This window comes from Lampetra planeri, chromosome 53, assembly GCF_965212315.1.
Source record: "Lampetra planeri chromosome 53, kcLamPlan1.2.h2, whole genome shotgun sequence".
NCBI lineage: Eukaryota > Metazoa > Chordata > Hyperoartia > Petromyzontiformes > Petromyzontidae > Lampetra > Lampetra planeri.
In genome coordinates, this window is record NC_136159.1 from 692,883 (window position 1) to 833,777 (window position 140,895).

General features: G+C 51.0%; 9 protein-coding genes across 12 annotated transcripts in view; 4 read left to right on the forward strand and 5 right to left on the reverse strand.

Annotated features, from left to right (window-relative positions):
* The window catches only part of LOC144734839 (fatty acid-binding protein, liver-like), a 3,668-nt gene extending 3,350 nt beyond the window's left edge, over positions 1-318 (reverse strand). Inside the window, 2 exon segments of the mRNA XM_078617246.1 lie at positions 158-285; positions 287-318. Coding sequence (XP_078473372.1) covers positions 158-285; positions 287-318 — 160 coding nt within the window.
* Positions 319-5,074: 4,756 nt separating this feature from the next.
* LOC144734750 (polycystin-2-like) lies at positions 5,075-27,926 on the reverse strand. Of its 3 annotated transcripts, none has more exons than XM_078617105.1 (17): positions 27,688-27,926; positions 25,749-26,002; positions 25,132-25,245; positions 23,111-23,244; positions 22,284-22,390; positions 19,565-19,696; positions 18,781-18,999; positions 18,031-18,256; positions 17,294-17,467; positions 16,969-17,150; positions 15,896-16,016; positions 14,231-14,329; positions 13,808-13,926; positions 12,866-12,977; positions 11,278-11,495; positions 10,030-10,177; positions 5,075-9,688 (listed from the first exon to the last, which is right to left on the reverse strand). In XM_078617105.1, the coding sequence occupies exons 2-17, from the start codon at positions 25,996-25,998 to the stop codon at positions 9,482-9,484; spliced, it is 2,562 nt and encodes an 853-aa protein (XP_078473231.1). In that variant the 5' UTR covers positions 25,999-26,002; positions 27,688-27,926; the 3' UTR covers positions 5,075-9,481. The 3 variants fall into 3 exon arrangements, with proteins under 3 accessions (XP_078473231.1, XP_078473232.1, XP_078473233.1); XM_078617106.1 differs by lacking the exon at positions 27,688-27,926 and adding an exon at positions 27,409-27,680; XM_078617107.1 differs by lacking the exon at positions 25,132-25,245.
* Positions 27,927-31,315: 3,389 nt separating this feature from the next.
* KIAA1328 (KIAA1328 ortholog) lies at positions 31,316-40,475 on the reverse strand. The gene is made up of 8 exons (XM_078617146.1): positions 40,257-40,475; positions 38,072-38,289; positions 36,694-36,914; positions 36,405-36,520; positions 35,356-35,465; positions 33,422-34,839; positions 32,470-32,541; positions 31,316-32,185 (listed from the first exon to the last, which is right to left on the reverse strand). Exons 1-8 carry the CDS (start codon positions 40,420-40,422, stop codon positions 31,990-31,992), a joined length of 2,517 nt encoding a protein of 838 aa, XP_078473272.1. The 5' UTR covers positions 40,423-40,475; the 3' UTR covers positions 31,316-31,989.
* A 1,630-nt stretch (positions 40,476-42,105) lies between these two features.
* On the forward strand, positions 42,106-71,356 carry AP3B2 (adaptor related protein complex 3 subunit beta 2). Of its 2 annotated transcripts, none has more exons than XM_078617419.1 (28): positions 42,106-42,191; positions 43,252-43,379; positions 44,194-44,269; positions 44,990-45,064; positions 47,120-47,215; positions 49,046-49,206; positions 50,067-50,133; positions 51,229-51,411; positions 52,836-53,009; positions 53,936-54,033; positions 55,981-56,035; positions 56,538-56,609; positions 57,212-57,274; positions 58,454-58,586; positions 59,206-59,315; positions 60,396-60,572; positions 61,068-61,254; positions 62,007-62,125; positions 63,757-63,862; positions 64,098-64,236; positions 64,689-64,836; positions 65,255-65,327; positions 66,083-66,189; positions 66,755-66,986; positions 67,507-67,591; positions 68,606-68,703; positions 69,954-70,092; positions 71,066-71,356. In XM_078617419.1, the coding sequence occupies exons 2-28, from the start codon at positions 43,273-43,275 to the stop codon at positions 71,217-71,219; spliced, it is 3,234 nt and encodes a 1,077-aa protein (XP_078473545.1). In that variant the 5' UTR covers positions 42,106-42,191; positions 43,252-43,272; the 3' UTR covers positions 71,220-71,356. The 2 variants fall into 2 exon arrangements, with proteins under 2 accessions (XP_078473545.1, XP_078473546.1); XM_078617420.1 differs by having other exon boundaries at positions 42,124-42,184.
* A 4,087-nt stretch (positions 71,357-75,443) lies between these two features.
* Positions 75,444-82,151, reverse strand: RPS27 (ribosomal protein S27). The gene is made up of 4 exons (XM_078617421.1): positions 81,998-82,151; positions 77,818-77,926; positions 76,475-76,585; positions 75,444-75,651 (listed from the first exon to the last, which is right to left on the reverse strand). The coding sequence occupies exons 2-4, from the start codon at positions 77,834-77,836 to the stop codon at positions 75,623-75,625; spliced, it is 159 nt and encodes a 52-aa protein (XP_078473547.1). The 5' UTR covers positions 77,837-77,926; positions 81,998-82,151; the 3' UTR covers positions 75,444-75,622.
* Positions 82,152-84,679: 2,528 nt separating this feature from the next.
* Positions 84,680-98,915, forward strand: LOC144734951 (ras-related protein Rab-8A-like). Its single transcript, XM_078617422.1, has 8 exons — positions 84,680-84,858; positions 90,310-90,370; positions 90,886-90,946; positions 91,823-91,900; positions 93,084-93,173; positions 93,862-93,927; positions 95,053-95,103; positions 96,496-98,915. Exons 1-8 carry the CDS (start codon positions 84,735-84,737, stop codon positions 96,586-96,588), a joined length of 624 nt encoding a protein of 207 aa, XP_078473548.1. The 5' UTR covers positions 84,680-84,734; the 3' UTR covers positions 96,589-98,915.
* An 8,791-nt stretch (positions 98,916-107,706) lies between these two features.
* On the reverse strand, positions 107,707-116,089 carry LOC144734952 (uncharacterized). Its single transcript, XM_078617423.1, has 8 exons — positions 116,020-116,089; positions 115,545-115,627; positions 115,158-115,266; positions 113,586-113,683; positions 112,431-113,145; positions 111,839-112,099; positions 110,689-110,759; positions 107,707-109,880 (listed from the first exon to the last, which is right to left on the reverse strand). The coding sequence occupies exons 2-8, from the start codon at positions 115,602-115,604 to the stop codon at positions 108,996-108,998; spliced, it is 2,199 nt and encodes a 732-aa protein (XP_078473549.1). The 5' UTR covers positions 115,605-115,627; positions 116,020-116,089; the 3' UTR covers positions 107,707-108,995.
* A 618-nt stretch (positions 116,090-116,707) lies between these two features.
* LOC144734915 (piercer of microtubule wall 2 protein-like) lies at positions 116,708-118,036 on the forward strand. The gene has a single exon (XM_078617364.1). It carries the CDS (start codon positions 116,708-116,710, stop codon positions 117,002-117,004), a length of 297 nt encoding a protein of 98 aa, XP_078473490.1. The 3' UTR covers positions 117,005-118,036.
* A 7,064-nt stretch (positions 118,037-125,100) lies between these two features.
* PCSK4 (proprotein convertase subtilisin/kexin type 4) overlaps positions 125,101-140,895 on the forward strand; it is an 18,572-nt gene continuing 2,777 nt past the window's right edge. The window contains exons 1-11 of the mRNA XM_078617153.1: positions 125,101-125,641; positions 132,384-132,488; positions 132,702-132,836; positions 133,281-133,427; positions 134,312-134,388; positions 134,661-134,749; positions 136,249-136,421; positions 136,567-136,779; positions 137,533-137,633; positions 138,466-138,699; positions 140,025-140,182. Of these exons, the coding sequence (XP_078473279.1) occupies positions 125,435-125,641; positions 132,384-132,488; positions 132,702-132,836; positions 133,281-133,427; positions 134,312-134,388; positions 134,661-134,749; positions 136,249-136,421; positions 136,567-136,779; positions 137,533-137,633; positions 138,466-138,699; positions 140,025-140,182 (1,639 nt within the window). The 5' untranslated portion in view covers positions 125,101-125,434. The remainder of the gene's footprint in view (positions 125,642-132,383; positions 132,489-132,701; positions 132,837-133,280; positions 133,428-134,311; positions 134,389-134,660; positions 134,750-136,248; positions 136,422-136,566; positions 136,780-137,532; positions 137,634-138,465; positions 138,700-140,024; positions 140,183-140,895) is intronic.

The window sequence follows — 140,895 nt, forward strand, 5'->3', positions numbered from 1 at the left end:
GCAGCCAACGACTCGCAGAGACAGGAGGAGGATCAGGACCGACACGAAGTGGGCATGCCACCCACGTGCGCCGCGCGAGCTGAAAAGTAGTTTTTGTGTTGAAACAAAAACCCGCCCCGTCAACGCGAGGCGCTCTCGGACTGCGCCCGACACTTACTGCATGCTCTCATGAACTCTTCAAAGTTCTCGCTCTTGTACATCTTCCATTTCCCCACGAAAGACATGGCTGGGCGAAGGCGGAGAGGCGGCGGCTGCGGCGACGAGGTGGGAAAGGAAGCAAAGTGGCAGGTGAGCTCCTGGCTGCGAGACCCGCAGCATTTATAGCGGCAGGCGAGGCGAGGAGTGCAGCGTCAGCTGCCTCGAGATCGTGAGTCAGTCGCAGAGATTGCTGGCGGCACTCCCCAAAGAACAAGAATGAGACTCGAGCGAAGAATACAAAGGCGCGGACATGCAGTTGCTGGCTCACGTCGCTGCTGGCGGAAGGTTCCTCCACCCCTCTCCCCTCCCGCCTACATGAGTCGAGGGAGATAGCGGGCGCCACTCTGGGCATTGTGTGGCTGGCCAGACATCGCTGTGTATGGCAGAGATGTATTTTATCGAAGTTAATTGTCTTGTTGTGTTTGATTGATTGACTGTATCCGAGGCACAGCGTGAGCTAATGTGTAAGGTGCCTGGTCACTTTGTTTCTAGCTACAAGTAAATCTCCTACTGGGCATCTCTGATTCTGTTAGCGCCACCATTGCACGAGAGTCAAAAGCAGCTCACACTGTTAGTGTGTCGAGGTGTGTAGGCGATGGGTTCGATCCCGACCCTGATGCCTCTCTCTCTCTCCCTCTCTCGTTCTCCTTCTCCCCGTGATCGCGTGGATTTCTCTCCGCATTTCCCCCCCCGGGTTTTTCCCTCCCCGTTCAGAATCAACGTCCCGTGTTTAGAGAACGTGGCTTCTGCTATCAAGTTCCACACCATGATAAGCCACTTCGTTGAGCCATCATGTGTGATATCCAGGTCGCTTCTGAATAAGATCTATATAGGTCAGTGTGCCATGCCTGGTAAGTAAATAAGTAAACATTTGTCGTGACCCCCACTTAGCTGTCGGCTGCCCCCCATTTGAAGAAGGCCCCACGACTGGGCTGCTTCAGTAGGGGGCTGCGGCGTTTGTGTCGCTCCCACGTGTCACACGAATCAAAGTCGAGGTCGGCATTGAACCTTGGCATACATCGGCAGCTCAGATTTAACCTGCAATATAGACAGAGCTGCCTGCGTTTGGCTCAAGCCGCATGATAAATGTGCAGAAGGATAATAAAAGCCACATAAACCCGTGTTTCAAATTAAATGTTGTAATGTCAGCTTTGCTCGGTGACAACGTTCACGGGTGTTCAAAGGTATGTGTGCAACATCGTGCATTCGCGAATGCACTCTTTCACGTTTTCTCAACCAATATTATTCATAATGGAGGTTTTTGGGTTACATCACGTAAATATAATTTTACATTCGCATAAGCTTGACAATTGTAACATGACAGTGGTGTGCAGTGAGTGCCAGGCTCACGCTTATTTAATTCATGAAATACAATGAAAGGGCATCCCAGGTTGATTGTATCGTTGGGTCGCAGGATCGTGAGAGGTGGCAGAGGCCTTCATTCAGCAGTGGACTGATCATGGCTGCTGCTGCCGCTGCAGCCAATGGTGACGATGACGCCTAGTTGCATCCCTGGAGATGGAGCGTCTCGTTTGCCAGGGTGGCCCAGGGTGTAGCAAGCACGTTATGGCCACGTCGTCAAAGAAAACCTTTGTAAATGTTCACTTTGTAACGTGTGTAACACAGCGACGCGCAGCCATACGTGGAGTGAATGTCTGTGGCACCACCCGTGCGTGCGGCTGGCAAAGTGGCTTCGTGCAGTGTCTTGCACGAAGCCACTGGATGTGCAGGGTGACCCTGACGTCTTCTGAGCCCCATTTAATTCTCTACAAAGGAAGACAGTATTCGGGGTCCATTACTTGGGGGCCACAAGACACCCCCCCGACCCCCCCCCCCCCTCCATCGTTGTCGCTGCTGATATTGCTGTGTAGTTCTGCGATAAGGGCTGAATAAATACAATCGTGAGATAGCATGTCATGACAAGCGCGCACGTTATCTCTGCAGTATATTGTCAAGGTGAAGCGTGAACAGGCGTGTACCAGAGCCAGGCTTAACCCCCCAGTCAGCGCTTTAGTGTTTGCTTTAAACATCAAGATTCGGATGTGCCATGGCCAAAGGCGTCGATGTCACCACCACCCCCTCGGTGCCAACGCTTTCTCCCCTCCGTAGTCGACACGCACCCACCTCCATGAACTCGCCTGGCAATGTCACGCCACCATCTGATCTAAGACTCACACAGAGAGCCACATACTCCGCACAGAGCCCCATAGACGCACATCGCCCCATCGACTCACAGAGACCCACCGACTCACAGAGACCCATATTCTCGGAGAGACCCATCGACTCTGAGAGAAATCCACGGATTCCTACAGAAAGCCACAGACCAATGGCAAACATGATTATGATGTCAACTTGTAGCGCGCCGCGCGACCACGGGGAGAGAGAGACACGCACACTCCAAATATTCAGGCGTCCGGATCGGGATCGAACCTACGACCTCCTGCATACCAGGCGAGGTAGTTAACATCTCCTAGCCACCGCGGCACCCGTCTGCGTGCGATCCACCACCCTCGCCGCTGCCTCCACAGCGCTGTGGATCGCAGGCAGCGGCCAGGCGCAGCAGCGTAGCCACGACAACCTATTGTGAGATTATACATGACGACGACATATTCTGTGGATTTCACTCCGTCATTAACATAATACATGCTCACTACATTAACACCGTGTCGCTTGTGTCCCAGTATTTGTCGTCAATATTAATTTACTTTTTTTGCAGCAGGTCCACAACAAAGACTAAGATCCCCCGTATAGTCTCAACAGACATTAGGGGCAAGTGCTGTTCGCGAGCACCTTTGTGGAGAGCGGTAGCGCAGAAGTTAGCGCACTGCGCTTGGAACCCAACGACCCGAGTTTGATTCTCGCTCACGGCCAACACGATTATCTGAACCGGTTCTGGGCTACCCCTAGGTGGACTCAACCTCAAATGAGTGCCTGGTGCGGTGTGTAAACATCGCCACTGAGGAGACAAAGTTAGTCGGGCGTGGTGCTGGCCACCCAACCCCTCGTGTGCCGTGCCGGCCTGCTGTCAGTGCTGTTTGCTGCTGGCCGATTCGGTCTTCGCGTGTCTGTGCTCAGCAAACATATATTCATTAAATCATCAGTGTTTGCATGCCCTGGCTGAGTAGCAATTGGAGCAATGCACTTTGAAAGCATCTACATTGAAAACTCACTCAGTGAGAACCGCTTTTTGTGTTTAGTTCATTGTCCTTCCCCCGCACCTCCGACTAGCACGGTTGGCTCCGTACGGTGCGATACAAGTTCAAATCACGTGTGCATAGAATTGGCAGCATTAATGTACCCGCATGCGTTCGGAAAAGTACATATCCATCCATTGTAAACAAATCCACAATATGACACCAAACTAAATTTTATACAGAGGCTTTCTCGACCAATATTATGAATCATAATACGTTTTATGGGGAGGGGGGTTAGATAGTCGTGTAGGTATAATGCCACATCTTTATCTGGAACACACCACCAACGCGGCAGAGATAATGGAACAAAGTTCAAGAAGCGTGACTCCACTCATGAGACCCAGAAGGTCAAAGCAGACCCAGTTCGCTTTAAATGGGACACATTTCGTGTTGAAAAGTCTGAAGCCAATGGACGCAAATATTTCAGCTTTCTCCGATTAGCACGGTTGGCTACGTACGGTGCGAAAGAAGTTCAACATGCATACGGTCAAGTTGCCACTTGATTTGGTTTTTCAGCAAAATCAGAGGCTCGCTGAAAAGGCCAAGCAAATTTCTTTACTATTTTGTCCGACGTTTCATTGGGGATTGCATCCAGCATCATCAGTCGAGACGGACTCTCCCGTCAAACATCGGTCTGCTCGGCGATTCTACGCGACGCACTTCGTCGCGAATGAGTCAACACGTTCATTAAAAACTCCGCAGCCTTAAAAGGAAAATATATAATAGGTGACGTTTCGGGAAATGGCCCTTCTTCAAAGCACACATTTCATTGCTTGCGCGAATCTACGAATGGTTGCAACACAATGGTGAACGCGCCGTTAAATGTTCCTGCTGCACAACTACTCGCCCAGACGTGGACAAAGCAGCCGCGGAGAGCCAGCGTGACAAATCCCTGGGCTAGCCCACGTGGTGAAGGCCTTGCGCACTGCGTTTGAGATAAGCAAGATGTGACGTTCTTCACCGGCCGTGATCGATCCACTGCTGAATGAAAGCCTCTCCCATCCCGTTTGCCATCCCTCGCTTCCAAATGAACATGAGGTTTAGGTGCAGTACGACATTAGACATCGCATAAATGTGTCTCTACCGTCTGGGCAAGAGTTGTAATAAACACGTGGTCACATTGCATCCTCGGACACGACCCAACCATTGTTTGTGCGCGACGATGAACGGCCGTTGCCCGAAACGTCGCACGTTACATGTTTTTCTCTTTGAAGACCACGGTGCTTTTGACTAAATATGTTGGGTTTTTTTTTTGTTAATTGTACCCAACCACGATTGAGTGGTGCCGAGTGGGGGGCCGTGTGCGCAGTCGTTAGTGTACGACGCTACAAACCTGGTGAGCCGAGTTCGATGCCCGCCTCAGGGCCAACTATAGGTAACGAATATCCCCGAGGTTGATTCAACCTTCAATGGGTGTCCGGTTTGGTGTAAACATGAGCATTGATGAAGAGACAAAGGCATCCAGGCGTGATGCTGTCAATATAACCCAGTGTGACGTATCTACCTGACCTTCATAGATGCTCGTGAACAGCACTTGCCCCAAGTCTGTTAAAGGCTACACGGTAGATCTTTGTCTTTTTTTGGGACTTTAAATAAAAGTCCTTAGTGCCTCAACATCATGAAAAATCAGGAGCTTGCCCCTAAGCTTAACCCATATAAGCAGAGAAACACGCATGTTGGGGTTTTTTTTATCATCATCTGTTTATTCAGAAATATATTTGAACATATAAACTCATATACAAAATGGACAAAGCAACATGGCAACCATGACATGCCGCTGGCGGGCGACAAACGAAAGTCCTGCAGCAACACCGACGGTGGGGATGACCCTGGCTCGCTGCCCTCCACAAAGTTGCCCTGCCTCAGCCATGGGGAGGGACCGGCCAGTGATGACCACGTCGCCTCGGCGATGGTTCCCACGGAAACGGCCAACATAAATGATCTACCCTCATCGATCCTCCTCAAGGTGGGCACGGCCGTGGGCAATGGTCGTGAATGAAGAGTCCCCCGTGTGGGCTTCAGTGGGGCCGTCTGGTCGAGCAGCAGAGTCACGAGAGGCCAAGCAGCGCCTCTCCAGCAGTGGGCTGAGCTCAAGGAGGGCGAGCTCGAGCACCATCCTGCGGCGAGGAAAGGAGGCGGTGCAAGCGGTACAGCCGAGCCCACAGCAGCCAAGAATCTGCTGTCCCTGTCTGGGGGGGGCAGAGGCGTAGCTAGGGGGGGGCAGGGGGGTACATATGTCCCCGGGCGCCAAGGTAAAGGGGCGCCAAAATGAGGCTTACAACGTTACATTATAACTTATTGCGGCGGGCGCGGCAGCCTGAAACTACTGCACACATCTACACCTCAACCTAAAAGTTTATATATCCACCACACACAGCCTACATGTCATGTAATTACATTTTGGCATGTGATTAAACGGAGGGGCGCCAATTTTATAGTTCGTCCCCGGGCGCAAAATATCCTAGCTACGCCACTGGGGGGGGCTGTTCGACCCGTGCACACGGGCGAGAAGCCGTGCATGTGGTGACGCGTGCGGCAAGACTTTTTCTCACGCACTCGGACTACAAGTATATGTATTTGTTTTCCCGCTTGTGTGTTAAACTGTGTACCCCGGATATTTTAAAGATGGCAATTCTCCTGCTGTGTATCCTACTGCTGTCCCGCCCGGCCATATCTAGTGCCACACTCAACTCTACAAACAGCTACCCTTGTTACTTTGCGTCCATATTTGTTGCTCAATTTGCCACTACACCTGCTAATGAAACAGCTTATAGACACTTCTATACTCCATCATTGGATCCTTTTAAACCCTATCTTTGTCCCATTACTTCACCAGCACTCCTTCCAAACTTAATTCTGCTCTTAAAAATAACACCATCTGCGAGCTGCTATTCGTCCAAGGTTCGTCGATTTTCATCCTTTCACAGAAAATACCTGTGCAAACTATTAATTCTACTTTCTTATTTCTGGGTGGTATTGAGCTTCATCCTGGCCCAAATGTAAAGAACTCGTATAATTCTGTAGATTTTTCTGGCAGAAAAGGTGTTGGTGTTCTGCATGTCAACATCAGAGGGCTTGTGATTAAATTAAGTCAACTAAAACTAGAAGTGGCAAATCTTGACTCGGACATTTTTTTCCTAACTGAAACGTTTCTCACTCCTGCCGTCAATGACTTGCAGATTACGATTGACAACTACAACCTTTGTCGGCTTGACCGAGGATCTAAAGGAGGTGGAATTGCCATCTGTGTTCGTAATACTATTGCATGTTCACCAGCTCACTCCTTGTCTAAAAAATGTTGCTTTGAAGGTCTGGCTCTCCCTAATAATCAACACATATTGGTAGTGTGCTGCTATAGACCGCCTAGTGGGAAAGACGTTGAAGCTGCATCTGCACTGAGAGAGCTTCTTGGGGGCCTCCCTAAAGGTGAAATAGTTTTAGTGGGTGATCTAAATTGGAATTGGCTAAACCCGCCGGCCGTGGCCACAAATTTTGAGACACCAGGAGCTGCTGTCTCTATAATAACATAAATCACGTGTCTTTAAATGTATTATACCACCGAGTAAAGAAGTCAACGCACTTAAATTGTTCACTACCTAAAAATGGGTTGGGAAATCATTTTGAGATGGCCTGCATATTTATACTTGCAAGCCTCGAGTACACACAGAGTACAAATGATGTACCTACTTCACATTAGGCTACAAGGCACTCCAAAAAAGGAGCTTGTTTAAAACAAATCTATGCAACATAGATTATAATATAAACCCAGGTGTGGTGTTCACGATGCGTGTCTGCGTGTCGTGCGGTTGTGCCGTTGGCTGTGTCCGCGTGTTTGGTGTCGTGCCGTGCATCTGTCAGGGCAGAGAGGGCCACTGGAGGTGGTGCTCTGACGTGAGAAGCGAGGATGGAGTGCAAAAACCCAGCGCATGGCAAACGCAGACGATGAAAGGAATTCATTGCCCATGCCAGAGATCGCCCCTTCATGACAAAGGCAATTAAGAGTAGCCTCTGTGACACTTTCTGTCATCGATCGAGCCTAAGAACGCGTGATTAATATAACAACTTATACTGGTAACGTGCCGAATGGTATCCCTCCTCGCTCTCGAGAGACAGAACGACTCGTTGGCGCGAGGAGGAACCGCCGGTGAGTGGTCCTCTATGCATTCAGGTGTTATCGGCCAAATCATGTGTTTACATGTGGGAAGAAACCGGAGTACCCAGAGAAAATCCATGTGTGTGAGGGGGCAGCAATATCCCATACAGATGGAACAGATTGAGATTCGGCCTCACTTTTCTGTACCGCCTTCTCCTGGCGAGCCAGGGTATGGTACCCTCCTTGATGCCCACAGGGAAGGGAGTTTCACAACATTTGTGCGATCCACCATCCTTCGCTGCCTCCACAGTGCAGGATTACAGGCCACATGCACAGCCGCCACCGCCAAATTGAAAATTATACTGTATTAAAATTCCAATTCCGCGTAACAAAACGAACGTAACACCAACTGCACATTAATTTAAAATGTTATATTTTGCCAACTGCCATTTTATATTTGTTACGTTTCAGACTGTTACGTGAATGTTTTATTCCTGAAAAATGTATCAAGATTATAATCGTGTGGCATGAATACAAGTACAGATCATGCCTTCGTTTTTTTCTCTAAATAGTTTTAAAACCAGCGAACCTGCCCTACATATTTACATCATCATCTAAAGCAAACACCACCTGTGGAATTGGCAATGAACTCTGGCCACATCACTTGAGTCACTACTGAACCATGGCCATGGCAATACTGAACCATGGCAATACTCCACAACATACACGAGACAACTGCTGACAAATCAAGAACACCGCTTCACTACAAAGACAAAGATCCCCCATATAACCTGAAGAGACTTTTGAGGCAAGTGCTGTTCGCAAGTAGCACCGATGAAGGCCGGCACGGCACACGATGGGGTGGTGGGTGGCCAGCACCATGCCCGATCGCCTTTGTCTCCCCAGTGGCGATGTTTACACATCGCACCAGGTACTCATTTGAGGCAGAGTTGACCTAGGGGAGGCCCAGGACCAGTTCAGATACTCGCCACAGACGTTGGTTGTGAGCGGGATTTGAACTCGGGTCGCCGGGTTCGAAATGTGGAGTGGTAACCACTGCGCCACCGCTCCCCCTCCCCCAGGTAACTGAAAACCACCCCACCACCACAATCTTCAACAGAATGGTTCTGTTTCACAAGGGCAGACTCCACTAAACAACCAGACGAGGCAGATATGCATGTGGTTTTAACTCAAGAATCCTTATGCAATTATAAAACTAAATAACTAAGCAGACAATAAATCTCCTCCGTATACAGCCGTCCCTCCACAAGTAGTAGTGTTGCTTGGATTTAACCAATGCTGCTGACATTCTACACTCCGAAAAGCCTTTGTGGACATAGATATATATTGAGGTGGACTGTCTGCTACGAGTATTCTCCACAGCGATGCTCATGATTGTTTTGTGTTAACGTTACGCAGGGTCAGTTGGCACATGGTCATCATTTGTGTAAACAGCACACGTGATAATACGTGCCATTGCAGTACTGTGGTCCCTATTTACGTGTGAAACGTAAATGTAACAAAAATTAGATACAAAAACTTACTGCAGCGGTCCTGCAAATGCAACGCTAAGTTGGGTGGCTCGAGGTGGGATCATTCACACGTTGGCCCCAACTCCAGATGCCGACTGCGCAACATAACCAAGGCCCGTATTCTTAGCCACGGCTCAGCTCAGGCTTGGCCCAAAAGAGCCAGCCGTGAACCACGCGCTTAACTTGAGCCAGCTCTGATGAAAGGCCCTAAGCCATGCTCAGGATTTCCCAGGAGCCTGATCTGAACCGTGGCTGAGCGGCCGCTCACTCATGCCTCTCGAAATGCGACCGAGCGGCTCAAACTTGAGCCGAGCCAGGGCCGAGCCAAGACTAAGAATATGGTCCTCGGATGTAACGAGGGCACAGGGTTGTTTACGGCACCGTCTCACACCAGGGCGTGCAGGCACAATGTGGTGCGGTGGTAGTGCGTGCAGTAGGGTGTAGCGTCCTGGGTGTGCGTGCACTCAGCCCTCAACTGCCGATCCCCCAGAGGACGGGCGGAGCGCCCCACCGGTGGACACGACCTGCGAGGAAGGGATCGAGCCCCCCACCACCCCCACGCCGGGCGGGCGGATGGAGCAGTCCGAATCCCATCGCTTGAGCTCGTCGCGGACCAGCCGCTCCATGTGGTCGCGCCTCACTTCCTGTCCGGGCCAGGAGCCTCTCTCCTCCTGTGCAACAAAGCGCAAGCGTGGTGAACGGGGTGTACCGGCAGCAGCACTGCACCGATGCTGAGGACGTTAGGGCTCCCTTGTGAATCTGCACACTTAGGGGGGCTCAACTGAGTAGGGGGAGAGGAGGGGTTACCAAAACAGCCCATCCCCGTGACCCTGCGCTGATGTGGTCCGATCCACTAAAGGCACCGTCTTTTAGCCACAGACCCCCTATCCCGTGTCACACCTGCACCGCCCCCGGCCCAGCACAGATATTTTCGACCGTACAAAAGAACCATGCCAAGTCAGCCTGGCGCAGCTCGAGAGCCGGCGTGTGCTCGCGGTGTGGCGCGCGTCACCTCGCCCATCCCACTGATTAGCCGGGAGAGCACATCCCTCCGCCGCAGCCTCTGCCGCTCCATCGCCTCCAGCTTCACCATCACCGCGTCCATTTTGGAGACCACGCTTCCGATGGAGTGCTCCATCTGGTTGACACGACGCACCAACCTACGGGCAACACGCAACGTGCTATCACCATGACAGAGCAGGCTACGATGAACCACCATCATCATCAGTCATTGTCTATCCACTGCTGGATAAAGGCCTCCCCCAAAGCTGTCACTATCTCCCGTGGTCTGGATGTGCAACAATAAACGTAACTTGTTCAGCTCAAATTAATTATAATCCACGTATCATACTATATCAGAAAAAACTTTGATGGCGTGATAACTTGGGTGGATTTCTGTCTGTCTGGGTGCCGTCACGTCGCCCGCACCCCACAGCGTCGAACCGGGTTCCTGCGTCGCACCAGTGTCATGCCTCTCCCCCCCCACCCACCCTCCACCCTGGATGTGTATCATACAATTATACTCACAGTATCATATTCATACTAAGGAGGAATGGGAGCGAGCGAGCGAGCAAGGGAGGTGAGACAGAGTGGAGAGGGGCGAGCAGAGGAAAGAGAGAGAGAGTAAAACGGAAAGAGGACAGCGGGAGATTGTGATAAGCAGTGGGAGAGAGGATTATGGAGAGGTAAAAGATATTGAGACACACGATAGGGAGAGGTGGGAATAAGTAGAGTGAAGGTGAGAGAAACAGGGAGAAAGATATCGGCAGGGAAGTGGGTGAGAGAGAGTGGAGCGAGGGAGGAGTATAGAGGGAGGGAGAGGCAGAATAGGGGACAGGGGAATGAGACAAAGTGAGACACTGAAATAAATCGCAACATACAGTACAGAGAAGGCAAGAGCAAGGTGCAGACCGGGCTCTGTACAGTATAACAAGAACAATTTTGCAGGCTGGTTAGCTGGGTGGGATGGACTGATGGTCACGTGTGGTTTGCTCGTTTTTACTTAATATCGATTTGTTTGTGCACCATTTTCTATTGGTTCTGTAACGCGGATTTTTTTTTCCAACTTCAATTTTGGTCACCAAGGTCACTCTTGCCAATTAAACTTATCCAGAGTTCTCGCCTGGTTAAGACAACAACGTGAAGGAATGCACCTCACTCCTGCACGCGCAAACTGATCGCTCCAACCGAGCCATGACCAACAGACACCGCACACAGCTACTAGACAGGCGACGACATTTGTGCTTTCGTAGGGGCTCACACTCGGAACTCCTCCCGCGAGACGCCGCCGCCACCGCCTTGATGGTGATTTCCACGACGGACGACGGTTATGTCATCGTCCTCATCCGAGTCTCCGTCGTCATCATCGTCTTCGTCGTCGTCGCGGCTCGTCACTTGGCTGGGCAGCGAGTGACGGGAGCGCGAGGTGGAGGTGTCCACATCGTCCCCCACTTCGTCCGCGGAGCCTCCCAGAGCCTCCTGGAAAAACGACCAAAACTCAAACGGCTGTCGCGTCGTCACCGGATTCTCCGATTCTTTTAAAGTTAAGAGTCTATGTACGTATTTATTCGTAAAGTATATTCTCCGCAACGCCAATTATTATTTTGAGATTGGTATTATATACTTTTGCGTCAAACTCAGACCCATATCGTAAAAACAGGGTCCTTGTCTGTAAGATCAGCAGCTCACCAGCACTGATACAAGGAAGCCTCCTATGAGCACCTCCAATTAGCATAGTTGCCTACGTATGGTACGAAAGAAGTTCAAGATACATGAACACATACGAAGCCTGGCTCTGCTGATGAGAGACTGTAATGTCGAAACCGTTCCAGAGTTTACTTGTATTGAACCAATGCAGCTAAAATGATGCACTCCCAGAAGGCTGTGCGGCCGATGGGTTGCGTACAAAATTCTAGATTTCTTTTTCATGTGGAAAGATGGAAATGTGAAGGAGACGTATTGTCTGCTGGTCGATAAACTTGGGGGGGCATCTCACCCTCCAGTAAGCCCTTTCATCCGCAGGATAGCGCTCTACATGAAGTAAAATCCATCGTGTCTCTTTATTTCAAGCAAGGAATTGTGCGGCATTAATCTCTTCAACATTATTTTAAAATTATATTACCTTGGGTGCATTTTATGTATGTTGAACTTCTTTCACACCGTGCGTAGCCAACCATGCTAATATTGATGTGAAGTGGACTGTATAAATAGAGCCTGATTGATGGATACAAGCAACTTTGAACCTCTGATGAGCACGGTTGGATATGTACAGTGCAAAAGAAGTTCAACATACATACAACTTTGTGCCCATGGCACACCATGGGGGAGGGGAGTCAAGGATAGAATGTCTGCAAAAAAGACAAAGCAACAGGAAAGGGACAAGAGAAGGAAAGCAATGGGAGATTCGAGAAAATGGTCGGAAGAGGAACAGATAAAAACGCGAGCAAATGGGTCAGCAGAGATGAGGATTTGGGGGGGGGGGGTTGCATCATCAGGGCCTCGACGCTGCAGCATGGAGGAGCGGCATGTGTTTTCGCAGGGGGTGGCGGGGAGAGGGAGGGACTCAGAGCGGGGGTGGCCACACCGACGTCACAGGATTTACGGAAGGCTCGAGATGATTTAGATTTAAAAAATGTCTAAGAAGAGTGTCTTCTTAAGATCAACAGGACCAAGGCTGGAGTTCCAGAGAGGGCACACAGCAGGGAATTTGAGGATGGTGCATCAGACATATCAGCCACACAGCCACGCCACATCTGCTGGAAGATGATGAGTTTACATTTCCTAATTAGCACGATTATGCCAATTGGTGAGTTATTTAAATGTTCTGGTTTCAATCACATCCACGTCACCTTCTCCAGACGAAGGTCCCGCCTCATCTGGAGCTGCTCAGCACGAGTGAGGGCTCCATCGCCATCATACCGCGCAAACACCGCCTCGATCTCAGCATCAGCAAACCCCTGTCTGCACCCACAGCGATGCAATGTCACAGCGCCACGTCACACCACGTCACCATTGACCACTTCACCAAACCACGTCACACCACATCAAACTAAACTATTTTATTTTAAACTATGACGAAACTATTTTTATTTTCCCAGGTAAGGTCCACTGAGCTACGTAGCTCTTCTTTAGAAGCGACCTGACTGTAAGTGACAGCTCAACGCAGTGGCTTTTCATGTTGAAATGTATCGCAACCAAATACTCTAAACTGTGAGAGAGACAAACAAACAAACTCCAAATATACAGGTGTCAGGGTCAGGATCGAACCCACGACCTGCTGTATACCAAGCGAGGTAGTTAAAATCGCGCCACCATACCACCACAGCACTTTACCACGTCACCACCAGTTCACACCACCATAGCACCACCACAGAAGACAGTTTGTTTGTTACATTCGAGATTCTAATCCGGGAGGCAGGTGAATACACCGGCAGGTTAATACTGCGCATGTTTAACCTTTAAAAAAATTGCATATTGGTATACAGTGGCCATTTTAAAGATCCCGTAACATCATTCAAAGGAGAGTAGTCCGTTATGTACTGGCATCATGGTCCTAATTTGCCAAATTTAGAAAAATGAGACTTTATTGGAAAAAGCATAGCGTTTGCTGCCCCCTACTGTGAAAACTTCACAGGGCTCTCCTTAAAAAGCATCATGGGACTCAGTGAGGCTTCTCCTGGGTAAACATGCATCATAGTACGAATACTATTTGCCAAATGTTTAAAAGCAGGTTAGCACGGTTAGCTACGGTGCAAAAGAAGTTCAACAAACATAAAGCAGATTTGTTTTACCCTTTCAGATTCTGTCTCCATGTGGCAAAGTTAATTTGACCAGAGGGGGGCAGAGTCTTCTGTATTCCTGCAACACGTGGCTTCTTACAGCTCAGTCTGTCCACCACCTTCATCCAGCCCTGTGCACAAAGACATCGATCCCCGTGTAGCCTTTAACAGACTGTTGGGGCAAGTGTTGTTAACGAGCACCAATGAAGGCTGGCACGGCACATGAGGGGTGGGTGGCTAGCACCTCCTCAGCGGTGATGTTTACACACCGCAACAGGTACTTATTTGAGACGAAATCGACCTGGCAAGGCCCAGGAATTGGTCCAGATAATTGTCAATGGTGTTGGCCGTGAGCGGGAATCGAACTCGGGTTGCCGGATCCTTAGTACGGTGCACTACCTGTTACGCGACCGCTCCCCGCACGCACGCACGCACCTGCTTGATCACGCTGGAGAGCTGAAACTGAGGCTGGCTGTGGGCTTGTTCGCTCTTTTCTTCAGAGTACGCTTCGCTCACTATAGCCAGGAACATCACCTAGAGGTGGGGGGGGGGAGGTAGTTAACGTCCAGTGCAGGGTAGGAGGTGGGAAAACCTGTAAGCGTTGACCCAGATAATTTGCCATGCGCACCCCACATACATAAGCAAGCGTGCGTGGACGCCTCTGTTCAATCCACCGCTGGATGAAGGCCTCCCACTCCCAAGCCATATGGGGTTAATTCTAGATTTGAAGCTTTCGTGACTGCAATGATTCATATTCTTAGGTTTTTTCGGTAAAGTCACGTACCTACGTACCTACGTGACTTTACCGAAAAAACCTAAGAATATGAACCATATGGGGTTATTTTATCATACTTCACTGTGCTGGTGAGTGCAGGTTTATGAAGAAGAGGAGCATAGCTGTGGAAAAATAGTACCGTATGTAATTTATTTTTTATTTATTTTGCACGGTCTTCTGCTGCCAAAGATGTAGCGCCAGAGCAGCAGCTGCATACACAGCATGCTGTCTGCACTCGGTCGGCCATCCGAGCGATATCCTGGCTCGACCCTGGTCATCGGCACCAAATGAAAATAAACTCATGGACGGCAGATCTACCAGGACCGCTTAAATACAGAAAACGACACCGAGAGTTGGCTGAAGAACTCGGGGAGAAAAGTCCTGACACCACTGGGGTACAGTGGTGTCATCTTCGTTGTACAGTGAAGAGAGAAAAAGACACAGAGGCGGGAGGGAACCACAGACAAGCGGGAAGGCAGCCACGCGATGAACCGGTGCTAACAATTGCCCGAGCTCTGTGGTTCTCCACATAATAAGGTGGAATCAGCCAATTAATGAGTGTTAAATCCGGAGCACCTGGAGGAAACCCATATGTGCAAGGGGGAAACCCCCCCATCCCATAAAGGCGGAAGAGGTAGAGAGCACATTCTTGCTGTCCCGCCTTCTCCTGGCAAGCTAGGGTTTTGACTCCCTCTTCGATGCCCACGGGAAGGGAGTTTCACAACATTTGTGTGATCCACCAACCCTCGCTGCCTCCAGTGCTGGATTACAGGCCACGTGTCGAGCCACGGCTGCACAATTCCCTCAAGTGGAGAGAGAACCGTTCATCTTAGCCCATCCAAACTGAAGCAAACGAATCGAAAACACAACGCGCTGCGAGAAAAACGTCTCAAGTTGTGCTGCTCTGCTCTCTTGGTTTCAACTGGCGCAGAAGGGGGTGTCCTTTAAAACAAAATCTAAACCCTGCAATTGATAAAACATGATTAATACCGAGTGTTTCAAACAACACAAGTAAACGGCACACAGCCTCTGTGCATTGTCAAAAAATCAGAAGTGCATTACGGTGCTGTTATCTTTGGTCACCATCAAAATAAATTTGTGCAACTGTGACCGACCGACCGACCGACAGGCAGGCAGCAGTGATGCAGTGATAGACAACTGTGCACCAGGTTCGTTCTTATTTGCATTCATCAGCAGAGTATAGTTACCAATGCTCACTGCTGTTGTTTTGGTTTAAACATGTGGATTTCAGGTCTACGCGATGAATCTGTTATGATAGTTTCGTCTCGTCAGGTACAGATTGACGACTGTAAGCAGGCCCTTACCATCATGATGAGCCCCACGCAAAACACGTAGGAAACAAAGTAGATTGGCCCCATGATCCGACTTGCAGCCTCCAGAGATGAGAAGTCAAAATCTCCCAGCAAAATACGCACCTGTGTCAGGCTGGGGACAGAATCAAGGACATCGTCGTCATTCGGGGTGCGTGCTAGTTCAGATGCGGTTATTACACCTTGCAGTATTAACCAGGGCTACCGGTGTCCGCTTCACAATGGACGTTAAGGATCCCGTGACTGCGTTCGAAGAAGGGAAGGTCATTGTGTGCCGGCGTAGTGCTCTAAAAAAATGAACTAAAAAATGAATGAATTGGCCCTTTCTGCAAGAACTTAGCAGTACCCTCCTAAAGAGTCGTGGAACTTGGCAAGGCTCTCTTGGGTAAAAAATAATAATCATAAAATCACATTCAGTTTTCCATTGATTTATGTGGATTGGGTTGATGCGATTTTGTATATATGCTGTGAAGTTATTTCTACCAAAAATTCACTATATGCTCGGTGAATTCACTAATGTGTGGCTATGTGGTCGACCGTGGGAGAACGTTGTCTGTGTGTGTGTGTGGTATGTGCTCCTCTGCAGGCAGCTGTCTCGTGCGGTTTCACTTTGTGCGCCCTTTCGTTGGAACGCATCTTCCTCCTTAAGCGAGGGATAAGTACACTCATTGCCCAGGATACACACCAGAAACATCTACTAAGAGGTGTATATATAAATGGGAGGTCACTCCTTCTCTGCTTCTGCTCCTGCTGTCTGTAATACTTTTCCTCCAGAAGATCTCACTACCATGGGGTGCCACGGTGGCACGAGTGTCCAGAAGGATATTTTTTTTTAAACATTAAATATTTTCTTGTTTCATGTTTCCAACGCATGGTGCATTCCAACAATAAACACATTGCTCGGCGTTGCAGGTTGTACGTGTGTCCTAATTTACAGGCTCATTGTTTGGGATTTTACAGGGTTGTCCGCCGACATGTTTATTTTTAAATGTCGTGAAATGACCGTGGTGGGTGCACATGAGGCCGCAAGTGCCTGGCAATGTTGGCGCTGGTGCCATGGTGCTCACATGCAGGAGCTGAACGAGCTGAAGTCGGGAAGCGCGCCGCCAAAGATGAGAAACGCCAGCTGTGCGAACGCCAGGAACACCGTGGCGAACACCAACGTGTAGCCGAGTAAGTCCCAGGCGCAGCGGGTGAGGGCACACCCGCACATCGTCAGTGTGCGGCACATGGATCCAAACCGCACCACCTGGAAGTAAGCGCAAAGACAAAGATCCCCCCCGCATCCCTTTAGCAGACTGCTGGGACAAGTGTTGTTAGCGAGAGCTAACAGCTCCATCTTTTCTTGTTTGAGATTATACAGGGAAATGAGTGTGTGTGCGGGAACCTTACCTTGATCCAGGCCACAAACACGATGACCCCTGTGATGATGATGAAATTCTGCTCCCACTCGGCAACGGTGCTCACGGAGGAGAAGCTCATGGCTCGACTGGAAGACGCTTCTCCGAGTAATGAGCTTGAAAGAATTCCGTGGTGGACACCAAAAGCCGTGCCCACCACGCACAGCTGCACACACACGTCACAAACAAAAGACAAAGATTCCACATGTAGACTTGAACAGGCTTCCCTGGTTATTACTGCGGGTGTGTTCACATTAATGTACCACGTGCTGTCTGCTTCACAGTGGACATCAAAGGTCCCGCAACATCATTAAAAACGAGAAGGCCATTGCATGCCAGCGTCGTGGTCAAAATTTGAGATATTACATCGCCAATGACTTATTTGTGATGGTACACTGCAACATCACTCACTACTGTGAAACTACTCCAAACTGTGCCTGGGAAACTGAGTCGCACCTTTCTTCGTGATAGCCCTGTGGTATAAGAGCAGGGCAAATACCAAATAAAGCAAATACCAGCTACATTGTGTTTTTTTTGCTATGGGAAGAAAACGGAGAACTCATAGGACACCCACGCAGAACAGGATGAGAATAATTCCACACACAAAGGCGCCTGAGCTCGGAATCTAACCCAGGCGGTTCATGCTGTGATGCGCGAGGGTTACCACTGCGCCACCCTATGGTAGTGATGCTAACAGCGATGGTGGCAACGGCGGTCTGTGGTCCTCACAGCAATGATGGAAATGTCGAGGAAGGTCCACGGCGAGGAGAGAAAGCCAGCGGGACCCAGGTTTCTGAGCTCCAGCACCTCCTCCACCAAATAGTAGATGGTGAGCAACGCAGCCAGGAGGCCACACACGGCGCGTGCATCCCACAGGGGGGTGCCAAGCGGGCGGCCGGGAGTCAAGGACAAGGCCGTGAGGATTCCTCCAGTCGGGGGAAACTCCATAGACAGCCTAGGGACATTGACGAAAGTATTGGGGAAAAGTATCACTCCAGAGCACAGCGGGCACAGGTGGGCACTGGATGTGCATCGGCAAGATTAGAACCGGCGCTGTCAAAACAGCAGGGCACACGATAGGCACCGTGTGCATGTGTCAGCGTGAAGACTAGACCGTGCTTTGTCAAAACGTGATAGAATTTTCGGCAAACGATGGAAAGGTTCTGGCAAGGATGGTAATTATAACACCGAGTAGAGAGTCAAAGGCATTGTAGTCGTCACGGAGTTCAGCAAGCACACACGTAATGATTCATTGAGACATCGTTTAAACATCGATCATAATCTAATCTAACGCCCATGATGCATACATGCATTGAATCACGTTCAAGAACTATTTGTAACTTATGGAAATTATATGAAAATATTATCCAACGCCAACAAAAAAAACATCGATTTTCTAAATCAGATCCGTGATTCATCACAAAATGGCACGTAGCTGTAGGGGGGAGGAAGGGCTGCAAGCAAATCTGCTCCCCGTACCGTACGACCATGTAGAGGCGAAGGTTTGGGTTGAGGAGCGCGACGTCGACCGAGAGGAGGCGCGTGGCCCTGTCCAACCAGCTGGCGTCGCGCAGCGTGGCCAGCTCCCGCCACGCAGCGGCCCTCGAGTCGGCCGGCAGCCTAACGGCGTACCCGCCTGGGCCGTACCAGCCCAGCGCTCCTTGCCACGGAACGCCCGCCTCCGAATCAAACCGCCATCTGCACACCACAGTGCCAGCGCGTGCCACGTACAACAAACGCTTAACAATAATAATTGTTTGGAACAAAAAATGTCCATTTGGTGTTCACGCGACGCTTATAGTGCAGGACCAGGGCTTTCCACTCACGTGTGCAAACAGTGATTTTCTTTTAGATGTGTACAGCTGTAATTCTGTGTACACTTGAGATTAGGGTTGTTAAACGACAACCCGTAAACCGGTAACCATTATCTGAATCAATTCCCGGTTTTAAAGTCAGGAACCGGTCTACAGCAGCATGTAATGAATGAATTCACCAACTGAAAACTTGCATCGTCGTTTCAACTGTCGCGCCGAGAGGTTAAATCAAACCGACGACCTCTGAACGGCAAGTCCAGTGCACCAACCATGAAAGCACTATGGCAGCAGCTCCCTGCATCTCTCAATTAAAAGCTGAACATTTTGTCGTTATTGCTCTTAGACAATATGTGCAACGAACCGGTATTAACTGTTTTTATTATTGCTGTTGCCAGTAAATTTAAAAAAGTGAGATTTTAACAGCGATACTTGGAATGCGTGCGGCTTACACAGTGCTGTTTGCAGGCCCAAACGGATCCTTGTTTTCGTTTGCCGATGAGTACGGCCCATAACACTCTGTCGTTCCAGTCCCCAAATTGGTGGACAAAGACCAACAGGAGTTGTTGTGAACACGTGCTTGCCTTGAAAACACACATGCATGTGCGTGCACACATCAGCAAATAATTACACATTTCTAAACTTAAAGCCTTGCTGAAAGAACTCGATTAACGGTGATTTACAACAAACGTGTATGCAGAGCAGGCTGCGACAAATCCTTAATGCATCGATAGAAACGTGTTTACCAGTAGACTTGTCCAGGCGGTTTTGGAGCATGCCTGTAATACAGCACTGTGGAGGCCAGGGTTGGTGGATCACACAAATGTTGTGAAATTTCCTTCCCATGGGCTTCGAGGAGCCATATATAATGTGACAGCAAAATGTGGACACCGCTTGTCCCATCTGTATGAAACAGCGCTGCCCCATCGCATGCTCCAGTTTCCTACCACTTGTTCCAGTTTCCTCCCACGTGTAAAAACACCACTAACTAATTGGCCGGATAATACCTTAATAGTACCAGAGCTCGTGGTGAAATTTAACGCCAGCTCACCACGTGGCTGCCTTCCTGCCTTCGAGTCATGCTCCCTCTTCGAGAGCGAGAGAATAACATGTGGTACGTTAAAAGTTACCATTGTTATCATTGAGTCAGATCCAATCAGAAGCCAAGACCTACTTTTTCCGTTGAGGAGATACAACTCAAGAGGTTTATTTAGGACAAGAGACTTTTCGATTTAAAGCTTTCGTGACTGCAGGGATTCATCTTCTTGGTTCTTTCGGTAAATTCACGTAGAAGGGACTTTACCGAAAGAACCAAGAAGACAAGAGACTTATTCACCGCTAAGAGGAATTTTATGCCAGAATAAATGTATGATTGCCTAAGAATCTCACCGACACTCACAATCAAACGGCGGCACGGAACATTTATTGGCAAAGCTTTCAAATTACTTTTAGGGGTATTTAAGGTCATACAACTTTAGTCTGTGTTCCTTCAATAATGGGGGAATAGCAAAACTACACGAACTCTCCTCTCCTGAAACCCTCTCGTGGCTAGCAGACCTCAACATTGGCATTTAGCTCCACAACATATATAGCCATACGCAAAAAAAATGGTGGTCAGAAATTTGTCGAAGCGCTTTATCGAGATGTCGTTTGTGTTCAAATGAGGCTGCATTTCTGGGCAAGTAGTAGTCTTACCGATTATCGTGTCATGGTCACCTAAAATGATCCAAACATTCATTTGTCACATTCCTTTCATTCATGCTGGATAAGCCCTCAAATTAAACAAGGTGCTGCTTGCTGTGAAGTAAAACCATTGTGCATCTGCTGTGGCAATGACTTTTGAAATGTAACGCTTTGGCTCCTGTGTTTTTTAGCACGGAGACATCTCCAGTGGCAAAATAAGATGTTTCAATTTTATTTCGTAGTATCATGGATGCAACTCCATCATGCACAATGCTGGCTATTTGCAGCACACAGAGGCATATAGATTAAGATTTTTTCAGCCAATTAAGGAGTGTTTATACATGTGGGAGGAAACCAGAGTGCCTGGAGAAAACCCATGCAATTTGTTGTAGTCTTTTCCTGGCAAGCCAGGGGTACGGCTCATCCTCGACACCAACGGGAATGGAGTTTAACAACATTTGCGCGATCTGCCAACCCTTACCTCCACAGTGGTGAATTACAGGCCACATGCATAGCAACATAGCCTGGCTGATATTACAAATCACTACACTGCAAGGATTTTAAAGGCACACATGAGAGATATATCACGGCACTATGCTCCAGCATTGTCTGTATTGAAGCTCGACTTCAGTACAGGCAGGGGAGAAGAGTCGATAATTATCGATGACCAATTACTACTGAAATCTTCACCTACATTAGTTTAAACAATCCTGACTCTGCTGATGTCAAATAAATATCAGAGAAAAAAATAACCAAATACATACCAGGGCAAAAACAAGAAGATACAAAATATTGAAAACAGTGGACAAACATAAATAAAAATGAATTCAAATACATTTCTTGCAGTGGATAATTGCCTTGGACAAATAACGTTTTAAAAATAATCATAACAAAATTAAGTGGCATAAAAGTCAGCGTGGATTTTCGTGATTATTGCACGAACGCTCATGTCCACTAAGAAACATCATTTCCACACAGCACATTGTGCGCACAACTCGCTCTATGTTATTAGCCATGGCCGGGACACAAACCCGGGTCTCACCAGGGTCATAATGCAGAGCACTCTCCATACATTTTGTTTTATTCCATGCAAAACCTTAAGTATTACAAGCATGTATAATGTTTACCCAAGAATAGCCCCAGCGAGTCTCAAGACTCTTGTGAAGGAGGGGCATGCCAAGTTTTCTCAGTAGGGAGGGGGGGTGGGAGAGGGGATGTTGCTTTGTGTAATGCTAATTAAGTTGCTGGTCATTTTCCAACATTTGAATGTTTGGCCAAAACCAGTTCCATTTATTTTTTTACTGGAGAATTCAGAGAAAACCTGTGCAGAACAGGGGGAGAACATACAAACTCCACGCAAGAAGATGCCCAAGTCAGGAATCGAACCCAGGCGCTTCTTCCTACAAGGCACGAGCGTGACCGCTGCACTATCGTGCTACCCTAACGAGTGGATTGAGCGTAGGTCTCGTGCTACATGCAGGCTCTTACCAGATGATCACAGGCTCCACAACCAGATTTTCCCCACTAACCATTGCATTGGTTAGGTTTCTGGAGCCGGAGTTATACAAAGCCCATAGCAATGGGCCGGTAAGGTACTGGGGAGAGACACATTGCATCGTTATTGACCAAAGCACATGCACATAGATTATCAATCACTACCAAATTATCAGTTGCATAGTTTCATAATTTCAAAAAACTATTCATAAATAACAGCTGATACTCACTGCTTACCTAATATATTTACACACTCACCTAGCTGATTGCTTATTAACTTACGCTCACCTCCCAATGTAACCATTCACATATGAACCCACCCACTCACGTATCTATTAGCCTATTTATCTTGACACATTTACGCACTTGCAAGGTAATTCTTTAAATACCAGAATGGTCCTAACAAGATAAATTATTTTCAATTTGCATAGTCCTTACACATCCAATACAAGCACCAAATCCCACACATCACGTGACAAAGATGAAAAATCCCCTTAGCGCCTTTTACAGACTGTTGGCACAAGGGCTGTTAGCGAGCACCTATGAAAGTGCAAGGCATACAAGCGGGTGGTTGGGTGGCCAACACCACCACCCTTCATCTCCCCAGTGCTGATGTTTATGCACCACAGCAAGTACTCATTTAAGGTTGAGTAGACCTCGGGGAGGCCCAGTACTGGTTGAGATATATTCATCACTAATATTGGCCGTGTACGGGAATCTAACTCAGCTGGTCAGGCGTGTAGCCCAGTGCACTAACCACGAGATTACTGCTCTCCAGACCACTAGACAAAGACACCCACGTGCGTACGTAGGTGGAATACCTGCCAGACTTGTTCTATTGTCGCAAGGTTGTGGAACGTTGTTGGGTCAGCGTTGGAAAGCGGCGATGACGTGAATATCTCCGACACAGCATGCGTGTATTCGTAAGCCAATGGAACGCGACTACTATAGGCCACTGTACACACAGCACAGACACACACAAGAACGTCTTTATCACATACTTCGAGCTCAGGAGGGGTGAGGAATGTGGAAGTGCAGGCACACCTCGGCTATTCTCACGTCAACCGGGCACCAATTCAAGAATGCACACATTTCTGTGAAACCAGGAAACCATCAAACAGTTCTTGCACTATCCGATACATGCAAATCACTGTCAATCAAGCGATGAATTAAAGGATCATTACAAGCCTTACAATTTTACTGGTAGGAACCTCCTGGTTACACCAGCCCACAGGGGATTATTGTGTTCGTCGTGCAGGGAGGGGCTGGGTGGGAAGGGAGGGGTCGGGTGGGGAGGGGAGGGTGGGGAGGGTGGGGCTGGGTGGGGAGGGTGGGGCTGGGTGGGAAGGGAAGGGTGGGGAGGTGCTGGGTGGGGAGGGGCTGGGTGGGGAGGGGCTGGGTGGGGAGGGGCTGGGTGGGGCTGGGTGGGGTGGGGCTGGGTGGGGAGGGGCTGGTCACCCCGTGGTGACCTTATAAAACTCAACGTTTAACCTACTCACGCCGGCTTGTGCCCGCCCTCACAGTCGGGCATATTAGCGGAATACACCACGCCGCCGTTGACCCTGGCCATTGACCGAGCAACCCAACGTTCCTACCAGCTCCCTCCGCAGGAATGTGTTTTTAATGTTAAGTTTAATGCTCCAAGTCACTTAATATTTTAATTTCGAATATTGAATGTTTATCGTTTTTTGGAATTTTTTTACGCCACAGGATAAGATGCTGCTGGCATATGACAGTGAAAAGGCATGGCAGGACCCTCTTGAAAAATAATCAGGAGACTCAGTGAGGCTTTCCCGGGGGTGAACGAGTGACAGGATAACGGACTAGAAAATGGAGATGGAATAACAATTCACAGAAGGCAGCTCTGCCCTCAGTAAACACTGAATCGACAAGAGGCGAGTGTGCAGCTGTAAGCGTTGAGACGCAAGCTAAAGCTAGCGACGAGCGCAAAGCCCTCCGTGCTTCATCTCCACGGCGCTGGGGGCTAACAGGCTCAGTGGTCCAGGAAAGGCTTGCGTTGTAGTTCATGTTTTTTCCCGTCAATGTTTCTGAACCATATGTAACAGCAGGTAAGATGCATTGATTGAAAATGCTCTTCTTTAGGCACTTAAGTACGGTGTTTTCATCATCAAATCTATTTTTCCAAAAGGACTCCATCCTGCTTGTGCCTGCCCCTCTGTGTAATCAAATTGATCAGAGGCTGCCATCAGGAATTTCCTTAGCGTAATGATTTTCAACCTTTTTCATTCCACGGTCCTCACTTTTGAACCTGCTCGATCTTCGCACATGTGGCGTAACCGAGGGAGTTGAGAGGGCCGGTGGTGGGGGCTGACGGCCGTCTGCCGCGCTACGAAAGCGCGACCAATGGAGAGGGGAGGGCGGGAGGTGGGAGCTGGAATGGCCACTGAACGGCACGGAGGAGAGTTTATTCCTTTCCTATAACTCTGCAAATACCATGGCGCACTTGGGACTTATGTGCCACGGCGGAACACCGGCTGCAAAGCAATTGCCCTCGCACACCCTCATATCACTGAACGAGTGCTTTGTGTCAATATGAAAGTGTTGATCGAAATGTGATTTTTCAGAAATGCATGCTCGTGTTAATGTGCGTGGTGGGGATGTGATCCCAATATTTGGGTTAATGGGAAAAAATAAAAAAATCGGGCTGAGATACAAAAGTGACATCCACGAAGGCACACTAATTTGTTTACATCGTGTAAATTATCAGAAGATTCTGAAAAACATCAGGAATTGTCCTTAAATATACAATATACGACACGTTTAAATAGGAAGCGGATCCCCAAGTGTACAGCATACATATAAATGCACGCGAAGACCTCACCCACACAGAGCAGTGCAAGAAACACGGAGAAGGTGACAGCCTCGCGAATCGCCAGCTTCACGTAGCGCTCGCGGTTCAGCACGGGGCTCTCTGTCCAGCGTGTCGCCCACAGGCCTGCACACGCAGCATGCACACGCAGCATGCACACGCAGCATGCACACGCAGCATGCACAAGCAAGCGCACCCCACCACTTGTTAATGTGTATGTGGCGTGATGTTGGGCGGCAGGGTGGTGCAGTGGCAAGGCTCGTGCCTCGCAGTAGCAGGGGAGCTTGGGTTCCACTCCAGACTCGGGCGCCTCTACGTGTGGAATTTGTGTGTCCTCCCCCTGTTCTGCATGGGTTTCCTCTGGGTTCCCAAATTCCCTCCGATGGCTAAAAAAACCCATAATGTAACTGGTATTGGCTAAAACATTCAAATGCCAAAAAATCACCTGCAAAATTACTCACGGCAACATCACCCCCCCCCCCCCCCCCCCGCTGTAAAAAATGTGCAGGACCCTCCTAAAAAAGAAAGTGTTGAGGCTCGGTGGGGCTTTCCTGGGTAGCAAGAGTGACAATAATAACACCCATACTTCTCAGTCTGTGGGGGGCCATGGGAGTCACTTGGGCACTTACGTCGGACAAGCCCCACGACCTTGCCCCAGCAGACCTTCCCCCTCCAGAGGCCCGCCGCCGGCTCACTGCTGCCATCGCTCTGGCTCGTGCTGTCGCTCTCCGCGCTCCCGTAGCTCGAGCTGCCGGAGCCCGGCTGGCTGAGCCCCCCGCCAGCTGCCTCGGAGCCGTGCGGTTCCCGCGGGTCGGCCTCAAACGCACCGTTGTTGCTCCAGAAGGCAGTTTCTTGCACTCCCTGCGCTTGCCGGCTCATGGCTCTGAAAGACGATGCCAGAAATATTAAAATAACAAAATTAGGCGACAATACGTTTCCACATATAAATACCAAATATTTCTTACACAACCCTTCAGCCAGTGCCTTCTGGGAGTGAATAATATCGGCAATGTTTTAAGACAAGCAAACTCTTGATAGGCTTCTCTTATGGAACCCATGTGAGCATGACAAAGGTATAAATAATAGGCAGGTCAAGTGACCGTTCCTTTCAACATCATCCTTCTGTATGTACATAGATTCCCTAATACTTAGAAAGTGTGGCATAGCAGTTTGAATCAGGCAAGCCACCCTGGTTAATTCTGCAGGTGTATTCACCATAAAATATGCGCTGTACACCAGTAGAAGTTAAAGGTCCTGCCATTTAATTGGAGGAAGAGTAGACAATTGTGTACCAGCGTCAGGTCCGAATTAGCAAAATATAAGATATTGATTGCAAATTACTTAATTGGGAAATACAGATCTTGTCATTCCCACTTAGTATTGCATTTTATTTACCAGGTAAAGGCTACTGAGCTATTGGCTCTTTTGCAGAGGCGACCTGGCCACACGTGGCGGCTCATCCAAGTGGTTGATATCGTCACACGTGGGGTTTTATAGTCAAACGATCTAAAAGCATGTCGATTATACATGCGAACCCCGAGAAAAATCCACGCTACACCCTTGGGCAGCGATCACGCGAATTCCAAAAATCACAGCAGGCATCGTCGTCAGGGTCTGGGATGGAACCCACCCACGGCTTCCCCTCGCCACCGGAAAGGAAGAGGCACCCAACAAAGCCGTGGTCCTCCTCCCGCTCCTCAGTATCGTGGGACGAAGTGGCCCCACGTCGACAAGGCGCACAGGGGACAAAGCGCGTCTTGTAATCGGGGCTATAACAAAACAGCACCAACTCTAATGGCTAAAATTCTAGATTTGAAGCTTATGCTTATGGCTTATGCAACGTTTGGACGTTAACTATGATTGTGAACTGCAATAATAGTTATTTTCACAAACGCACTATTCTGTCAGGGAAATGTAATATAGGAGGGATATAAAAGGTGAACGAGGCACTTAAATCACGATGTTATGAAAAACGGATCGATACGAGTATCGTGTATCCGATGTCGTACTGCTATATATCGCGACATATCGATACATCGCGGCGACCATTACGGCGACTTCGAACACTCTTCCCCGACGCGGGAGACAACAGAAGCACCCCTCAGCTTAGAAAGAGTCTAAACGCGTCACGGCGGAAGCCACAAAGTGACTCAAAGTTCCTCCAACTCATTGCTGACGGAGCTTTTAGTGTTTAGAGTCTTCTCGCCATCACTCCCCACCTCCTCCTCCTCCTCGCTTCTCCACCACGCCAAGCTCGCTCGCCCCCCCTGTGCTGAATGAACTCATTACCTCACAGAGCGTCGTGGTTGTTGTTGTTGTTGTTGTTTAACCCCTCGAGACCACAGCCAGCACGAGGGGTCCCTGCCCCCGTTGTGGCGCTTTGCGCAACCTGTGGGGGCGAGCGCTGTCCGCGAGGTCGCACCTCACGAAGGCCCGGCCGCCTTTGTCTCCCCGAGTGCTGATGGGGTTTGTTTTACTCCACAGCGCAGCAGCTATTCACTTAAGGCTGAGTCGACCTAGCCGCAGCACGCACACACGCAGCTGTGGGCGCCATTAAAGTCGCTTCACCTGCCCGAGGACGCGAAGCCGCCGTGGCGGCGGCGACGACGCGGCTCTGGCCCGAGGTCTCCTCCTCCTCGAAGAGAAAGTCGCGCGAATTCCCCGGGGGAATGGCGACGACTTCACAGGTAACTCTAACGACAATAAAACATTCACACAACAGCGCTGACGCTGACGCGGGTGGGTGGTGGTGGTGGTGGCGAGGGTGGAGCGGGCTTCTTCGCTGCGGGCCGGGCCGTCGTCTCCTAGGCAACAGGGGACGCGCCGTGTGGGCGTCACGGCATGGGGGGGGGGGCGCGTCATGGTAGGGGGAGGGGCGTCACGGCATGGGGGGGGGCGTCATGGCATGGGGGGAGGGGCGTCATGGCATGGGGGGAGGGGCGTCATGGCATGGGGGAGGGGCGTCATGGCATGGGGGGGGCGTGGCATGGGGGGGGCGTCATGGCATGGGGGGGGGGCGTCATGGCATGGGGGGGGGGGCGTCACGGCATGGGGGGGGGGGCGTCACGGCATGGGGGAGGGGCGTCATGGCGTGGGGGGGGGCGTCATGGCATGGGGGGAGGGGCGTCATGGCATGGGGGGAGGGGCGTCATGGCATGGGGGAGGGGCGTCATGGCATGGGGGGGGCGTGGCATGGGGGGGGCGTCATGGCATGGGGGGGGGGCGTCATGGCATGGGGGGGGGGGCGTCACGGCATGGGGGGGGGGGCGTCACGGCATGGGGGAGGGGCGTCATGGCGTGGGGGGGGGGCGTCATGGCATGGGGGGAGGGGCGTCATGGCATGGGGGGAGGGGCGTCATGGCATGGGGGAGGGGCGTCATGGCATGGGGGGGGCGTGGCATGGGGGGGGGCGTCATGGCATGGGGGGGGGGCGTCATGGCATTGGGGGGGGGCGTCATGGCATGGGGGGGGGGGCGTCATGGCGTGGGGGGAGGGGCGCCATGGCATGGGGGGGGCGTCATGGCGTGGGGGGGGGCGTCATGGCATGGAGGGGCCCTCGGTCAAAAAACAAATTCACCAAAAACGAGTTGGTGGTGTAAGGCGTAGCGGGCCTTTCACGGCCAATTATCATCCACAATAAAGGCGTGTGGTTGTTTTCTCTTTTGGGGTTAAATCACAATTCTGGTTGTCGTCCGATGAAGCTGGTTGTGATCACCAACGAATTGTAAATGTGGGTTTACTCTCCAAAACACGGGTGTGATGAACGTCATAATTGGCACGTTCTGTTTACGTGACAAACGGGTTGAACGACGCATTCATATTTACGCGATCTAACCCGAAACGAATTTGATATAGGAAGAAGAAATACTATTTTTATTTTACCAGATAAAGCCCGCTGAGCTATGTAGCTCTTTTTAATAAGCGACCTGGCCACAAATGAGAGCTCAGCGAAGTGGATTACGATGTGGAAAAATGTATTTGCAGCTCAATACTTTCAACGCATGTCTTAATGCTAAATGTGCAGGGAAACACCATCGGACCCGGAGAAAAGTCCGACCACGGGGAGATCCGTGTAAACTACAAATATGACGGTGTTAATATCTCGCCACCGTGGGTTAAAAAAAAAAACCTCAAACCCACGCATGCGGTCACTACTCCTCCAGCTCGAGTGGAATTTCACTCAATCTTTGGCTTGTTTACACAACTGCTGAGCACACACTGTACCCAAAAGGGCACGTCTAACGGCCAGCACACACAGCACTTTTATCATCATACTAGTTGACGAGGCAACACGTTTTTGTATTGAATTGAGCAAGATTACTATATTTATTGAGCTTTGAAAAAAACAAGACGAAGATAAGAGGGAGTGAATTGCAGAAAGAGAAGTGCTGTGACCTTCAGCGTGGTGAATGAGTGGGGTGGGTGAGTGCTGTTGTGACCTGCACTGTGGCGACTGGGCAAGTCGTCTGGGTGACCTGCAGAGTGGTGTTTGGACAGCAGCACTGGTGAATGGTGATGCTGGCCCATTTGAGTGCCCAGCGGTAGCGCGTTCTCTGCTTATTGGAGATTCGCAGTTCGAAACCGGAAGGCCGCCCTGATTCATGCACTGCCCTATGGGTACCTGTCCAGATCAAACGGGACAGGTGACAACCCTAATATACTGCCCACATAATTGGTAAGCATACAAAACGTATCCTTCAAAGACTGCTGAAATGATGCACTCACAGAAGGCTGTGGGGCCAATGGGTTGTGTAAAATATATTTTATGTCGAGACAGATATGACATTGTCTGCCGATCTATTTTCGATTCCCCACGACAAACATGACTATTGCGTTACGTATTATAACACCCACAAGATTTTAAATAAAAATTTCAGTATTTTAGGAAACCAACCCGTCTGGGAATTGACATCTGTGCCGACCAAGGAACGGATTTCTACCGATATCTGATGGTTTTGTGTTGAACTTTATTACAGAATGCTGCAGTTTTATGTCTAGGTTTGTAATGTAGTTTTCTCATCTGTGTGCGCAGTAAACCTTTGCTCAATGGGAGATTGATAAATGCCCCCTGCTGACCCAATAGATCGCAGTTGGAATCCTGCAGACAGTAAAAGTGGACGTTTAAGATGCCACTCAAGGATCGGAATCTGCCCCAGCTCTCAGATTCATAGCAACGCAGACATTAGACCCAAGGTACTTCACTTTCATTCTCTTCCCTCCAAAAGTGATGTCATCAGGTGACGTCACTTTGAAAATCACGAAGGCACGTTACAGTATGCAAATACATACATCTGAAGACGATAAAAACACAATCCTAAATGTTTGAACCTGAAACGCATCCCCGGCTGCAGAACGGAGGCAACACTGGATCGCTCCGCGACTACAAAGCGCCACCGTGTGGACACATTGAGTTGTGCACTCGCGCGGCAAAGACCATCCAAGCGACCGCGAGCAATGTTGGTTGTGAACGCAACTCCGCTTGTTTCCATCCTCGCGTCTTCAATGACTCATCGACACAAGAGCAGCAGTTGCATCCCAATCTCGAGTGGGATGACCACCGCCGTGTCTCCACTCATTTCGATGGTCCAAGTTGCCCCATGCTCAAACCTTAACACAGTGAATCGAGTGGGCAATTTTTTTTTTTGCTATTAGTTCCTCCATTTTGCATTTGTACAAAGTTGACTCCAAAGTTCATATCTCGTCCTTGACAGGACACAATGAAATTATTTTTACGGCTCAATAATAAGAAATGTATTGTCAATCAGCTGTGCAGTGATGTCACAACCGTGGCTGTTGATATCGTGGGTGGAGCAAGCGGTTGGCAGACCTATCTCCAGGCCCATCACCACACTTAGAATGGTGACCAGAACAGATTGTTCACGTTCAAGGGTGACAACTTGAAGCGTCAACTTCACAATAATAAATACTGTGCGAGTCCCTGGGGGGCAGGGGTCGCTAACAGACGGCTCCGGAGCCGCATGCAGCTCAAGGGCCACCTTCGTGACGATATTCAGGGCCACCTTCGCGTATTCACAACTCTTGAATTATTCTTGTACCGAATTGTAAAACTGTCTCTTCTCGTTAGTTTGGTTGCATTCCCTTGCCCCGGAGTAACGGTGATTGTGCAATATATTTTACTTTCGTTACACTCTCAAGTAAGACTGACTTTTTCAAAAAAACGTTTAAAAAACAAAAGTAGCTTAATTAACAATATTTTACTCTTAAAAAAACATTTCCAAACAATTAGAATTATACATCCATAATATACAAAATGTTATTCTTCATAGGTCAATTGAACACAATTTACAAAAATACGACAGTGTTATGTACAAAAATCATGAAAATATTGCATCAAAATCTTGAGGATAATAAAACTGTAAATGCAACGAGCATAAACTTATTATTGATGTTAACATCATCCAATTGTGATGAAAATGCCAGAGTATGCAAAATATGAAGCAATCGTTTTTTGTTATAATATCAAAATCTGACTAGAACAGCAAAGGCTTTTATTCTCATTATCAGCCAGGTAATTCAGATGGAGAGTGAGTGGCTCGCAATCGGAAGGCCCCGAGGTCAATTCTAGGTCAAAGGTCGACTCAACTCAACATTCTTCCTGGGTCTTTAAAAGAGAATCCACTTTGTGGGGAAGTCAACAGTGGTTGTCTAATGGAAAAAACTCTGCCCCACCAGGTGAATGTGACATTTCCACCACTGGCTCAGGGTTGTTAACAGGTGATGAGCAACGCTTCATTGCTAATTTGAGCTGGAAAATACTTGGGCTTTCAGAGCAAAATGACAGGATGTAGACATCCCAGGCTCACACCCATTGGTCTTGAACCAGCGTAGCCAATCGCACACCAAACAGAGTCAGCAAATGAAGAAGACATCCTCCAGCAGCTGCGTTTCCTCATAGTTGTCCCCTGAGATCCCCGCCACTGCACTTGGATGGAAGGGCTCCGGCGCAGGTCCGCGTCGTCTCGTTGGCTTGAAGAAACACTCACCGATGACACGACTCGGAGAGGTAGTCAGCGACTCGCCCAGCGAGTACACCAACCCGTCGTACCTGTGGAAAAACAAATCAGTCACAACGTAGACTAGACACAATCTTGTGCAACAATAATCACGTACTACCACTCTTTAGTATTTAAGTAACCCTATAACTTGAACCAGTTGCCAATACCAAATGTACTATCATTACTATTGATGGGGGATATTTTAACGTAAAAAAAATGTTCATATTTTTTCAAAATGTATAGCTTTGATGCCTGTCCGTATATCAGACAGTTGGCCACTTGGTATGTTATGCGAATCGTAAAAACCAAATAGTGAAAAGGCTCACAAGTTTACCTTTGGGGTGAAGGAGAGCTCGTTAGCACTGGCAGGAAACTGGGAACGTGGGAACTTGCAGCCGTCTCTTGACTGTTGGTAAATATGAAGCAGCACAGACGATGGTGATTGGGATATGGAGGCAGGGCAACAAGTGAGCATTCATGGGAGGGTGGCCATGGGGTAGGTGCTAATAGCCTTCTATAGTCTGCTTATAGATTATGAAGACAATAATAACGTAGAACATTTGGTATTTTTACTATTTATATAGAGCAAGGCTATCATGAAGAAAGGTGATACGTTTCACATAGTCTGCAGAGGCTTCACAGTTGGGGACGATATTGCTATGTAAACACATTTGACAAATGTGGACAATGATGCCAGCACAGAGTGGCCTAACTGTTAAATTTAACGTACTGACCACCTACAAAATGAAAACGTAGTTATCGTAATGAAGTGTAAAATATCATGTTTTGTAAACGGATAACACTGCCAACAAAACAGATGGACAAAGTAAATCCCGCCACGTCACCACATGGTGCTTAACCTCCAATAATGCGAGTTCAACCCCGATGAAGCTTGGAGAGCTGAATGGAGTTCAAAAGAACTCACAAACACCTTGTTGTGAAAGACTCAACACAGAACACCCCCGAGTTTCATCTTCCACGAAGCTCAGGGTCCACCCTAACCCACATCTGCACAAACCATGGTGGATGCAGATACCTGATGCACAAATGTAAAATTAAAAACTCTCCAGTAGTGTGCGACTGTGGTCATCCAGAACAGACCGTACAACATATAACGACGCAATGCCCGATTCACAAATACGAAGGAGACATCACAGCAATACAACTCCACTGCTCCTGCTGCGGTTATCTGGCTTGACCACCTGAATGTGAAATTGTAGTTCTTCCTCTGCATCTACATCAGCCGTACGGAAGGAGGAGACCACTTGGTACGCGCGAGCACTCACCGCGAGTGAGGGGGTGCTCCATGTCGCTTTCGTGCAGCTGCCAATCGCGCCTCCTGCTGCGCCAGCAGCTGGCTCAGCCGCTCCCTCTCCCATTCAAGCTCCCGCCGCTGCTTCTCCACGTCTGCCTTGGTTGCGCGTGCGGACCCAACGGCTCCACTACCATCGCACCCCTCTTGCACCTCCCTCGCACGATTCCGCACCCCGTCACTTGTACCACCTTCACCTCCCACCTCAACTTGCCTCCTCTCATCCAACTCCAGCCGTTGTCTTTGCACTGCAGGTCTTGCCTCTTCTAGTTCGCTCACATTTTCTCTCCCGGCATTTCTCTCACATTCCTGCAGAACCTTCATCCTGCCATTCCTCTCAATGCCGCCCCTTCCCTGACTGACGTCCGCTAATCTCTCGTATTCTCGTCGCGATCTGCTCTCATGCATGTCCTCGGGAACCCTCGCCATCTCTCCCTGCTCATGAACATTTCTCCGGACAGTTGCTGTTGGAATGGCAGAGTGCTCAGCAGGAACACACTCCCCCTGCTCCTCATTCTGTCCGTTAACTCCAACCTCCTCACACTGCCACCCTGAGTCTGTGTCGCTCCTCCTACCTCTACTCTGCCTCATCATCCCTTCATCTCTAGCATGATTCCTGCTGTCGCTGTTTAACATCCCAGCGTCACTTCTTACAAGGGTTCCTTTATTTCCTACTTCTGGTACCAGTCCCGCTTCTGTAGTCCCTTGTCTTGGCACTAGGGAAGAAACAACACTCACCGACCCCGGCGGTTGGAAGCCCCCCTTTTGTGTCTCCGTTCTGACAGGACCTGCCTCGAGGCCAAACCTTGGATTGCCATCTTGTCCAATCCCCCCGTTTCGTGCATGGCTGCGTGTCGGTCTCTGCAGGGGGCTGTGTGCTGCTGAATTACGTTGGGGTGCATTATGGACGGTGTGCGCCGACAGCTGTTGGGAGTTGGGTCGTGCTACGTGGTGGTGGGAACTCTGCGAGGGAGATAAAGAAAGCGGCAGTGTGAACCCATTTGGTGGATGTGTAGCAAGCATCCTGCTCTCTATCTCACCACCCTGTGCTGATGGTGCCTCATGGTGAGAACTGTTTGCCTGCCCCTGTCCCACTGATAAAGACACATGATGAGGGGGACATAACTGTGATGTGATTCCCTGTGCATTCCCAGACCGCATTCCAGCAGGAACTACCGGATTGATTACAGCTGGAGAACCTGTGCGGTTCCCATAGGCAACTCCATATTCCCTCGGGGAGTAAAAGCCACGTGCCATTGCTGCCTGACTTCCCATCGACGTCTCAGTTTGCCTGTCTGTGTCTCGAGCCGGGTGAAGCGCAATACGTGGCCTGCCCGAGGGAGGGCTGCCAAAATCAGCAGCACCAAGAAAGGGCTGGGCCCCTGGAGTTGTCTGGAAGAGAACAGAACAAACGCTGAGACTGGTTTCAGGCTTGTTGAAACCAATGCCAGTGAACTGCCGGATGTGATCGGCAAAAGGATAGAGTTCATTTCAACAGCTGTTTTAAAATCAAGTTGATCAGGAACCTAAATTCATGTTCAAACTCTATTTTTTACATTTATCGTTATCCATAATATGCAATAATTTTACTATGTAAACAAATGTGTTGGTGCATGTACGGTTGTACGTATGAATTCTATTTCGTTTTTTTTCCACTTGCTTATTTAAAATTACATTTAGATCTAATTCTCAAGCACAAAACTCGTGCTCCATAGCAACCTCATCTCACGTGGCAGTGACATGGCCCAGTAGTAACGTGTTTGTCACTTGTTCAGAGGTTCGAGGTTTGATTCTTGCAGGCCGCCCTGGTTATTCCCAATCCTCACTGCCTCCCCAACTCCGAACAACAGGCGTAAGCCACTTCAGCTCGGCAAATGACGATGCCAATTGCCGCGTGTGAATACTGACCGCGTGATTTTCTGCACGGGCCTGCATGCCGATCAAGTGTGTGCGCGTAGAAAGCTCTTCCTGGTACGCAAGCAGCAGCTGCTGGCACTCCGAGTACTGCAATCGCAAGGGTGGGATGGCTGTCAAGGAGAAGACACTACCACAAAACTGAACAACCTTCGCCCAAATGACTGTGGTGTCATCTCACGGAATCTTTAGCACCACGTGAATACGACATTCATATATTCATATACATTTTCACAATAGGGTTATATGGCAATGCGCATCTGGCTTTAAAATACGGCCGAAGGATTTTCATTTATGGTGCGATAAATGCTTAAATATCTCAAAGCGCTTCACATCACATTTCACCTCAACCAATCCACTTCCCTATGGCGGTCTAGCCTAGGAGATCTCTGTTGGCAATTGTTCCAACATGGCACAAAGTCTACGCAGCAACTGCCTGCAAATGGGTACAGTTCGCCTTCAAGATGCAATATCACCGTGTGTTTTTTTCCCAATGAACAAATTTGCATGTCATTTTTCTAATTTCAACCGTGACGAAGGCAGACATGGCTTACTTTTTTTCAAATCATGTCACGAGATCTTTAACGTCCACTGTAAAGGTAGATTTGGAGTGTAAATGTTGTTAATACGCCCACGATATTAACTAGGGCAGTTGGGGGGCTCGAACCGCCAACTCCTGCAACAAGCAGCAAATGCACTACCGCTTGGCCATGTCACTGCCCAATGGGAATGTTTCTTGAGAGATGCCAATAGGGAAGAGATAATGACACTGTGGCATGTCCAAACGGGACATCGTAGGACTTCGGTGGTTATCCTCGAAGGATCTAACTTATCTAGATGAAGCTATATTAAAGGTAGTTTGATATTCCTGCCAAAAAGACCTAAATCATATTTTTTCACCATTGGGAAATAGGCCGAGATCGTGTTAACTGCAGCTTGTAAGACGTTAGTTTTACCAGATCCATGCGCTAGTCTAGCCCTCTCATGGGTGTGGACAGCACAGTTTGGCAGTTGTCAATTGAGCGGCATTGCAGAAAGGATATCCTCCCTCTCCTTAAGAATGAGTTCCTGCCTCTCCTCCACCTGCTGGAGCTTCTGCTGATACGAAAGTGTCTCCGCTGAGAGACGGTCCTCACATAGCTCCTTCTCCTCACTCAACCTGCAGCCACACGTGCACACACACACACATAACGCTCACACAGATGTCCACGCACAAAATTCACACCAACTTTTCCCATACAGAGACATAAACACACAACGTTCACACCCATAAAGACATTCGTTATATTACCGACGCAATATAAATGTAAGTTGCCGTTGTTGTTTGCCGACCTGGCTAGCTCTCGAACGAGATTGGCGACGCGACGCTTATCTTCGGGACACAAGTCTTTCAAGCAGGCCGCCCCACTCCTCGTGCCCACCGCATCACTGCTTGTGCCCACCGCTCCACTGCTGGCACCCGCCCTCTCTGCGGGTCTCCGCTCCGCCCCAACTGCCCCTGACGCCTCCTCGCAGTCTGCGCCTGACTCGAGCTTCGCTCCGTGTCTTGCACTCTGCAGTAGAGACAATACAGCCCGTGCGCGCGAGTGAATGAGCAAATAAAACGCATTTCGTGTTCGTGTTGTTAAAATAGATTTTTTTTGCATTACCTACAACCAAGTGAAAAATAACGATTACCGAATTGCGCACATAAGGAAATGTATAGAACAAACGTGGCATTTTTACCTTATCGACTGAGAGATGAAAGGAACTGGCATGGTGTAATGATTAGCATGTTGGACTTATAATCCAACATCGAAGAGTAGACTAAATACTGTACCCTCTAGAGCACACTCTCGTGGAGGCCCTTCCGCCAGCAGTGGTATCAGTAAGAAGGCAACTGCAGCGTTGCACCTTTACCTTTTCACTGAGAAATTATGGCCAATGTGGCACGTGGTTTGTACGTTCTCACGGGCCAATCAGTGCATTCATTATGAACATTCCACTGCAGATGCTCACCACTTCCTGACTTTCAGAACCAGGAATTGATTGTAAAAACGGTTACCGGTTTACGGGTTGTCGTTTTACAACCCTAGTACAAAACAAGAAATATAATCGTCGAAAAAAATCAAGGATTAGGTGAAGATGCAATTACATATAATATATCCTGATTATGATGACTTAGGATGCAGAAACACACGTGTTCATGGCGAAGGCCTACAACTCACAACAGCCTACTGAGCTATTCACCGGATTAGAAGACGCACGTTTCCCCCTGTAATTTAAAACAAATGTTGGGTGTGTTTCCTCATCGAATGTATGTACACAAGTACACTGAATGCAATATTGGCATTTGCAGCAGATACATTTAACATGCAGGCTTTCGTGACCAATTCTTGATTGATAACGGATTTTTGGGTCACATCGTTTGAGTAATATGCTAATGATTTTTACAATTCTGGAAATCGCCTGATTATGCTGGTTGCAACTACCAGTAAAACGTCGTATCAAATTGTTGAATATTGTGGATTATTGCTCTTCACACTGCTGTGCCGAATCAGTAATAAATTTTCACATTTGTTCACGTGACATTTATCCGACTTTGTCAGCTGGAGGAGGGTGTACCACACACATTGGCATATTACTCACGAGATCTGACCACAAACAAATCACGAATCAGTGGATACTTTTGTTGCGTTGCGCGCGTGGCATTGCGTGTGCCTGCACTCACACGTGGCACTGTTGCTGCCGTCGCTCCGCTCGTTGCGCCGCCTCTCTTTTCCTTCCGTCTCGCGCCCTGCGCCAGCATCAACGCCGCCTGGGCCTGCGAGTGGGAAGCTCCGAGGCCAGGGGTCCTGGCCTCCACCTCGGACACGCGCCGTGCCCAGGCTGGCGCCAGGGAGCTCGATGACCGCTGGGCAGCGCGCATGTTGCCCTCCACTTCCAGCCCTGCCACAACAATGCGCAGAGAACAGTGGTCAACAGTCGAGTGGCGGCAGGGGGGTGCAATAGAGGCACCTGTGTCTCGCAGCAAGAAGGGCCTGGGTTCCATTCCGACTGTGTAGAGTTTGTATGTTCTCCCCCAGTCCTGCATGGATTTCATCCAGTTTCTCCAGTTTCCTCCGATAGCTAAAAATAAAATGTAACTGGTATTGGCCAAACTTCCCAATGCAGCCATCCCTCATTAAATGCAAACTCAATATTTAGAATTCGGCTAAAACGTAACCAAGAAATTAGGGATCGAATTTTATATACGGCATATTAAATATGCATTTACTGACTTTTGAATCTTTAAATTATAACGTTTGTCCGAGCATGCATTTCACAACACTGATCCGGGTGGTTTGCACGCAATGCATTTCAGACTGTGTTGGTTTGCCGCACTCTTCATGCCACCCAAGCTTGGCTGGTTTTGGTTCAATCCCTTGTGCTGATCACTGTGCAGGAATTCACAATTTTTCAACGTTCTTACTTCAGTAAAAGTCAAGATGTCTAGAAAGACGCCATGGAGTGCAAGTGTTAGCAGAACTACAACAATAGGCCATAAGAACTGTCCAGATCTTTTTTCGCGACTTATTTCGAGTATTTTTTATCAATATTTTATCATAAAATGATCGATTTTCTATTAAATATGTGCTTTAAAAAGGTTTACTGCATTCTAAAGCGTGATTTTATTATGATGCATTCTGTAGGAATGCATCATCAATGATAGAATGGAAGCCAATGAGAACATAGGGCTTGATAAACGGAATTTTGCTTTAGGGACACGTTTTCGGTAAAATATTCCGTATATCGATGGTTGCCCGTACCGACAAATGACTCAATTGGGATGACACGCTGCAACATCGCCCCCTCTCGAGACATCTTGGCAGGACCCTCCTGAAAAATGAGGCGCAAGGCTTGCCTGGGTAAACAAGTTGATAATGACAATTATAAATGTCATTGGGTCAGCATGTCTGTTGAACTTCTTTCGCATCGTACATAGCCAACCGTGCTAATCTGTGCAGCTGCGTGAGCCACAGTCCTGAACCTCACCCATTTCCCCTCGACATCAGGAGGGGGGAGGGTGGATAATGCCAACAACCCCAGCTGCAAGCGATGCAACTTTCATCGGATAGACGAGAGAGACCACGGTGGGTTTGAATGGGGTCCTAGATGGGCACCCACCACCGCAGTGGAAGAATGGTTGGCGCATTGTATAGCCAAGCGCCATGTGGGTCACACATTAAATATAATCGGTAATCCGACAGTGACGTAGCCATGTAAACATCTGGGTGGACAGGGGGGGGGGCTGGCTCTCAGCGCCCAGCAGCAGCGTCTCTGCTTCTCTGCAAGTGACGCCGCTCTGTCGGTGGCGCACAAACGAAGACCCGCGGGCGAGGACACCCAACGACGCAGACTCATCATCACTCCAAGGCGACAGACTCGTCATCACTCCAAGGCGACAGACGTTGTCGACACGTTTCGCTCAACTTGAACTTGGCTCTCGAGCAGCACTTGACCTTGGCTCCGCGCCGCCTCGGTCACGGTCACGCTTTGTCCGTGGAACATTGTGCGCCTCACAATTTACATTCTTCATACTTTAGCCACCTTTTGCCATTATTTTATTTAACTGCAGCGCCGGTAGACCGATTCGATTACCAATCGATTCCAATCCGCTAATTACGACCACGGCAGCTCCATTCATTATTCACTTCAAAAACTAAATGCAACGTTTGTTGAGATACATTTCTATGTGTGCGACAATTCGGTAATGGGTTTTGCCCTTTCGGTGACCGTTAATACGAAACATTATTGTAACAACCCGAACTGCGACACGGCAGCAAGAATCGATCTCGCCGTCTAACCGGCGAATCGCGGAGTCGATTCCCTCGCTCGCGCCACTCAGCCCGCGCTGCCGTCTCCGCGTCTCTCACCGGGGCCCGCCTCGTCGCGGCGCCTCGGGGCCGTGGGCGCGCCGCGAAATGGTGGCTGCTGCTGCTGCTGCTGCGGCTGCTGCTGAGGCTGAGGCAGGAGCGCGGTAGCGGAGGCCGCAGCGGGACGGCGTCGTGATGCGCGGCCCGCCCGCTCCATCCCGCACATATGAATCCCCGCGCGCCGAGCGACTTGCTGCTGCTCGGGGCAGCTGAGCGCGTGACGTCACCGGCCGACGCGATGGCGTCATTCGCCGTGCGGGAGACGGCGAAAGTGGTCATGACGTCATGGCGTCATTCGTCGTGCGGGAGACGGCGAAAGTGGTCATGACGTCATGGCGTCATTCGCCATGCGGGGGACGGCGAAAGTGGTCATGACGTCATTCGCCGTGCGGGAGATGGCGACAGATGTCGTGACGTCATCGCGTCCACAAGGAAATGGCCCCTCCCCCACCTCTTTGGCTGTCGGGGCCCCTAGCACCGCCCCTAACCTCCCCGTTTATTGGAGGAATATTTTCATCGCGGCAGACTCCGACCAAATCCTTCCAAAACCACCACAAATGCTTTCCACCTGAACTATCATGCGATAGATGCCGCCCTTCAGGTGTCCTTCTGTGGCAGCCTCGTGGCCTGTGGCACCACTCCCAGACATCTCGTGGTTATCACGGGCAGAAGCCCAACCTTCAAGCCCCGTATACAACAGGTCTGTAACAATAAACTAATCAACAATCGCCTGCTCCAGAAACTTGCAGGGACAAGCCGGGGCACCTCAGGTGATGTGCTGCCCTCTCACTGATCTACTCAGACAACATTGCCAAGATGTACAATTAAATAACGAAAATGCGAATCATAACTGGAACGCTGAAACCGATATAAATCCCCTGGCTCCCTATTCTGGTGAACAATCTGACACAAAATATCTGCAGAGACACGCAAACTACAAAGGAGTTTGCACGTTTTCTTGCCAATGAAAATCTGCCCATCATCAACCAAGACCTCATCAATGTGCTTCGCTGCTGCCGACTCAAGCCCTGATCCCCTTCTGGGATGATCGTGTCACCATCCTAGAACCTCGCACAGATCCGGAAACACGCTGCCGAACGGAGTGGAACAACGCGGACGTTCAGAATAAACATCTCATTCGAGATCCAAACATCGCACCCTGGCCTCGACATTCCTCGAAGAGGATGGTGGTGGAATCATCAACCGCATCAGGACATCAACATGGCGCTGCTCACATCCCCTTCACAAATGGAAGAGTAAAGACACAAGGCACCGCAGGGCGACTGTGGCCATGCAACACAAACTATGGACCAGATAGCAAGCTACTGTGCTCTGCGTTCCTTCAGTCGAGGGGTAGAAATCAAAACTCCACAGAAACTCTCCCCCCGAATCCCTCTCGTGGCGAGCAGACCTCGACCTTTGCCATTTAGCTTCTGAACGTATAGCTGTCATACGCAAGCATATAATATGACCTATTATTCCGATTATTTCGCTGCTATTAATTTCCACATGATGGACCCACTTCGTTGGGATGTCATTTGTGGACAGGTCGCTTCTGAAAAAGAAGCTACAGCTCAGTGGACTTGACCTGGTATAATAAAATAAAAATGTTTAAAGTGATTTGCACTCCGAGTATGTTTTGTATTGTTGTTGTAACGTTCTAACCTCCCCCTACTGGACATCTGTGAAAAGAGCTTCATAGCTCATCGGACTCCTCCTGCAGTGTAAATATTCTGGTTCTGAAAATAGCCCCGCCCCTAGCCCCGCCCCTAGCCCCTAGCCCAGCCCCTAGCCCCGCCCCTAGCCCCGCCCCAAATCTCCGACCCCGCCCCCTGCCCTCCGCCAGTGGCGCGTGGCGCCCACGTGACCGCGCCGCACTTCGCCATGTTCCATTGAGAGGCGCGGCGTCCCCACTCCACTCTCGCACTGTACGAGGTAATGCGGCTCCTCCTCGTCGTCGTTGTTGTTGATATTGTTGTGATTGTTGTTGTTGCCACTGCGTTATTACGAATGCGATGACAGATCAGTGTAGCCGTGACCTGCGGGCACTGTCAGAGCCGTTGTGTTGTTTTTTCCGGGAAGGTGCCGCGAGTCGAGGTCCCGGCTTGGGTGACGGCGGCGGCGGTGGTGGTCGACTTCTGGGCCCCCACATCATCATCATCACCATCACCTCCGGGGTAGATAAATCGAGTACCCACTTTGTTGGGGAAGTCAGCAGCCGGCTGTGCTCTGTCGAGAGAGTCTCCGGGACAAATGTCCGCCTCTGGCCCAGGGCTGCTGCTTGGGGAATGCTCCAAGCAGGAAATCACTTTGTTGACAGCTACTAGCCCCATTATAACAACGTTGACTGTAACACACGCTGCAGCATTTAGTTTAACATCCAGCAGTCGTGTTGCTGGCCGTTTGGCGTTTTGAGCATCTGTTCGGCAGCTGTGTAACAATACACAGCGCTGTAGACAATATCTATTGTAACATCACAGCTCCTCTACAGCGTAGCGGCTCGTGTGTCGTGTGTTGCAGCATGCCATGTAACACGCAGGACAACTGCTATTGTAATATCAATTACAACGTAGTAGCTGTTATAATATTACACTGTTTAACGTTTTAGCTATGGTGACGGATATGATTACAATGTAACAGCTACAGTAACTGTGACACATCTGTTACAACAGCTGTAATAACACGTATGCTAACATGTATGTTAACATGTATTGACTTGCATCTGTTGCAGCGAGACGGGTATTGTAACGTGTTATAACATCCATGGAATGTGCTATCACGAATGGTATAACAACCACGTATTGTAACGCGTTTCAGCAGCCACGTGACGTGTTATAACACGTTACAATAGCCGCATCACGTGTTATAATGTAACAGCTATGTAACATGTTCTAGTACACACTGTAACAGCAACGTAACAAGCATCTGTGGCAGAGCGCACGCTAAACAGAGAGGGCCTCCGCTGTCATCCCGCGCGTGTCACCTCCTCACGCAGTTCCCGGGAGGCGGCGGCACCATGAGCACCACTCCGTACAACGAGGACAAGGGCTCCTCGTCCACAGGGGAGCCCGAGTATGGGCACGACCCGGCCAGCGGGGGCATCTTCACTGCCGACTACAAGAAGTGAGTCTCGGGGGGGGGGAGCCGGGGAGGTTGGGGGAGCGACCGGTAGTCGTGGTCTCGAGACCATGCTTTGGTTCTTGGAGTGAGCGTTTTGGGGCGAGGATTCAGATCTGGTGTTATTGGTGTTTTGTACTTGGGAGTCGGGGTCCGTGGGTTAGCGTTGGGGTCACTGTTTTGAGGCCAGGGTTGGAGTCGAGGTCTTGGGGCCAAGGCTACAGGCTGGGAGTCGGGGTCTAGGGATCCGTGTTGTGGAGTCTTGAACTTTGGGTCGGGGTCGAATCGGCATCGCAGCAGGAAGGACCATCCGTGTTCAGCGTCTGGAAGCAGCAGTGGGGATTGGATGGGTGTGACTGACCACCCTAGCGACCGTGTCTAGAATATAACGTACACGGTACTTGTTAACATCTCCCTGTTTGGTGATATCAAATCCGGCAGCCTGTCCTGGTTATTATTATTATACGTGCCTTCCGCTTCATTGAGGATGTACAAGATTCTGTGACGTCGTCTGAAAACGGTAGGTGTTGTGTGTCGGCACCATGGTCCAAATTGGCAAGTTTGAAACATTTCCCGGAGATTACTCATTTGGGATAGCATCCATCAACTTTACTCCCCACTGGCAGACTATATCAGGCTGTCAAAATTAGCGCCTTTGTGATTGCCCTGCCGTATGAGAATGGTGAGAGTGCCAAATGTGCACCATAATTGCCAGTTATTATTATGTACGAGTACCCTGAACACAAGATCATTACTGCACTGTCTCGTTTGTGTTGTGTGCTGCTTTGCGACGTTATGTAATGTTCATCTTTTTTTTCAGACACGATGACTTGAAGGAAATGCTGGACAGCAACAAAGACTCGTTGAAGCTGGAGGCCATGAAGAGGATTGTCGCGGTACGATGAACTGGTTTTCCGGATCCTGCTTTGTAAATAAATCATCATGTGAATTTGCAATGTGTATGATTTGAAATACTGTTCAAAGCAAACTAAATAACTGCATTGCCAGTGGTACACAAGCAAGAATCGGTACAGCTCACTACATTGATAACTGACACCACAACAGATACGGTGGGATGACATTTGAGGCAATGACGCTTCAACACAGAAACGTAAAAAAGCACACAGCCTGTGACGTCATGACGACTCATCAGCAGGGTATTGGACAAAACCGGTCAACAATTGTCCATCACTGCATCGCTGCTGCTAGCAGCTAGTCCCATTTGCTCACATTTATTGTGATGCTGGCCCCAGGCAAGAGAACCACAATGCATTTCTTCAGGAAATTATTATGATTTTTTGCATAATGCACAAAGGCTGTATGCTTTTTACAAACTTCTGTGTGATGTTGTTTGAAACTCATGGTTTTCAGGCCTATTAAATTATCCATTTTTGCGGTTATTTTCGTCATTCGCAGACGTGATTAATTACCCTTCACGGGAGCTTTCTGCTATGTAGAATGTGCTGCAGTTTGATAAATGACGGAAATAACAAAAACAATTCGAACACAACCAAAGAGGCAATTAAAATCAAACATGGGATGCATTATAAAGGCTGTAATTTCATCAACCTGTCAATGTTTAATCTCATTACAAGTGGTTTTATCGTATCGACCAGATGGTGGCCAGAGGAAAAAATGCATCGGAACTCTTCCCAGCTGTTGTAAAGAACGTGGCTTGTAAGAACTTAGAGGTGAGTTCTTGTGTACATCTCATGCTTGACATTTAATGAATTTTTTTTACGGACGACCTGCGTGGGTTGTAAAACAAAAGGGAATTGTATCTGTGTGTATGTAAAAAATAAACACCGCTTAAATGAACACGAAAGATTGAAGTTATTGTCTTCGCAGGAAATAGTTTGAACTTTGTCCTTTGACGTGCTTTGCCTTCTGTGCCCCCGTGTATTCCGCTGGGAGTCTTCTCCTGGGTGTTGCCCTCTCCAGTGTAGGGAAACACGAGTCCCCAACCTGTTCCACTTCACCATCAAATCACAAATGGATTATACTGGCATCCTGTCCCGTTGGCTCTCGTTCTTTCTGGTCAATTGCCAGAGCCTTTGCAAACAGTTTTCTGCTAAATGTAATTTCCACCAATTACTGATGAATCTGGTTCTGTAATTATTGGCACAAAAGACAAGGCCAGCATCTCTTAGGTTCATATTTTGCAGTAAATTTTCACTGACAAAAATAAAACGTTACCTAGAACGGTGCCTTCTAACAGTCGGATAGAACAACTAAGATTCATATTGCATGCTCTGATAATCTTAGCTGATGAAAGCTTAGTTTAACCTTAGTTGTTTCATCTGACTGTTGGGTACTGTCCAAACGTAATGCTGCTGCATTAGTACTGGTGCTCAAGCACAACTAAAACAATCTAAATACATTTGTCAATAACACTGTGACCTTAAAAAAGAAACATGTAATAGGTGACGTTTTGGGAATAGCACGTAAAAATCATTGTTTTCTTTTAAGGCAATGTTATTCACGAATGTGTTTGGATTTTTTGTTCATACTTATCAGGCTGTACTCCGCAACTGTGATAAAAAATTTAAGATTCCCGCAAAGCCCATTGCAACACACTCACCGGCCCACGGTGTGTGAAAAAACTGTCCCTCTGAGACATGTTGTGTTCTACATTTAAGCTTCCACTGATCACACAGCCTTGTTTGTCATTGTGTCCAAACGGGCCTTGGCGTGCTTCACGTTCGCGCTATTTCATGTGAAGTGCATCTGCTGTACATTTGTTTAGTCTGCATTGTAGGTGAAATGGGAGGGTGGGATGATTTGTGAGTCTCAGTGTATTTTCAGTAAACACGTGTTGCCCTGTCTGGAGGTTGTTGTCGTGCATACAGAGCTGGTTCTCGAACCTTCCCAAGGGGAGGGTGGTCCTGAAATCTCGAACTTAAAAAAATATGGCCCGGCATTAATGTTTAGAAAAAAATGCAATACATTTTCTCTATATATCAATAAAATACCACTTTTTGTGGTCTCAGGGGGGGCGGGGGGGTGATTGCCCCCATTGGATTTGCCGCCGAGTGAATGTTGTTTGGAACTTTCAAAATCAGGCCACGGCTTAAAGGATGTCCTTTTGGGCTTCTCATTTGATATTTGGTTAAAGCTCACATCCGTTCATCATAATTAATGCAATTTAACTTGCCCATTGCAATCAATCAGGCCCTATGCATCATCTACACGCGTCATTGTTAAATTGCATTTGAATTAGTTGATGCGCTTAATTTCCTTGAGTGTCTTTCTTTTCACAATGAGACAAGTAGTCTCTAACTCTGAAACTTGAGCGGCCCAGTGAGAGTGAGCGTGTGAGCGTGTGAGCGAGTGAGCGAGTGAGCGAGTGAGCGAGTGAGCGAGTGAGCGTTACGCAGTCCTGCCGAGAACTGAATGGGAACGAGTATTGTGTTGCTATCGCTGCAACCTGGAATGCGATACGGATGCACCTGCGTGTGACGTTCTCTGCACCTGGACGCGGCATTTGCCTTAATAATCTTAACTTGTAACACGGCGCCATGCAATATTCGCTCGCTGCCAAAGAAAGAGAACAACTCGGAGGCGCGAGGAGCCACCGACGAGAGGGAAGATGGCAGCCAAGCGGTGACGTGGCGCCAAATTCGTTCACGTCGTTTTCCTTCCACGTGTCTACACTTTGTATCACGCGGAGCGGGGGGAGGGTGAGTTAATCTGGGATGGGAGTAATAACGTTGGTGATCGAGAACTTCTCTTGCTGTGCTTCTCAGGTGAAGAAGCTGGTCTACGTATACCTCGTGCGCTACGCAGAGGAGCAGCAGGACTTGGCCCTTCTGTCCATCAGCACATTCCAAAGGGCTTTAAAGGTAATCGTGATATGGACTTTGGTGCTTTTCATCGCAGAATATTACTGGAACCCCAACTGTCTGGTGACGTTTATTCGTCCCACCCCATTAATAATGTAGGAAGCGTGTACACGGGGCCGGACCGTGTTTCAGTCTAAACTGGATACGTTGATTGGCGACGCTGCTGCTGCCTTGCCAGTGGTGCACAAGCACAACTAACAAACAACTCGAACGCGTTCGTCGGTAACACCGTGGCCCTGAAGGAAAAGAATGAACATGTGACGCTTCACGCGTTGGGCCTTCTTCGTGTGGTCTGTAGAAAGGCGTTGTGAGAAACATCGCCGACTATATATAATTTTCTTTTAAGACCACGGAGTTATTTAAAGATGTGAGTTTGTTCGTCTTCACTTGGATTGATAAACTTATTTTTTTGTGTTACCGGTGACCGCATGAAAATAACGGTGTGAACTGGTTTCCCGCGCACAGACATGTCTGGAAATAAACAAAGTTCCTATCTTTTTAACCGAAAAACCGAGAGAGTTGCCACATTAGTGTGATGGCGGAGCATGGTTTGCACACTGGACTTGTGGTCCAACGTAGAAGAGTAGTCCAAGTATTCTCCACAGGTCCCTCTAATGGAGGCCCTTCCCCCCCCCCCCCCCCCCCCCCCATGAGTGGCATAGGAGTGAGCAGGCAAGAGGATTGCAACTTCGGTTCCATCTGCAGAGATGCAAAACAACGTGGACCGTTCTTAAAATCACGTTCCCCTCCCCCCACCTTTGTCCCACCCATCGGTGTAAATGGGTACATCACATTTCATCAAACGGCAGGTCACGTTGTGGGGTAAAGTGTGGGCATGACCTACCCCTTCCAATATGTCTGGTCAGCGTGGAAGAGCAGATCAAATACCCTCTAGAGCTGCCTCTAGTGGAGGCCCTTCTGCCAGCAGTGGTGTCAGTAAGAAGGCAAGCAATTGCAGAGCTGCACCTTTACCTTTTGACTGAGAAACGAGGGCCAATGTAACACGTGCTTTGTACGTTCTCACGGGCCAATCGGTGCATTCATTACGAACATTCCACTAGAGACTCACCAGTTCCTGAATTTCAGAATCGAAAAACGGTTACGGGTTGTCATTTCACAATGCTGGTTTTTACAGTTGAAGCTTGGCACTGAGAGACACGGAGATAGACACACAGACTCGGACCAAGACACGTACGCATTTCTGTCACCAAAAATGTTCCTGAATTATCTCTTAAATATGTGAATAGTCATGAGTAACAAGAGTTGTCTTCACTCAACGACTCAAGCATTCTGAAAATGCAGTCACCAGCTAAGACCAGTCAAACATTACAGCTGCCCTCTCTCTGCGCTCTAAAGAAGTGGCCATTGTGTAAACGTCATCCAACTGATTATAAATCAGTGTCGGTCACGACTGGGGAGGCGTTTATAATCTGCTCGCGTCCATGAATGATTGTTGGGTTTGGCCATGTAATGATCTCGCCAAATTTGGGTCGTTAAGACCCTCTACCACCCGACACGGCCAAACACATTCAATCGTCAGGTGTACAAGCATTTAACAGCTCCGCCAATTGTGATGATTTTTTTTTTCAGCTCACTCACCGGTGACCTGGATAATTATTTTTTATAGCTGGCAATTGGCTACGACATTTCGTTTCAAACGGCATCAGGACAAGATCCGGGATAGAACAAAATCCAGGACGACACACAGTTGGCCAGACCATTACGTGGCCTAAAACCACAATCTCTCATGAATCAAGATATACGTTTTCTTACAACCGTTTATTTTTTTATTTAAAGTGTCCTACGTTGTTGCCATGCTATTGCTCGCAGGACCCAAACCAGTTGATCCGAGCGAGCGCGCTGCGCGTGCTGTCCAGCATCCGAGTGCCCATCATTGTGCCAATCATGATGCTCTCCATCAAGGAGGCGGCCTCTGACATGTCGCCGTACGTGCGAAAGACAGCGGCACACGCCATCCCCAAACTCTACAGGTAAGAATAGCAGTGGCAGTATTACCGGCAATAATGTTAATGACAATAAGGTTTTATATCGTAGTGTCATTTATGCAGCTGCATCGCACACAACACTGGGCAATTTACAGCACATGGAGGTGCATACATTTTAGGTTTATATTAGAAACTGCTGCAACACAGTGTGATTTGTGCCTCAGAGAGGTCTCGGGGCGGCTGTGAAGGCGTCCGAGTGAGAGATTTCCCTTCATTCACTGCGATTAGCTTCGCATTTTAGCCACGCCGTTCGAGACCCATTCAGGGGGGTGAAAAGGGCGCCCGTTGCTGTAATGACGATGTCTCAACGCGAGGTTGCACTGTGCAAATATAGCAGATCACGGCCTACACCCTGTAGGCTTTTGGCAGTGTCAAAGGGGTTGTGTACTGTGGACTTGAGGGTCATGGGGACAGCATTTGAGTGCTTTGTTGTTTTGTTTGGTATTGTTTATAAATGCTTAGCGTTGGTAGATCACTTTCACGGGAAGGCCAATAACATGACAAGGTTTTTCTTTCTTAGAACACCAAATTTTCAGAGGTCACTCACAACAGCCCCACCTTGTGGAAATGTCACGAGCCGCCACTGCTTGTGCACGTGACAATTTCATCCGTTTGGTTGCCGAGTGGTGGAGCGTTCTTACAGACACAACTTTGACCGGATCATTATGTAACCTAATCAAAAAATGTAATTTGAAATCATCTTTCTATGCAACCGCAAGTTCCAAACCAATACTCTGGAGTATGTAACCGGTGTATATTTTTTACGTTTTGTAACCATGGCGTGTCTGCAGAAAGCTGGAAGGTGGTGGAATGTTTGAATGCGTGTTTTGTTATTGTGCCTGCAGTCTCGATCCAGATCAGAAGGATCAGCTGATAGAAGTCATCGAGAGGCTGTTGGCGGATAAAACGACGGTAGGTGGCTGTGCTGAATGTTTTATCTCACTCGTTCAAACCGAAACAAACAGTCCTGGCCAAATGACCCAAGTAGGATGGTGGGGACCCTCTTTGTTTCCAAGATAAACGACATTTCCTTAAAATGCATAGCCATGTAATCCTTGTTCTTCACAAATCTAATCTCATTTTGTATCAATATAGCGCCTTTAGTCAAGGCGCTTGACGTAGTCTGAAAAAACGGTGACAGAATGGAATGGTTTAGATGGCGGGGGGCGTGCATGGGTAACCGCAATCGAGGAGTACTTATGGTTCACGAAAGGGTAGGGGAGGGATGGGAAGGAGTGGAGGGGTGAGGGGATGGAAGATGAAGAGAATGGGCGATAGGTGAGGCTTTAAGGGAGGAATGGAGGGAGGTTAAGGAGGGGGACTTAATGTACAGGGAAAGTTTATTCCAGTGGAGGGAAGTCCAGTTTATATTTTTTTAAATCTCACATTATCTGCCTCGGACCATTTAACAATTTTATGCAGGAATCAGTTCCTTAATGCAGCTTAATGACAGCATCCAAACCTGTGAAGGAAAGTGGGCTTGGGCAAGACGTGCCGCCACTACAAGGGATGATGGACGAGGGTGAAGAATAATAGAATGTTTCCTCTGGTGATTGTTTTGTGCACGTTTCACCGTGTGTATGTGTGCGCGTTATGTTGCCATTACTGCGTGCCTGTGTATTTAACACACGTTTTCACGAACAATGCCACAAGCCAAACATCTTTTTCTAGTTAGATTGCATGTGTTTTGTGTGTATGTGTGTGCTTCTCGTAGTTGGTTGGGAGCGGTAGTGTCGTGGTTAGAGCACTGCGCTATAGAGCTAGTGACCAAAGTTTAATTCCCGCTCGTGGCCGGCACCATTGATGAATATTTAAACCGGTCCTGGGCCCTCCCCTAGGTCGGTTCAGCCTCAGATATGTGCCTGGTGCGGTGTGTAAACATCAGCATTGAGACGAAGGCAGCCGGGCGTCGTGTTGGCCACCCACCCCATTGTGTACCGTGCCGGCCTTAAAAGGTGCCCGTTAACAGCGCTGTTAAAGGCTATGCGGGTGATCTTTGTCGTGTAGTTGGTGGCAGGGAGTGTGGTGATGGCCTTTGAGGAGGTTTGCCCCGAGCGCATTGACCTGATCCACAAGAACTACCGCAAGTTGTGCAACCTGCTGGTGGACGTGGAGGAGTGGGGCCAGGTGGTCATCATCAACATGCTGACCCGCTACGCTCGCACGCAGTTCCTCAACCCCAATCAAAACGTGAGTCCCTCCGTCCCTCCGACAGGCGACGCTGCCAAGGGTCGCGTGACCGCCATTTCATTTTCGGGGGGTGAAGTGGCCGAGCGGTCTGCGTTCGCCGCTTGCTGCAGGGCTTTGCGGTTCCAATCCGGTGGGCCGCCCTGGTTCATACTCGGGGCGCATTGACGGTAGATGACCGCCCGCTTCTCGGTGGACGTTCAAGATCCCGTGCTGTCACTCGAAACGAGTCGGCCATTGTGTGTCTGATGTTTTATTATTATATCGCTGTACATTGAGTTAACATATATAAAGCTGTCAGTCTTAATTTTGAATGTAAAATAACAAATGAGCAAAACTCCGTTCTGTCTCTAATAATAAATGAATAAATAGTTTCGTCCACGAAGCTCTCGGTTTGCCAAACCAATATTGTCCAAGAGTATTTGTTTACGCGAGTGTACACGGGACCCATTTCGATCTTCGGGGTCTCCTGAGCAGAATAGTCATGTTGGCAAGAGCACTCCATATCACGCAAAAATCAATATGGTACACACTCATTATGCGTTGTGGAGCATTATGGATAAAAACACATGTCGGAAAAACTCCATTGTGTGTCCACATTTAAACAAAATATGTTATAGTCCAACACCCTCTTGGCTTTGCAGACCAATATTAGTTTGAATTAAATGTTTAATAGGTGACATCTCGGGTAAGGGCCCTTCTTCATAGCACACGGTGTGGTACAGTCTGTTCTCCTGTAACGCCGCGTGTTTTCAAAACGCAAATTGGACATAGCGCTCAATCTTTGAAGAAGCACATTTTTTTAGATGCGAATTCAATATAATGTGATTGAGTGAACAGGACTATGTCGCGCGAATCGGAATAAGCAGTTGCGTGGCTGCCTTGGCGTAGTATAACACAAGGCAGGGGGGATGCTGCTGGTTGCTTCGAGATGCTACCCACGTGCCTCCATCTTTGTTCAGCCTGCGTACGCATCTCACGTGTTATTGCGGACTGTGCTGTACCCTTTATTATATATTACTATCCGGAAGTAGCCGGCGTTGCCCAGGCGAAAAATGTATTTAAAAACTTCTCTTAAAAACATTACATATACATACGTAAATACTAAGATATTGTGAAGGCCCGGTGGGCCGTTTGTCCATTTCTCCACCAGAAAAATTACAAGAGGCTTGCAAAAGTCCAAAAAGTTATAGAAAGTGGGGGGGTAAATATTTGATATAGAAGGTTTCCGAAAATTATCGACCTCCCCCTCAAAAAATATTTGTTCCCCCGCGTAGGTATATATACCTACACACCCTACATACAACAGAGTGAGTAGTATCTAGTGATTCTACAGTAGTATCTGGCGCTACAGGAGTATCTACTGACTTTACAGTCGTATATATTGACTCTGTAGTTGTTTCTACCAACTCCTGCTCCTCCTGCAGGAGTCCCTGCTGGAAGAGAACAGCGAGAAGGCGTTCTACGGCTCGGACGACGAAGCGGCTGAAGAGAAAGCGAGCGACTCCCCCCTGCCCAAGAGCAAGCCCTACATGATGGACCCCGACCACCGGCTGCTGCTCAGGAACACCAAGCCCCTGCTGCAGAGCCGCAACACGGCCGTGAGTTTGGACCGCGCCGGCAGCAGCACGCCGTTGTGTCTTTGACCGCAGCGATTCGGTGCGTTTGGTAGAGCCGCCCCCTCCTTTACGAGGCGACGAGCGACTTTTGCGTCGCATCTCGTCTCCGATTAGAACGGTTGGCTACGTACGGTGGGAAAGAAGTTCGGCATACATATGAAGCCCCCGCCCCCACCGTGACAGCTGTCCCCGTGTCGTACAGGGTGACTCGGCACCTGGCCTGAAAGCAGGAATTGGTCTGCTGGTAGGGGGTGATGGTTGCTGCTGATCGCTGCTGTGTCATGCCAATTGAGTAATTGGTGGGTAATCTTTCACTTTTCACTAATTAGGAACATGACGCTGGCACACAATGGCCTGCTCGTTGCGAATGACATCAGGAAATCTTTTTAACGTCCACCATGAGAAGCAGACTGCATGTCGTGTTTGTACGATTAATACCACGGCTGTAATAACCAGGGTGACCACCAAGCTCAAACTGCGAACCTCTACAACAAGCGGCGAGCACGCTCCAGCTGAGCCCCATCACCACCTTTGTGGATGACCCCTGGAGTCCGTGTGGTGGAAGTTGGTGGTGGTGATGGTGGTGGAGGTATGGGGAGCGGTAGTGTAGCGGTTAGCGCGCTGCACTACGAACCCGGCGACCCGAGTTCGATTACCGCTCATGGCCAACATCAGTGGCGATTATCTGAACCGGTTCTGGGCCTCCCCTAGGTCGACTCAGCCTCAAATGAGTATGTAAACGTCGCCGCTGGGGAGACGAAAGCACCCGGGCGTGGTGTTGGCCACCCACCCCCTCGTATCTCGTGCCGGCCTTCATAGGTGCTGCTAACAGCACTTGCCCCAACAGTCCGTTAAGGCTGTATGGGGGCTGTTTGTCATTGGTGGTGGTGATGGTGGTGTTGTTTCAGGTGGTGATGGCCGTGGCTCAGCTGTACTTTCATTTGTCACCGAAAGCTGAGCTTGGTGTAATCGCCAAGCCCTTGGTGAGGCTTTTGCGGAGCCACAGGTGAGCTGCCCTTTGGCTTGGAAAGCTTTCTTATTGGTATTAATATTATTATGTTCACACACTATTTGCCCAGGAAAGCCTTGCTGACTCTCAACACTTTCAGGAGGGTCCTGACAATTTTTTTTGCATTAAGGGGCGACAGTGCAATATGCAATACCAATTCACCCACTCCAAGACGTCTGTAAGTTGCAGGGCTGGTGTCCCATTCACCGCTGAATCTCGGAACGCTCAAGCAGTTGGCGCTAAATTTTATTTAGAGAGGCCGTGCGGAAGGGCGTGTGGCACACTTCTATGCCACACGCCCTTCCGCACGGCCTTTTACTTCCAATTCCGTTCGGAATGGATTCGATGACGTACACGCACACGTACGTCATCAGAACGGGAAAGGGTTAAATGATTTGCATGTAATTCTTCAGCATTGGGATGTTTTGGTCAAGAATCAAACCCAGGCCCTTCTTGCTATCGGTCACAAGTGATACCACTGCACCACCTTGCCGCCAATGTTGATTCTTAATGTTACGACAACACGGATGGGCTGCAGCTAATGTATTGTTGAAAGCAATAGGCCTGATGTTAGTGTCCATCTCTCAAATATTCCCGAGACGGAGCTCAGATTTGAACAACGGTATTGTTCGATGATTTGTCAGTGGATGACACGTCGATTATGTCTTGTTACTCAGTTCTTTGCATTGTATATGTTAATATATTGTTTAAGTTAACACGTGTTTGTTGTTTGTGTTGTTCATAAAAGGTGCAACAGTGCATACTCTCATATAATAAAACGTTTGCTCATTGTATACTGACCTGTAGTTTTACAATGTTTCTTTCTATAATTCTCCTTTGAAAGACTAAACTTGGTGGGATTTCACCTTGTTTTTAAAATAGACAATGTGGTGAGGTTCTAAAAGCCCTTTGTGGCATTCGCCAATTTGACAGCTCGGAAATGTGTGAATGTATCTTGTGATTACATTTAAATATAGAATCTCTGCTCTTGGTATGCAGCTCGGTGAAGTAGCCAGAGGGCCGCACTCTCACTCGGTAGGACACGAGTACAAAGCAGAGGTCGCAAACGGGTTTTGATTCCTTACCCGTACCCGGCCGCACCAGGGTCGCAAAACGGGTACCCGTACCCGGCTGATACCCGTACCCAGCCGGGTACGGGTACCTGATTGCGACCTCTGGGATGAAGCCATGTTGCAGGCGCGGGTGGGTTGATTCTAGGAACTTGAATTGTGAGAAGAGACAAGACGTTGGGAAATGAGTGACAAACGGTTACTCACCAGTGACTCACGTCCTACCCGTACCCGGCCGCACCAGGGTCGCAAACGGGTATCGGGTACGGGTATCGGGTACCCGGTTGCGACTTCTGGTACAAATCCAGGTTGGGGGTTGACTGAGCCCATCATCATCCCTGGCGGGATCCGCTTGGCTGGACTGCAGCAAGGCAATAGAATGGTTGAGATGAGATGTGATGCCAGGCGGTATGGGACTCCGAGGCAATTAAGTAAGTGCCCTGTACATGCAAATGAAGAGATTTCTTGCTCAACTGAGCATTGAGGCAAAGTGTTAATCTCAATTTTACATTTCTGCACCGGTGGAAATTCCACATTTATATGGGGGGGTGAGTATCCATAGGGAAACCGCTGTTGACTACCCCAAACGACGCCGGAGTGATGATGGGCTGAGTCAACCCCCAACTCGGATTTAAACTCAAAACCTTCCCATTGTGAGAAGCTGGCTCTACCGCTGAGCCACTGATAGAGGTGATCAGCAACCTACTTTCTGTACTGTTATTTGCTGGCCTTTCTCATCGGTTGGTGTGTCTAATGTTCCACCACCATCGTCTCCACTGGCATACACCACCTCGCGGTCATCCCATTGTCTTTAACACGTGTGGGATATTGTTGGCTCGCACTGTCACTCAGCCTATCCCTTGTATCCTCACAGGGAGGTGCAATACGTCGTATTGCACAACATTGCTACCATGACCATTAGAAGAAGGGTAAGCTCCTTTGTTTCATAGTGAATTATATTCTGTGCAATACAAAGCTCTACTCTAATGAATGTCATTGCCTGGTGGTGCTCCACAGCAAAGCATCGTGGTTTTTTCGTATGCTTTTGCATTGAACGGGGTCCCATTGTTTATATGGAATGCTCTTGCCAATAACATCCGGAAGCCCAGCAGCATTTCTTTGAACAAGGCTGACTCCACTGATGAGACCCAGAAGGTCGAAACTTGTCCAGCGTTTCCTTGCTTACATACAAATGGTGCTGGATAATATTGGTCTGCAAAGCCACTTGGCCAATGGATTATAGTAATATATGTTTATCTGTTTGCAGAGAGACAAAACAGTGCCCTGCATACATTCGCATTTATGAATAATGAATGTTTAGAGTTTTAATGGTTTTTATATCAATTTATCGCCAAATGTTTTTTCTTTGATAACTCTTGGTTATATTGAAACACACTGGCTGTAAAATGGACGTGTGTGGCTTGGTTGCAGGGTATGTTCGAGCCTTACCTCAAGAACTTTTACATCCGCTCTACAGACCCAACACAGATCAAAACTCTGAAGGTACCAACGCCATCCTCGTAATCATGAACAGTAGGGAGCAGTGAACCGTAGGTTACCCCATTCCTCTCTCTGATCCAGATCCAACTGGATTTTAATGTCACTGATCCTAAGCAGTTGGCTGAGTGCCAAACACTTTGAGCAGACTGCAGTACCACGACTACTAGTGGCCCAGCTGTCCCCCACTTGTGGCGGAGATTTTTCGCTGTTCGACTCCGGCAGGCCGCCCTGGTCATTGCTGCGGGTGGATGAACCAACGAATATACGCGTCGTCCGCTTCGCAGCGGACGTTAAATATCTCGTTGACATCGCACGAAAAAAGTGGGCCCGTCGCTTGCCGGCATCACGGTCCACATTTGGGCACATTTGAAAAATGACGCTGCAGATTACTCAATTAGGATTACATACAGCAACTGAGATCTGCTACAGACTGAAACCCAGCAGCGCCTTCATTCATGATAGCTTTGCGCTATAAGGATGCTAGATTATAGATATATTTCATAGGTATCCTGCAATGAAAGTGTAAATATGATATATTATTTTTTGCTTTTAATTGTACTGTGATTTCACCTCCGTATTTGTTGGCCGCCTGTGTCCATCTCCAGCTTGAAATTCTCACCAACCTCGCAAGTGAGACCAGCATCTCGATCATCCTGCGAGAATTCCAGGTGAGTTACTGCATTGGCAATCCACACAATGAGTGGGCTTCTATAGGAGCATGTTAGGCAGGTAATGTTATGTTGTCATTCCGTGATTTTTTTTAAACTTACAATTGTTCTTCAACAGAAATAAATCGGCTCTAGCATCCTGTAAATCACCGGACTTGTGTGTGGCCACACTCTGAATCCCTCCCCTCTCCCTGCCGCCTGGGAAAACAGACGCCGCTCCGTGCAGCTCACTTCTGCTTGCTCCGTATCTCTTCTCCATCTCTTCCCTACCCTCCCATCATCCTCTCTCATCGGCCTCTCTTCGCTGGGCCCCATCATTCCTCCTCCCCTTCCTGCACTGGCGCTCCTCCTCCTTTCTCCCTGCTGCTCATCTTGAGCCGTGTCTGCCCTGCGTCCCGGCATTCCTTCCCTCTCCTCCCTTTCCCGTGGTGTGCCATGGGTAGACTCTTTTGTTTGTACTTTCTGGACCATTTTTTGTCATTATTTATTTGACCATAAACAACCACGGCTTCATAAAGACTTTGCGTTTTTTCCTGCGCAAGTTCTTTTCCTTGCCGCTGGTTGTGGGGGACACCATCACCACTGCCCCGTGCTGCCGCGTCTCATTTAAAAATTACGTCCATTGCTCCATCGTTCCACGGTCCTCGCGGTGACACTGCCCAAACGTGTGACGGCCTCGGCCCTGTGCTTGAAGATGCTTTTGCTGGGGGCATGGATAATGTTTGAGTTTGTGAAGATTTGACATTGTGCAGCTGGATGGCACGTTGAGTTTGTTCCAATAAAAAAAATACCCGCAAATGTAACTTGCTGACCCGCCCATACCGGAAATCTGAAAAACAGCTTCATGGCTTATCGGATTTCTCCTGCAGTCTAAATCAAGATTCTGATAAAGATTCCGAATTGGGATTATGCCTCGTAATCATTGCCTCCTCCTGGCTGACTAATGCATGAGGTTGCTTATGCAAATGAGAAGGATCATGGTCTCTTGACTTATCACCTGGTTAAACAAAATAAACTTGAAAATAGAATGTTCATATATGTTATTCACTTTAGCAAGGGTTTATTACGTTCTATGAAATGTTGTATTCTGTTGGCTGAGTGGAATTGTGTTTTGACGTTATTTTGAGTTCATTCAGTTTGAAGACTCAAGCTCTCTTGGTTGCTTGTTCATTTTGGCAGACTTACGTGAAGAGTCAGGACAAGGCTTTCGTGGCTGCCACCATCCACGCGATTGGCCGATGTGCGACCAACATCTCCGAAGTGACGGACACGTGCCTGAATGGCCTCGTGGGTCTCCTCTCCAACAGGGACGGTGAGATGCCTCTGCTCTTCTACTCGAAGCATAACAACAACGACGATGATCTGTTTGATAGAGCGAGCCTCCTTTAAAACTATAAAACTAAACTATTTTTTTTTATTCACCAGGTAAGGCCCACTGAGCTATGTAGCTCTTTATGAGAAGCAACCTGGCCACAAATGATAGCCCAACGAAGTGGCTTATTGTGTGGAAAGTTCTAGCAGCCAAACGCTCTAAAGACATGTTAATTCTCAATGGGGAGGGAAAGAACTGGAGGACCCGGAGAAAAATCCATGCGCCCATGGGGAGAACATGATCTCACAGGAACAACCAGTCAGATTTTCGATATTAACCATTACAAAATCCTGTTTTCTAATTTGATTCTAAATAATCTGGGCCATTGAGTAACATTATTTACATTTTGACTTAAAACTTTTGTGACTGCACGGATTCATATTCTTTGGTTCTTTCGGTAAAGTCATGTAGACAGACGATAGGAAAAAAACACAAATAATTTGTGTTTTTTCTTTTACCGAAAGAATATTATATACATTATTCAGCGTGTTTCACTGCTGCTATTAGCATTGTCACCATAAGCAGCAGTGACACTTATGTGCTCTCCCTCTCTCTGCAGAGTCTGTTGTGGCCGAGAGCGTGGTGGTGATTAAGAAGTTGTTGCAGCTCCAGCCGTCCAAACACACCGAGATCATCAAGCACATGGCCAAGCTCCTGGACACCATCACGGTCAGGACGGCCCCGCAACAAGCGTGCACTACCTGCGTTGATTCTAGTTACATTCGTGCGTCTCTGCTGGGCGCGCACGCGCGTGTAGTGAGCGACTTCCGAGACACGTCGAGTAGAAGGCTTCTTATTTACTAAGAGCAGGCGGGGCGATACGCTTGGTAACGCGGCTACACATAGGCTGTGCAAACACGCAGCCCATCTCCGTCGTCCACTACGCGAGCTGCCAGAACCTTCTAGACCCTTCGGGATGGTTCCCGGAGCTTCTCGACTGACTCCGCCCTTCACCTTTACCCCAGACACGCCCCCCTTTTAATAAGGCATTATGTCATGCAGCCATAACCGTAATTACTCCTACAGGCCGGCAGGTGTCACCCTGTCATTATGCTTAATTTTCCAGTTATATTTGAGTTGGGGCACATAACTAGGCCTGTTATCCACTCCGAGGCAGCACCTTGCTAATGCCCTGCAGAGAGTGTTCATCTCATGTCAATCAAACCAAACGGTTTTAATTTGCTCAGATTCATTATAATATTTGTGTGTGCATTCGTTGGTTACCGGACTTCTACAGTCCAACCAACTCGCTCCACTTAAGAATTAGGTTTTAATGAATGTCACAACGTAACGGGTGAGCATAGTTGTAGAGAATGTTGATCATAATGCCTCCTTCCCAAATTGTGCTAGTTTCTAAATAAAAATGTCTATTTACACATCCCATCAGCTGCACTGCCTTCGAGGAGTGCATCGTATCAGCAGCAGTAGTTCAGTACAAGAAAACTATGAACCGATTTCGATATTCATTGTCTCATCAGCAGGTTTAGGCCAGCTTAATCCAATGCTGGTGCACTGCACCCGACGCTCATGGGCAAGAAACCCTTTCAAAAAGAAATGGGGTTACTTGTGGGTGGCTTAAACCTGGATGTGAACCCAGGATGCCAGTGGTACCGGCTTCCTGCTCCAATGGACAAACAACAGAGAGCCCGAATGGACGGACAGCTTCCGATTTAGTATCTCTACCGCCCCTCTTCCCAGTGTGCTGGAAACTAAAGACGGCATCTCCCGTACCCCTGTGACCCGTCACAGGTGCCCATGGCTCGGGCGAGCATCCTGTGGCTGATTGGAGAGTACTGTGAGCACGTCCCCAAGATCGCTCCCGACGTTCTCAGGAAGGTCGCCAAATCGTTCATCGGCGAGGAAGATATTGTGAAGCTGCAGGTGCTGAACCTGGCAGCCAAGCTTTACCTCACCAACTCGAAGCAGGTGAGGCTGTGCTGGGAGAACCGCTGCACATTTTACTTTTTTTAACCGAGTTATGGTAATGCAAACTAAACCCAGTGTTTGACGATGCTGTAAGTTTTTTTGGCCGGTGATGTGGCCGAGCTGTCGCGCGTTCGCCGCTCGCTGCGGAGGTTGGCGATTGCGAATCCGGCAGTGCGCCCTGGTTAACACCGCTTGTGTAATCGACGGTAGAAAAAAAATACACGGCCGGCTGGTTCGCAGTGAACGTTAACGACCGAGTGACGAAACAGAGCAGTCATCGTGTGCTGGTGACCTGCTGGATTCGAACCACGAACCTCTTAACAGGTGGCCAAGTTCGCCAGCGCAGGGCGTGTCACCGCCCCATGCCGGTGCCAGTGTGTGGAGGGTGTGGGCGTGTAAAATAAAATGTTCAAAAGTTGAATCTGTAGTTTTAACTCTCCCACAGCATAGAGAACCACGTTAGTATATTAAACTGCTTTCATTTTAACCTTTCAGACTAAATTGCTTACTCAGTACGTACTGAACTTGGCCAAGTACGACCAGAATTACGACATCCGGGATCGGGCACGGTTCATCCGTCAGCTCATCGTCCCGACGGAGAAAACGGGAGCCCTGAGCAAGTACGCCAAAAAGATATTCCTGGCTCAGAAGCCTGCGCCGGTGTTGGAGTCGCCGTTCAAAGGTACGAGGCAACGGTCGTCGGCGACTGACTCTCTGTGCTCTCCGAGTTTTAGGAGGGGGTGTGCGTGTTATCATCTGGACAATCCAGTTGTTTTCGGGAAGACGCGTTTTAAACTAGTTGTTCAGAATGCCCTTCGAGTCAGACGGGTATTCATAGCCGACACGTCGCCGCCCAGAGGATGGACGACACCGCCAGCCGTTCAGAATCCATCCTGAAGCGGCGTGTTCATCATCATCATCATCCACAAGGCGGCTCTCCACACTAACATTAATCTACCGATTATAAAAAACTTGTTTTTTATTACCCCAACATTTTGGGGTGTATCTTTCTCTCTGGAGGGCCTTGCAATCCGAAGAAGATGGTGAAATATCAATGTAGAGATGTGATAGCGAGCATACACTTTGAACTTCTTTGGACTATAGGGGTCTCTTTATCGGATGGTAGCAGTAGAGATTGATGTTTCTTCTCCCCCGTTGTTATAGAAGTGGAGTTGGATGGTAATAACTATCATGAAGCCTGGTATTTGGTTCCGAAAGCCTCACTGAGTGTCAAGACACTTGTCCCGGAGGGCCCTGCCACATTGTGATGTGTGCCCAATTCACTTATCCAGAGTTGGGTTTTTCATTTTGCCGATGATGATGATGAGAGGTGGAAATTATCCCAAAATTCTAAAAAAGATTCTAAACTATCCTTAAAAATGTGAAAATGTGACTTTGTTACCCGACTCATCCCTAGCGCGTTGCCGTTTTCAGACCGTGATCACTACCAGCTGGGCTCGCTGTCCCACATCCTGAACCTGAAGGCCACGGGCTATCAGGAGCTGCCCAATTGGCCCGAGACGGCACCGGACCCGTCCGTGAGGAACGTGGAGGTAACGTCACGTCGAAAACAACAGCTTGGCGAGCGGGTTATCGTTTGAGTTGTTAAATAATAATATTGATAGTAGTTTAGGACATTTGTTGACACGATCGTTCTTACAGCGCAAGGCTATCATAAAGGAAGGCGCCGCTGCTGCTGTGTTTCACAGACACAGTCTGCACTAGTTTCACAGTAGGGGCGAGGTTGCTGTGTGCACGATCCGATTGAGTGATGTGCAGGTATTTTTTTGTAATTTGTTCCGTGATGCCGGCACACAATGGCTCTCTCTTTTTATACGACGTCACGGCATTTTTAACGTCCCCTGTGAAGCAGATAGCACTTAAAATTGTACGGTGAACACACCATGCAGTATTAACCTGGGCGGCCTGCCGGATTTAGAAGCGGGAACCTCTGAAAACAATCGACAAAACTCGCTACAGCCGGGCCAGGTCACCGCCCCAGCGAAATGGATCAATAGACTTTCAAAATTTTTTTATAAAATAAACAAAGCTGCTGGCTTGGAAAGATTGTAACCACAAACAGGGGAAGTGCCTAAATAGCTTGGTGATATTTCGATTTAAAGCTTTCGTGACTGCAGGGATTCATCTTCTTGGTTCTTTCGGTAAAGTCACGTAGAAGGGAAGTAATAAAATAATAAAAATAAAACATATGTTTTATTTTTATTATATAAAACATATGTTTTATTTTTATTATTTTATTACTTCCCTTCTACGTGACTTTACCGAAAGAACCAAGAAGATAGCTTGGTGATGTGACCTTGTGGGATACATTGGTTCATGAGCACATGTGTGATTCAATGCCTTGTGGGCAGTGGGGAGCCGTAGCGGGAGTGCAGCGGTTAGCGTGCTGCGCTATGAACCCGGCGACCTGAGTTCGATTCCCGCTTATGGCCAACACCAGTCACGATTATCTGAACTGGTTCCCCTGGGCATTCCCTAGGTTGATTCAGCCTCAAGTAAGTACCTGCTGTGTGGTGTATATATATTGCCACTGGGGATACAAAGGCGCCCGGGCATGGTGCTGACCACCCACCCCCTCGTGTGCCGTACCGGCCTTCATACCCCAGCAGTCTGTTCCAGGCGACACGGGGGGGGGGGGTCTCTTGTCATATTCACGGCGTAGGAGTCGGGCGTTGTCCTTCGGGTTTGTTCCTGTCATGTGGGTTCTTATAGGAACAGTGTCGTCCAATTATGGGCCTGCAGACCCCATAATATTCTATCCCTCCAGCCTCTCCTATTGATGTGCTATGAAGAAGGAGCCATTGCTCAAAACGTCGCTTGTATATCTCTTTTCCTCCAAGGGCCACGGTGTTATGAACGAATATGTTGCATTTTTTTTGTTTTCCTACTTGTTCTTGTGCACCATTGTAGCAGCAATCGCCAAGTAATTCGATAACATTCTGGGCATTCCACACCCAGTGGGCAGCATTGGCGAGAGGTGAACTTGTGATCGTGCCGCCGCTATCGGGGCCTCTGCTGTCCGCTCACCATCTGCGCGTTGCACAAATCGAACGTCGAACCACTCGTAATATTTTGGCAACGCTCGCGATGAGAACGCGCGTGGATACTTTGCTGCAGGTTTAAGTCTCCGAAAATGGCAACTGTGGCTGGATTTTGTGCGCAGGTTCCCGAATGGTCTAAAGCGTCAACGAAGGAGAAGAAGAAGGAAAAGAAGGAAAAGTCGTTCTACTCGGAGTCGGAGTCCGAGGCTACGGAATCGGCCGACACCAGTGAGCAAAAAAAATGCGAACGTCTCCACGCGTTGTGTGTATGTTGAACTTGTTTCGCGCCGTGCTATTCGGAGGTGCGGGTGAGCGGGAGGAGACACTCCGGCCTGACACTGACTTGACGTTTGGAGACGGGGGCCCCGAACGTGGCACGGCAGGTTGTCGTCCTACAGCAGCCTCAATCGTCGTGGGTTTTGCATCCCCGGTGGGAAACGCCCGCGTTGTTTGTTGTGCGCAGGTGAGGATTCGGAGAGCGAGTCCGGCAGCGGATCTGGCAGCGGCTCCAGCAGCGAGGAAGGGGAAAGCAACGAGTCTGAGTCCGAGTCCGATAAGGAAGACGCCAAGACCATCAAGGTCAAGGCACACCACACTGACAGGTCTGTATTGCATGCATCTCTTCAGTTGTGCATTTGAACGGTGAATTGCATTTGACTTGTGTGTACGTATGTTGAACTTCTTTCGCACCGTACGTAGCCAACCGTGCTAATCGGAGGTGTGGGGGAAGGACGACAAACTAAACACACAAACATTTGGTCTGCGGGTTCTGTTGTCGTCATCCAGATAGCTGGAGCTATACACTTTTAGATTTAAATTGAAAAGTCATTTCTTTAGAACTGCATTGTTTGTTTAATTATTTGTTATTCCCCCATGATTAATTGAAGGTTGATGGGGTCGCAGGTCCAGAAAGGTTGGGAACTGCTGCTCTAGACTTTGGGTCCAAGAGCTCGTAATGAAGCCTTAGATAGAAAAAAACAAATGTTTTACATTTTCCGTTTTCTTTCGGGGGTTCTACATTTTCTGATATCATGCTTGAATGTGCACCTTGTAGTGACAAAAGTGAAGAGGAAACAAAGAAAGTTGCCGGTAAAACGGACGATTCTTCAGAAGAGAGTTCATCAGAAGAAAGTTCCTCCGAGATTTCGTCAAAAAGCGATTCCGAATCGGACGAAGCCCCCGTCAAACCGGAGAAGAAGCAGGTACGGCGACGCTGAGGGGCGGCAGGGCAGCGCCGTGGCAGCACGTGGGTGCCACGGCGAGGAGGGGCGAGGTTCGATTGGCGACTCGGTGACGTTTTGAGTGGAAGTTGTCCTCCCGCTGCTTTGCTCGCGTTTCCTGGAGGTTCACCAGTTTCCTCCCAAAGCTGAAACAACAAGATGCAATGTACCTGGTGTGGTTCAAACGTCACAATGCCGATGAATGACTCTATTGGGATTACACAACGTAACATTGCCCTCCCCTCTACTGTGAAACCGGTGCAGACACCGTCCCTTTCTGATAGCCGTGCGCTATTAGAATGGCGCCCACACTAAATGCACGAAGTTATCAAAGTGTTGCGAACACGTGAACGAGCACGGGACGTCGTGGGGTGATGTGTGTGTGTGTGCGCGCACACAGGCCGAAGTGAAGAAAGTGAAGAAGCGAAGTGGCTCGTCGAAGCAGGAGGTGTCGCTGCTGGACCTGGACGACTGTAAGCAGAGTCTCGCAGACATCACCTGACGCTGGATCTCTTGGGCTGATGGGTTTTGTCTATGTGATTAATATGTTTCTATATCTAAATCCACTCAGGCCTCCCGTATACCATGTGGCTGCCGTGTGGCCACCCCCCACTCTAAACCGCTTACCACGACCCCCCGCCCCCACCTCCGAAAACGGATGCTGCCCCTCTGTGCAGCAACATCGAGGCCCTTTGCTGCTATTTTTCCCATTACTCTTACATCGTTTTCCTCTTATTTTCCATTCTCTCTCTTCCTCGTTCCTTGTTATTTTTCCACGCGTTATATCCCTGTCTGTACCCCCCTTCCCAACGTGTGTCACGGGTAAATAATGAAAGTTGTATTGTTTTCTTCTTAAGTTTTTTCGGTAAAGTCACGTAGAAAGTAAAATAAAATAATGTTTTTATTTTATTTTACTTTCTACGTGACTTTACCGAAAAAACTTAAGAAGATGATTCCTTGCAGTCACGAAAGCTTCAAATCTAGTTGTATTGTTACTCATCTTTCCATTGGGGGTGACTCTTAATCACATTAACTACGACCGTACCATTGGGGGTGGCGTTTAACCACGTTCACAACCTCCGTACCATTGTTGGGTGGCGTTTAACCACATTCACAACATCCGTACTATTGTTGGGTGGCGTTTAATCACATTAACTATGAGCGGTACCGTTGGGGGTGGCGTTTAACCACATTCACAACCACCGTAATGCCTGTTGCCGTTCCGCAGTCGGCACGAGTCCCTCCGAGCCGGCGACTCCGGTCAGCCTCCTGCCCACGCACCTCGCCACTGACCTGCAGGGCCTGAGCATGGCCGAGAACTCGCCAACGATCGACGTGAGCTCGCTCGGACATCGGCACGCACGGGGCAGGGGTGGCTGGGGTGGGCCCTGCACCGCCAAATGCCCCTTTGGGCCCTCTCAAGTTGGCTCCTTCTTGACGGTGTCCGTCCCCGTGGTGGTGCCTCCCCGACCCCCATGAGATAGCTCCCCCGGCCCCTTGCGTCCAAAAGGAGCCGGACCTGTTCCAAACACACTCGGGGATGTGCTCTGGGGTCCTATGTTGATTCGTTTGCCCAAGCATCTGAAGATTCTGCATAAGGCAACCATATACACACGCACAGTGCGCGCAAAATGCGAGGGCCTCTCTGCAGTGACAGACGTGACCGAGATGCGTGTGTTGTTCGTGAGTGGTCGCCCGCCAGAGCTATTTGAAGGTCCTGTGCGACTATTGGGACGGAATCAGAATCTTTGTTTAGACTGGGGGAGGAATCCGATGAGCTATGAAGCTCTGCTTCAGAGATGTCCAGTATGGGCAGGGCAGCAAGGAATCGTTTCCCTTCCTCCTGGTTTTGGCGACTGACCTGTACCACCCCCACCACCCCGCGTGGCCCCTGCCGCAGGTGTCCAGCCCCATGTTCGTGCCCAGCAAGTCGCACGAGCTGCTGCACCGGCTGAGCGGGGAGGGGCTGGCCGCCGAGTACCGCTTCCCGCGCCAGGCCTGCATCTACAACGCCAAGATGGTGTCGGTGCAGATCACCTTCACCAACTGCGGCGACGCCACCGTCGAGAGCGTGCACATCGGGGAGACCAAACTGCAGCCGGGCATGAGCATCCACAAGTTCAAGGAGATCGGTGCGGCAACGATAGGGTTCACAAAAAAATAACAACAAAGTGTGTGACTTGTAGAAAAATCGAAACGGACAAATCATTATTTGCGATTGCAAACCCTGTTGAAACTTTACTGTTTCAATTTTACCAGGTAAGGCCCACTGAGCTATTTCACTCTTTTTCAGAAGCTACCTCACTTAGTATACAGGAGGTCGTGGGTTCGATCTCGACCCTACCCTGACACCTGCTGTATATTTTGAGTTTGCATGTCTCTCTCCCCATGGTCATGTGAATTCTTCTCCGAGGCCTCAAATTTTTCCCTCCACATTTAGAAACGTGCGTTTTAGAGTATTTGGTTGCTATTAATTTCTACACGACAAGCCACTTTGTTGAGCTATTATTTGTGGCCAGGTCGCTTCTGAAAAAGAGCTGTATAGCTCAGTGGGCCTTAACTGGCAAAATAAATACATTCTTCAAATAGTTTGGCTCATGACTCAGAGCCAAGCCGTAATGAAGAAGTCGGGCCTACGTGTTCTTTTTTCAGATGCCCTTCCTCCTGGCGAGACGGTGACTGCTTCTTTGGGCATTGACTTCTGCGACTCCACTCAGCCTGCAAACATTCACCTGTGGTGAGCCAGGCCGCCGTGCCACGGCGTCACGGGCACGCATCACGCAGTGCAATGCACAAGATGCACGAGAATCGTGCTAAGGCCAAGATGTAGGGTCCACAGAGGTTGTATCGTCCGTCTTCTAAATATCGTCATTTCGTGATTATCGCTGCTCGTTTACTTTGTAGTTTTCTGCAATAACATTTACGAGATAATGACAGTTAAAAGTAAAAAATAACAGCTACATTCACTTGAAAAAATAGCAAATGCCTATTTATGCTTTGTAAAACTGTTTTCAGAGTAAGTGACTGTACGATGGTTACGTGACCTCACCGTTGGTTTTATACGAGGTGTAGAATTAGGTGTAACATATTTACTCTGCCGCGCTGCCACCCCATACAATCATGAGTGGCGGGGGTGGCACCTCGCAGCAAGAAGGTGCCTGGTTGCCATTCCTGACTCGGGCACCTCTCTGCATGGAGTTCTCTGTTCTCCACTCCACCCCCCTCGATCCCACCCCCCTCCATTCTCCATGGGTTTCCTCCCATAGTTTTTTTTTTGTTTTTCAAGAGCCAAGGACACAGTGAGGACTATGAAAGGGAGGGGGCGAGACGGTGCATTGTAACAAGAGAGTGTCCAATAGTAATGGCGAGTCGCGACACCGCCGTGGTTAGGGAGCGGCCGAGAGCACCTGGGCTCGCCGCCCTGCCATGGCAGGGGCAACCATCAGGGACAAAGTATTCCATAGGGGCAGGGGGGGGTTCCTCCTATGGTTCAAAAGAAAACCACCCATACAATGTCATTTGTATTGGCCAGAACATCCCCATGCTGAAGTATCCCTGCAGATGACTCCGCTGGGAGTTACGGACAGCAACATCATCATCAAGCGCCCCCCTCCTCCTCACTGCCAAAGCTTGTCAGGACCCTCCTAAAAAGTGTCTTGAGACTCCGCAAAGCTCTGGGGTGTAAACTAGCATCGCAATGAAATGTACATTTATGAAAGAAAGTGAACACGGTCGTTGTGTTTCATTTCAGTACAAAAAATAGAAAGTTTCCTGTGAGCATCCAGACTCCTGTGGGTGAGCTGCTGCTGCCCGTCACCATGACTGAGAGTGACTTCAAGAAGGAACAAGGTTCACACCTCACTGCTGCTTCTTCTTCTTGCTGCTGCTGCTGCCGCCGAATCGTATTTACTCGTTTCGCTTGTAAATTGAAAACGCATTTCTTTAGAGCTGCTCTTTGTGTTTAGTTTGTTGTCTTTCCCCCGCAACTCCGATTTGCACAGTTTTCTACGTACGGTGCGAAATACGTTCAACGTACGTACGTACATACGTATTGTACCGACCGCTGATTTGTGTTTGGAGCTCTTTTTAAAAACCTGAAGTTCATGATGAGCGGCAGCTCGCTGACCGAGATGCCTAACTGGATCGTTTACTTCGTGCGTATCACGCATAGTGTTGTTGACGAATGTGAGTTTTTATTATTATTATTATTGGTGCTTGTGCACCACTGCCAACACGTAGCAGTAGCAGAATCGCCAAGTAATCCGCTTTGCCGTGGATCGTCACAAACACGCACGATGGCAGAGAAGATGGTACAAAGGCTGAAGAGAGCACAGAGAAGGATGGAGAGGCGCATGCTTGGATCTTGACCAAGAGACAGGAAGGAGGAGGGGAACCTGTGGATGAGAGAACGTATGCAAGTTGCAGATAGAAACAAAACGAGCAGGCGTGGGCAAGGCCCAACGCCCCAAGTGATGACGGCCCGGCGGTGGAGACTAACGACAGAGTCGCAGCCAAAGGAGGACACGCTCCTGAGAGGCCGATTTTAAAAAAAACAAGAATAGGCTTTACCCCTTCTGGCAATAAACAGGAGTTGTGTTAAAATGTTAAAACACCAGATATAAACCTTTTGCAAGGCATCAAGTCTGCATTAACCACATACACCTGTGGCCAAACAAACTTTGTCTTGGAAACTGATTGGCCTACACCAGAGACGGCCTTCTTTACAAGTCATGAAATTGGCTTGTGTGTGCAGCAGCTATATGGATGGTCACGTCGCCAGACCGTGTGCGAGATGCAGACACCTTGGGGAGGCCTTCATCCAGCATTGGATAGATCATGGCTGATTATGAAATAAATTCTATGAAAACCGAGTGTTAAATATTGTGTAAGATCGTCATCTTGACGCTTGGTTCCCATTTTGACGTTGAATTGTACAAGACTGTAACGCTATCATGGTAAATAGTGGTATAATTAAAGTAGCGTAAATAATAAATTACACTTGTTTAAATATATTCAGTACGAGAGCATTTGTCCTTATTTTATGTTTTTAACGTTCTATTTGTTCTTCATTGTCCTGTTTTTTTTTCTTTTCCTTCCAGGAAAACTGTCTGGCATGAATGAGACTTCCGCGAAGGTGGAGATGCCGGCTCACAACTTAACGAGCCAAGTTATTCGCCAGAAAGTGGCGTCTGTGGCGAATGTGGGCAGCGTGCCTTCGGGACAGAACAACCTACACAGGTGCGTGCGCTGTCGTGACACACTGCACCTCGCAACCAATCGTGACGCTTCGTCGTTCCGTGCTTTCTGCATTACACGACTCGCTTTCTCCCCCGGTGTTTCAAAGCACGTGACCCAAAACCATTTGTTTTCCACTCGTTTACCCAGGAATTGAATCTCATGGCTCCTTTTCAGGAGGGTCCTGCCAAGTTGTATGCAGTCGAGGGGCGACGTAATGCCAATTGAGTAATTTACAGGAAATGTTTCAGCATTGAGATGTTTGACCAATACCTGTTGCATTGTGTATACGGTAAAAACTCGTTATTTCGTAATTGGGAATAATTCTTTACGGCTGCACTTTCGGTATTTATACGGTGTATTAGTAATTCGCCATGAGTCGAATCCCCGTACCGAATGGTCCAATTTGGGCGTAGCACGTGGAGTGATGCCGCACACCACGACCGAAGCAATGACTCGGCCGAGTGGCGGCGTGCGTGGTGAGCGTTGGTGCAGACCCCTTGTTGCTTTGGACTTTACCTTGTGTGTGCACTCTGTGCAAGCCACAACCCTCTCGGCAGTGTCGTCTCCACCTACATGAAGAAGTAGTAGAAAGGGACCGAAGTCTCCAAAGATTTGAATATAATTGATGCAGGTGTGTCAATGCGTATGGTGTGTGAAGAGTTTTGAAAACAAATATGGGGCAGGAGTCACTGGGGGGGAGTACCATTGTACATAATTTGGAATATTGGATAATTCGGCAAGGCCAGAGCCCTATATGTGTCGAATTAACAAGGGTTTCTTGTATATTTAATTTTCCGGACCTCATTCCCAACAGATCTCTTTTGTAATACCGGGAATGCATTGTCGTGTGGAAGAGGAGCGACTTGTACTCCCGTCATTCAGAATCTTGCGGAAGGCTGTTCTCGGTGGCGGTACGTGACCAGTCAGGAGGACACGGGGCAAAATAATGCGGCGATGTTCCGATGTGTTGCAGATTTGCTGCCAAGACGGTGAGCTCCTCCAGCCTGCTGCTTGTGACTGTGGACATGAAGTCCGAGGGGGTAGCTCAGCTCTCCGTCAACTGTGAAAAAATGGTCGTCAGCTCCATGCTGTTTCAGGAGCTGAAGCAAGTGCTGTCCGAGCCATAACCGCGTCAACCCATATCAACTACCAAATCTCCCGGTGATGGGCAATTCTCAATCGGCTATCTACATCCGTTCCACGTTATTTAAGTATGAACATTTTGTTGTCAATTTACACTTCACGAAATCAATTTTAAAATTCACGTAAGTTATGTAAAACCAAATATATAAAAAAACGCCATTGAAAGTTTAAAGTGGCTAAGTAGCGTGTTTTAGGGTTGCGATCGCTCTAAGCTCGTGGGAAACTCCCCCCAGGGCTTCAGGGGTGAATGAATACGATCGGTCAGTCAGGTGCAGCACGCTCGCCTTTGCTAGTTGGGTAAAACTATCGACCAGAATGAAGTATTTCTCCACGCTTAAATCCATGTCATCGTCAGCCTTGGTCAGTCCACAGCTGGATGAATGCCTCCCCAACTTTGTCCCCATCTCTCGCGGTTCTTCTGCGCTGTAACAGTTCGCCTCACAGCTGCGACGCACGAGCCAAGCGCGTGGCTCCGCCTCCTCGGTGGACGTCCCCTCAGATCCATTCCATTACTTGGTGCCCGTGTCGTCGTTCTTGGCCATGGGCCATCTTTCCTGCTAGCAATGACGTCCTGCCAAAGCCCACTTGGTTTTCACATCTTGAAGGTGGTGTTTAACTTGTGTGTGTTCTCTAATCCACGCGTTCCTCTTCATTGTCTCTCAATGTGCATCTCTCCGTGCTCCTTTTGTCGACTCTTGAGCTGTTGTTCCATGTTTGTTGTCGTTCATCAGCTCGTTTGTTTCTGAACCACGTGCTCCAGCAGGCGGTAAGCGCTGAGTGAGCACGTTCGTCCAGAGGCCACATTGCTCGTTTACCTTTCAACATCAAGTCCATCCAAATTCACTCCAACTTACTCTCATTCACCTCTTCATCATTTTAATTCCAGTCCATCTTCAAAAGCTGTCTTGGTTACAAATGCTCTTCCATGATTTCCACATCTCTTCAGTCATATAAACTGGAAATAATAATAATACATTTTACATTGATAGGATAAGCATATACAATAAGATGTAATTTGTATTTATTTTGCAAGTTTAAGCAATGTATTGGGCATAACAGGTAATCCTTATAGTCATTGATACAATATTACCAAGAAAAAAATATTCTGTAAGTTATTTCAGATAGTTTTAATTTTACCAGGAAGCTAATTAAGAAAAAATAATTTAAATTGTACAGTCCATAGGTGTCGCCAATGTATGGCTGGACACTTTTGCTCTCTAAACTTTTCCAGATTGGAAACCGTTATGTCTTAAAACACGTGGTTTTGCGCACGAGTGAATTTATAGAAATGTTTCACCCGCCGATAATCCGGGAAACCCTTACGTATGTTACGTAGATAAATCTTGAGATCAATATGCTGTTGTGCCACTTGTACATGCCGCTGTGGGGGTGGACGGTCCAGGAGAAAAGTCAAAGCAATGTTCTGCTCAAATGAGCATTGAGGCATTTGTGCTCACCTGTTTACATCCCTGCTGGACCAGTGGTGGAAATTCCACATTACCTGTGGTGGCGGCGAGTCTCTCCATAGGACAACCACTGTTGACTGGCCCATCAAGTGGCACTCATTTTATCGACACTGGAGGGTAATGGGCCGAGTCCGTCCTTCCAATGGCGAGGAGCTCTCCCTCCCGCTGAGCCACCTCGCCAGGTGAGCGAGCCACTGGTTCGGGGTAATGAGCCGCAGGATGGCATCGTTATATACGAAGCTCTCCCGCGTGCCGTTGAATATCTCCAAGCTGAGTCGAGCCTCACCGCAGGAAGTAGACACCACGGACCCAACGGTTTACCCGACAAAACTGCCATTGTACGTGCTACATGCGGCGGTGGAAATGGGCCTTTGTTTAAAGTTTACGCGCTCATTGTTTCTTGGTTCTCAAGATTTGCGGAGCGAGGAGCATTCCGCAGTGTCGTGCCCCAGCACGTCTCGTTTTGAACACTGCAGGTCGGTCGCGATGAGCCGCGGGCAGACCTTTTCACAGCTGTTCAGCATTTGGCAGACAGGTCGAGAGGCCCAAGCGGCCGCCCTCCTTGAGGTCTCTCCCGAGTCTAAAAACTGCATCGGCAGGACTCGATGTCGGCGGCACCAAGCGCCTAGGAGCCGCTCAAGCCGACCGTGAAGGTTGTGGCATTGTGAAGGCCAATTGTTGTACCCAGTAGGGGGGTCCTCACCCCAGCTCGACGACGACGGAGCCACCAAACCTTTACGTTGGTACAACACGCGTGCAGAGCACCGCAGTACAACACGCGCGTTTCGGTAGACCCTTGTATCCCGATTGAAGGTTTCCCAGGAGGGGCCGCGCGCTGCCGCGGGCATCTTTAGCAGTGCGGGATGGACTCGTGCAGATGTCACCCCACAGCAGCAGCAGCGCGTGGCGAAAGCTTGAGAGTAGAAATGCCCAACTCGTGGCCCCAACCCACAAAGCCACACTCGGGGGATTGCTGCAATGGTAAAACTGTCCTCAGTGCAAACTTTATTGGGTAAATCCATTAGCACGTTCATCCAGACTTGTTCGTTCTCGTTTCCACATTGTCGTGTTAATTTTGGCGAGTTTGATGCCCTCCACGTTTGTTGTAATAGGTTTCGAAATTGCCTATCGCTGCTGAATTTGCTCGGTGTGATGAACCGTCAACTTTTGTATATGGTCATTTGAAATGATGCTGCAGCCTCTGCACATAAATTATACATTTACCGTACATTCCTCTCCTTGGTTGATAATCATGTATGCAAATAGTTGTAGGCAGTGTTAATTGTGTTCACATTAGTGACGAAACTATTCATCGGTGAAGCGGAGTTTTTCGTGAACTTTGGCTAGTGGACGAAAATCATGGGAGAGCGACGGTGACCGCCCACCACAGACCAAAGTGCGACTTGCCGTGACGAGTCTGAACCCAGATCATTCAGTACGAGGAAGTCCAAACATGGCGAAATATTTTCAGAGTTCACTATTTGGTCGACCTGATTGATGGGGGGGGGGGGGCGAGATCTGACACTTAAATCAACATTCACGAACCAAGAGTGGACTAAATAGTTTTTTGCAAATGAGAACGACTTTTGACTAAATTCCACAGGTTTGTCAGGTACGGGGCTAAGATTACAAAAGAAGTAATTGGGGACAATATTAACACTGCTTGTAGTTTCCCCCTCCCTGTAGTTTGTTACTTTTCCAATGTGATGTAATCTTGTGATTTCAAACCCTGCATGCAAGTTAATAAAATGTACACAAAAAGTGGTCGCTTTGTTCACTTTGGGAATGTCACCGTTTTGATATTCCTGTCGCTGCTTTGTGTCAATGTTGAATTAAAGAGTTTGGAAATGTCCATCCAGTAAATAGGACATATTAAAGCATGCCAGAAGTAAACCTTCCCATGCAAAGCTTGGTAAAATGAGCATGAGTGAAAAGCCATGGGTACTAACAATTCAACATTTCTGGCAATGGCCCCCTCTTCTCATCGTGGAGGCCCGAGGCTGAGTCAATGACAAGGTGCACAATGGAGCCCTTGAAGCATAGTGCAGTCTCAAACTAATCAATCTTTGGCCTCACATAATGGGCCAGGATATTTTGTACCACCAGAGATGGGCGACACTATTGTATGACTTGATATAAACGTGAACATGACATGTTTTTGCACAAATCACTTTGTGCATTTTAAAGAAGCTGATACAACTCAAGTTCCAGCACCTCCAATTAGCACAGTTGGCTAAGTGCAGTGCGAGTTCAACATACTTGGGTCATACCAAGCAGATATTTGGTCTGGCCCCATGGTGTCATGGATTAATTCGTACAGCAGGCATATTGATCCCACGTCATTTACCAGGCGGTGGTGATGCACGCCTCAAATGCTGCAGCAGAGATGATTGGTGGATCACAAATGTGAAACTCACTTCAGAGGCGGGACAGCAAAAATGTTGACTCCACCTGTTCCATCTGTAGTGGATAGTGTTGTCCCCCCCCTAGCCCTTGTGGATTCTCTCCATGTGCTCCAGTTTCCTCGAAAATGCAAACTCACGAATTGGCTCAAAACACCTTTGGGGGGGGGGGGGGATGGCAGAACTGTTGACGCCAGCTCACCATCCAGCTCCCTTCCCACTTGTTCACGGTTCCGTGCGTTTCCGTCGTTCTATTTTCTCCAAGAATGAACATTGTGTGGCAGCACGCCGTCTTTACACCGCAGCAGTTGCCAAGAAACGACGCAAGCACAACAACATATCCACTATCAAAGACTTTATTGAGGCTGTGTGGGTACAAAGTGCCAATGCTGACACTTTCTGGGTCCCCTTGTTGCAGGCCGAGCATCAATCCTTCCGCAGTGGTCTGAGGAAGCATTGCCACACCAGGCCCACCACCCACGTCTCGGCCAGGCCTCGCATGGTTGTGCGCCTCCACATTTAATGCTGCTTCCTACGGAATGAGCAGCCTGCAAACACAAACAAAGCGGTGCTTCAAAAGACGTTCATTTAAAAAGACGTTCACAAACAGGCACACACTTAGGCAGGCAGTCTATAGGTTTCCATTAAAGTTCTGATAACGGACAGCATTATTAATTATCAAAGGAATTCAGAAAAGCGTGGAATCGAATTCGCGCTTAATCTAATCAATAGTGAAATCAAACAGCATTTGCATGCAGCTATTTCATTGTTCATTACAGGCATTTAAACAAATGTAATGCTACTCAATTGTCACATTCAAGGTCTAAACAGTCATCTGTTCATACAAGTTTGAATATTGCCACCAAAATGCTTCCTACGTATCAACGACACCAGAACACGCAGCTTGTCACCAACATTTCAAACGTAATGCGTGCTGAGCTATGGGTAACATGAGGTTGGAATGCTCCATAGTGCACAAAAGAAGCTTGGGAGAGCCAGATACAAGCTTGGAATAACATCAAGACGAGAAACACGCCTTACAGGGACACACGCAGGTTAGGTGGGTTTGGGTAGAACAGGGGTTTGGCAACCAAAACAAGAGGCATGTTTTTTTTTTCGGTAAAAAAACTATTTCAAGAGCCGCAATGCATGTGAATACAAGGCGGCGGTCCTTGATAAATAACGTCACGGAGCACTCCTTGAGCCGCAGGTTGCCGAGCCCCGGGGTAGAAGATCGCGAACAGGGCGACGACAACCAAAGGAGCGAACATGCTCGAGTGGGCATCCACCGCAGATATGGAGGTGCTCGTGGATTGCTATAGGCAGGAATGACTCGGGATTGATCATGGTTGACGATGCTGTTGTGCTCACCCTCTGTCAGACGGGCCTTGCCGCCTGTGGGCTGGCAGAGTACGGTGGAGCAGCCGACGCACAGAACCACGGTCTGTGCATGGCTAAACACCGTTGTGATCTTGTAGCAGCCTGTTTTCACAACACGCGTGACAAGAGTGGACATGTCACATCAATCGTAACTCGTTAAAAACGAATAATAAAATGCTATTAGAAAGAAAAGAAAACAAACGATTACGATACCCAACACCTCACCCTAAGCCTTAAGACCATAACCCTTAACTCAAAACCTCTTAACCCAACATGAAAACCAAAGCCCTCTAATATTTAATCAACAAAACCCAAATTCTGCATTTGGATGGAAATCTGGACTGTGCTTGGAACAATAACGTGCATGGGGACAGTCGAGCCAGAGATTTAGTTTTTTTCTTCACAATACTAGTCCTATGCTGGGAATTGTTTTTTTTCATTTAAGGACCTCCACAAAATTAACTTAATAAAAACACAATTGGCTTATACATCGAATAGAGCGCCCAGTTTACAACCTGTGCTCCCCAAGGCCATGCGAAATTATCTGTGAACTGCTGAAATATTTTTCCCCCATAAAACACCGTATTTACTTTTACTGCATAATAGGTCAACAGCTGTTCGCGGGTCCAGAAATGTCGAGTACCACTGGCACGCAGAGGTGTTCATAACGAGACAAGCGTACCACTCGGGGTGCAGCAATGCCCGAGTGCACTTTGCTGTGAGCCCAGCTACCTGCTGCATTCAATACCTCGCCACAGCTAACAGTAACAAGAGGTGTACCAGCCAGTCTTGAACCACCAGAGACCCCCCCCCCCTCCTTCACCAATCTACACTACAATGAAGCATGGCCAAATAAACCCAAATACCAACATGAATTTGGGGGGGGGAGCTTAAACCAAGTGGATTGACAAGACTAACTATTTATTACTATCTATACGTCTCACGCCATGCGGCTGTCAACAATAAACCAGGTGTCTGCAGGCAGTAGCTGATGTGAGAGGTACAAAAACGTAAGTTTTAGTAGTTGTGCTGTACAGCTCTCCAATGTGTGTTCAGGTTGTACCATGCATTCAACAATTTCTCGACGATATCATTTTCGGGCCTTACAAATTGATAATCCCTCATGTGGCTGCAAGCCACATTCAATTAACTCGCATGCTGTAGTTTCCTCACCCCCTGCCCTAAACGTGAAAACATTCAGCTGCCCATAGTTCCTGAAAGCAGCTCCCAACAAGTGGAGCGAAACGTCGTTCGTTACGCCGAACAAAACCGCGGTACATCCCGAACGCACATCGACGAGCTGATGCAAGGTGTGGTCGCACGCGTTTACCCACCCGGGCATTTCACATCCATAAAGTAAGAGTTGGGGCTCTGCACAAGTCGCTTCTTCTTGTGACACCTCCTCTCCGCTTCGAGGGAAGGGTGAAGCAAGTCCTTTGCGAGCTGAGAAACACAAGCGGCAGGTGAGAGACGTGGCCACAACACAACCACGTGCGTCACGGCTATGGCGGGGCCTCGCCGCTACGTCGTCTACACGATGTCGCTTCACTCAACGCACACTCAGAAATTACTAAACCAACTTGACAAACGGGCAGCAACGCATTGAGGCGGGTGACCCAACCCCCAATTCCCACGTGGCGTGGGGGAAGGATTCAACTATCAATGTGGACTGACAAAGGCGGCCGTGTATCCGCACACAACAAAACAGTAAACGTTAACATACAGCCGCACACTTGCTTGTAAGATTTTAATACCTGGGGGTTAAATCATACTAAGTTACTACGTTGACTTCATAACCCTCATTGGAATCTCTTCAATAATAGAATCATAAAAATTGCCGGTCAAAACTATTTTCACTACGCTTGTTTACAGAGGAAATGATAGCCGAGCAGTAATCTCAGGAGAAAGGCAGTTTTGATTGTACATCACTACGCGTTTCGCCTCTTAGTATTTCATGCGGAATGAGCCCCATCTCATGTTGCCCCATCCCATATAGCCCCATCCCATGTAGCCCCATCTCATGGAGCCCCATCCCATGTAGCTCCATCTCATGAAGTTCGCTCGCCCCATGCGGGGTCCAGCCTGCGAAGCACCGTGCACAAGGGCCGCGGTGGCCAGCAGTGTGTTATAGAGTCCGCTGTGAGCATCTCACGTCTAACGCCGTCACACGTCTGTCCTCCCTGCCTTAAACACGCGCTGACCAACGGGGACGCGTGTTGGAGCAACTGGCAAAGGCGAGGCCCTCATCCAGCAGTGGATTGACAAAAGGCGTCCATGCGCCATGAGGCTCGACATCGGCCCTGACCAATCCACTGCTCGATGCTAGGCCTCACCAGAGTTGCGCGATGCAACACATCTAAGGAGCACGCGCCGCACGAGGGAGCCGACTCCACCGCTGCGTCTCCTCGTGAGACGTCAACATAACTATCGAATTATCTTTCTCTAATTCACGCGGCAGCAGCCGCCTCCTCCTCCTGCCCATTCATTCCAATGGCGGCCTAGTCGCCATCAACAGCCCGGGCTCGCCTAGGCCCCGTGGGCCTGGGGGCGACGCGGAGCTCAAATAAAACCGCGGCGGACGGCCGAGTCGACCGCCGCGGCTCGGCGAGCTCTCGGGGTCGCCCGGCATCGACTCGCGCGGTCCGAGGCGTCGCGAGGGGAGCGGAGGACGCCACGCGGGGACACCGCGAGGCCGCGGCGCTACTCACAGGCATCGCGACTCCACGGGCGCGCAGGGGGAAAAGGGAGGGGCCCCACCGCGCATGCGCACACGCCCTGGACGGGTTTCCCGAAGTGAGCTGCAGGGGACGGAGTGGGCGGGGCGGGGCGGGGAAAGAGGCGTTAATGGAGCACGTGGGATGCGTCACACAGGCGCCGTGAACGTGACATTGATGATCGATGCCGCCTATCGATTGTTCGTTACACGCCAATTGAACGTGCAAGTGAGGGGATTAACCGTTGCTTCAATCGCTACCCCCCGCGAGAGGCGTTTACTCATATCCTGGAATCGACGTGTCGTCACATCCGTGGTAAACACGTGCTGCTGCGGGCCGCGGGCGGTGCAGGTTCCGGGCTCCACGGAGCGGGGCACGGGCTGCTCGTGGGGGCCGCACGGGCACCACGTGGCCACACAGGGCACCACGTGGCCGCAGCAGCAGCTGCCATTGCCGTGGCACAGCGAGCGAGTGTGGCACCTGCTGCACCTGCTGGTTGCGCCCCGCGTCTCTGAGCCCAAACTACAACCTACGGCGTCGTCGTGAACATTTACCTGCACGAACACACGCGCCGCTGCCCGTGCGCAAACAGCGCGGGGCTGTGTTGGCAGTCGCGTAGTTTAGCATCGACGCAGAACAAACTCGCTTGCCCTCGACTGCCATTACGCGATTCGTCGTGACCACGGGTTGCCAACCAAACTTAGACAAAAAGTGACAATTTTTTCTAACTTTGTAAAAAAAAATTCAAAACCCGCAATTCCCCCTGAACACGAGACTCGGATGTTGCAAGCAATGCCTCTTATTGGCCCCAACAACAATTGTCATTTAAACATTTTTAATGCAATGCACTTATACGATGCACGTCTTCATGCTCCCCGCTTTGGCCATGCAGCACTGGACCGGCGCGGTGAAGTATGGTCATACGAGCTCTCGTATGACCATACGTAAAGAGGCCCCTCATCCAGCAGTGGATTGACAGAAGGCGCTATACACATGGACTGTATATGCCGACTCGTTATTTTGCTTGGTTAAATAAAGGATGGCTCACGAGACGGGAGGTGTTGCACTGCCTTGCCACGCAGTGACATACCCTTTACGAGGCGGTTCAAGGTCTGTTCTAGATTAGAAGCTTTCGTGACTGCAAGGATTCATACTCTGTTTTTTTCGGTAAAGTCCCGTAGCTAAAGATGTTAACTAAATTCAATCACGACGTTTCGGGCGCAACACAAGCGTCCTTCTTCAGGTGGGGTCAACTTAGCGAAAGCACAACCCCGCTTAAGCGATGTGCTGAAGTGATGTCGTGATTTAATTTATTTAAAAAATTAACCTACGTAACTTAACCGAAAAAACCAGAGTATAAAGGTCTGTTGTTGATCAACAGAACTCCCCCCCCCCTGGATCTGCTGACATCACGGCCTCGTGTTTGACAGGCGGCGGCTTTCGTGGTTGGGCTTCAGCCAGCAGTGGATAGACGATGGCCGATGATGGAAACGACGTCGGGGTCAAACCGACGCCTCGAAGTTGACCTGCCACGTGAGTCGAGGTGCCACCACCCCCACATTGCGGCGACATACACGTGCAGCCACGTCTCGCAGCGCGCTCACTCGCACGTGGCCTAACACCACGAGGCATTGACACACACGAGGAACAGCGGAACACGATGAAGATGGCACAGAAGACACTGACACGCAATGACACCAGATATTGACACACAAGACACGCGAGCTTGTGACGTGCCACCACGCCCACCACTACAACACGCGGCAAGTGATAAACATTTCCCCGCCGTTACATCAAATGGAGATGAAAAATACTAAACGAATGCTGCTGCTGCTGCTGCGTTGAGAGTGGTGCAGAAATGAGACAACTTACACCACTCGCGTCGACAACATCGTGGCTTTCAGAAGCGCTTCTGTGGCCGTCTGGAACGCTCTCCCTTCCGTGATTGTGAAGCCACTGGAGCTACGCCACTATTAAATCATCATCCTGTAGATTGACAAACTCGTTGCTTTAGAACTGACTTTTAGTGTTCGCTTGTTGTGCCTTCTCCCCGCACCTCCGATGCGTGCGGTTGGCTACGTACGGTGCAAAAAAAGTTCAACATTCTGCACGTTATATATTTATTTAAAGTGTTGTTTAAAATTTTAATCACATTAACTGACGGCGTTTGGCAGCGGTGCGCAAAGTCGACTTGTCTTTACGTTCTTTGTACAGCAGCGCCCTTCCGTCAATCCACTGCTGGATGAGGGCCCCATCACCCCGTTGGCACCGAACGCGAGGGGGAGGAGGAGGGGGGGTTACGTAACAAAACTTCCCCACGCTCAAAGTGACAACGCTCTTCACAACACAGTCGTCAATAATCAACCCACGCTGGTCGATGAAAGCCGGGCGCATAGAATGACAGTACAACAATGGGTGTTGCTTCACAGTCGTCGTTGTTGTTCACGTCGGCACTACCCAGCAGCCTGAGCACGACGAGGTGTGTTTGCTTTATTTGCTTTGCGTGGTGTTTTCCCAGCCACGCAACTGGCTCGAGTTTCTCACGGGCACAGAGGCTGCGTCTGTAGACACGGAATTGTCACAGGAACGCTGAACACATGAGCACAATTTCCAAAACAGAGTAACATATGTGTGTAGTACACGCGGTGCTATCATAAAAAAAAGTTTTTTTTTTAAATCGCGATTGCTGGGACATGCCCAGACACGCAGTGCCCTACACACGCACGCGTAGGTGCAACAAGGCATCTTAGTCGTCGACGTGCAGTTTAACATATCAACAACAAAACAACAACAACCTCACCCCAAGCTGCTGCTGCTGACGACGACGACGACAACGCGTGTGGCGCTTTGCTCGTGAGTTTGTTGCTGGACTTGACGCGCTCCGAGCTGTTTCCAGACCGCAGCCTGGAGGATGCAGTGGGCGGGTGACGTCCCCACTCAGCAGGGTGGGCGAGACGCAGGCCCCGCCCCCCAGTGCCCCGCCCCAGTGCCTGTGATGCAGGCGTGGGGGTGCGAGTGAGTGGGGGGGTGCGAGTGGGTGGGGGTGCGAGTGGGTGGGGGTGCGAGTGAGTGGGGGGGGGTGCGAGTGGGTGGGGGGTGCGAGTGAGTGGGGGTGCGAGTGGGTGGGGGTGCGAGTGGGTGGGGGTGCGAGTGGGTGGGGGTGCGAGTGAGTGGGGGGGGGGGTGCGAGTGGGTGGGGGGTGCGAGTGAGTGGGGGGGGGTGCGAGTGGGTGGGGGGTGCGAGTGGGTGGGGGGTGCGAGTGAGTGGGGGGGGGTGCGAGTGGGTGGGGGATGCGAGTGGGTGGGGGTTGCGAGTGGGTGGGGGGTGCGAGTGAGTGGGGGGGGGGTGCGAGTGGGTGGGGGGTGCGAGTGAGTGGGGGGGGGGGTGCGAGTGGGTGGGGGATGCGAGTGGGTGGGGGTTGCGAGTGGGTGGGGGTGCGAGTGAGTGGGGGGGGTGCGAGTGGGTGGGGGGTGCGAGTGAGTGGGGGGGGGGTGCGAGTGGGTGGGGGTGCGAGTGGGTGGGGGTTGCGAGTGGGTGGGGGCTGTGAGTGAGTGGGGGGGTGCGAGTGCGTGCTGCGTGATCTGTCTCCATCAGCTCAAGCATCCCGTAAACCACGTGACACGTGCGTGGCCACTCCCACTCCGAATCCCCGCCCCCTGTGAAAACAGACGCCGCTCCTCCGTGCGACTCACGCCTGCTTGCTCCTCTGTTCTCCCTCTCTTCCTTTCTCTCCTCTCATCATGATCATCACTCACTCATTCGCGACATCTTTGTTTGGTAATTCCCCCCCCACCCTCCAAAAGACAAAGATCCCCCGTATAGCCTCAACAGACTGTTGGGGAAAGCGCTGTGAGCGAGCATCTATGAAGGCCGGCACGGCACACGAGGGGGTGGGTGGCCAGCATCGCGCCCGGCCGCCTTTGTCTTCCCAGTGGTGATGTTTGCACATCACACCAGTTACTCATTTGAGGCTTGCCTCTTTGTCTGTCTTGGGGAATTCTGCCTTGACATCCATTCAATGTTTTCCTCATTACCCACTATAATCACTCAGAAATGTCTGTCCGTCCCGCGCGTGACGTCACTCCACATGAGGCCCACCCCCCCCCCCTCATTAATATTCATGAATGTATGGATTTTACACTAACGCAGGTCGAGCTGAATTAAATAATTTATGACGCAAAGCCGCTTCAAATCTGACGTTCTTTACAGAAAGTGACGGTAAAAAATTAATCTACGAAGCACAGTGCTACATCGGTGCGTGACGTCGCTGCAAAAGAGTCCCCCCCCCCTTCATTAATATTCATGCCCGCGTGGAAATTTACACTAACACACGTCACACACTCCACATGCCGCACCCCTCCCCTCATTAATAATCATGAGCGGGTGACGTCACTCCACATGCCGCACCCCTCCACAATAACCATGAGCGGGTGACGTCACTCCACATGCCGCACCCTCCCCTCATTAATAATCATGAGCGGGTGACGTCACTCCGCATGGGGTGGGGGAGGGAGGCGGCTCCTCCCTCCTCACCGAGAACTTCACTCTTTCGGTAAAGTGACGTAGATAGGTTCAAATAAAATAACAAAAACTACGACGTTTCGATCGCAACACAAGCGGTCGACCGTAGTTTTGTTATTTTCTTTGAACTTATCTACGTGACTTTACCGAAAGACCCAAATAATATAACTTAACCCTCATTAAAAAGCCAGAAACCCTCAAGTCACGCGAACTCCGTCACGCTGTTGAGACATAGAAGAAAATGACGTCATGATAAACAAGGGATATAACCGTCAATCAAAACGTCTGTGTGAATATGACGTCACTGTCTGCTTTTCGCTTGAAAATTTCATATTTACTGCAATACACCCGTCTTTGGGCTGTCGGCTCGTTACTCATAATCAGAAAAGATGACAACTAATTTCGTACAATCCTCTCCAAAACGCCACTGAAGCCACGTTGTGCCTGAACGAGGTGGCCGCTGCGAAACGTCAGACCCCCCCCCCCACCTCGCGTCACGTGACGCGCGTGGCATTCGTCGAGGCGCGTCACGTGCCAGACGGTGACGTGTCCCGCGTTCGGAAAACCTGTTAACATTACGATGACCTCACGGACCCTTCTCACGGATACTCGTCGTCAGTGACGTGCGGACGAATTGACGTATTATTTGACGTCTCTGTGTTCAGTAAATTGCGTCACGGATCCTTTGATGATGTCATCTCGCGAGACATCTTAACATATCAGAATTTATATTTATCCTGGAGAAGGGTAATTGCCTGAAATGTCGCCTATTGTCGACTTTTCAGGCCGCACATTGTCATTAACCTAATATTTGAAATGTTGTTGTGACCAGCAACATGACGTCACATATATTTTAATGACGTCACGCCGCGGCGTACGTCTCAATCTTTCAGTAAAAAACGACGTCACGAAACGCTGCGATGAGGTCACCTCCGGGCTCTCACCACCCCTCCCCCTTTTCGTCGTCAGTGAAATGACGTCACGACCCGCGCCGGTGACGTCACTGCGGAGCAAAGATGGCGAAGGCGTACGACTACTTGTTCAAACTTCTGCTCATCGGAGACAGCGGCGTGGGCAAGACGTGCGTGCTCTTCAGGTTCTCCGAGGACGCCTTCAACTCCACCTTCATCTCCACCATCGGTGAGACGCCTAGAACGGAGAAGCGGATCTGTGCGCGCGAGCCGTCTCGGTCTCAAGGTGCACCTAGCCTGGCACAAGCGCCGTGGTGTCGTCACCACCACTCGGTGGCGAGTGGCGTTTGTTGTTGTGGCCGTGTCGGTGCCGCGGTTGTTGACGGCGGCAGCTTTGGCAACTCGTTGGTTAACGAGAGGCGGCCGACAGTGGCCGGCAGGGCGTGCCCGGTGGGCGAAGCGGACGTCCACAACCTCGTACGTGTACAACGTTATCATCATTATTATACTCCTTGATTCGTTATAATCCTTGTAACAACCAGCTTGTTACATTCCTCGCACGTGGACAACCTCGCACGTGGACAACGTCATACCCCGGTGCGCTGCTCGGCGCCGCCTCGAAAGTTGACGGCGAGAAGCTTCGACGCGTGACGCTTCGGGCACCGTCGGGGAAGGCTTCTTCTTCTTGTGCCTCGCTGTCACCGCCAAGCCCACGGGCGGCCTGCTTGCTGTGCATGCTGCCTGCTGCTGCTGCTCGTCGGTCTTCGCTAGGGCTGTCCGAGGAGCCTCAACCCTTGCCCGGTGGTGGCTTCCGAGAACCGGCGAGAATCAGGCGCGGTCCGGGTGAAGCGGTGTTCTAGCGAAAGTGGATGCAGGCCCCCCAGACACGACATAAACAACCCAACTCGCATGTCATCTCCGTGCAGGCAGACGGACACGCGCCGAGGCTGTGGTGCTGCCCGGCAAGCGTTGTCCGGCGAGAGTTTGAAGCTTGGCGAATGAGCGGAACAAGATTTACGTGAAAGTTTGGGGTAGAGGGGGTGCCGATGTGAGCCCTGTGTAGGCTGCCACTGTTTTTAGATTGTTCCCTCCCGTCGTATCTTTTTAGCATGTTCATTAAATGACAGATTTTTTTTATTAATATAAACGTAGCAACTTTCGTCTCTTACAAGTTGCACAGTGCTGTTTGTTCCCGGCCGCTTGGCAGGTTCGGGCCTCCTGTGGCCCGCTCGGCCACCCGTGATTAAAAGGAGGCAATCGTGTGACGCAGCCTCATCCCCGGAGTTTAAGTCTGAAGTGTTTATCCTCTTCGTGATCGGTTTGATTTATTGTGGCACGGGGAAAATCCCACTGGGCAATAATGAATGCCCATTTCCGACGAGAACCTGGTTACACAATAGACGCATTGTTCAAGCAACAACAAGAAACAGCGAACACAATGTTGTGCACGGTCAACTTCCGAATGGCACCACCAGCTCGTACGAAAAGGTATTGTGTGGGCTGAAGTAACTATTTGACGTTTTGTTTACGTGACAAATCCCTTATTGGTTGGCCGTGTCGGGTGGTGGAGGGTTTCGACACATTTATACTTACGCGATCTAACCCAGAAACCTTTATTCTGAATTTCTGTAACACTTTGTACTACGTTGAACTTATTTTGCATCGTACGTAACCAGTGGCCCTAATCGGAGGTGCGGGGGGAAGGACAAGAAAACTAAACACAAACAGCAGTTCGGAAGGAGAGCGTTCCAGACGGCCACAGAAGTGCATCTGAAAGCGCGTGATGCGGTAACCGCGCGTGTCCTTACAAAGACAGACACTGCATCGCGCGCTTTCGGATGCTCATTTCTTTAGAACTGCTTTTTGTGTTTAGTGACTTTGAGGATGAAGATGGCCCAACGCCTTTTCCTGCGTAGATCAAGGGGGAGCTCGTTTAACGTTCACAGTGGTGATGGATTCTGTACGGGAGCATCGAGGGCAAAACGGAGTGCGGAGTGGGAAAATGGAACCAGACTTTGACCGCTCGGCCAACACCAAGTCTGTAAATAATATCACAGTAGTTGAAGATTGAGAGTATAGTGGCACTAACAATATATAATTGTAGTTTGGGTGGATTGCACAGTTTATTTCTGTACAGGAAGTCAATTTTCACATTTATTTGTTTGCAAATAAAATAGCTTGTGATCGAGGATGACACCTAGGTATATACATTTGTCGACAAGTTCAGTTTGTTGAAAGTTGAGCGCCATACATTTCGAAGTGGGGACGTTAATTGACCGTTTCCGAGACAACGCCAATAGTTTAATCTTGCAGGGGTTAAAACGTTTTAAATCGTTTAGTTGCATTCAGAGTAAGTCAATGTGGTGTTTATTATCCAGGATGTTGAAGATAAAATCAGGAGTGTCTATCACCGCCGGTGTTGTGCTGAACTTTTGCTAAAGCCTGATTCCTTTTGGATAAGTCAGTATATTGTATTTTAGTAGCTTTTTGAACATTTTGATCACAATAGGATGACATCAAAATCGCTCAGCAGTTATTTGTGTCTCCAGTGGCACCTCCTTTAGGAACGCGACACAAAATCAGTTTTATATTCCTTGGGCACGGAAGAATCCTGGATGGAGAGGTTACAAATATGAGAGATAGGTTCACCAATGAGGTTTGTGCCACACATTGAAGGGCAAAGGCAAGAGAGATCATCGGCGCCATCCACGAATGAGCTTTGCAATGTAAATAGCATATCAGCCACCGACCGTCCGAGGCAGATATTCACCTAAAATAAATATGGGAGCAGTGGTGGGGGGGGGTCTTGGGCAAACTACTCACAGGGGGACCTCGCAGAAAGGGGTATTTGATCTGCAGGTTTTTCTGAAGATATGACTTGCATACGGGAAGTTGTAGTTTCACATTCATGATGTTGGTAGCAGCAGCCAAGCAGGTATCATTGAGTAAACGCTTTGACAGGAGACCACTGTCCTCGACTTTACCTTCAATAGATTTTTATTGATTTACAGAAAAGTTTAGAGTCAACAGTAAGGTGTCAGTTTTTCGATGTCTAAACGAGACTACTAACACATTTTCTCAGGTTTCATTCGTTGGTAACATTTATAAATATTACACTGGTGCCTTAAAACACCAATAATACACAAGTGTTTTACAACAGGAGTATAATATTTAGTTGTGTAGTCTTTAATCATGAACAGTGGATTTGTGACATCGCATGATCACGACATAGAGCAGTCATTTTCGGGTGCTCCATGCAGCAGTGGATTTACCGTGGCTGGTTTATGGTTGTTTTATGGTTTGCTCCCTCGCCAGAGGAATGTGGAATTTCCACTATTATCTCAGGGCTCTAAACAAGAGATGGGTGTCCCCAATGCTCATTTGATTAGGTTTCAAATGTTTTCTTATAACATTTTTGTGGCGTTAAGTTGAGCTCGCAAGTTACAATTTATCTCTACTTAATAAAGAATAATAATATATAGTAAGTTAAACTTTCACGCAAAGGCCCTTCTAACTAGAGAGCTGATTGAAAGGCTGGCTTGTTGTTGGAGATTAGATTTTTCACTTTGGTGCCTGAAAAACTGAAGAAATTACATGAACACGTGTTGTCATTAAAATATATTGAGTAACAAAGAAACCCTCACAGATACATGAAGTGGCATAAATATATCTTGAGACTCCACTGCAGTTTCATTACAGGTAATGTGCGAGTTTATAATACTGTAATACTTTTATAAAGCACCTTTGAATGGTTATTCTGGCAGAAACAGGGGAGCCAGTTTGGCTTGTAGATTACGCGTAGAAGACTCGCTGGGGACTTTGGTATAGGCGGATACGTGAAATGGTCGGATATGTGAACACCTGTAGAAAGATTGTTTACTCCTTAATTCACAAATTGGTCACTGGACACAAATAATGCAAACTTCTTCAAACATGGGACAATGCTTGATTGTGCTTCAGTAGTGAGTGAATTTACACAATATTAAGTAGAACATGACCGTGTGAAATGGTCAGACTTATAAACACCCATAAGAGAAGCACAGTTACACCTTGCGCAACTTACTACACTGGGCGCAGGTGGTTAATTAGGTCAGGGTGGTTGTGTGATGGTCGGATATTCAAAGTACGTACTGTGTTGATTCGAGTCTCAAGTCTTGTGCTCATGATGATTCTGCGTTGGCTTGTTTCACCAACTCCTCAAGTATTTTTAGTGAAACGTTTAGTGTCAACGCACGGCGGGGCAGCAAAGGAGTGCCGTGCCGAAACCCACGGGTGGAAGGAGAGGTTTTACATTTTACACAAACGTGGGTTTTGCGTTTTATTTTTTTTGCCCATCGGGTATCCACATGGCATCTGTTGATGAAGTGTAGTTGTGTTTCCGCGACTTGCTTCGGTCAGCGTGAACTCTGGCTGGGTCACCGCTCCACGGGGCGTGGCCCTGCACAATAGCGCTCTGCTGGAGGCAATTGTGACGGGGAACAACGCCATCGTGTATGGTTTATTTATTTATAGTTATTTAACATTCCGTTTGTCGCGTTCACAACTTCTAAGTTTGACTTCTCTGACTTCATTCAAGTTTGTCAGCCTGACCGAGACAGCTGTCGAAATGTTTGTACAGTGTATCGCGTGAGTTCGTAGAGCTATTTATGTTTAAAGTTAATACACCGAAGGAGTTGTACACACAAATTCACGTTTAAATGAGTAGATGTATGTGTTGGACCTAAGACTATCTCAGTAGCACCTGGTCTCATCAGATAATCTACGCAGAGTTGACTCGCACAAATAGGCTATCATTGACTTCGGTGATGTGTGGTGTATAGTACAGGGCAGTGCTATGATGATTTCAGTGCAGAAAAATTCATTGTTTCTGTACTTCTACGCTTCCGCGTCACCTACCCACAAGGACCAGCTTGGTGAAGTATGACCCACAAGTCCCTCATCGAGCAGAGGATTGGCAGAAGGGCTCTATACATGTGCAATTGTTGGACTGGAGAAGCAGTGTTGAGATACATTGTCCGTACATCCGATTAGCACGGTTGGCTACGTACGGTGCGAAAGAAGTTCTACATACATAAATTGTCAAGTTATAATAAACTCACGACTCACCGAGCTGAACTCATTGGGCATCAGCTCTTGAATCCTCGGTGCATAAAATATGCGAGGTTGCAGAAAAGGAGGCCGCCCTATTACACACGCTCCAAATTAACGGCAGGGGCCACACCTCCGTGAGGTGCTCACTCGGGAGAGCCGCGCTGGCCGCTTGGGCGTTGTGTGTGTGTGTCCATGTTGAGGTGCAGTTGAGCGGTGATTAGGTGCTCGTGTTACCCAGCGCTAGTTTACACGCAGAATCGGCCCACGTCTCCCCAGATTTCTTGGTGATAACGTGAATGAAAGCGGGACGGACTCTTCGGCTTAGCGTGGCAGTAGTTTGGCAGCATTGCTAAGCGGACGCGTAAACGACTATTGCACTCAGTCGAACATTGCAGGAATATTTATACAAACAGCTTGGTCTTGACCAACCTGTTCTCTTATATGATGGGTGTGCTTTTATGGCCCCACTATAATGGAGGCTTTTACTGTAACTGTTGATTAATTTGCTTCTACGGGTGGCGTCATGTCTGCATTGTGTCTGAACCATGGCAATGTGTAAGTTGACAAATGTGTAATTTTTTTTTTCAAGGCATTGATTTCAAGATCAGAACAGTCGACTTGGATGGCAAGAAAATCAAACTTCAAATATGGTGAGGAAACCAGAGACTAATTTAAATGAATTGCTTAGCGTCATAAATGCTTGATGTGTTTATTTAATATTTAATACGTTGGGTGGATCGCTCTCCAACATACCGATGTGTTGAAGCAACCGTAAATTTGTACGTTTGTCCACGTGACAACTTTATTTGTACATGTCTGGTGAGGGAGGGTGTACACCCACATTGGCATTTGAACTCGCACGGCGATCTGACCCAGAAATAAAATTTGAATCGGTGTGATGTTTGCAGAAAATAGTCCGTGACCAATTCAGTATTAACAACGTTTGCATATGCTGTCAAATGTAAACTATGTTCATGATGCAATTATAATATTTATCTTCATTTTTTTGCAATTTGCTTGTCTTTATCCTCTCGTCAAACCAAGTTGACTGCACTTTACACCTTGTAAAATTTTTACAGAATTCTATTTGTTCATTATTCAAGATGTATCACTTTCTCAATGACGATGGCCCCATTTTCTGCTTTCTTGACGCGCGTATTTGCAGGGACACAGCTGGTCAGGAGCGATTCAGGACCATCACGACGGCGTACTACAGGGGCGCCATGGTAGGAGCGACTTACGGGTTTTCTCACTGATGATGCGACGCCTGAGCAGATTGAAATTGGCTGGAGCGGCTCGGCCGCACTTGAAGTTGGGGGTTCCCCACTAAGAGCCGATGGCTCCTGGTGGTCACTGTCGATCACAAGACAGGATACACTAAATGTCATTTTATTCCAATTTTAGTTTTATTGGGTGTAGTTGTGAACAACAGCCATATCAAACATTAGTACATCTAACCAGCATGATCATTGGTTCACTGCAGCTCAAAGACTCAGTCCCTACAAGGCGTGCGGTGAAGTTAGGAGATTTCCATGTGCTCGGCCTTTGAAGGCCTGAAGACCAGAATCGGTGATTTCGCCGACAATGTGTTCAGGGGAGGCAGTTCCATATCCATACAGCATGGCCTGAAGATTCGTGGGGCAGTGGTTGGTTTGTACAGGACTGACGGCAGCAGCTTGTCGACTCAGTACTGAGCCGACTGTGTTGTGCACTCCCGTGTATTTCTAAAGATCGGCATCATCAGCGTCCTTGGGCGGCGTGACGCGGCCTAGCGGTTGTGCGCTCGCTGCTCGTTACAGAGGTTTGTGGTTCGAGTCTTACGGGCAGACCTGGTTATTACTGCGGGCGTTTTAAACGCAAAAAATACGCGTCGTCTGCTTCACAGTTGACGTTAAAGATCCTGCCATGTCGTTCACATGAGTAGGCCGTTATGTGCCAGTATCTCGATACAGATTTTGGCAATTTTTTGTAAAAATTCCCCACGAATTGCTTATACATAGCAATTATCATAGCCCCATACTGTGGAATCTTGGCAAGACCCTTTTATCATGCGTTCTAAGTGCCATGCGTACATTAACAATGTTTGTGTGTTTTGTGCTTAGGGAATTATGCTCGTGTACGACATCACAAACGACAAGTCGTTTGAAAACATTAAAAACTGGATACGAAATATCGAAGAGGTAACAACACCGCTGATCAATCGCACACGCAAGCATTTTTTGTATTTCGCTCGTTTTTAAAATGACATTGGATGTTGCGACTATAAAGGCTGTAATAGAATTAAGTTAATTGCATGACATGTTCACGGTTCAGTTGCTACTGTACTCTACACATACAAATCGATTTGTGTTATGCCTCTTACAGAAGCAATGCACAACTGTAGAAACGGTCTCAATCTGTCGTGAACGATGATGTTACCGTTTTAAAGAAAGTACATTGCGTTGGTAGTGAACGTCACAACCGCACTCGCCCGCAATGCGCCCGAGCTCGTCAGATCTGCGAAGCCACATGGGGTTGAGCCTGGAGAAGTGCGTAAAAATGTTTTATACTCCTCAGATTATGTTATGTAGGCCCCTGCCCTGGGACCATGTGGTTAGCAGCAGAGGGTCGCACAGCAACATCCATCATGACATTGTACTTCTATGCTCCCGCTTGGGCTCCCCCCACGTTCACCAACTTGCACTGACTAGCGTGGGCTAAGTGTGTGCGGACATTTAACCCCCACAACCTGCAGGCAAAAGACCAGTAGGTTGTGCTTGTATAGAAGTCACTTAAGCAATGCACTTATGGGGATCCCAACTTGGTGCACTCATCTAGTTTGTATTCGTGTTATTTCGCTTGTGTACCCAGGAAAGCCTCAGTGAGTCTCAAGACTCGGGAGGATCCTGCCTAGTTTTCTACTGAAATGGGCGACGTTGCTACGTGCAATCCCAGTTTAATACTGCTGCAGGTCATTTTTTCCGGCATTGGGATGGTTGGCAAATACCAGTTACATTATATGATTCTTTTTTTTACTATGGGAAGAAACCAGAAAAACAAATTAACTTATCTCAGTCGGGTGTTAGCCGCTGAGGGCGTGACTTGTTTCTTCTTATTCCATTCCTGCTGCTCCGTGCCCCCTGTACCGTTCCCGTTCCATTGTCATGTGCACTGATGTATACTTTATTGATGGGGATATTGGCACTTAAAATAATGATTGATTGATTGAAACTGGAGAAAACCGATGCAGAACAGGGAGGAGAATGTAAACTCTGTTTAGAAAGGCGCCCGAGGTGGGAAGCGAACCCATTGCTGCGAGGCACGAGTGTTGCCACTGTGCCCACGTCACCTCCATGACTCCACACGCCTCTTTGTCTTCTCCAGCACGCCTCCGCCGACGTGGAGCGGATGATTCTAGGGAACAAGTGCGACATGAACGACCGGCGGCAGGTGACCCGGGAGAGGGGCGAGAAGGTCAGAGCGAATTTAAATATCAGCCCTGAACTGGGCACTCGCACGCACCTCGCCGCTTAAACGTTGGCGACGCACCACGGGTGGTGTGGGGATGGCCACTGCAAGTAGCACTACGCTGACTGGCGTGCAGCTTGCATGCGCCCTCCTGTGGGTGCACTGAAGAGTGTTGCCCCCCCCCCCACGTGCGTGGGTTTTCTCTGGGCGCTCCGGTTTCCTGCTGCGTGAGTAATAAACACGCTCTGGGTTAATTGGCTGAAAACACGTTAAAATGAAAACCCCTGTGTAGCAGGACCCTCCTCAACGGGAGCCCTACGACTCGGGGTGGCTTTCCTGGATAAGGAAATACGTCGATTGTTGTGCTGTACTTGTGTGGTTACACGCCTGTGCTTCTCGCCTTCACCGACACACTGACCAGCGTGTCGGTGAAGTATCCTCAAAAAACCCCCACGGCCCGTGCAGTGCAGGGAGGTCATCTTCCAGCAGTGGATTGACATACTGCTGATCAAGTAAAAGCGATAAAGTTAATTGTACATGTGGTATTTAAATGTTTTTTTTAGATTGCATAAGCCTGTTTTCTGTGAAAGTCGGTTGAATGTCAATCTTTGTGTGAGAAAAAGAGCATCATAACTCTTCGGATTTCTCCAAGATGAAGAAAAGGTTCTGATTCTGTGTTACATTCTGACCACAGTTTGCCTCGGAGTATGGGATTAAGTTCATGGAGACAAGTGCCAAAGCGAGCATAAATGTGGAGGAGGTAAGCAATCATTTGTTTCATTTATAAATTTGCATTCACCATTCATTTAGCTTGGGGCTATTACGTATGGGTGCTATGGGTGCCGTTTCACAGACGGATATATTCTGCGAGGAGGGGGCGGAGTTGCCACGTGCAATATTAAATTAGTCATTTGCCGGTCGTTTTTTTAAATTCGGCAAATTTGTACCAAAGGCACCGGCACACGATGGCCTGCTAGTTTCCATTCATGTCACGGGATCTTTTACCGCCCGCTGCGAAGCTGAGGGCGCGTTTATTTCCGGTTAATCCACCCACAGTATTAGCCCAGGGTGTTGGCCTGCCGCATTACAATCTCGGCAACAAACGGCGAATGCACGACTGCTGGGCCACGTCACCGTTTTAGTAGCAGAGCGCAGCGTGTTGGGGTTGTCAACATCTTGTTTTAATTGACATCACACACACATACCAGACCCCGTACAGTTAGACACCAGAGAGGTGTGTTATAAGATCTTAACTTGGCATGAGGTTTGCAAACTATTCACTTTCTTAACCAAGTCACACATTTACTGATGTTTTCTACAATTCCCCATGAACAAATCACCTCGAGTGGAATGATCTCATCAGATCTTGGAAGCTAAGCAGGGTTGAGCCTGGATCGTGCTTGGATGGGCAGCCACCAAGCTTAGAGGGTGGCATGGGGCTGCGGGGACTTCAGGGTAGCGTGGGTGGCAGAAGAGCCTTGAGGCGCTACGAATCCGGCGAGCCGAGTTCGCGTCCCGCTCACGGCCAACACCAGTGACGATTATCTGAACTGGTCCTACACCATGTACTCATTTGAGGCTGACCTCAAATGAGCACATGGTGTAGGTGTATTAACATCGCCAATCGCCACCGGGGAGACAAAGGCGGCCAGGTGTGATGCTGGTCACTCACCCCCTCGTGCGAATTTTTGGCCTTCATAGGTGCCTGGTAACAGCACTTGCCCCAAAACGGATGAGTAAAGCGACATGGGGGGGGGGGGGTATCTTTGGAGATGAACTAACCCTACTTGTGTATAATTATATTTAGAATCGTCAGAGTGGTATAGATGTGGTAAGGTGATCTCTCGGAGCCAATGCCGCTGTTGTTGTTGTGTGTTTCCGACAGGCTTTTTTCACCCTAGCAAGAGACATCAAGGCAAAAATGGACAAGAAATTTGTAAGTCCTGTGCACAGTGAGCAAAGCCTTTGAAAGCAAATTCAAACTTTTTTGCACTTCTGCATCGTCGACTGTGAACTGTTAACGTTAACTTCTATCACTTTTGAAGTGCAGAGTATTTATGATGCCAAAATGCTGTTGTCACGAGTTTGAGAAACACGTTTTTTCAGTGACCTATAGTTGAGTGGAAGATCTCTAAAATAAATGTCAGTGTGTATACGTTTACATTTACTGTGTTATAAATGTGACATATATTTGTATCGATAATATCTGAATCATCACAGCAAGGTATCCATGGCGTTGTGTCTGAGTACGCATTCTGAACCTATTAATTGTTGGGTAGACCATTAAATCTATAACCTATGTATGCCTTCTTTACAGTTGACTTTGCTGCAATGTATTTTCTCTCGTGTGCGTGGTTGGCTGCATCTGCTCTAAATGAGGGTGCATCAACTACTCTTTGTAATGCGCATATGGGGAGTGGTAGTGTAGCGGTTAGCCCTGTGTCCTACTTAACCCAGCGAATTTCGCGTTCGTTTCCCGCTCGTGGCCAACACCACCACCACTAACGACTATCTGAACTGGTCCTGGGCCTCCCCGAGGTTGACTTGGCATCAAATTAGTACCTGGCGCGGTGTGTAAACAAAGGTGGCTGGGCTTGATGTTGGCCACCCACCTCTTCGTGCTCTGTGCTGGCCTTCATACAACACTTGTTCCATCAGTCTGTTAAAAGGCTATATGTTTATATTTTGTATTTGTTAAGCAATACAATTTACAGTTGCAGTGTTAGATTTCTCAGGATTGTGTCGGTTTGTCTAATGCGGTGCTCATCTGTGTAAAGTCAAACGTTGCTCATTGGGAGGATGATCACTCTCCTCTGCTGCTCCCATAGTTCACAGTTTGAATCCGGCAAACCACCCTGGTTAATACTGCAGGTCTATTAACAATACAATGCACATCTCCTGTTTACAGTGAAAAGAGTAGGCCATTGTGTGCCGGCATCATGGTACAAATTTACATAATTTGAAACATTACCCACAAAGCACAGTACTCAAATGAGATCGCACATAGTAACATCATTGCCTCCTGTTTAAACTATTGCACACTGTGTCCGTGAAGCACGATGCTTTTGTAAATATCCCTGCGCAATAATATTGGCTTGAATACCACATTTTCTGAATTCTTATCATAGTTTGGAACTCTATTCCCCTGCCATGCTTTCTGCGGACTCCCTGCTCCTGTTGTGAGTCCAGGCTTTTGAGACCTTCCTCGTCGCATCTGCCCATGGCTGTGACTGCCTCTCTCTCGAAAATAAATTCTGCACTTTGTCTTGATGTAGGCCATGTTCAGGTGCTTCACAAATACAACGTTGTATTTTTATTTGTTTTACAGGAGGGCATTTCTCACCAAGACAACAGTGTGCTCCAGATGAACCAAACGCAACAGCCAAAGAAGTCCAGCTTTTTCAAATGCACACTCCTGTGACTTGCTCGATTTATAAGACACGGGGGATAGGGGGGGGGCAACTGCAAACAAAAGGCACTGAGAGAATAAAAAAAACAAATTTAAGCAACAACTCTACGTAGCCGCATCTCGGCAGTCTTCCAGCGCCTTCCTTAGTGTGGACTTCCCACTGCATTGAGAGCCTCGTGGTGATCTGGACCTTGCTGCCACCCGACTACTGGAAGAGACATCAAGATCGATCATTAATTAAATCGGCTGTTTGGGGATGGGAGGGGGGTGGAATCAAACATCTTAATTTCGTACCTAACGTTCTTCCATTCCAGCCACCGACAGTCATCTGTGGGAAGACTCTAATTGAGACTTTGAACAGGGGTGGACGCATCTGGATATATTAAGCCATACAATTGTGGACCTTACACTTTGATCAGGTTTTGTTGACTTTCTTTTGCGGTGGCATTACGGTGCGCGGCTGCAGGAGCTGCATGAGTCTCCGTGTGAATCTTTGTACATAGCGCCCACAGTTGGTGTTGGCTGTTGTTTGAAGTGATTTTCAAGACGCTCTTAAAATGTATAAACAGTAACTATCATAACTTATGAGTTATCCCTTATACTGACAGCAATATTTCTAGTTTGGCATATGCAGACATCTAAAGTATTCTTCTTTTCATTTAAGGATTTTTTTCATAAGCCACAATATCAATATCACAAATATTGCACCCATTGCACACTGTTTAAGGGCCTATTACAAATTGATAAATGTTCTTGTAATAAGGGTGAGTCATCAGCACTTATATATAAATATCAGCATTATCCCTATCTGAAAGGCATTAAATGGTGTTGCATTGCAAATTGGATGTACATGTTATGGTTACTTGAATGTTGATCTGCCTTACATTTTTATTTGCTGTGCCTAAAGTCTAAAAGTTTACAGCGTGTATGAAACGTTGTGTATGCCTGTACAATGGTTTTTAAAAGAGACAGACAACATTCTTCATCTTTGCCGCATGATGGAGCATTCCGTGTGTGCATGAACTGCTGCCTTTGTAAGATCTCGCAGAAAGCTCGGAGAGCTGACTTATTAAACATGCCGCCAGTTTTCCAAGATCTTCGGAGAAAAGCAAAATTTTCACGCTCGAGGTGGTTTCCTGGAATGCATTGGTTCGAGACAAAAAACAACAATACACTTGTGAAGTTAGTTAAAACATCGTTTTGGACTGTGACTCTTGACAGTTTTTGTGCAGAAGAGGGAGTGTCATGGCCCACGCTTCTCCCCCAAAATTTGCTCCCTGACCGTTTACGCCTCCCAACTCTTTGTGCCGCTATGGCCAGAATTTGAAAATGTGATTATTTTGCATTCCAGTGTTCCATCTCGAGAAGTGACACCGAGAAATCACGACGGCATTCTCGCGGTGCTTGATAGTAACCGCTGTGACGAACACTCGCCTCACACTTTCTCCCCATAGTTCACTCTTTCCTTACTCGGCATTAACAGCTGATGCGCTTAAATTAGTTCTTAAGACGTTTGGGGTTCATTTATGAATGATGGCTGTTGGGTTCCTAATGGCATACGTCTGCATTGCATGTGAATGCGTAGTTCTAGGTGGCCGGTGGTATATTCAGAGATGTCTGTTTTGAATAGAGTGCTGCGATGGGAGAAATCCTCATTCGGGGGTGAGCACAAACACTTTGTAAATGCCATGGTAATAATGTATTAGCCACGGGGCTCGTGTAGGAGCGATGTGGGTTCCAGGCTTTTTCTACAAATGGTGTTCCTCAGTGCTTACAAAATAAGAACTATAGATGCCCAATAACCCGTTATCAAACCCATGTTGGAGTGCAAAAATGTGGGGAGCAAGATAACAGAATATGCATTTACCTGGTTGCATAGCACCAACCTTAGCTGCCCAACTCTTTTAAGTAATGCGATAATGTTACTCATGGTTTGTCGACGCTGCTTGTCATAGTTTATATCGTAGCGCTAAAATATACTGTATGCATATATTGTTGTGTATTGAAAACCTGCTTTAACATTGTGGGCAATGTGTGTGGGTTTTTTTTTTGTTTGAAACTCAAGTTTGGGTACAAGCAGAAGCGATGGATGATCTGACAGCGTGCCAAGCGGTGTGGGGCGCGTCGCGAGGATTTATCTCGTTCCCATCGCGCTCCCGATACACGAGCAGCAGCATTGTACCACTGGTCATGTTTTATCGTCACTTGTCTGGTGTGTTATGAAGCCTCCATGATATATCGGGGACTTGCATGAATAAGGGAATAAACCATGAAGACATTGGGAGGGGCTACAACAGTCATGATTTGTATCCCTTCCCAATAAACTGATGTCAACTGTTGATATTCACCGCATACATTTTTGGCCAGCATGCACATTTATAATGTCACGGAGAATGTGGTGGTGCATTCACCAATTTTCGAGTAAGACGTCCCAAAGTATCATTAATTATCCCAGGACTTCACAACGGCCGTGCGTAATCTCGACATCCGGCTTAAGACGACCCGCGTGCGGGAAGCGTGTCGACTCTGACACGTGAAACTCCGCATCACACCAGTTTGGTCATACCTGTTGGGGGTTTTTGGGAGGGGGGGGGCTAAGCATGTTTGTGGTCGCTTCAGATCTCGTGTACCACTGCGCTTGAGTCCGTGCTATCACCGTAAGCGTTTACATTTTAATGAACCCTCACGCTTCTCTGCTTTTACGATGTTTTGAAAGTTGTCTGATGGCTGTGTCGTGGAAGTCGCCGTGGCTGGCACGAGGGATGGAATTGGACTTCCCGAGGCAGCGTCTCACCCCGAGCCCTCGTCGCCTGACCCCGAGCCCTCGTCGTCTGCCGTCTTGGCGCCCCGGCCCACGAGCCGTGGGCTCCGAGTGCGGTGGCGCTCGCGGCACTCGATCGATGCGCCAGTGACGGGTGCGGGGCGCATGGTCACGCGTTTACCGTCCATGGGACTCGTTGTGAAAACGCCACTCACGTGGGCGTCCGGGAGGTGCCGTACCCTGACTTGCCAGGAGAAGGCGGTATAGCAAAGTGGACGAATCGCCATCTTCGCCAGCTGTACGGAGATCGTTGTTGCTCACAGGCGCACGTGGATTTTATCCGAGTGCTCCGGTTTCTTCCCAATTGCGTATAAGCGCTCGTGAATTGGCAAAAAAAAGTTTAAATAAAAGCCCAAGGGAGGTCCTTCCGGAGATTTCTCTCGCGCTGTCGAGGCCGGAATGAGTTCACTGCCCAATGCAGTGACGCCAAGTCATTGGTTGTGAGAGGAACGTACCAGTCTGAGCATTTATGTTTTAATTACACCGCTGAAAAGACACACTGATTTGTAGGCGTGTCCGTTCACTGTGGACATGGACAGCCCTTTGATCAGTCCTTTGCTGGATTGATGGCCTCCCCATGTCGTGCGGGACTTTGGGAAATATAAGACCATAATTTTCACCACGTTTGACTGGATTGTTGAAGGCCGGGAACAGGGTGGCGAGATGTTAACTACCTCGCCTGGCATGCAGGAGGTCGTGGGTACGATCCCTGACACCTGTATATTTGGAGTGTGCATTTTCTCCCCGTGGATTTTTCTCCGGGTCTTCGGGGTTTTCCTCCACATTTAGAATCAACACGCGTTTAGAGTATTTGGCTGCTATAAATTTCCACGCGATAAGCCACTTCGTTGAGCTATTATTTGCGACCAGGTCGCTTCTGAAAAAGAGCTACACCGCTCAGCGGGCCTTAGCTGGTAAAATAAAAAAAATAGCTTTAATAGTTGCAGAGTTGTGGGAGCACATTTGTGTTGTGTTCAGCAATGCGTTTTGCGACATTGCCCTCTGCTGGCCACCAAGCAGAGCTCCAAACGGTGGTGGTGGTGGTGGTCACCCGCTGCTTTGCTTTCGATGAGGCGTATTCCGAGTGAGTTGGTCATCGGCATTTATTGTGCACCGAATACAAATACACACGTGACAAACCTTACTAATTGGCAGAGGTGGGACAAAGTCATTGTTATGCAAGTCCAAGTCGAGTCGCAAGTCATCAAATTCATGACTCGAGTCTGACTCGAGTCCAAGTCACATGACTCGAGTCCACATCTCATGGGTGGGACAAAGTCATTGTTATGCAAGTCCAAGTCGAGTCGCAAGTCATCAAATTCATGACTCGAGTCTGACTCGAGTCCAAGTCACATGACTCGAGTCCACACCTCTGCTAATTGGTGGTGGCGGGTGTAACAACACATTTATATATTTACGCGATCTAACCCAAAAAAACCTGTATTGTGGACACGTAGCTTGTACACTGCTGGTTACATTATCTTAAAATGAATGTAAATTTGCGTTAATTCTGTATGAGCTGAGCCCGAGCTCAGCTCATAGACATCCAAAACGAACGAGCGGCTCAAGCCTGAGCTGAGCCGAAGTTAAGAATACGGCTCTTCGTAGACGCTCATTCATTCATCGTATGCAGACATTCTACCGTTCAGCTGCTGTTTCTGTGATGAATTGTTACTCTTTTACACGTTGAGCTGTATGTACATTCGGACTGCCTGTAGTTTATACCTATGCAAAATGAGTTTGATTTGCTATTGCACGCAGTAGGGACACGTGTAGTGAGTGATCTCGCCCTGACACTCCCCAGACGGTTCTAAATGCTGCTTTGAGGCCATGGTTTGCCGAACGCGCCTGCTGGTTTTCTCTTCTTGTTTTTAATCGTGTAAAGACCGCCGAACGTAATAAATGCATTTGCATATAAAACACGTCGTGCCTTGACGATTTGATGTAATAGAAGCGTGGAAGAAGGGTGGTGGCGCAGTGGCCACACTCGTGCCTCGCAGCCGGAACGCCCTGGGTTTGATATCCCAATTGGGCGCTTTTCCGTGTGGAGTTTGTGTTCTCCACGTTCTGCATGGATATCCTCTGGGTTCCTTCCCATAGCTAAAACACACATTGCAAAGGGTATTGATTAGACATCCCAGCACCGAATAGTTACCTTCAAATCAGTGAATTTATGTACAGTATGTTGAACTTCTTTCGCACCGTACGTAGCCAACCTTGCTAATCGGAGGTGCGGGGTGGAAATGGGGCCGGAACACACCGGATCGCCGTGGTGGCAGTGAAATTTGAACCCGGCTGGAAGGAATCAAGGATTCATATTTGTATTTATTTGACTCGCAGATAGAACCCTCGACTGACGGAGAAGACCCACACACTGAGCAAAGCTCCTCCTCAGATCTAGTGGCTGTAGAGGGATGAGTTCCCCCAGTAATTTATTCTCATTTCCAGCCCTGCTTCAAACGACTCAATTCCGATCACACACAGCAGCAATATCGCTGCCCTCCCTCACTGTCAGAGAAACTCGGCAGGACCCTCCTGGACAAAAGCCGTGAGACTCGGTGAGGCTTTCCTGGGAAAACAAGTGGAATGGTCACACAAACGGGGTGCACATGAGTTTGGTTGAACACCGACCTGCCCAAAAAAACAAACACGAGTTCGCATCTCCGCTAAGCAGAATTATGATGTATTATCATGATAACATCTGCTATGTAAATTATCATTCGTCATTACTACTATCGTCATATTTGCAGCAAAGTTCACCAATTGTGGGGGTGGAAAGGATGGGGGGGGGGAGGAACTTGAATGGGGTTTGGGTGCCGTGAGGGGGAGTGCTGTGGGGGGTAAAGGGAGCGGTGAAGGGCGGGGTGAAGGGAGGGGTGGAGGGAGGGGTGGAGGGAGGGGTGGAGGGAGGGGTGGAGGGAGGGGTGGAGGGAGGGGTGGAGGGAGAGGTGAAGGGCGGGGTGAAGGGAGGGGTGGAGGGAGGGGTGGAGGGAGGGGTGAAGGGCGGGGTGGAGGGAGGGGTGAAGGGCGGGGTGAAGGGAGGGGTGGAGGGAGGGGTGGAGGGAGGGGTGGAGGGAGGGGTGGAGGGAGAGGTGAAGGGCGGGGTGAAGGGAGGGGTGGAGGGAGGGGTGGAGGGAGGGGTGAAGGGCGGGGTGAAGGGAGGGGTGGAGGGAGGGGTGGAGGGAGGGGTGAAGGGCGGGGTGGAGGGAGGGGTGGAGGGAGGAGTGAAGGGAGGGGTGAAGGGAGGGGTGGAGGGAGGGGTGGAGGGAGGGGTGGAGGGAGGGGTGGAGGGAGAGGTGAAGGGCGGGGTGAAGGGAGGGGTGGAGGGAGGGGTGGAGGGAGGGGTGAAGGGCGGGGTGAAGGGAGGGGTGAAGGGAGGGGTGGAGGGAGGGGTGGAGGGAGGGGTGGAGGGAGGGGTAAAGGGAGCGGTGAAGGGCGGGGTGGAGGGAGGGGTGGAGGGAGGGGTGGAGGGAGGGGTGGAGGGAGGGGTGGAGGGAGGGGTGAAGGGAGGGGTGGAGGGAGGGGTGGAGGGAGGGGTGAAGGGAGGGGTGGAGGGAGGGGTGGAGGGAGGGGTGGAGGGAGGGGTGGAGGGAGGGGTGGAGGGAGAGGTGAAGGGCGGGGTGAAGGGAGGGGTGGAGGGAGGGGTGGAGGGAGGGGTGAAGGGCGGGGTGAAGGGAGGGGTGGAGGGAGGGGTGGAGGGAGGGGTGAAGGGCGGGGTGGAGGGAGGGGTGGAGGGAGGGGTGAAGGGAGGGGTGGAGGGAGGGGTGGAGGGAGGGGTGGAGGGAGGGGTGGAGGGAGGGGTGGAGGGAGAGGTGAAGGGCGGGGTGAAGGGAGGGGTGGAGGGAGGGGTGGAGGGAGGGGTGAAGGGCGGGGTGAAGGGAGGGGTGGAGGGAGGGGTGGAGGGAGGGGTGGAGGGAGGGGTAAAGGGAGCGGTGAAGGGCGGGGTGAAGGGAGGGGTGGAGGGAGGGGTGGAGGGAGGGGTGGAGGGAGGGGTGGAGGGAGGGGTGAAGGGAGGGGTGGAGGGAGGGGTGGAGGGAGGGGTGGAGGGAGGGGTGGAGGGAGGGGTGGAGGGAGGGGTGGAGGGAGGGGTGGAGGGAGGGGTGGAGGGAGAGGTGAAGGGCGGGGTGAAGGGAGGGGTGGAGGGAGGGGTGGAGGGAGGGGTGAAGGGCGGGGTGAAGGGAGGGGTGGAAGGAGGGGTGGAGGGAGGGGTGAAGGGCGGGGTGGAGGGAGGGGTGGAGGGAGGGGTGAAGGGAGGGGTGGAGGGAGGGGTGGAGGGAGGGGTGGAGGGAGGGGTGGAGGGAGGGGTGAAGGGAGGGGTGGAGGGAGGGGTGAAGGGCGGGGTGAGACACTTGAATGGGGAAGGGGGTGGGGAGGGAATGAGATGAGGGGGGGAAGGGACCGCAGCTCGGAGCGAGTTTACGTCACATGACGTCAGAGTCGTCGCTATGGCAACAGAGCAAATGGAAAAGTGATGGGAGATTGGTGGAGTATTGAGTGGGGGGGGGCGCGGGGGGTTAAACTGGGGGTGCGGGGCAGGGAGTGAGGGAGGGAGGGGGTGGCGGGGAGGAGAGTGGAAATTAACAATCAGTTGAGTCAAGGAGAGGGAGGCGATTGGTGTGCAAGGACGTGGTCATAGTCAATAGGGTGATGATGATGATGACACGACTCTGTGTGCTTTTTCTGTCCTTGCGGGAAGCGGCGGCAGTGGTTTGCGCACTGCGCTATGAACCTGGACTCCCGAGTTCGATTCCCGCCTTAATTGGTGCTCCTACACAGCACTTGCCCTGACAGTCTGGTCAAGGCTATATGGGCGACCTTTGTCTTTTGTCGCCACGTATGGCGACATGGGTTCGAGAAGAGACGCGCTGATGCAGTGCAGGACGTGGAGCTGAGTGGACTTGCCGATGACTGGTACCAGCGGTGTCAAGCCCGGCCTCTGTGGAGGAGGCTCGTGAAGGACGCCGCTGCTGGGCAGCTGGAGGCAGTCGCCCTCCAGCAACAACGAGGGCAGAGCGATGCTCACGAGCGGATAAAACGCATCAGGTTGACACAGTAGGGAGGAGCACAGGTGCTGGGCATCTGCCAGTCACCTCACCCAGTTCACCCGTGGCACCTGCCGGGTCTGTCCCGTGTCCTCCTCCTGCCAGCAGCGACCCTTCTGCACTTCACGTGGTAGCCTCAGGATGCACCTAGCCTGGCACAGGACCCCGTGGTGACCTCACCGCCACGAACGACGGGCGCTATTGTCGATTGTGGCGGATGTCCACGCGCTTATCTTTGTGTATCGTCGAATGCAGCAATGAAGCAAATATAAATTAGTGCAAAAGCAATTGCGTCACATGGGAAATGGAACATATTGCAAACACACAAATCATAGCCAGTGACGGCTGGTGACTCAACTCCTCGAGTGGGGGGGGGGGTCAGACCGGGTGAGCAGCAACAGGGGGAGGAAAAGGTCTGACTCCCACCACCAACCCGCACCGACCAGGAGTGGTGAAGTATGGTCAAACAACCCCCACGACCACGCACGGTGTGGGGAGGTCCTCATCCAGCAGTGGATTGAGACAAAGGGCTGTGCATGTACACGTGGAGGCGGCACTGCAGTGGGCATGTGGGGGATGCAGGGAGTAGGAGGAGGGAGGGGTGGAGAGAGAGAGAGTAAAGGATGGATGGAGAGATGAAGAGAAAATGGGGTTTGGGGATGGAGGGATTGAGGGAGAAATTGAGCGATCGATAGAGGGAAGATAATTCGATGGAGGATGGATTGATGGAGGGATGGAGGGATGGATGGAGGCAATGGGTATGGAGGGATTGATTGGATGGGGAGGGCAGGGGAGTGAGGGGAGGGGTTGGAGATGCCGTGCACACACTCCGCTCCGATTGATGCACGTCCCGTTTCCTAGCAACGGCGAACCCCATCGCTACCCAGCAGCAGCAGCAGGAGCAGCAGCAGCAGGAGCAGCAGCGAGGGGCCATTGGGCACCGAGAGACGCAAATAGCAAACAGGACTCGAGGGTGCGGGGTGGGGGCGCTTGACGCCAATAGCGGCATGATCATGCGAAACATATCGAGCGAGAAATCAAGGCCTGATTATGGGCAATATAACAAATAAACGACCAGACGTATTATCCCTGGGGACATTAAATGGCTCGACTTAGAGCGCCCCTTTGTCTACCCACTGCTGGATTGAGGCCTCCACCCCCCGCAGGTGTCGGGGTTGATGAGCCACACAAAGACCACGGCGGTGAGTTGAGGGCTGGCGAGCCAGAGTCTGAAAGCGGCCGCTGGTCTAATCGGGGTTGCGTTTAGAGACCCGAATTTTCGGACTGCCTCGTTATGTTTTCCGGCCACGTTGCTCATCTGAGTCAGAACCATTATTGATTTCTCTCCGAGACCAGAGTTAGTCCTTGACAAGAACTCTCATCGAGTGCAGCCCTCTCACATCGCCGTGACTCACTCCACCATCCTCCTCCCCCCTCGAGGCAGCAGCAACAGGCATAGACAAAGTTCCTCCAGTGTAGCCCACACAGGCTATTGGGGCAAGTGCTGTTAGCGAGCAGCAGCACCGACTCCCCAGTGCTGGTGTCAACACACCGCACCAGCTACTCACTTGGGGCTGCTGACTCGACCTGGGGGCAAGGCCAACATCGATAGCATCCGTAAGCGGGAAATCTAATTCGGATCGGTTTCGGGTTCGTTACGTGCACAAGTGCGCTAACCACTGCACCACCGCTCCCCACATCATCACCCCCCTCCCCCCAACACACGCACACCTCCACCTCCCTTCCCCGTCGCATCATTAGCACGGAGCGGTTGCCCGGCAGCCGCGACACCGCGCTCAGCTCGTCTGTCCGTGCCGGCTGCACGCTCGGCGGTGGAGTCGGCACAGGTGCAAGGGGCTGATAGCGGAAGCCGCCGTTGTTTGAACAAAATCCGTAAAAAGCAGGGACTGGGGGGCGGGCGGGGAATAGTGACCCCCCCCTCCAACCCCCACCCCCCATCACACCTGCTGCCCCCCCCCCCCCCACCTCTCTGCCTTCTCACAAATGACAGATCCAGAGGGGGGGGGGCGGTTAGGGGGGGTTCGATTCCCCCCCCCCCCTGACTTTTTGTGTGTATACAGGGCAGCCCAAAGGTCAGGACACAGGGTTATTTGATTTATTTAAACAGTGGCATTAAAACATTTCAATTGTTTATTCTTTAAGTTAATATTAAACCTATTCTCATTAGTAATATCCATTTTGTTAATTCTTTTTCTGATGTCATTTTAATTTTAAACGAAAAATCTAAACCCATGTCATTTGTTAAAATAGAATAACCGTATGTGCTGATTTTTTTGGCCACCCTGTATATGACTCGGACTAACATAAGAACCGTAGACTCGGACTAACATAAGAACCGTAGCCTTATACAAAGATCCCCCGTATATCCTTAACAGACTTTTGGGGCAAGCGTTGTCAGCGAAGGTGGTGGGTAGCCAGCACCACGCCTGGCCGCCTTTGTCTCCCCAGTGGCGCTTTTTACACATCGCACCAAGTCCCCATTTAAGGCTGAGTCGACCGAGGGCTCGAGGCCGATTCAGAGAATCGTCACTGGTGTTGGCTGCGAGTGCAACCCGAACTCGGGGAGAAGGGTTCGTAGCGCTGCGTAGCGCTAACCACAACACCCACACTCCCCACAACCACGACACAAGACTTATAATGATCCATAGACTCACATTATAGACCCATTGCCTTAAATAGAGACCTACAGACTCGCATAGCAACCCACACTCACGTAGCAACCCAGACTCATATAGAGACCCTACAGACTAGCATGTGACCTATAAACTATCATAGCGATCCACATACTGACATAGCAACTCAAATACTCGGATAAAGACCGAGACTCGCATTCTGCCCTTGCGTGTGGCAGCGTGTCCAGGAGCCGAAAGCCAATGTGGAGGGGTGCTGTTCACGAGTGGGCTTCAGGAGAGTTTCTGACGTTTTGCAGTTCCTCCTCCGTTGAAGGATCGCAGACTACAGTGACTTACTATACGGTCCAGCATGAATGAAACGTTGGTATAAGGTTGCACTATTAGGGACTAATTACCAGAGAGAAAACCTGGCCACACTGATCAAATAGCCTTCCAGGGTTTTCCATTTCCGCAAAATACAAAAAACCGGAACACAATGAGAGGAAGTGAAAGAGGAATATCTCACAATGTCCGACTAGGGGAGAGCCACACTGCATCACGGGAAGGATTTATCCATATCCATTGAGCACAGTTGCACCTTTTGCAGTCAAAAATAATTAGCATTTTACGTTCGTGAAATTCAAATGGTTAAACCTTTAATTTCGCATTCGTTAAAGTTACAAAACAAGCTTGCTTGTAGTTGCATCGGCACGCGTTGCGTGCAGATTGTGAGAGCGAGTCGAATGATGCGAACCAGCAGTTCTCAGCACGTGGGTCGGACTTGCAATTGCGACTCACCTTGGTTGGTCTCCCCGAGGTGTCACCTGGTTAAACAAAACACTGATCCTTGTAGAGGGCGGCAGAGACTGCAGATACCGTGCAGGAGATATTTCGAATGCGCGCGGGGAATGCCAGCGCCGTGCTGCGGCGACGAAATACAAAGTTGATGTGGGACGCCCAGGTGGCGAGATGTTAACTCCCTCCCCAAGCATGCAGGAGGTCGTGGGTTCGATCCCTCCCAACCCTGACACCTGTATATTTTGAGTTTGCCTGTTCTCTCCGTGGTCATGTGGATATTTGTCTGGGTGCTGCGGGTTTTCCCTCCACGTTTATAAACATGCGTTTGAGAGTATTGGGATGCTATAAATTTACGTGATAAGCCACTTCGTTGCGCTATCAATTTTGGCCAGATCGCTTCTGAAAAAGAGCTATAGAGTTCAGTGGGGGCCTTACCTGGTAAAATAAAAAATAGTTTAGTTTCGTACTCGACGCTAGTGGTGTTTGTGTGGGAGAGAACGCACTCATGTCGGGGCGTCTGTATTCGGACTGGATTCGAAGGATCTTCCGCAGGCAGCGTTGATGGCACTTCTCGAGCACGAAATTGTACAATTCATATGGGGTGGGGTGGGGAGTAGAATCCCAGTGGGTGCAGATACTCATTCACGCTAACCAAATACCCAAACAGCAATTACAACACTCCAAACAAGATAACATAACATCTACGTTTTCAGGAAGGCGTTCGGGGGGGGGGAGAGAAGGCAGCGGGATAGATCAGAGGGAAAGCAGGGCGAGGATACGGCAGGCATGGGGCGACAATAGGAGGACGGGAGTCGTGAATAAAAGGGCAGGAAAAGAGGAGAGGGATGAAGGAGGCACGGGGAACGTGAGGGGTTGGGGGGGGGGGCAGGAAAAAACGTGAGACTGGGGGAGGCTGTGGGTGGCAAATGAAGGCACTACAAAATCTGAGGGAAGCAGGGAAATGCTGGAAGAGAGTCATGAGAAAACTGGACGAGACTTAGGGAAGCGCGGGGAAGCAGTGAAGGGCTGCGTGAAGCAATGTGGGATGTAGAAATACTTCGGTGGACGGGTGGAGAGGTATGGGAAGGCATGGGGAGGTCTGTGCCAATTGTCAGAGATGCAAGGTCAACACTTGGGGCCAAAGGGCAGGGGCCCGAGCTCTATCTCCACTTCGGCCACGTGCAGGTCGCAGTGGCGCCGTGGCTTCCCGTGCCACGCCCTGTAGCTCTGCTGCTTGTGCTGCTCGTGACACCGGTTGTGCTGCTCGGTGTGCTTCGTGCTGTGGCCCTGCCCCTGTGGGGGATGCGCCCTCTGGGCCCCGTACTCCTCAGGGCCCCGCCAGTCCCTCCCCTTCATCTTCAGCCGCTCTTCCCCTCTCCGCCTGCTGCCCTGCCCCTGACCTTGCCCCTGCCCCCACCGGCCGTCCCCTTGCCGCGCCTCGGCCCTCGCCTCGCTCCCGGCCCCCGAGGTCGCGTGGCCTCCCCAGCCGCGGCCCCGGCTTGCGTCGGACTCCGCCTGCCCGGCCCCACGCCCCGCGCGCTTCCTCGTCGAGTTCTTGGCGTCCTCGTAGAGCCGGTGGCGGGGGTCGGGCCCTCGCACCTCCCCCTCCTCCTCCTTCCTCTTCCCGTGCTCGGCGGCCGCGTCGCGCGCCTCCACGTAGAGCCGCTCCCACAGGTGTGAGCGCCGCCCCTCGGCCTCCAGCGCCACGGCCGCCGCGTCGCGCTCTCCGCGGGTGGCCGCGGAGGCCGCACGCTCCTCCCGCAGCTCCCGGTGGAGCCGGCGAACCTCGGCCTGCAGCCGGCGGCCCTCGGCCGCCAGCTCCCGCGCCGCCGCCCGTGCGGCCTCCTGCCCCTGTGCGGTGGCGGCCCCGGGGCCCTCCTGCCTCGCCGCCGCAGTGGATCGCCCGGCCTCTTGGCGTAGCTGGGCCAGCGCCGACCGCAGCTCGACGTTCTCCTGGGACAGGGCCCCACGCTCGGCCTCCCAACGCCTGGCCATGGCGATCCCCTCGGCCTGCAGACGGTGACACACGTACAAAAATCCCCCATGTAGCCTTACCAGACTGTTGAGGGAAATGTTGTCAGCGAGCACCTGTGAAGACCGGCCCAGCACACGAGGAGGTGGGTGGCCAGCACGACGCCCGGCCGCCTTCCTCTCCCAAGTGGCGATATTGGCACATCGCACCAGGTAATAATTTGAGGTTGAGTCGACCTATGGGTGGCCCAGGACCAGTTCAAATAATCGTCACAGGTGATGGCCGTGAGTGGGAATCGAACTTGGGTTACCACTGCACTACTGCTCCCCACGTGCACGAACAAAGACACGTACACACACGCACATGCACATCGCAAGTTCCAGCATGTGGCGGGGCCAGTCGACCGCCGTTCCCATCCCTTCTGCCTCCAGAAAGAGGTGTGAGTATCCTCACTTGTGTGACAATGTGAGTGCGTGCGTGTCCATGTGTGGGAGACCACATGTGAACACGTGTGTATGTGTGTGTACATGTCTACGTGTGCATATATGCGAGTATTAATGTGTATGTGTATATACGTGTGCCCTGTCGGCCTTCATAGGTGCTCACTAACAGCACCTGCCCCAACAGTCTGTTAAAATGCCAGCTGGGGGATCTTTGTATGAATAAACATATGTATGTGTGCATACATACGCCTATGTGTAGACCTGCACCTCCAATTAGCACGGTTGGCTACGTACGGTGCAAAAAAAGTTCAACCTACATACACCTATGTGAGTCTACATGTGTGTATATGTGTTTGTGAACGTGTGTACATGTGCGAGTGTGCGCGTGTGAGTTCACCGTCACCTGCAGCTGGCGCTCGGCTGCCCCGAGCCGCTCGTTCTCCTGCACCAGCGCCCCCTGCCTCCCGCTCGCCACTGCTCACGCACGCACGGCCACACATGCAGGGGGCTCACAATGCCGTGTCGGGGCACCGAGCCGGCACCGCTGAGATCCTGAGTTCAAATCCAGTTTTGAGCCACCCGTGACGACTATACCGGGTTCTCAAATGTAGCGAAATGATGGTCTCAGACCAGTTGCCGATGGTCTCATATTGAGATCCATAGACTCACGTAGAGTCACATAGACTCAGATATCTATAGACTCACTCAGACTAGAGTTGTGACTAAATTGGCTTCTCAAGTGCTGCGAGATGATGGTATCAACCTGGTCACCAATGACTGTACGAAAAAATGACAATAAGCAAACAGCAAATAAAATACTCAGAGACCACAGGGCACGCTGCTCTGTTAGCGAGCTCTGGTTACTACATCTGACTCTAAGCCGCAGACACGCATATCAGGCTGAGTGGACCTGGGGTTGGACGGTGTGGATAACTGGAGACTGTGTGGATGGGGGCTGTGTGGTTGGGGGCTGGGTGGTTGGGGGCTGGGTGGTTGGAGGCTGGGTGGTTGGGGGTGGGGTGGTTGGGGGCTGGGTGGTTGGAGGCTGGGTGGTTGGGGGCTAGGTGGTTGGGGGCGGTGTGGTTGGGGGCTGTGTGGTTGGGGGCGGGGTGGTTGTGGGCGGGGTGGTTGGGGGCTGGGTGGTTGGGGGCTGGGTGGTTGGGGGCTGGGTGGTTGGGGGCTGGGCGGTTGGGGGCTGGGTGGTTGGGGGCTGTGTGGTTGTGGGCGGGGTGGTTGGGGGCGGGGTGGTTGTGGGCGGGGTGGTTGGGGGCTGGGTGGTTGGGGGCTGGGTGGTTGGGGGCTGTGTGGTTGTGGGCGGGGTGGTTGTGGGCGGGGTGGTTGGGGGCGGGGTGGTTGTGGGCGGGGTGGTTGTGGGCGGGGTGGTTGGGGGCGGGGTGGTTGTGGGCGGGGTGGTTTTGGGCGGGGTGGTTGGGGGCGGGGTGGTTGGGGGCTGGGTGGTTGTGGGCGGGGTGGTTGGGGGCTGGGTGGTTGGGGGCTGGGTGGTTGGGGGCTGGGTGGTTGGGAGCGGGGTGGTGGGGGTTTGTGCCACTCACCGTGGTTGCTCGCGACCACCAGGCCCAGCACCACGATGAGCGCGAGGGCGGGCACCAGCACCGTCAACGACGCGTCCGTGCCAGGCACGGTGCCCCCGGTGCCAGGTACGGTGCCGTCGGCCAGCGCGGTGGGGAGTTGCCGGCGGGCGAGGCGTCGGCGCAGCCTGGGCACCATCGGGCCGCTCCTGATTTCGTCATCATCACTTCGACCGAGCTTCTCCTGGTCTTCCTCATCGGTGCTGGAGCCGGCGCCCAACGGGGCTGCAGGAGACGCAAGGGGAACCATCATTGCTCGGCTCCATCAACTCTCGTTATCCTTGTTACGATGGCAGGGGATCACTGCCCTCATCGAAACAACAGAGCGGACAGTGCAGGTTTCCGCACCTCTGGATGGTGAATGGCGACACCTCTCGTGGCCGTAGCGGTGACATTGACCCATTACGTACAACAAACGCGAGCCCACAACACGAGTGTTTGCACGTGCGATTGTACGCACGTGCCGTGAGCTCGTCTGTGTTGGTCACTCGTCTTTTCTAGGTATCGGCTCCCACGTGAGTGGCTCAGACGCTGCAGATCACCGAAATAAACCCACCTCGCTCGCGCCCTAGGGGGAACGGGAAGCAGCCACGGATGCTTGAGGACCCCACGAGGGCATCCTCGCTGCCCGCCCGCGTGCCAGGCTCCGCGGATGCCTTGGGGTGGGAGGAGCGGGGAGGAGGGGGGTCCTGCAGGCCTGCCGAGGGTGACGGAACTGCGGAGTCGGGCATCTCCACGGGTGCCTCAGGGGAAGCGCGAGGACCCGGAACGTCATCGAGCGCAGAGGGATCCAGCGCGAAGACGTCATTGTTGTCGCTTCTGCTCACCTCCCGTGTCACCTCCTGGTTCACTTCCCCACACACCTCCTTCATTACCTCCATGCTCACCTCCCTTCTCACCTCCACCTCCTCCATCACCTCACCTCTCTCCTCCCCGCTGAACTCCTCGCCCACCTCCTCACTCACTGCCTCTCTCACCATCTCACTCGCCTTCTCGCTCAACCCCCGTCTCACCTCCCCACTCACTTCCTCCATCTCATCACTCACCTCCTCCCTCATATTGCCACCGACTTCATCCCTCGCCTCATCTATCGCCTGGCCGACCTCGTCTCTCACCTCCTGGCTCATCTTCACCTCCTCGCTCACGTTGGCTCCCTCTTCTTCCACCCTCTTCAACACCTTGTCCATTGGTTCACTTGTCTTGCTGCCCACCTTCTCCACTATCTCGTTCACCTCTTCCTTCACCTCTTCAGGTCTGGCAGGTTGCTCCACCTGTTTTCGTTCACTCAGTTAGCGCTCCTCACCGTCAAGTGAATGTGATATATGCAACGCTAATGTCCAAAATGTTTACATTTGAGATCAACAAGGCAAATAACTCGGAGCTATTTCAAACACATTTCATGTAAGCTCCGACTTGTCTCAGGGAGAGTCCAGGACACACAGCTTAGGTATGTGACTGTAAGATAGGATGTGCTGCTTTGTGTTTGATGGATGCGCTGCTTTGTGTTTGAAGGATGAGCCACAAGCTTAAGTGATAACATCTGGAAACACAGCACTTTGTTCTAACATATCACTCTCTGCTTAAATAGATGCTACTGTTAAACATATGTAAGTTTCGAGTAAATATTACCCACGATTCAGCTGTTGTTACTGATGCTGCTGCTGCTGCTACTGCTGTGGTTGCTGTGGTGATTGCCACTGCTGTTACTCACCGTGCACGTGGCCACGTCGGGGACTCCGGGTTCCCCCACCCCCTCAGGGCCCTCACCCCCGGCTCCCGACGCCTCCCGGAGTTTCCCTTCCAGGAACCCTGCGAGACACAAACTCCTCGATCACTCCGAGTGTGGAGGGCGGCCGCAGCAGCGGTGGCACAATTAAACGTGAACCAACACAACCGCAATCCTAGTCACCGTGGCGAGATGTTTACTGCCTTGCTTGGTAAACAGGAGGTCGTGGGTTCGATCCCGGAACCTGATGCCTGCATATGTAGTGACGTTAATGGCGTCACCATGGTGTTAGCGCTAGCCACTGTCACAAGAGTGCTACTCTGTGTCTGGAACCTCTCTCGAGGGCCAGGGTGAGTACGGCAAGTGAGCGGGCCCTTGGGGGCATAGTCCTGGTCACGGCCTGAGAGAGGGCAAATGAGGACGGGGTAGTCTGGGTGAACCCGAGAGGGCACGTGACCGGGACAAGGTAGCGAAGGGGGCTTGAGAGACACGTGATGCTCGGTCGGGATCCTTCAGGAGCATCAAGGGGCAGTCACCGGGAGAGCGTTTGTGGCTGTTCTCTGGAATCAACCCTCGGCGCTACGTCTCTCCGATCTTCAGTCTTCGCTCGGCATCGTGGGTCAGTCAGTAACATCCTGACTGACCCACGATGCCGGTTATGTAGTTACCCTGTTGGGGTCTAGTTAGCGTGTGTACGTTGATGTAGTTCACCCTGTTGGGGCTGTGTAATAAACGGGTTGCCTCCAAGTCAAGTGTGTGCCTCCGTGAAGAACACTACACTTATTTGGCGTTTGCATATTCTCCCCATGGTCGGGTGGATTTTACTCAGGGTCCTCCGGGATTCCCCTCCGCGTTTAGAAACCACACGCGTTTAGAGAATTAGGCTGTTAGAAATGACCACACGATAAGGAGCCGTCCATAAATGACGTCACGCACCCAGGGGGGGGGGTCAGACATTTGTGACAATGTGTGACGAGGGGAGGGGGGGGTTTTAGAAATGTGACGTCACGTGAAAATGTGCAACTTTAAATGAATATAAACAACACGTTCTACTTAATTAAATAGACGTTTTAATACATATCTTCTCCTACAGCATCAGAGTGCAGCGCCACATTAAATACGTACTACAATGACAATAGTTTAAAGCGATTTGAAGCATGTTTTATTTGGGGGGGGGGGGCATAGCTTTGTGACGTCATATTTGAGGGGGGGTCTGAGTTTTTGTGACGCCGTGTGATGAAGGGTGGGGGGGGGTCAAAAATCGTCAAAAATCGCGTGACGTCATTTATGGACGGCCCCGAAGCCACTTTGTTGAGCTATCATTGATTTCCAGGTCGCTTCTGAAATAGAGCTAGATAGCTCAAGTGCGCCTTGCTAAAATAAAAAATGAGTTTAGTTTAATCCCAACTCCTCATTCAAACCCCTAAACCATAACCCATAACCCTAACTAAAAACCTTAACTCTAACCCCTCGCACTAAACGCGACCCCCTGATCTCGACCCATCATAACGCTGACCCCTGTGACCCCTGACCCCGCCAGGCAGGTGCGCGTCGTACCCCCCAGGACGGCACCGCGCGGCGCCGTCTCAGCGCCGTCTCCCTGGGGGTCGCCGCAGGGGCCGAGCCGGTGGCTCCGCTCGGCACCCACGCACCCCTCGTCCAGGCCCTGCACCACACGCGGGAGGCCACACGGGAGGCCACACGGACGTTAATGAAACTCGCGCCGTCCGCTGTGGAAATCGCGGCCGTTGCGTCAGAGAGCCGAGCCGACGCGCAGCGAGGTCCGTGGGGGAGTAATTGGGGAGACGGGGGCCCAGTTCCCTACGCCCCCCCCGCGGGTCACCTCGCCACGAGGGGGTCCCCCCTCACCCCTCTGGCCCCCTCACACCAGCGGGCTCCCATCAACACGCGGGTCTCCACCCCACGAGGGGTCCCCCCCCTCACCTCGCGGCTCAGCAGAGTCCACCCGCCGCTCGAGTCGCTGTCGCTCTCCGAAGTCGACATCGCGGCGGCGGTGGAGGCCAGACCTGAGGTCGGGGTCGACATGGAACTCAGTGAGTGTACTTGTGTGGCTGCACGTGTATCGGCGTGTTCACGTGTTATTCAGATTTAGCTCGCAACACAAAAGGCGGCGAGTGTTGCCCGCGTTCGCTCGACTCCGACCCGCCCGCCGTCCCCACGAGCCGCGTGTTCACGTGGCGAGCCACCAACACCGGCCACCCGAGTTCGACTCTTACGCTCACGGCCAACAACAGCGGCGAACATCTGAATGATGCGCTGCGTAAACAATGGGGAGACAAAGGCGACCGTGCGTGCAGCTGGCCACCTTGCCGGCTTATCAGCACCCCCCCCCACTCAGTATGTTGGGGTAGGTCGTTGTCGTCGTTGTTTACGGGCATCAACCCCGCACGCGTCTCACCCTGCGTGACTCCCCACGAGCTGATCTCGTCACTCCGTCTCCTCCGTGGACGTCTCAGGCCGTCGTTGGGCTCGCCCCTCCCCCCGCTCGCCCCTCCCCCCCGCTCGCCCCTCCCCCCGCTCGCCCCTCCCCCCGCTCGCCCCTCCCCCCGTTCGCCCCTCCCCCCTGCTCGCCCCTTTGTTTACTTGCGAATGCAAATCGCCTCGGCCTGGCCGCGCGCGAACCCCCGACGCTTGCCTAGCCGCCCTACCGGGAGAACCCTCACCGATGCCGGCAGACCGAGCCAGACCCGAGGCGGGTGCGGGTGGTCGTGGGAGGGGGGGCGGAGTCGGTTAACGGAGCGGCTTGCACGCCTTCGCGGAGCGGTGGGATGGATGGGGGACCCCGACGCTGCCGCCGCCGTCGTCGTCGCGCGTCTGAGCTCGGATCGCGTCTCCTCCTCTCCTCGCCTCCCCCGGGCTGCGAGTAACATGGAGTGAGGCGCCACGGGTCACGTGGCCGCGAGTTACGTCACCGCGGGGCAGACCCCCCCCCCATTCCCCCCACCTCCGCCCCCTCCCCATTCCCCCCACTCCCCTCCTCGCCCATCCCCCAAATTCCCCCCTCCCATTCCCCCCCCTGCTCCATATGCCCCCTCCCCCGCGTCGTCTTGGCAACCAAATGTAAACATCTCGGTCTGCAGGCCGTGATGATGTCGGACGCGGGCACGGGGCCGGCCGGGCCGGGCCTCGGCAGCCCGAGCCCGGGCAACCCGGTGTTCACGGTGCGCGCCGGGGCCGCGCCGCCCGCCTCCTCGCTCTACCGCACCACGGCGCACGACTACGGCGCCCTGAGCCCCGGGCCCGAGGCGGCGCCGTGTGTCCACTGCCCCGCGTCGCAAAGCTTCTCGCGGCACCTCGGGGAGTGCGGGATGCCCCGCGACCTCAACACGACCCTTGACCGCAGCCGCGTCATCGACCACCCCAACCTCCAGCACACGCTCTGAGGCCTCCTGGGGCCAGGGGTTGGGCGACGTGGGACCGGGTCATCTTGACATCTGGGTCACCTTGAGACTGAGTTACTTTGAGTCTTGGCCATCTTGAGACTGGGTCATCTTGAGACTGGGTCACCTTGAGACTGGGTCACCTTGAGACTGAGTTACTTTGAGTCTTGGCCATCTTGAGACTGGGTCATATACTGAGTCACCTTGAGACTGAGTCACCTTGAGACTGGGTCATCTTGAGACTGGGGCATTATGAGGTAAGATGACTATGCGAGCCCTGGATGGTGTCCTCGGAGCTTGCAAGCGTCCTCCCCCAGATCCTCATTCCGAGGGTCCAGTTTGAAGCCAACTCAGAGTCCACGGATGGGATCACACACGCACCTGTAATGACGGACAGTCGTCCATAAAGACCGGCTGTAACGTGATTTGTCGACAATACGTGGTTGAAAACAATTTGCTGAATTGTCGTGATTCAGGCTCATGATTCCATTCAAGAGTCGATTCATTGTAACACACAAACACATACTAGTTACGCATGTACATGCAAAGACAATGATCCCCCGTGTCGCCTTAACAGTGTTGGGGCAAGTGCTGCTAGCGAACACTTATGAAGGCTGGCACGGCACGCAACGAGGTGGATGGCCAACCCTACCACCTTTGTATCCCCAAAGCTGATGATTATACACCCCACCAAGGTACTTATTTCAGGTTGAGTCGACCTAGCGGAGGCTCAGAACCGGTTAAAATATTAGCTACTGTTATTGGTTAGCTAACTACTACATCACTACACGGACACACATACGCAGACATTTCAGAGGTCCTGGGCTCAATTCCCAGTTTGAGTGATGCGTGATCAAGCCATTTTGTTGTGTGTAGTGAGGTTTAAGTACCGGCCCGGTTGCCCCTTATCTGTGAAAAAAGAAACAACATGAACTAAATGTGTTTTTTTATTCACCTGAGCCAGCCCTGAGGGATAACATGTATAAATATATGTAGTTGTGTTTTTTGCGCAATTATACTGTTTCATAGGATATTAATAAAGACCATTGCTCGAAACGTCGCCTATTAAATCATGTATTTTCCATTTAAGGCCACAGTGTTATGATTGACAAATGTGTTGACTTTTTTGTTTTGTTATTTGTGCCTTTGCACCACTGCTAAGGCAGTGGCAACAGCAACGTCACCACGGAAATATTCGTAACACCGTGGTGAATGCAGCGCCTGCAGTGGCCACATGAGCCACGTGAATCCATAATGAATATATCACGTGTGTGTGTTGAACTTCTTTCGCACCGTACGTAGCCAACCGTGCTAATCGGAATTGACCTCTCCACCGGCACTGCACACGAGGGGGAGGGTGGTCAGCACTACGCTCGGCCGCCTTTGTCTTTCCAGTGGCGATGTTTTCACATCGCACCAGGTACTCATTTGAGGCTAAGTTGATCTAGGGGAGGCCCAGAACCAGTTCAGATAATCGTCACTGGTGTTGGTCATGGGCGGGAATTAAACTCAGGTAGTTGGGTTCGTAGCGCAGCACGCTAACCGCTACCCTACCGCTCCCCAACCCCCCTACACACATACACACTGTGCGGGCCATGAGGAACATTTGACCATACTTCACCACGCTGGTCAGTGAGTGTCGATGGCGGCAAGGGAGCATAGACCGGGACCATATAAGTACAGTCGAGCAAGGGATGTTGTGATGTTGCCCACTACTGCCCACAACAAACTTCGCCGACGCGCTCCCGCCAGGATATTTGTCTTAGTATTTTATATCGGTGTGGAATGTTTGAGAAGCAAAACATATTTGATTCCTACTCAGGCCAAAAGGATACATTAGTTCATGGGCCAGGACAGAAATTGGTACCACCAAAGGTAGGAAACCTTAAGTCGTCTCGATTGATTTACAGGGCCACTAAGAGTGAATTTACTTGATAACTGCACTCATTTGACATGATCATTACATAATTCACTTGTATTGGCCACAAAGAAATTTGAGCCGCTAAAGCTATGTCACCTCAGGTGATATCGACAATGAAGAATATCTGGTCTGGGCTCACGGACAAATATGGTATATCAAGAAAAAAATCTATTGATTTTAATTGATGAATCTAAGCATAATTACCATCGCTTTTACGTAATAATAAGCATTGACTGGGTTGTCTTCCAGCTGAAGGTGAATGATTGGTTTCAATAATGTATCTTGGACAGGAATCACTGTGAGGGGATGAGGGATAAACTGCCCAGTGATCGGCAGTGGTGACGTTTCAGCACCGCGGACAGCTACCACTGAGTTGTGCATGGGCGCTAGCCAGGGTGCTGAAGGCCGCCGTATCGATGGTGGAGTGGGTTGCACCGTGGATAGCTACCAGTGGGTGTGGATGAGCACGAGCCAAGGTGCTGATCGAGGAGGCTGGCCAGGATGCTGAGTGTCGCCGTGTAGATGGTGGAGTGGGTTGTTGTTTGGCCCATTAGCACGTCACATGTGCTGATAGGATTGCCAATGCTGTGGAAAATCCGGCCACTTTTCGCTGAAAAACAAATAGGAGCAGATGTTGTTCTCTCCTTCTCTCTCTCTCCTCGTCTCCCTTTCCAACCCCCTTCATAATCACTTTCATTTCTCTCGCTCTCTCAACAAAACTCTCACGACTGGCAGCCTTGCCAGACTTACATGTGAGTGCCACGGTGGCGATATGTTAACTACCTCACCTGGTATGCAGGAGGTCGTGGCGTTGATTCCGACCCTGACGCCTGTATATTTGGAGTTTGAACGTTCTCCCCGTGGTCGCGTGGATTTGTCTCTAGGTCTCCCAGTGTTTCCCTCCACGTTCAAAAACATGCGTTTATAGTATGTATGTTGAACTTCTTTTGCACCGTAGTAGCCAACCGTAATCATCGGAGGTGCGCGGGAAGGACAACAAACTAAATAGAAAAATATATTTTAAAGAAATTAGTTTTCAATCTAGCCCCATCGTTGAGCTATAATTTGTGGCCAGGTCGCTTCTGAAAAGAGGAATATATCTCAGTGGGCCTTACATGGTCAAATACAAAGTAAAAAAAAACATAGCGCACGTACAGCCCCTTTGTAAATCAACTGCTGAATGAGGGCCTCCCCACGCCGTGTGGATAGCGAGAGTTATTTACCCATACCTCACCATACTGCTCAGTGCGGGTTGGTGAAGGTGGGGAGCATGGATGTCGGAGCAAGTTGACAAAATACTACACAACGACCTAACCCATACATAAATAAACATGAATCAATAACACAACGCTATGCAATAGCCCATGCTGAGCTGTCGAGGAACATTGCAGCCCAAGAGAGAGGCCCGAACACTCTTTGACCTCACACGGGCCCGAGGGTGAGATGTCACAATTGTCCAAGAGGTTTCTCACTCATTCGAGCGCCCATCTTCTGTTGAGGGCACCTCGAGCCAGCGGTGGAAATTCCACATTCATACGGCGGGAGTTAGTACATCGAGTGCAATCAACTGTTGAATTCCCACACATAATTGTAATGAACGGCCTTTCCAGTCCCAAAAACATTTCCACGCTGAGTCTCAAGGCAGCAGCCACGCGGTGAGCCGGCAACTACCAACAATTGCCCAGGCTGTGCCGTCCTCTATGTATTAAGATGTTATCGGCCACTGAACGAGTTGTTTATAATATGTGGTAAGGAACCGGAGCATCCGGAAAAACCCCACGCGTGCGAGGAAGAAACACTCTATCCTATACGGACAGAACAAGTGGAGTCCACGTATATGCTCGCTGGAATTCAGTTGGAAGTTATTCCGCACTCTGCTGTACTGCCTTCTCCTGGCTAGTCAGGGTGTGGCTCTTCCTCGGCGCCCACGCAAAGGGAGTTTCGCAACTTCTACGTGCGATCCGCCAACCCTCGCTGCATCCACCCTGCTGGATCACCGGCGTGCCTAGCCACCACCGTGCGGCTCATAGAGCTCTGCACAGTCGGATTCAATCATCAAATCCTCCAGGATAAATACAGATTCGGATTCTGATAATTAAATACGGATTCTGAATCATGTAATGGTGATATCCTGTCCACCTCTCAGCTGAGCTCTCAGCCGAGGCCTACAACGCCGAGAGATTCCCGGGCAATCAACAGGCTCAGGCCGGCTTAGCTTCTGAGATCAGAGGCATCGTTGAACCGGCTGAGCACTTGCATTGGAGGCTGCCTGGAAATAACAGGTGTTACAGGCTTGGGTAGGCGAGCTGATCGGTAGGTGTGGAGTTCAGCCACGCGTTCTATATATCTGCGTGGAGTCCTGCGTATCACCTCCCGGCATGCATGGGATTTTCTCCATGCACTCTGGTTTCATTTCGACACGCCAACCACTCAAGTAATGAACACAAATCAGGAACCTGCAAAAAGAATGCCAGAGTCAGCAAGGCTTTCCTGGATAAACAAAGGACGTGAATACGATTATTGTATACTGGAGTGGACATACATTAGATGATGATGACGCCTTCATTCAGCAGTGGAGAGAGAATATAATGATGATGGCAATAAAGTCTGGCTGCACACAGGATTGAACACGCACGAGAGGACAGCCACCGCGGAGATGGAGCGATGTGATCAGATCGCGTGTGTATGAGCTTGGTTTGATTGTTACATCACGTTACCCGCTTTGGGAGGAAGGCCTTCATCCAATCCAGCAGTGGATAGATCATGGCTGATGATGAGGGCTGGTTGCCAAGACAATTCGGCAGACACAGCTGTGAGTGGTGCGGAGCGCGGGGGTGGTGGGGGGTGCAGGTGAGGAAACAAAGGGGAGTGGGGAGTGGGGTGCAGGCAGTCAGGTGTGCGCGGTCTTCTTCTGCCCACAGCCCCTCCCCTCCCCGCCCGCCCCCCCGCCCCTTCGCGTGTGCACTCCGCCTATTTGTTGAGCAAATAAATGAGGTAAATAATGAAATAAAGCACCCACAAGAGTAATTGCCACTGCCACCGCCTGATTGCTTTCCAAACCGGCAGCTTTGATCGGATGATTCGGTTGTTGGGTTTGGATTGTGGGCAGGGCCGGATTTAGGGGGGGGGGGGGGGCAAGGAGGGGGGGACATTTGTCCAGGGCGCAAAGTACTCCACCGAGTCACGGAAGTAAAATATAAGACACATTTCAGTTTCTAATTAAGAAGAGAAGGTACAGGCGCAGCCCCTGCAATTGCTCGCTCAAGTCACTGCTGGCGGAAGGGGGTCACTGCTGGCGGAAGGGGGTCACTGCTGGTGGAAGGGGGTCACTGCTGGCGGAAGGGGGTCACTGCTGGCGGAAGGGGGTCACTGCTGGCGGAAGGGGGTCACTGCTGGCGGAAGGGGGTCACTGCTGGCGGAAGGGGGTCACTGCTGGCGGAAGGGGGCCTCCGCTCCTCGAGGGGGATTTGCGGCCTAACTCTTCCACACCGGCCAAGGCGTCTTGGAAGGAGGTGGAGCAGCTCACACTTTACCCCGCCACACGACGAGACCTGCCCGATTAAATGGCTGTGGTGAACACAACAATGATCACGGCTGCATGGACAGATGCAGGCGGGGCGCAGGGGGGGGGGGGGGTTCAAAAACCTGCTCCATCGTTTCGGCTGCCGCGTCGGAAGATCGGAATCGAGTCGGCGACCTCTGCATTGAAAGTTCGCTGTGCGAACCATCACGGCACTTCGACAGCACCCCCGCTATGATTGTGATAGGACCAACAACGAAGAAGCTCTGCCCTACTTTGAGGGGAAATCCTCTCCTTAAACTGTGCTGACCTCGAACATATTTGCGGCCCACAGAAGCCTGGCAACAACCTATTTGCTGTACTGCCTGCCCCCTAAACGTGCGATGTGCTGGTTTAGCGTGTGGGTGTGAGTGGGTGTCTCGCGTGATCCACCACCCCCCCCCCCCCCCCCCCCATTTTCCGGCTAATCCCCCAATACCCCTACTTACTCATCATCATCAACCAAAGATCACAACCATCATCGGCAACTATAATCGTCAACAACGACGCGAACGATGCTGTTGAGTTGTGTACGACTCTCGAATTTAGCGTTGAACTTCCACGAGGACTCCATGGGCTCAAGAGCGAGGGGTGCTCGCATGTCAGGCCGGAAGTTCGCCCCCATTGATTCGAGGGAGCACGACTGCTGACGAGCCACTGAATGTTGAAACCGATCCTCGCCCATCAACGTCTGGCAGCTCAGCAGCAGCGATTCGAGCGAGCCCGAACCCTGCTGCTGATGAGACAAAGGATGTTGATGGCGATCGAGATCGCGTTTGTCTCGAAGTAACGCTGCTGAATTGACGCACTCCGCGATGTGTAAGGAACCCACGAGAGACGCGTGAAGGGGCCGTTGCTGTCACGTACCAAACGGATCAGATGCATCGTCATGGTCAACCCACTGCTGGAGTGGACTCATGCAATGATTGAAAACTTGCAGATGCAGTCCTTCCTGCCTATGCATTTCATCAACAACAACAACAATATTTTATTTTATTTCCCATGGCATTGTAAAGGCGACTGCCGTAGTATTGCGGCTGTGAGTCGAGCCTGGCAAGGCGTCGCTTTGGCACCAGCCGTCTCTTGCCGTGTCTCTTGCCGTGCGTTTTGCTATTGCTTGCTATGTCGCATTCATACCTCCCAGTGGGTGAATGTGACCAACAACCATTATCAACATTATCATCATCATCATCAACAACAACAATTATCTTCTTCACACAACGGATATCAACAATCATTACGGGCAACCCATTGTGCTCTAAATCATTAAGGTAACTACAACAAACAACCACTATCATCGACATCATCATCATTATTATAATAATAATTATCGTCATCTTCGCCCATCACCAATCATCACCCACAACCCATTATAATCATAATCAGCATCATCATCATCGTCACCATCACGTCCAATCAATCGTCCCCCATCACCGTCGTCACGCCATCATCACGGTGACGCACAAGCCGCGTCTGCTGTGTTTTCTTTGCCATCGATTCTGAGCCATTGTGAGTTCCCAAACCACCCACCGCGTTCCATCTCCCCCCTCCCCTCTAACCCCGGCTCCCAGCCACCCACGCCCCCCCATTGCACCCCCTCCCATTCCCCCCCCCAGCACCCCCCCCCCCCTCTGCCCCCCACCTCCTCCCACCTCCACCGCGCTCTCTTCTCTTGACGTCACTGCGAGGCGAGGGAGCGCGCGTCTTGAAGAATGAACCAAATTTAGGAGCAGCCCTTGACGTGGGAGAGACAAAGATCCACCGCATAGCCTAATCGAACTGGAGGAAACACGCACGCACACAGGCACACGCTCGCGCACAGAGAGACACACGCGTAAACACACAGAGATGCAAAAAAGGAAGACAAAGATCCCCCGTATCGCGTTGACAGACTGTTGGGGCAAGTGCTGTTAGCGAGCACCTATGAAGGCCGGCACGGCACACGAGGGGGGAGTGTGGGGATGGGTGGCCAGCACCACGCCCGGCCGCCTTTGTCTCTCAAGTGGCGATGATTACACACCTTATCAGCTACTCATTTGAGGCCGAGTCGACCTAAGCCATTCCCAGAACCGGTTCAGATAATCGTCACTGGTGTTGGCCGTGGGCGGGAATCAAACTCGGCTCGCCAGATTCACAGCGCGGAGCGCTAACCGCTACACCACCGCTCCCCACACACACAGAGATACCCACACAGAGAAACCCACGCAGAGATGCACACACAAATACAAAGATCCCCCGTGTAGCCTTGCAAGACTGTTGGGGCAAGTGCTGTTCGCGAGCACCTATCAAGGCCAGGGACACGCACGGATACACAAAACAAAGACACGCACGCGCACACAGAGGCGCGCGCGCACACGTGGAGACGCGCGCGGGAGGGGCTCGTCCAAGTCAAGCTGCTCGCTCGCTCGCACTGACTCACTCAGCCCCCTCCCCCGCCCTCCCTGCCAGCACTCGCCTTCATTTCTCGCGCTCCGTCACCCCCCACCGCTCCCTCTTCCACCCTCCCTCTCCCTCCGCTACGCGATGGTGACGCGCATTGGAGCGGGGGCTCTGGTCCAGCGTAGATCCTCAAAACCTCGGAGCGGCCCCCGCAGCAGCTGCACAAGACGGGAGGGAGGCGAGACGACGCCCCGAGCCGGGCTCCAGGACCCGGAGCGACACTCGCGAGGAGAGCGGCACCCAGGCGGAGAGGAGCGTGAAGCCGCAGCGCGCGTCTGCTGTTCTCTCTCTCTCGGTATCTTCACCCTCCACTCTCTCGACCTGTCACGTCACCCGTCACCTGCTGTCATCTCCTCTCTCGCCTCCCGAAATCTCCGATCACCCCCCACGCTCGCCTCCTCTCTCTCAACTCCCGTCTTTCCCTCCTCTTCCTCCATTCACACCGTCCGTCATCCCGTCCGTCCGTCCGTTCCGATTGGAACCCCCCTCGCTGCCCCCGCTGCGAGGTTCCACGATGAGGGGGGGCAGCAGGCGAAGCTGCCTGCACGCTGCCCGCCTGCTGGGCTGCCTGGCCCTGGCGGGGTGCTGCTGCTGGTGGAGCCCCGCGGAGGCCACCCCGGGCGCCAGGCAGTACGTGAACGAGTGGGCAGTGCAGATCGAGGGGGGGCCCCACGTCGCGTCCGCCCTGGCTGACGAGCTGGGATACCGTCTACTAGGCCAGGTGAGCCGTGGTGGTGAGTGGGGTTGGTGAGTCGGGTGGTGGTGAGTGGGGTGGTGGTGAGTGGGGTTGGACGGTAGTGGTGGTGAATGGGGTGGTGGTGAGTGGGGTGGTGAGTGGGGTGGGGGTGGTGAGTGGTGGTGAGTGGGTGGTGAATGGAGTGGTGGTGAGTGGGGTGGTGAGTGGGGTGGGGGTGGCGAGTGGGCTTAGGGGTGGTGAGTGGTGGTGGTGGTGGTGAGTGCGGTAGGGGTGGTGAGTGGTGGTGAGTGGGGTGGGGGTGGTGAGTGGTGGTGGTGAGTGCGGTGGGGGTGGTGAGTGGTGGTGAGTGGGGTGGTGAGTGGTGGTGGTGAGTGCGGTGGGGGTTGTGAGTGGTGGTGAGTGGGGTGGTGAGTGGTGGTGAGTGGGGTTGTGAGTGGTGGTGGTGGTGAGTGGGGTGGGGGTGGTGAGTGCGGTGGGGGTAGTGAGTGGTGGTGAGTGAGGTGGTGAGTGGTGGTGAGTGGGGTAGGGGGGTGGTGAGTTGCCTTAGGGGTGGTAGCGGTGGTGGTGGTAGAGGTGGCTCATTGCCAGCGAGCCTTCGACACTTCACGTGGCCTCAAGGTGCACCTAGCCTGGCACAAGCACCGTGGTGACGTCACAGCCACTTAGTAACGAATGACGGCTGTTGTTGGTGGTGGAGGTGGCGAGTGGGGTAGCAGTGGTGGTGGTGAGGGGGTCGTGGTTGATGGTAGTGGTGGTGAGTGGGGTGGTGGTGAGTGGGGTGGTGGTGGTGAGTGGGGTGGTGGTGAGTGGTGGTGATAGTGGAGAGCGGTGGCGCAGTGGTTAGTGAACTGCGCTACGACCCTGTCCACCCGGGTTCGATTCCCGCTCACGACCAATAACAGTGACACTTCTTTGAACCGGTTCCGGGCCTCCCCTAGGTCGACTCAGCCTCAAATCAGTAAGCTGGTGCGATGTGTAAACATCCGCACTTTGAGAGACAAAGGCGGCCGGGCGTGTATTGTTCACCCACCCCCTCGTGTACCGTGCCGGCCTTCATAGGTGCTCATTAACAGCACTTGCTCCAACAGTCTGTAAAAGGCTATATGGGGACCTGTATATTTGCCTCGAGTAGGGGTGGTGGCGGTGGTGGCACAAGAAATGCTGAATTTCAACCGACACTATCCGGAACGCTGTCACAGGAACAGTTTTGTTCACGCCACATCCATCCTGCCTCAATGTGTCCGTATTGTGCCCTATATTCACAGCAACCTGTGCATTTCATGATAAGATTATGGGCTACAATAATATCGGGTTATGGATAGGCGCACCTTGCACTCTCGTGGTAGTGCCTTACGCCGACAATCCCGCTCCAAGCCGGCCCAGCAGCGTTCCGGAAAATATCACGTGACACGTGAGACTCTCGTTACAGGTGAAGTTGGTAGTGGCGATACCCGTGGCGGTGGTACAGGCGGTGGTTCTGCTTATCATTCTCTACTCGTCGTCATCGTTAACAGCATAGCAACCATCTCCACCACCATCATAACCTGAACCATCATCACAACCACGACATCTGCTATCACTCTTGCCGACTCCATTTGCAACATCATCACCAGCAGCAGCAGGGGCAATATCCAAATCGTTATCGCCACCGTCGTCATCATAATCACATCGCAATCGTAATCATCAGCAGAGGCAACAACAGCAGCAGCAGCATCGTAATCACCACCATAATTTTAATCTAAAGTCATCAGAAGCATTAGCAGCAGCATAATTACTGAACGTGTCATCTCTAATAATATAATCCGTTTCCATTGTGAAAACAATCCTCATCATCGTCATCATCAGCGCCATCATCGTGGCCGTGTGCACTGGTCACGGTCAGCGAGTCGTCTCCACCGCCATGCGCGTGCGTGCGCGTGCGTGCGCGTGCGTGCGCGTGCGTGCGTGCGTGCGCGTGCGTGCGTGCGCGTGCGTGCGCGTGCGTGCGCGTGCGTGCGTGCGCGTGCGTGCGCGTGCGCGTGCGTGCGCGTGCGTGCGTGCGCGTGCGTGCGCGTGCGTGCGCGTGCGTGCGCGTGCGTGCATGCACGTGCGTGCATGCGCGTGCGTGCGCGCGCTTCCTGGGGCTCCGCCGTGCTGAGATCGAGGCGAGGGAACATTCACTCGCCTCGCAGCAGCAGTAGCAGTAACAGCAATAGCAGCAGCAGCAACAGCAACAGCAGCAACAGCAGCAGCAACAGCAGCAGCAACAACAGCAGCAGCAGCAGCAGCAACAGCAACAACAGCAGCATCAACAACAACAGCAACAACAGCAGTAGCAGCAACAGCAGCAGCAGCAGCAACAGCAGCAGCAGCAGTAGCAGCAACAGCAGCAGCAGTAGCAGCAGCAGTAGCAGCAACAGCAGTAGCAGCATCAGCAGTAGCAGCAGCAGCAGTAGCAGCAACAGCAGCAGTAACAGCAGCAGCAACAGCAGCAACAGCAGCAGTAACAGCAGCAGTAACAGCAGCAGCAACAGCCGTCTATTCATTATCAGACGCACACGACAACACAAAGACAAATATCCCCCGTATAACCATAACAGACTCTATAATAGAGGTTGTTTTTGTTAGATCGCGTACATATATAAATGTGTCGTTAAACCCGCCACCACCCGACACAGCAAATTAGTAAGGTTTGTCACGTAAACAGAACGTGCCAATTCGTTATTAATACAATCCACAACATTTACAATCTGAGTACGACGTTTCGCCAGTAATTACAACTGGCATCATCAGGCGACAGACAGAATTGTGGAAAAATCCTCCTCCTGTTTCGTTCCTTAACTAGAGGGGCAGCTGTGGTGACACCCCTTGTGAGCCCTTCTTGAGAGAAGTGGGGGAGGGTTAATTAATGCATCTACATTTCTTTGGATATCTATTGCCGGTTCGGGTTATTAACATGGTAATCCACGCACATTATGCATGTACAATGTTCTTTTACATACTGACGATTGTGTCCACTAAAATAGCAGTACATGTTCACAGGTAATTCACATTGAAGTATGGTGACCTGTATAGGCATGCATTTAAACAATGTATTATGATTATTCGCTTCCAAGCAGCGCTAAAGCTTGCATCTATCCGAACGGTTAATTTATTTTTATTTCTCTCAATTCAATAGATTATCGAATTAGTCTTGGCCAGTAGTAGCTATTTTTGCACAGAACTTCAACATTATCTAAACCAAATGTGTGTCCTGGTTGGCACGCGTGTTCTGCCACTGCAGACCGTTCTATCTGGGAGTATTTAATGTTCCTTTGGTGTTCGTTTAGTCTCGTGCTGACCATTCGTCCTGTCTGCCCATCATAGCATTTGCCACAAGAGCACTTCACAGACTGCTGGGGCAAGTGCTGTCAGCGAGCGCCGACACAACACAGACAGCGACGCACCTAGAAAGACAAAGACCACCCGTGTAGCCTACGCCAGGTCGCAGGGGCAAGTGCTGTCAGCGAGCGCCTATTGAAGCTGGCACTGCGGGTGGTGGGCTCAGCGCCACGCCCGGCCGCCTTTGTCTCCCGAGTGATGACTCTTACACACCGCACCACCTACACATTCACATACACGCCCCCATTCTCAACGACAGCTCCCGATCTCGTACAATCATTCTCTCTTCGACGATACGACTGACTCCTGTGATTCCGCCCCCTTGTGGGGACATCGATGTTTTGTTTCATTCTGTGGCGTCCCCCACTCCGCAGTGCACCCCCTCTCGTCCGGAGTTCTCTGTCGAGATCAGTCCAGGCCTGCCGTCAATCACGTGACTTGTGTGTGCGGCCACCCCCACTCAGGCGTGAGATGAGTACCTGGTGCGATGTGTGATACATCACCACTGGGGAGACAAAGGCGGCCGGGCGTGGTGCTGGCCACCCACCCCCCTCGTGTGCCGTGCCGGCCTTCTTCGGTGCTGCTCGCTAACAGCACTTGCCCCAACAGTCTGTTAATGGCTACACGGATGATCATTGTCTTTGATGGTGTTGGCTATTATGATGATGGTGATGATGACAACTATATTGTGGTGATTGTTACAATGTTGATGGGTGGGAGGTCTGACCACGCGGTGCTGATGGCGATGTGAATGGGGGTGATGTTAATGGTGATGTTCATGGTGGTGGTGGTAATGTGAATGGTGGTGGTGGTGATGGTGGTGATGTTAACGGTGGTGATGGTGGTGGTGATGTTAATGGGGGTCATGGTGGTGGTGATGCACGTAAACACGATCTTGATTCTGGCAATAGGCGATGACGATGATGTAATTTGCTAGCGGATGTCGTTATGAGTCAAACCCCGATCGAGATCATCAGCGAGCTCCTGTTTCAGCAGCTGCTCGCGGTGATGTGTGAAGGAGAGCATGGACGATGACCCCCCCCCCCCCATCATTAACCCCCTCCCCCCATCCCCATCACCCCCACCATCCTCATCACCCCCCATCACCCCCACCATCCCCATCACCCCCACCATCCCCATCCGCACCGGACCGGTTCACCGGAGCGTCGCTGTGTAATTAAAGATAATTGTTAATTGGCCACGTGACGCTGTGTTTGGATTGTGTGATGTGGCTGAGTCTCGAGACGAATCAGAACAAGAGTTCACACTGGAGGAATCCGGTGAGCTGTTAAGCTCTTTTCAAAGATCTCGAGCATTGACGAATGTACCCTGTCCCCTAACTCAACCCCAAACCATATTCTTGGTTCTTTCGGTAAAGTCACATAGATAGAAAATAAAAAGTAAAAATAAAAAATACAAATACATTTTAAATAATAAAAGCAATTTTTTTTCTATCTACGTGACTTTACCAAAAGAACCAAGCATATGAATTCCTGCAGTCACGAAAGTTTTAAGTCAAAACGTAACCGTAATCGTTCGCGCAACCCTAACCCTAATTGTAACCATATCCCCAACTCTGACCAGAGCCTGAACATGACCGCAAGGTCAAACAGTGACCCTAAATCAAGAGTGACCCTAACTTATACCCCAGCTGCTCTAACCTAACCCCTGTCCATGGATCTTGAGTCGATCACTCGACTACATCGGCTACACGACACTGCCAACGCTTTACCTCTCGTGCAGAAATAAAAAACCCACAACGCATTTGTCAACAACACCGGGTGGTATGGCCTTATAATGGAACATTTATAACAGGCGACGTTTCGGGCAATGACCCTTCTTCACAGAACATTAATGTACATGCAATAAAGGGCCATTGCTCGAAACGTCGCCTATTATCCATGTTTTGCGTCATCAAGCCACATGGTATTGTTATTGAAGAATGCGCTGTTATGAACGCAGCATAACCCCCCCCCCCCTACAAACACACACGCGCGTGTTTGTGGCGGCTTCCATCCGCCCCAGCTGCTGCCATGCCCCAAGGCACCGCTTCAACGCTGCACACGATGCGAGTGTGGTTAGCGTGGGGTTGGTGGGTCACGACGGGAGCGCGTGTGTTTCGTGCTCCTGCCTACGAAGTCGATGCTCCCGTCCTCGTGTGATGGCTCGGCACTCTGCGTTGGGTTCTTTCCGATCCCTCGGCGCGGCAGCGGAAACAATGGTCACGTGTCATAAACCACTCCCCACCCTCAGTGACAAAGATCCCCCGGAAAGCCTTAAGATAGTTTGGAGGAAAGGGCGGTTAGCGAGAACCGATGAATTGGTCATGGGGCCTCCCCTAGGTCGACTCAGCCTCAAATGAGTGCGTGGTGCTATGTGTAAACTTCGCCACGAAGACAAAGACAGCCGGGCGTGGGGTGCTGGCCACCCACCCCCCCTCGTGCACCGTGCCGGCCTTCACAGGCGGCGCGACTCGCTAACAGCGCTTGCTCCAACAACAGCCTGTTGCGACTCTACGGGGGATGTTTTTCATTGTCTTGTGAATGCCCTCGCCACTGTATTCAGTAGCTGCTCAAATACCAGAATAATAATTAACAATTGTTATTAGTGTGTATTAGCATTTCTACTCTAGTCCGACTTACTGGTGCTAATCAGTAATTGTCATTATGCTGTAGTTATTGTTTGCGATGTTCTATTAAAAACATGTTTTATTAGTCAGCGATTTAATGTTCAACGAATGAACATTGACAGCATTGCTGCCGTCTCGTGGCGAGCCAGGGTAGAGCTCCCCCTCAATGCCCACCCACAGCAATTGAGTTGGAACAGATGGAGATGAGTCCACGCTTTGCCGTGCAGCCTTCTGCTGCTCGCGAGCCGTGGGCATGCTCCACCCACGCGTTGCAGGCGACACCGCAGCATCTTAATACGACTCTTGACTTGAACTAGACTATTTGTATTTTGCCAGGTGAGGCCCACTAAGCTATGTAACTCTCTTTCAAAAGCAACCTGACCACAAATGAGAGCTCATCAAAGTGGCTCGTCGTGCGGAAATTTATAGCAGCCGTCAAATACCCTAAACGCGTGTCGATTCTACACGTGGAGGGAAAACCCCTGGATAAAATCCACGCGACCACGGGGAGAGAGAGACACGCCAACTCCAAATATACAGCAGGTGCCAAAAGTCGGGATCGAACCCACGACCTCCTGTATACCAGGCGAGGTAGTGAACATCTCGCCACCGCGGCACCCGTCTGCGTGCGATCCACCAACCCTCGCCGCTGCCTCCACAGCGCTGTGGGTCGCAGGCAGCGGCCACGCGCAGCAGCGTAGCCACCAACAGCGCCGGGGCCGGCGCGCGGCTGCTCCGATGCGTAATCGCTGCCCCGTGGCCGCCTTGCACCGGCAGATCGGGGCGCTGGACGACCACTACCTCCTGCAGAGGCGCGACCTCCCGCGGAGGGTGCGGAGGGACGCCCAGGAGCACACGGAGCGTCTCTCCAGCGACCACCGGGTACCCACCCCCCACCACCACCCCCACCACCCACGTCGACTCACGCGCGCCGCCCACTGACGCCGCTCCTCGCGCGTTCGTTTCTGTGTCCGCTCATTGCCTCTGCTGCGCCCCATCGGCGCGACGTTCGCCGAGACCACTCAAGGTGGCATCACGACTCTGCCTGCCCCGCACTGCCCCCCACTGCCCCCGTCTGCCGCCCCCCCCCTGCAGGTGAAGTGGGTGGAGCAGCAGTACCACAAGGATCGCTCCAAGCGCGCGCCCCCCCGCGCCCCCCCCGCGCCCTGCCCCCACTGCTCCCCCGTGGACATGTTCGACGACCCCCTGTGGTTCAAGCAGTGGTACCTGGTGAGCACCTGGGGGGGTGGTGAGAGTGGTACCTGGTGAGCACCTGGGGGGGGGGCGGGGGGGGGGTGGTGAGAGTGGTACCTGGTGAGCACCTGGGGGGGGGTGATGAGAGTGGTACCTGGTGAGCACCTGGGGGGGGGGGGCGGGGGGGGGTGGTGAGAGTGGTACCTGGTGAGCACCTGGGGGGGGGGGTGATGAGAGTGGTACCTGGTGAGCACCTGGGGGGGGGGGTGATGAGAGTGGTGGGGGCGATAAGGTTGGTTGTGGTGATGGAGGTGCTCGCTAAGGGCACTTGCTCCAACAGACTCTTCAAGGTTCCCGATTTGCACGGTTGACTACGCACAGTGCAAAATAAGTTCAACATACATCTCTACCAGACACAACCACCAACACCCCGTGCCCCCCCCCCGCCCCCCGTGTCCCCTGTGCTGCCCCCCTGAGCAGCAGGACACGCGGAGGGACCGCTCGCTGCCCAAGCTGGACCTGCACGTGATCCCCGTGTGGCGCGCGGGGATCACGGGCCGCGGGGTCGTGGTCACGGTGCTGGACGATGGCCTCGAGTGGAACCACACGGACATCCGCGGCAACTACGTGAGGAAGGGGGAGGGAGGGAGGGGGGGAGGGGGGGAGGGAGGGAGGGAGGGGGCACACGTCCGCAGTGGGCGCCGTGAGACTCGTGCGGCCTCACAGCGAGAGGGGGGCCTGGGCTCGGCTCCCGGATTTGGGGACATTTCAGTCGCGTGGAGTTCGAGCGTTCTCCTGGGAATACGAGGATTCGTCTTCTGCCCAGAACCCTCCTCCACAAATCCTACCCACTAAACCCTGACCCCTAAAACCTGACCCCAAGCAGAGGCGTACCTTGACATGGGTGTCTGGTAGAGGGGGCAGCTGCAGCAGCAGCAGCTGGGTGTCTGGTAGAGAGGGCAGCAGCTGCAGCTGGGTGTCTGATAGAGAGGGCAGCAGCAGCAGCAGCAGCTGGGTGTCTGGTAGAGGGGGCAGCAGCAGCAGCAGCAGCAGCTGGGTGTCTGGTAGAGGGGGCAGCAGCAGCAGCAGCAGCTGGGTGTCTGGTAGGGGGGGCAGCAGCTGCTGTGTTCAGTGTTGATGGGCCCTGGACACCGCGTCGGCCAAACCCGGCCTGGAGTTGAAGAGTCACTGAGTGATGGACGATTCGGATATAGCATGCAAGGAGTGCTCACCCCCAATCCACCCTCCAGCCCTATTCCTACCACTAATTCTGCTCCTACCCCTATCCAACCCAACCCCTATTCTACCACTAACCATATCCTCCGATTAGCACGGTTGGCTACGTACAGTGTGAAAGAAGTTCAACATACACATACATATCCAATCCTACCCCACAATCCTAAACGCGAACCCCGCTACCCTACCCCGAACCTGATCACTAACCCTCCCCTACTCCCAACCTGATCACTAACCCTTACCCCGCTCCCCTCCCCATGACCCCTGACCCCCAGGACCCCGACGCGAGCTACGACTTCAACGACAACGACCCCGACCCCTTCCCCCGATACGACATCACCAACGAGAACAAGTGAGACCACAGCCACCGCCACAAACATTTCTGGGACTCCCCTAGGTCAACTCAGCCTCACATGAGTACCCGGTGCGGCGTGTAAACATCGCCACCCGGGAGACAAAAGCGGCCGAGCGCGCTGCCGGCCACCCGCCCCCACTTCGTAGGCGCCGCTCGCTAACGGCACTTGCCCCAACAGTCTGTTCAGGCTACCCGGGGGATCGTTGTCTTTATACCCCCGTGACCCCCGTGTGTGTACCCCCGTGACCCCCGCGTGTGTACCATGGCAGGCACGGCACCCGCTGCGCCGGTGAAATCGCCATGCGCGCCAACAACGGCAAGTGTGGCGTCGGGGTGGCCTTCAACGCCCGCGTGGGAGGTGAGCGCCTCACTCGCTCACTCGCTCACAGACTAACATTGCCCACAGACTAACACTGCCCATAGACTAACATTGCCCATAGACTAACATTGCCCATAGACTAACACTGCCCATAGACTAACATTGCTCATAGACTCACATTGCCCACAGACTAACATTGCCCATAGACTAACACTGCCCATAGACTAACATTGCCCATAGACTAACATTGCCCACAGAATAGCATTGCCCATAGACTAACACTGCCCATAGACTAACATTGCCCATAGACTAACATTGCCCACAGACTCATAATTGCCCATAGACTAACATTGCCCATAGACTAACATTGCCCATAGACTCACATTGCCCATAGACTCACATTGCCCACAGACTAACATTGCCCATAGACTAACACTGCCCATAGACTAACATTGCCCATAGACTAACATTGCCCATAGACTCACATTGCCCACAGACTCACATTGCCCATAGACTAACATTGCCCACAGACTAACATTGCCCATAGACTTACATTGCCCATAGACTAATATTGCCCATAGACTAATATTGCCCATAGACTAACATTGCCCATAGACTAACATTGCCCATAGACTAATATTGCCCACAGACTCACATTGCCCATAGACTAACACTGCCCATAGACTAATATTGCCCATAGACTAACATTGCCCATAGACTAACATTGCCCATAGACTCACATTGCCCACAGACTAACATTGCCCACAGACTCACATTGCCCATAGACTAACATTGCCCATAGACTCACATTGCCCATAGACTAACATTGCCCATAGACTAACATTGCCCATAGACTCACATTGCCCACAGACTCACATTGCCCACAGACTAACATTGCCCATAGACTAACATTGCCCATAGACTAACATTGCCCATAGACTAACATTGCCCATAGACTCACATTGCCCACAGACTCACATTGCCCATAGACTAACATTGCCCATAGACTCACATTGCCCACAGACTAACACTGCCCATAGACTCACATTGCCCATAGACTAACATTGCCCACAGACTAACATTGCCCATAGACTAACAAGTTATTGAGTAAATATCAAGGACGGAACTAAAAATGGGAGGAAGGCCACGCTCACCGACGTCTTTGAGAAAGGGCACCGAGAGAGCGAGAGAGCGAGAGAGATTGTGTACCCAATACCAATCAGAATCACAACGGCGAGATCACGCAGAGATGGAGTCAGTGGCGTGGCCAAGATCTCATTCCCGGAGCGGCTCTCCGCACCGCTCCGGCTGATATCCGGCACCGTGCCACACCCCACGCTCCACGCTGGTGGTCCCATGTCAGATCCGAGTGGCCCACAGTGGCCAAATACCCAAAGATCGATTCCCCAGTGATGGGCCAGACCACGGCTAACTGAACGCGATCCACGTAGCCCTCTCCCACACCCTGCCACCACCCACCCGCCCGTCCCCACGTAACCCCGTGGCCCCCTTGACCTCCCCCGCCCCCGCCCCCCCAGGGATCCGCATGCTGGACGGCATCGTGACGGACGCCATCGAGGCGAGCTCCATCGGCTTCAACCCGCAGCACGTGGACATCTACAGCGCCTCCTGGGGCCCCAACGACGACGGCCGCACCGTGGAGGGGCCCGGACGTCTGGCGCGCAAGGCCTTCGAGCACGGCATCCTGCGGGTGAGGAGGGCCCTGCCCTGGCCACCCACCCGCCTGCGCGCCCTACACCGTGGGAACGACAGCGCCAACACCACGCGTCCTCCATTATAATTAGCATCGTCGTTATCTCTCACCCCGAACATCGACCCCGTGACCCCGTCGCCAGGGTCGCGGCGGGAAGGGCTCCATCTTCGTGTGGGCGTCGGGGAACGGGGGACGGCAGGGAGACAACTGCGACTGCGACGGCTACACGGACAGCGTGTTCACCATCTCGGTGAGCAGCGCCTCGCAGCGCGGCCTCTCGCCCTGGTACGCCGAGAGGTGCTCCTCCACCATGGCGACGGCCTACAGCAGCGGCGACTACAGCGACCAGCGCATCGTACGTACCCCCCACCCCACCCCACCCCACCCCACCCCACCCCACCCCACCCCACCCACGCACCGCTTCCACCCACCAACCACCCGCGACGAGCCTGCGTGTGCAGGGGGGGGGGCACCTGGAGACAGGGAGACAGCAGGGGATAGGGACACCTGGACGTGGACTCACCTGGACATTGGGACACCTGGAGACAGGCAGACAGCAGGGGATAGGGACACCGGGACATGAACTCACCTGGGCATGGAGACACCTGGAGACACAAACACCATTAAACAGACACTCCTAGGCATTGAGACACCACAATCATGTCACAAACAAGTGCGATGACATGATCACATTGCTAGTGATGCTGTTGGTGATTTTGATGTTGATGGTAGTGATGTCGATGATGTTGATGGTGTTGATGTTGACGATGTTGTTGATGGTGGTGGTGTTGACATTGTTGTTGATGGTGGTGTTGATGTTGTCAATGTCGTCCGAGTGGTGTTGATGTTGACGATGTTGTTGATGTTGTCGATGTTGTTGATGGTGGTGGTGTTGATGTTGACGATGTTAATGGTGGTGTTGATGTTGTCAGTGTTGTTGATGGTGTTGATGTTGACGATGTTGTTGATGTTGACGATGTTGACGATGTTGTTGATGGTGGTGTTGACGATGTTGTTGATGTTGACGATGTTGTTGATGGTGATGTTGACGATGTTGTTGATGGTGGTGTTGTTGACGATGTTGTTGTTGATGGTGTTGTTGTTGCAGGCGAGTGCGGACCTGCACAACGCGTGCACCGACACCCACACGGGCACCTCGGCGTCGGCGCCGCTGGCCGCCGGGATCTTCGCCCTCGCGCTCGAGGCCAAGTGAGGGGCGGGGGGCGGGGGGAGGGGAGGGCTGAGGGGGTGGGAGGGAGGGCGGGGCTAGAGGGGACGGGCGGGGGGGAGGGAGACGGGGGGAGAGGGAGGGGAGGGGGACGGTTGGGGCTAGAGGGCTGGGGGGGGCGCTTTCAGGAGCGCTTCTGCGGCCGTCTGGAACGCTCTTCCACCCGATATTAGGAAGCCACTGGAGCTACGCCACTTTTAAATCATCATCATGTAGATTGACAAACTCTTTGTTTGAGAACTGCTTTTTGTGTGTTAGTTTGTTTTCCTTCCCCCGCACCTCCGATTAGCGCGGTTGGCTACGTACGGTGCGAAAGAAGTTCAACATACTGTACATACAGACGGGGTGGGGGTGGTGATTGATGGTGGCATAGGAGCGGTGGTGTAGCGGTGAGCGCTGCGCTGCACTACGAACATGCTGACCCGATTGCGATTCCCGTTCACGGCCAACACCAGTGGCGATTGTCTGAACCAGTCCTGGGCCTCCCCTAGGTCGATTCAGCCTCAAATGAGGACCAGGTGCGGCGCGTAAACATCGCCACTGGGGAGACAAAGGCGGTCAGGCGTGATGCCGGCCACACCCCCTGTGTGCCGTGCCGGCCTTCGTAGGCGCTCGCTCACAGCCCCAGCAGTCTTTGAGGGCGACACGGGGGGTCTTTGTCCTGTGGTCGTCGCCGCGTCGATGGTGGACCGTGTTGAACGGGTCGCCACGAGACGCCCCCCCCCCTCCCCCACTGCGCAAGCAGCCACGGCGAGCCACGTTCTGTGGGCTCACCGTCGCCCCCCCCCGTCCTCCTCCTCCTCACCACCGCAGCCCGGCGCTCACCTGGCGAGACGTGCAGCACCTGGTGGTGTGGACGTCCGAGTACGACCCTCTGGCCAACAACCCCGGCTGGAAGCGCAACGGCGCGGGCCTCATGGTCAACAGCCGCTTCGGGTTCGGGCTCCTCAACGCCAAGGCGCTGGTGGAGCTCGCGCGGCCCGCCACGTGGCGTCACGTGGCGCCCGCCAGGGCCTGTGTCGTCACAGACGACCGGTTCACGCCCAGGTGAGCGGCCCGGTTGGGGTGGGCGGTGGGGTGAGCGCGCGGGCAGGTGTCGGGGGGGGGGGTCAGGGGCAACGGTGCTGGGGTTAGGGGGTAGGGATGTAAGGGTGCTGGGGTTAGGGGGTAGGGGTGTGAGGGTGTTGGGGTGTAGGGGTTAGGGGTCGAAGTGTTGTGGTCTGAGTCTCGACTGAGTCTAGAGTAGTCTAGAGTCGCTCTCTTGGTAGAGCTCCCTCTCGTGGAGGCCCCTTTCGTCAGCAGTGGTGCCAGCGAGCGATTTCAGGGCTGGGCCTTTACCCTTATGGTAACTTCTACCACTCCGTCATTAACCACTCGCACACCCACTCACTTCCCCATCCACTCACCCACTCACTCACCGACTCGCTCCACCATCCACTCACCCACTCACTCCCCCATCCACTCATCCACTCAACCACTCATCCACTCACTCATCCACTCACTCACCCACTCACTCAACCATGCATCCACTCAACCACTCACCCACACGTCTCCTCACTCAACCACCCTCATCACTCATCCATCCACTCACCTGCCCATCTGGATCATTCACTCACTGAATCACACATCCACCCACTCACTCACTGACTCACCCACTCACTCACCTACTCACTCACTCACCCACTCACTCACTCCACCAACCACTCACCCACCCACTCACCCACCCGCTCGAGCGGGGCGATGGTCACCGAGGAAGGCGCCGCTGTTCCACAGACACGGCCCGCGGTCGTTCCGCAGTAGGGGGCGATGTGTCAGCTGTGCGCCTGATCCAAATGGAGTGATTCGTGGTGTCATTGTTCAAAAGTGGCCCGTGACTCCGGCACACGATGGCCTACTCTTGCGAACGACGTCACGGCATCTTTATCGTCACACTGCGAGTGAAGCAGACGGTCCGTAGTGGTAGTGGTAGTACATTTTAGATGTTTAATGAACATTACCGCAGTAATAACCACCCACTCGCTCGCCCACTCACTCTCTCCCTCGCTCCTACTCTTGTGAGTGATGTAAGGCGACTTTGAACGTCCATTGTGAAGCAGACGATGCACAGTCGTGGTATTGTTATGGTCAATACACCACATCACCGCAGTATTAACCAGGGTGGCACGCCGGATTCGAACAGCGAACCTCTGCAACAAACACCGAGCACGCGACCGCGCGTGCCGCACTGTACGAGTAGAAATTGAACTTCTTTCGCACCACCGTACGGAGAAAATCGTGATAATTGGAGGTCCATCACCGCTGCCCCACAGCGCGCTAACTGTTGTGGCACTACCACCACCCCCCACCGCCTCCCCCACGCCACGGCACTGCAGGTGGCTGGGTAACGGGCGGGAGGTGTCCGTGGACATCCCGACGCGGGGCTGCGAGGGACAGGAGAACGAGATTCGATCCCTGGAGCACGTGCAGCTGGAGACGACTCTGGAGTACACGCGGAGGGGCGACCTCCACATCACGCTCACCTCGCCCACGGGTGAGAGCTCATCCAGCTCACCCCCCACTCCGCTCACTCACCACCCCTCACCTCCACCCCCCGACTCTGATCCACGCAACCCTCACACCGCCAACACCACCACAATCACCACTTCCCAATATCATCACCACCACAATCACCACAAACCAGCGTCATCACCAGCATCACCATCAACACCGCCAATGTCACCAACATAACCACCACCATTAATCCAGCAGCGTGGAGGTAGCGAGGGTTGGTGGCTCGCACACAGATGCTCCGAAACTCCCTTCGCTTGGCCGTCGTGGGGACGCGGGCACAACAAAGTGTGGACTCCACTTGTCCCCCCTGTGCGGGACACGGCGCTTCCCCCACAATGCACGTGCCGGTCTTCTCCGGATGCTCGGGCTTGCTCCCGCACGTAAACGCTCAACCATTGGCCGATAATTACAGCTTCATATACAGAGGACCGCAGAGCACAGGCGGTTGTTGCTGCTGCTGCCTTCCCGCTCGTCCGTGGTTCTCCCTCGCACCCCTGAGACATCCTCGTGGTCGTCACTCTCACCACCCACGGCCCTCGTCCGGCACTCGCCAACGGGGACGTGAACCGCGGCGCTTGTGCCAGGCTAGGTGCACTTTGAGGCCCCCTCACGTGAAGCGTGACAGACTCTTGCTGCCGGCAGGAGGTCACGAGTCAGGCCCAGGCGCCACGGGTTGACTCACCCCTCTCTGTT

Excerpts from the sequence above, each read along its gene's own strand:
- LOC144734915 (XM_078617364.1), top strand. The coding sequence starts at position 116,708 with ATGATGTCGGACGCGGGCACGGGGCCGGCCGGGCCGGGCCTCGGCAGC.
- LOC144734750 (XM_078617105.1), bottom strand. The coding sequence starts at position 25,998 with ATGAGCCGGCAAGCGCAGGGAGTGCAAGAAACTGCCTTCTGGAGCAAC. Across the intron at positions 25,246-25,748 it reads GGTCGTGGGGCTTGTCCGAC|GCCTGTGGGCGACACGCTGG; the intron begins GTAAGTGCCCAA and ends CTGCGTGTGCAG. Across the intron at positions 10,178-11,277 it reads TCGCGGGAGGAGTTCCGAGT|GTTGGTGCGTCGTGTCAACC; the intron begins GTGAGCCCCTAC and ends TGTTGCCCGTAG.
- KIAA1328 (XM_078617146.1), bottom strand. The coding sequence starts at position 40,422 with ATGTGCGGGATGGAGCGGGCGGGCCGCGCATCACGACGCCGTCCCGCT. Across the intron at positions 36,915-38,071 it reads CGGCAGCAACAGTGCCACGT|AGTGCAAGACACGGAGCGAA; the intron begins GTGAGTGCAGGC and ends TCTCTACTGCAG. Across the intron at positions 32,542-33,421 it reads GGAGCACCCCCTCACTCGCG|TCAAGAGACGGCTGCAAGTT; the intron begins GTGAGTGCTCGC and ends ATTTACCAACAG.
- AP3B2 (XM_078617419.1), top strand. The coding sequence starts at position 43,273 with ATGAGCACCACTCCGTACAACGAGGACAAGGGCTCCTCGTCCACAGGG. Across the intron at positions 50,134-51,228 it reads TGTTGGCGGATAAAACGACG|TTGGTGGCAGGGAGTGTGGT; the intron begins GTAGGTGGCTGT and ends TTTGTCGTGTAG. Across the intron at positions 61,255-62,006 it reads GTTGGAGTCGCCGTTCAAAG|ACCGTGATCACTACCAGCTG; the intron begins GTACGAGGCAAC and ends TGCCGTTTTCAG.
- LOC144734952 (XM_078617423.1), bottom strand. The coding sequence starts at position 115,604 with ATGTCGACTTCGGAGAGCGACAGCGACTCGAGCGGCGGGTGGACTCTG. Across the intron at positions 113,684-115,157 it reads GCGCGGTGCCGTCCTGGGGG|GGTTCCTGGAAGGGAAACTC; the intron begins GTACGACGCGCA and ends TGTGTCTCGCAG. Across the intron at positions 112,100-112,430 it reads CCCCCTAGGGCGCGAGCGAG|CCCCGTTGGGCGCCGGCTCC; the intron begins GTGGGTTTATTT and ends CGTCTCCTGCAG.
- LOC144734951 (XM_078617422.1), top strand. The coding sequence starts at position 84,735 with ATGGCGAAGGCGTACGACTACTTGTTCAAACTTCTGCTCATCGGAGAC. Across the intron at positions 90,371-90,885 it reads AAAATCAAACTTCAAATATG|GGACACAGCTGGTCAGGAGC; the intron begins GTGAGGAAACCA and ends GCGTATTTGCAG. Across the intron at positions 90,947-91,822 it reads CGTACTACAGGGGCGCCATG|GGAATTATGCTCGTGTACGA; the intron begins GTAGGAGCGACT and ends TTTTGTGCTTAG.
- RPS27 (XM_078617421.1), bottom strand. Across the intron at positions 75,652-76,474 it reads CAAGGCCCGTCTGACAGAGG|GCTGCTCATTCCGTAGGAAG; the intron begins GTGAGCACAACA and ends TTGTGTTTGCAG.